The 144,179-nt window shown below is 41.9% G+C and overlaps 1 protein-coding gene across 1 annotated transcript; it reads left to right on the forward strand.

Annotated features, from left to right (window-relative positions):
• The first annotated feature begins 466 nt into the window (after positions 1-466).
• On the forward strand, positions 467-92,135 carry STK33 (serine/threonine kinase 33). Its single transcript, XM_066360070.1, has 12 exons — positions 467-685; positions 1,805-1,915; positions 6,065-6,178; positions 9,113-9,217; positions 24,889-25,027; positions 28,839-28,927; positions 30,770-30,851; positions 38,920-38,995; positions 43,516-43,628; positions 44,081-44,166; positions 58,285-58,482; positions 91,908-92,135. Exons 1-12 carry the CDS (start codon positions 467-469, stop codon positions 92,133-92,135), a joined length of 1,560 nt encoding a protein of 519 aa, XP_066216167.1.
• The last annotated feature ends 52,044 nt before the right edge of the window (positions 92,136-144,179 follow it).

The following is a 144,179-nucleotide window of genomic DNA, read 5'->3' on the forward strand; positions in this document are numbered from 1 at the left end:
ATATATTTTAAAAATTGACTTCCTTAGATGGTGCTTTTCAGCAGTCTCATGGTTCTCAACGAAAGAAGGTGATTCCTTTGATTGTTAAGTAAAATTTCTGGAGTTCAAGAATTCTGTTTGGAAGGATATGAATCCATTGGGTTGTTTTGTTTTGTTTTAGAAATATGTCCTAATTGTGTTGTAAATACCACTTTTTCATGTATAGGCACGATGCTTTTGGTGTTAGTTGCTAGTTTTTCTCTCATGAGGGTGATAGGATAAGAAAGAATTTTCTAAATGGTAATTCTTTTCTCTTTGCAGCTTTCATGTGTGAATATAAATCTAATGCATCATTAACATAAGGACCTCACCAGTTGGAAGTTACAGATTTTGCCATCAGCTTACCTTATCCTTTTTGGTCTGGTTCTTTTCCTCAAACAGTACAAACATCTTTCTTTCAAGTTGCTTTTCTGGCAGAGTTAAGAAAATGGCTGATAGTGGCTTTGGAAAAACCCCCACAGAATCTCCCAACTCTTCACCTACTCAGAAAAATGTACTTTGTGTATATTCCTGTAAAACAAGGCCTTCTCCAATATCCGTGGTAGAAATGTCACAGACATCAAGCCATGTTCCTTCGGACGATTCAATTTCACTGGAGAGAAAAAAAGAACACATTACTAAAGATAATACCTCTGCAAAAGATATGGTAAATATCAACCTACTTCTCAACACAAGTTGAAATCCCATTCTCTAATCCCATCCCTAGTTTGTTCATGTACATGGGCCTTCGTGAGCTAATTCATTGTCTTCTTAACTATTAAAGGAACATTTTTTTCTTACATAAGAGGTGAGCAAAGTTGATCAGTATTTTCTTTTATGATATTTTCAACACTGCCCAAATTAATTATTTCCTAGGATTGTGACTAATTCAGAATGTTGTTCCAGCTTCTTTTTTAAATTTATACAGAAATACATTGGTTTAATTAAATTAAAATTAAGTTGAAGTAAGTCTGAATTTGGGGGCACTTTTTTTTTTCAATGCAGAATGAGATTTATGGTTGTGGTTATATATAGGGTGGTTATTACTGTAGACAATTCCTCATTATTTAGATGGACTATCAGATATACTCTAGAAAAACAGTTATTACAATCCATGACTGCCCAGTTGAACTAGTTCAGGAGTATTCACCTTTTTAGAGAAGAGGCAGAATGGAAGATTTTACCTGATACAAACACAGCTTTGGAGACAGAGCAGTAAGTTTAAGAAAAGTTAGGTTCTCAGCCTCCAAAGTTGTATCTTTTTCAAATTTTTACCCTAAACTGTTTTTTTTTCCTGATTTGTATTACAGTATAGTTATTGCTATACAAGCACCTCTGAATTACTGAGTAAGTTCTTACTGTGTTTTCATTCAAAGCATATTTTGTGAATGTCTGGCCAGTAATTTTTTATGCATAACCTATTTGAGATGATTGCTATGTTTTGAAACAAAAATGTTGAGAAAGCTGTGAAGTTGCCTTCTCATGATTTTAAAAAACCATCGAGTAAGTTCTGATTTATCTGTTATGCAGGTTATAATGTAGATTTGCCTGGATTTAGGAGATTAGATTGAGTGACTTCTTAAAGTCTCTTTCAGTCTAATGAGCCACTAAATCATATAGGGCTTAGGATTTGAAAAAGGCAGTGAGTTAGTTATCTTATACGCAATATATATCATGGCACACATTAAAGAAAGATTTGTCATATTATCTAAATTAGGGTTCTTTCTTTGTCAATAAATGTGTTATATCTTAATATTACTTTTTTTTAAATTCCTTTTTGGTCAAGCTCTTAAAGCCCTCAAATGTAGAGAGAAAGGCATCTCAACAACAATGGGGTCGCATCTTTACAGAAGGAAAAGTTCCTCACATAAGGATGGACGATGGAGCTGATATTCAGGTATTTAGAAAGCGAAGTGGAGCTACCAGGAACTTCCGGGTTCCTTCTGTGTTAATGATTAATGGCAAAAATGATTTAAAAATAAGTCTCTAAGGAAAGGAAGGAAAGAGAAGGAGAAATTTCCCATTTTTCAGTATGTCAAAATCTTTATTACAGAAAATTTTTTTTCTGTTCATGGAAGACCAAATGGACTTTAATCAAAATGGAGGGCATTTTTATGAAATAAAATAAGAACATTCTGTTGTTCAGGTCTTGCCTCTTGCTGAGTGGAGTTTTTGCTTGTGTAGACCTCTCTAAAATTCAGAGAGAGACCAGACAAGTTGAGATGGTTTAGCTGTTCACTTCTTTGAGGCCATTTTTGTACCCTCTGATTGGATGAATAGAAATGTTAGTCTTCCTAGGATTCTAATAATAACCTACAAATGTGAATGCAATATTAGTACCATTTTAGAAATGAAATGTTCTTTTAACATTAGTTTAAAGGAAGTTCAACAAGGACAACTACAAGAAGAAAGTTGTATTAATGTTAACTTTAAAAATTTGTTTAAAGTGATATTTGGCAATATACTTGAAGTGACCAGAAAAACTTACTGAGAAATTCTGAGTTAAAAAGTTTAAATCTGGCCCTGGCTGGTTGGCTCAGCAGTAGAGTGGTGGCTCAGCATGTGGAAATCCTGGGTTTGATTCCTGGTCAGAGCACACAGGAGAAGCAATCATCTGCTTCTCCCCTCCCCACTCTCTCTCTCTCTCTCTTCCTCTTCCCCTCCTGCAGCCATGGCTTGAATGGTTCAAGCAAGGTTGGCCCCGGGTTCTGAAGATGGCTCCATGGTGTCTACCTCAGATGCTAAAATAGCTCAGTTGCCAAGGAACAGAGCTGTGGCCCAGCAGGGCAAAGCATCACTTGGTAGTGGCTTACCTGGTAGATCCCAGGGTCCAGGCGCTTACAGGAGTCTGTCTCTGCCTCCCCGCCTCTTTCTTAATAAAAATAGAAAAAGAAAGAAAAGTTTACATCTTCCCTTCTAAATAAAAGGCCTATATATTTTTTTTAAATCTACAAATTTACTGAGTTTTGTACTTAGTCTTAAGAGCTTTTATAAAATCAAACTGCATTCATTGTGAAAAATTTAAGAAAATATAGATATAAAAGTGAAGAAAATAAAAACTATGAGGCAGATATAAACAGTTTTAACATTTATCACCTTTACTTCATTTAAAAATATATATAGAAGTCATCCCATTTTTCCTTTTCAGCTTTTTCCTGTTTTAAATTATGAAATATTCCAAGTATGTACATATTTTTAAGAAATAACCCTAACTGATATAATTGAAAAATTTCTTCCTTCATTTAATGCACCAATTCATTTTAAAGATATTAAACATTTCAGAAGAGTATAAAAAAGTAAGTTACAATAATCTAACACTGTACTACCCAGTGATAGCTACTCAATGTCTAAAATCCAGACATTAATGTAAGCACCCCCAACAAACACACATTTTCAACATTTTCATAATGGGATCATATAATGCGTGCTTTCACACTCCACACTATATCATGGACTTATTCTGTGTCAATAAGAGTAGATCTATATTACTATTTTATTAGCATCCTCTTAAAATTAGTACAAAAAGTCATTTTCTTCTTATTTTTACCACTATGTAATGATATCAAAGTAGATAGTTAAAGAAATTAGTTTATAAAAATGTAGGTGGGAAATTCCTCTCTTAAAAAGTCCTGTTTAAACAATATTAAAATTCTGTGTCCAAGTTCTATATGTTTAGAAAGAAAATGAGAGTTTAGTTTTTAAAGACCAAGAAAAATTGGGAAAATGGTTATGAAGTTGAGATTATTTTGTTCTGTGTGTGTGGGGGGAGGGTAAATGACCATTCAAATCCAGATTGAACTCATTTTACATAATATATAGTCAAGAATGGCATATACATATAATAAAAGTAAGATATTTTGCCTTATTTTAATCATCTTAGTTTTCTGACTTTGATTCTTGCTATTAAGTGGTAGGGGTGGAGGAAGAGGAGCCAAAGTAATTAAACTTCATCTGAAAGCAGCATTGGGGGTGGGATGTGCCCGGTGTGAGTCCAGGAGTCTCCACTTAGAATGGTCGAGACATAGATCTGGACTCCTTCTCTCAGGCACAGCTCCACACACCCAGTCTACTGTTCCTCTCAAATGTGTATATATGGAAGGATTCTGACTGGCTGGCTTGCTGACTGCTTTTATTGATTGATTCATTCATTTAGCAATTCACTATTTGAGTCCACATTTTCACTGCTCTCCATTTGGAATGCTTCCTTGCCTTGCTTGTATTATTGGGAAAAAAAAAAATCTCAATTATTTTTTTTGACTTGGTTCCCTCACATGCCAGTCTCCAAAGCCACTTCTCTCATAATGTTTTCCTTTATTCTCCCAATGTTTTAGCCTTCTTCTCTGGCCCCAGTGTAGTTTTGTATTTTTATTTTAACTTAAGACTTTATGGATTAAGAATAATTTTGTCTCTTGAGTAGATTACAAATTCTGAGAAAAGCGGAATTACGTTTTATTTAATTTGGTAGCCCCCAGAGTGTACATCACAAGGAAATATCTAAAGAAAGTCTAATATGTCAAAACTAAGTATATCCTTCTTTCTTTTCTTTCTTCTCCACCCACCCTTCCCTCTTCTCTCTGCCTTTCTCTCTTTCCCCTTCTCTCCCTCCCTATCTTTCTCTTTCCCTTTCCCTTTCCCTTTCCCTTTCTTTTTCTCTCTTTCCTTTCTCTCCTCTCCTGTCCTCCCCCACCCCACCCCTCTATCCTCTCTCTATCCTTTCTTCCCTCCCTCCCTTTTTTCCTTCTTCCCTTCCCTCCTTCCTTCTTTATCCCTTCCCGCCATGCACTAAACACGAATATTTTGCCTACAAGGTTTCAGGGTACGCTTTTTAAAGGATACAAAAGAAACAGCTTCTTAAGGAGCTTCTAGACCATCTTGAGGTGGAGAGTGAAAATGTAAGCAAGAGAGTAATAATAGTGTTTGAGGACAGATGCATACAGGCCAAGAAAAGTCCAAAGAAAGGAACAATCACCATAGCACCCAGTTAGGCAGTGAAGCCCTTCATGAAAGAGGGAGATAATTAGTGGGGCATTGAATCTTTTTTTACTAAAGGAAAAAAAGAAAGTAAGCTGTGGAAAATACGAAGACTAGCAACTAATTTACCTGTCACCTGGTGAAGGTAAAAGTAATCACAGAGTTGGGAGCAGCAATTCTAGGGAAGACTGGCTGGCTGACCCAACAGAGGTGTCTCCTAGTGGCATTACCTTAGCTGTTCTTGCACATTCAGAAACTCTCTCAAGATCCAGAAGTTCTTGTTTTTGCCCTCAAGTTGGTTTGGACTAACTCCTCCCAACCAAATTCACAGGAAATGAAAGTGTGAACGAGTGACCTGTTTGTGATTTTACAGTGTGAACCAGAGTGCGGGGCGTTGGCAAGACCAGTGCATTCTGTGTGTCAGCAGAAGTTAAATGGTAGGCGAGGCGGGGCGGGGGGGGGGGGGGGATTCTTGGTCTGGATAGTGTTACTACCGATGTTTTTTTCTCCGTGCTGATTTATGTTAAAATTTCTATCACATACTGCTTTTTCTAAAACAAAAGGAATGAAACAACAGAAGTGATTTTTAATAGAAATAATGAAGATGAAGTGTTACTTGGTAAACAAGAAAGCAGTTGTTCTATATGGTTAATATGTGTTAATTTTATAGTATAGCTGTCAGAGTTTTGGGATTTTGGGGGAGGTGTGTGAATGTATTTTATACACATATATACATATGTATATATGTATTAATGTTCCATTCCTTATTTTTTTATGAAGGTCTTTTATAAATATTATAGTTTGTAACAGATTCATTTTTATTCTCTTGAGGTTTTCCACATTTCCCTATTAGAATTTTTATGGTTTTCCTCCAAAGGACATTTACTGAAATTCATCAAAGCTAACCTTTGTTTACTTAAGATGCGTTTATTAATATTGAAGCAAATATGTGGTGTCTTTCTCCCTGGAGCAGAATCTCTAATCCCTTGAGTGCATACCTGTCAGTATTACATGTTCATTTTTAATACCCAAAGAATAGCAGAGAGAGATAAAGGAATTCTTATTTTTTATCCAGGAAATCTATGTATTTGGAAGAACACTGGGAAAAGGAAGCTTTGGAATGGTCTTTGAAGCTACACACAAGGAAACAGAAACTAAGTGGGCCATTAAAAAAGTGAACAAAGAAAAGGTAAGACTTATAGCAGCAGCATCATACTGAGGACAGTGCAGTACAGGGTGGGGTGGAAAGTACTGGTTTTAACATTTACACACCTGCCTCTGACCTCGGTGGCCGTGGTCTGGGCTGTTCCCTGGGGTCTGTGGGCATTTCTCTAGCTTTCTGAGAAGGGACCAGTTCTTAAACTCAGGTAGGTCATCAAGTGTATCTGGAAGAACTAAAGGAAAGAATAGCTAACATAACCAATATAACCAAACACAGAGAGTTTACCAGAGTGAGTTGAGGGTAAGGTCTGATTATCAGTATGTATAAATGCAGGGTTGTTGGCTAGAGATGTCTCAGCCGGCAAGGAGTCCTGGGACCCTCCCGATGTGGTCTGCTCTGCTTTTCTCCTGCTCTCTTCTTTCCTTTGACTCCTGTTTCTTCATTGTTAGTTTATTCTGTTTATTCATCCTACCTACTCTTTTAGTTTGAACCACTTTTTCCCAGCTGCCTACTGTACTATTTACTTGTGTCCACTGTATTCCTCACTGGGTTTCTCTGGAGCCAGAGAATAACTGGGCTTCTCTTTAAAGAATCTAAGTCCTCAGGTTTTACACATGAGCAGTTCATCAATTTTTAAAGAATTTCTGTGACTGTGGAAAATATTACCTTTTTCCTTAACTTGTGATGATAAATATTACAATTACAATATGAGATAGTAGTTTTTTAATATATTCTTTAAAACAAATGATAGTAAATTATTTAATGTTTCTCTTTAAAGATTAATAAAGTAACATTAAATCTCAGTAAAGGGAGATCCAGAGCTTTTCCAGAAATTTTCAGGATTTTAGAACCCAACGCTACATGGGGTATTATTTCCCTTGCCCCTTGAGCGTCAGGTAGGGTTGAGGTTTAAGTTTAGGGTTATAGAGCCAGGATACCTGTTTGCACTTGCAATTTTAAAAATTCATAATCTTTTCTTTTTCTTTCTTTTATTTTTTTGCACATGCACACAGAGAGGAAGGGAGAGAGATGAGAAGCATCAACTCATAGTTATATCACTTTCACTGTTCATTGATTGCTTTTCATACCTTGACTGGGGGGCTCCAGCCAAGCCAGGGACCCCTTGCTCAAGCCATCAACCCTGTGCTCAAGCTGTTGAGCCCATGCTCAAACCTGTGACCTCGGGGTTTTGAACCTGGGTCCTCTGCATCCCAGGTCGATACTCTATCCACTATGCCACAACTGGTCAGGCAGGAATTCATTATCTTATACACACATATTGATGCTGAGAGTTACAAGACACTAAAATAGTAACAAAAAACATAACATATGAAGTGGACAATATATTACTGCATTATATATTCAGGTCAAGCTGTTTGAGGAGGGAGGTAGGAACAGAATTGATGTAGATTTTAGGAGAAATTGTGGTAACTTTCCATATCTTGTCTAGACAGAAATCCACTCCTCACAGTCACCAACCTTCTTAACCCTCTTAGGATAACCTAACATGTGACTTTTGTCCTACATGGACGAGACATAGTGGGCAGGCAGTTTCCTACTCACTCCTGACATGGTAATGGTTAAAGGGTAAAAGTAATTGGAAGCAGGGATAACCTTAGGTAAAAATTTAACTTAGATAAAGATGGCCTTATGAGATCAATTGCTTTTAGTCCCTTAAGAACTACTATGTACTGTCCTAAGCATGGAAGTGTAGGAGGATGTGAGGAAGGAAGAAGGTATAAAACCTTTGTTGATCCCTTTCAGAGATGTTTTATGTTCATGAGGACAGTGCTTATTTGCAAATAAAGATGGTAATTTAGATTCAATAGGGGTGATGATTGGGCAGTGGTAGTGAGGGAGGAAAAAGTTCTTCTAAAATTTCTTAGGTGATATTGTAGAAAATCAATGACTTATACACCCTGATTGGAGGCCCTGTGCTCCCTGGGGTGTTGCTGCCCTTACCTTTTGCTGTCAGGTCTGGTTAAGGGTTACATGTAAGGATATTAAGTTGGAGTTAGGTTGGTCAGAAGGCAAGATTTTGATTTTTCTTTCACAGTTAATTTTTGAGGCCTGGGCACCAGAAAGTGATATAAGACAGGACTAAGTGGAGACTCTCACTTCCTATTGTTTCTTTTGATGTATATAAATATAATCAAAGCAAAAGCACAACAAAATAGAAAAACATCTTGTTTTTATCTTCTCCAATTGATGTCCTTAGGAAGCAGATTTTGTTTTTATTATGCAAACATCAAAGGATCAACATGATTCTGAAGAAAATACCCAAAAGCATATTAAAAATTGGAATAATTTTTGTAAGGAGACAGAACCCATATCATAGCTAATTTATAAAAACAGCCCAAGAAACAGGTATGGTTTGAAGACAAATTATATATAAAATTGGAGAAAGGAAAGAAGGGACATAATTTAATTTTATTATGGAAATGAGTTGCATGTTATCTTTTGAAAAAGAAACTTCTCAAGAAAATGTGGCCCTGGCTGGTTGCTCTGTAGTAGAGTGTCGGCCTGGTGTGTGGATGTCCCAGGTTCGATTCCTGGCACACAGGAGAAGCAATCATCTGCTTCTCCATCCTTTTCCCTTCTCCTTCTCTTTCTCTCTCTCTCCCCCCTCCTGCAGCCATGGCTCTATTGGTTCCAGTGCATCACCCTGGGTGCTGAGGATGGCTCCATGGAGCCTCCACCTCAGGTGCTAATAGCTTGCTTGGGAGCATGGCCCCAGATAGGTAGAGCACTGGCCCAAGAAGGGGGTTGCTGGATGGATCCTGGTCAGTGTGCATATGGGAATCTGTCTCTCTATCTCCCCTCCTTTCACTTGGAAAAGGAAAAAAGAAGAAAAGAAAAAAAAAAGAAAATGTAAGAAAAATATAAAAATAACTAACTTTTATTTTGAGGTATGTAGTAGTGACATTCATATGTGAAATACATGTTTCCTCATTATTTAAGGCTGGAAGCTCGGCTGTGAAGTTACTTGAACGGGAGGTGAACATCCTGAAAATTGTGAAACATGAACACATCATACATCTGGAGCAAGTGTTTGAGACGCCCACGGTAATGCTGTAGCAGGTGCTGCATTTCAAAAGTTGTTGTTATTACAAAATGAACATCATTCCCTTCTGAAATAATCCTTGTGGGGCCACAGTTGCTCATGTCCTTGGCATGAGTTTGTCACTGAAGATTGATGAAGGCATTCTGGAGGACTTTTATTATTGGCTGTATGATTAAGTGTCTGATGATTAGATTGATGGCTTTAGTGATATTTTGGGGTGGTATGTTGAAAACAAATGTTGAAAATGCAAACAACTTTACACACAACCAAACAGTGATTAGACTTTCCTTAGAGATGGCTTTACTTTCACCTTGGCCCTTGGTTTCTCCATTATACTCTCTTGGAAGAGTGTCATAATTTTGCAAGGTAAGCTTATAATAAAGTTAGCCTGGTACATTTGGCACTATGTAGAGATGATAGGTTGCTGTCTGTGTTTTACCAACATGTTTAGTCTTCCTTCTTCCCTAGGTGTTATCATTCTTCTCTTTGAATGCATGTAATTTTCTTTCTTTTCTTTTTCTTTTTAGGTGAGAGGAGGGGAGATAGAGAGACAGATGCACCCGGCAACCCCCATCTAGGGCTGGTGCTTGAGTACGGAACTATTTTTAGCACCTGAGGCTGATGTGCTCCAGTGGAGCTATCCTTAGCACCTGGGGCCATGCTCAAACCAATTGAGCCACTGGCTGTGGGAGAGGAAGGGAGAAAGAAGGGGTAGGGGGGAGAAGCAGATGGTTACTTCTTCCGTGTGCTCTGACCAAGAATCAAACCCGTGACATCCATATGTGGGGCCAACTCTATCCACTGAGTCACCAGCCAGGGCCAAAGCTGGTATTTTCATTTTGAGTTGTTTTAAAGCCTGGGGATTTACCATTGCTTCCAGATGGTTTAGTGCCTGTGCGATTGGGTGTTTCTCTGCTTGGAGGCAAAATAATTTAGTGATTAGGCATGTAGACTTTGGGGTCCTATTGCCTGTGTATGAGGCCATGACAAGCTACTCAAACTCTCTATACTTCAGTCTCCTCATCTGTAAAATGGATTTTATAATACTATCAACCTCATTCAGTTTGTTGAATAATTAAATGGAAAAATGCATATACAGTATCTCATTAAATGTTAGCTATTTTCTTTGTTTCCCTTGTCAGCCTCTGAAGCAGTAGTCGTCATATTGGGTTATGCAGTATGCTTGCTTTATTAGAAGGGCTTAATAACTATTAAAGACCGCAGTTATCCTTTGTGGGAGCAGTATAAGGCAGTGATGCTGAAAGTCTTCTCTACTCTCAGCCTTTTTCTTTTTCAGTTGAATTTATTGGGGTGACACTGGTTAACATAATTATATAGGTTTCAGGTGCCCAACTCCACAACATGTCTCTGCATACTGTATTGTGTGTTCCTCCCCAAGTCTCCATCTCTATTTATCCCCCCTATAACCTCATCTAGCACGCCAACACTCCCATCCCCAGCAATCAAGACATTGTTGTCTGTCTCTATGAGGATTTTTTCCTTTTTCTTTTGTCCTTTTTTTGCTCAATACCTCCACCCCCCTCACCCAACCCCTCTCACTAATAGCTGTCAGCCTGCTCTCTGTGTATGAGTCTGTCTCTATTTTGCTTGTTAGTTCATTTTGTTCATCAGATTCCATATATAAATGAAATCATATGGTACTTGTCTTTCTCTGACTGGCTTATTTCACTTAGCATAATGATCTTCAGGTTCGTCAATGCTATTGCAAAAGCTAAGATTTCCTTCTTTTTTATGGTCGTGTAGTATTCCATAGTGTAAATGTACCACAACTTTTTTTTATTTTATAAATTTTTATTAATTTTAATGGGGTGACATTAGTAAATCAGGGTACATATGTTCAAAGAAAAGATCTCCAGGTTATCTTGTCATTCAATTATGTTGCATACCCATCACCCAAAGTCAAATTGTCCTCTGTCACCTTCTATCTGGTTTTCTTTGTGCCCCTCTCCTCCCCCCTCTTCCTCCCTCTCCTCCCCCCCCCCATAACCACCACACTCTTGTCCATATCTCTTAGTCTCGTTTTTATGTCCCACCAATGTATGGAATCATGCAGTTCTTAGTTTTTTCTGATTTACTTACTTCACTCCGTATAATGTTATCAAGATCCATCCATTTTGTTGTAAATGATCTGATGTCATCATTTCTTATGGCTGAGTAGTATTCCATAGTATATATATACCACATCTTCTTTATCCATTCATCTATTGAAGGGCTTCGTACCACAACTTTTTTATTCACTCATCTACTGATGGGCTCTGGGTTGTATCCAGATCTTGGCTATTGTAAATAACACTGCAATGAACATAGGGGTGCATATATTCTTTTGGATTACTGTTTTGGGATTCTTAAAACATATTCCCAGAAGTGGGATTGCTGGGTCAAAGCACAGTTCCATTTTTAATTTTTTGAGGTAACTCTGTACTGCTTTCCACAGTGGCTGCACCAATCTACATTCCCATGAACTGTGTACAAAGGTTCCATTTTCCCCACACCCTCGCCAGTACTTGCCATTTGTTGACTTATTGATGATAGCCATTCTGACAGGTGTGAGGTAATATTTATCTCATTGTGGTTTAATTTGCGTTTCTATGATGTTGAGCATCTTTTCTTTACTTTTTTTTTTTTTGTATTTTTCTGAAGCTGGAAACGGAGAGGCAGACAGACTTCTGCATGCGCCCGACCGGGATCCACCCGGCATGCCCACCAGGGGGCGATGCTCTGCCCACCCAGGGCGTAGCTCTGTCATGACCAGAGCCACTCTAGCGCCTGGGGCAGAGGCCAAGGAGCCATCCCAGTGCCCAGGCTATCTTTTGCTCCAATGGAGCCTCGGCTGTGGGAGGGGAAGAGAGAGACAGAGAGGAAGGAGAGGGGGAGGGGTGGAGAAGCAGATGGGCGCCTCTCCTGTGTGCCCTGGCCAGGAATCGAACCTGGACTTCTGCAGGCCAGGCTGATGCTCTACCACTGAGCCAACCAGCCAGGGCCGAGCATCTTTTCATATGTCTATTGGCCATCTGTATGTCCTCTTTAGAAAAATGTCTATTCAGGGCCTATGTCCATTTTTTAACTGGATTGTTTGTATTTCTTTTTATTAAATTTAATGCAGTGACATTGATAAATCAGGGTACATATGTTGAGAGAAAACATCTCCAGATTATTTTGACATTTGATTGTGCTGTATACCCCTCCCCCAAAGTCAAATTGTCTTCTGTCACCTTCTATCTGGTTTTCTTTGTGCCCCTCCCCTCCCCCACCCCCTCTCTCCTTCCTCGCCCCATCCCCCCTCCCCATCCCCACCCCCGTTGCCATCATATTCTTGTTCATGTCTCTGTGTCTCATTTTTATGTCCCATCTATGTATGGATTCATATAGTTCTTAGTTTTTTCTGATTTACTTATTTCGCTCAGTATAATGTTATCAAGGTCCATCCATGTTATTGTAAATGATCCGTTGTCATCATTTCTTATGGCTGAGTAGTATTCCATAGTATATATGTACCAAAGCTTTTTAATCCACTCGTCCTCTGATGGACACTTGGGCTGTTTCCAGATCTTCGCTATTGTGAACAATGCTGCCACAAACATGGGGGTGCATTTCTCCTTTTGGAGCTGTTCTATGGTGTTCTTGGGGTATATTCCCAAGAACCCAGTGGGATAGCTGGGTCAAAAGGCAGTTCGATTTTCAGTTTTTTGAGAAATCTCCATACTGTTTTCCACAGTGGCTGCACCAGTCTGCATTCCCACCAGCAGTGCAAGAGGGTTCCCTTTTCTCCACATCCTCGCCAGCACTTATTCTGTGTTGTTTTATTGATGAGCGCCATTCTGGCTGGTGTGAGGTGATATTTCATTGTGGTTTTAATTTGCATTTCTCTAATGATTAGTGATGTTGAGCATTTTTTCATATGCCTATTGGCCATCTGTATGTCCTCTTTGAAGAAGTGTCTATTCATTTCTTTTTCCCATTTTTGATTGGATTGTTTGTCTTCCTGGTATTGAGTTTTACAAGCTCTTTATAAATTTTGGTTATTAACCCCTTATCAGATGTATTGTCAAATATGTTCTCCCATTGTGTGGTTTGTCTTTTTATTCTATTCTTGTTGTCTTTAGCTGTGCAAAAGCTTTTTAGTTTGATATAGTCCCATTTGTTTATCGTGTCTTTTATTTCACTTCCCCGTGGAGATAAATCAGCAAATATATTGCTCCGAGAGATGTCGGAGAGCTTACTGCCTATGTTTTCTTCTAAGATGCTTAGGGTTTTATGGCCTACATTTAAGTCTTTTATCCATTTTGAGTTTATTTTTGTGAGTGGTATAAGCTGGTGATCTAGTTTCATTTTTTTTGCAGGTAGCTGTCCAATTTTCCCAACATCATTTGTTAAAGAGGCTGTCTTTACTCCAATGTATGCTCTTACCTCCCTTGTCAAATATCAGTTGTCCATAAACATGTGGGTTTATTTCTGGGTTCTCAGTTCTGTTCCATTGATCTATATGCCTGTTCTTATGCCAGTACCAGGCTGCTTTGAGTACAATGGCCTTGTAGTATAACTTGATATCAGGAAGTGTGATACCTTTCACTTCATTCTTCTTTTTTAAGATTGCTGAGGCTATTCGTGTTCTCTTTTGGTTCCATATAAATTTTTGGAATATGTGATCTATATTTTTAAAGTATGTCATTGGTATTTTAATTGGTATTGCATTGAACTTATAGATTGCTTTGGGTAATATAGACATTTTAATGATGTTTATTCTTCCTAACCATGAGCATGGTATATGCTTCCACTTGTTTGTATCTTCCTTGATTTCTTTTATCAATTCTCTATAATTTTCCAAGTACAAGTCTTTAGTCTCCTTGGTTAAGTTTACTCCTAAGTACTTTATTTTTTTGGTTGCAATAGTGAAGGGGATTGTTTCCTTAATTTCTCTTTCTGATTGTTCATTGTTGGCGTATAAAAATGCCTCTGATTTCTGAGTATTGATTTTTATTCCTGCCACTTTGCTGAATTCATTTTTCAGGTCCAGTAGTTTTTTGTCTGAGACTTTAGGGTTTTTTATATACAATATCATATCATCTGCAAATAATGATAGTTTTACTTCTTCTTTTCCAACTTGAATGCCTTTTATTTCTTCTTCTTGTCTGAGTGCTGTGGCTAGAACTTATTCCTGATCTTAAGGGTATTGCTTTTAATTTTTGCCCATTGAGTATGATGTTGGCTGTGGGTTTCTCATAGATGGCTTTTATCATGTTGAGGTATGTTCCCTGTATTCCCAGTTTGCTGAGAGTTTTGATCATGAATGGGTGCTGGATTTTATCAAATGCTTTTTCTGCATTTATTGAAATTATCATATGGTTTTTCTCCTTCTTTTTGTTTATGTGATGAATCACATTGATTGATTTACGAATATTGTACCAGCCTTGCCTCCCCAGAATAAATCCCACTTGATCATGGTGTATGATTTTTTCCATATATTGTTGGATCCAGTTTGCTAATATTTTGTTGAGGATTTTAGCATCTATATTCATCAGAGATATTGGCCTATAATTTTCTTTCTTTGTGTTGTCTTTGCCTGGTTTTGGAATCAGAATTATACTCTCCTCATAAAAGGAGCTTGAAAATCTTCCTTCCTCTTGAATTTTTTGAAATAGTTTGAAAAGAATAGGAGTTAGTTCTTCTTTGAATATTTGGTAGAATTAAGTTGTGAAGCCATCAGGCCCTGGACTTTTCTTTGTTGGGAGTTTTTTGATAACTGTTTCTATCTCATTTGTTGTAATCGGTCTGTTTAGGTTTTCTGATTCTTCCAGATTGGTTTTTGGAAGATTGTATGTTTCAAGGAATTTGCCCATTACATCTAGGTTGTCTAGTTTTTTGGCATACAGTTCTTCATAGTATTTTCTTACAATCCTTTGTATTTCTGTTGTGTCAGTTATTTCTCCCCTCTCATTTCTAATTTTATTTATTTGAGTCCTCTCTCTCTTTTTCTTGGTGAGTCTAGTTAAAGGTTCATCAATCTTGTTTACCTTTTCAAAGAACCAGCTCCTAGTTTCATTGATCCTCTGTATTGTTTCTTTAGCCTCTATGTCATTTATTTCTGCTCTGATCTTTATTATTTCCTTCCTTCTACTACATTTGGGCTTTACTTGCTCTTCTTTTTCTAGTTCTTTTACATGCAGGGTTAAGTTCTTTATTTGAGCTTTTTCTAGCTTCTTAAAGTGTGCCTGTAGTGCTATGAACTTCCCTCTCAGTACTGCTTTTGCTGTGTCCCATAAATTTTGAGTTGTTGTATGCTCATTGTCATTCATTTCTAGGAATTTTTTTATTTCTTATTTGATTTCATTTTTAATCCATTCGTTATTTAACAACCTGCTATTTAGTTTCCATGTGTTTGAGAATTTTTGAGCTCTTCTGTTGTGGTTTATTTCTAGTTTCATGCCATTGTGATCAGAGAAAGTGCTTGATATGATTTCAATCTTCTTAAATTTGTTGAGAGCACTTTTGTGCCCTAACATGTGGTCTATCCTAGAGAATGTACCATGAGCACTTGAAAAGAATGTATATTCTGCTGCTTTAGGGTGAAAGGTTCTGAAGATATCTATTAAATCGAGTTGATCTAGTGTGTCCAATAAGTTTGCTGTTTCTTTGTTAATTTTCTTTCTTGAGGATCTATCTAGTGATGTTAGTGGGGTATTGAAATCCCCTACTATTATAATATTGCTGTTGATCTCGCCCTTTAAATTCATCAAAGTCTGCTTTATATATTTAGGTGCTCCTATATTAGGTGTATAGATATTTATAATAGTTATATCTTCCTGTTGGATTACTCCCTTTATCATTATGTAATGGCCTTCTTTATCTCTTACTATATCCTTTGTTTTAAAGTCCAATTTGTCTGATATAAGTGTTGCTACCCCAGCTTTTTTTTCATTTCCATTTGCATGAAATGTTTTTTTCCATCCTTTTACCTTCAATCTATGTGTATCTTTTGTTCTAAGGTGTGTCTCTTGTAGACAGCATATGTACAGGTCCTGTTTTCTTATCCATGCAGCTACCCTATGTCTTTTGATTGGATCATTTAATCCATTTACATTTATGGTTATTATTAACTAGAAAGCCCGGTGGTCATATGAAATGACCGCTGTTCTAGATATTATAAATTGTAATTAAAATGATTTGTGCAAAGGTGTCTGCTAATTCAAACTGAATTACCCAGGGCAGGCAGTGAGGATGCCCCTTTGCTTACTGCCCCACGAGGTTTCCCCCTTCTACTTGCTTAATTGCTTAAAGTAGAGTGCAATGAAGGAAACCACTGGCGGTACATTTCTTAAGAGCCACCGCTAGCTTAATAAATAAAGGTGATTTAAATAATAAAATGTTAATTCACATGTCAAAGATCTCTTTGTACACAACATTTCTTGTGTAGATCTTTCCATCATTTTTAAGCTCGCCTTGCAGAGGACCATCAATTATTTTTAATTTTACGTCCATTCTTTCATGAACTCTTGAACATAAAGTTAACCATGTCCAATGCAGGCTCAGGTAAAAAAATGCCAACACGCTTAAGCGTTTGGCCCTGAGACTTATTGATGGTCATAGCAAAGGTAAGTTTTACAGGAAATTGTCTATGTCTCAATTGAAACGGCAACCCTGTTTGAGATGGAGCCAAATCAATTCTTGGAATGACATGTATTTCACTTTTAGAGGAGCCAGTCAAAGACTTAGCTATTATGACATTATTTTTCAATTGGAGAACCTCTAGTCTCGTACCATTGCAAAGACCCCTTCTGGTGTTAAGATTTCTTAACAGCATAATTATTGCTCCAATCTTTAACCTCAATTTGTGAGGTGGCATGCCAGAAGGCGACAGACTATTTAAAATATCCATTGGAAAGTTGTTGGCACTCGCTTTATTATCAGCTACAATGGAATCCACACTTAAATATGTTGTGTTGTTCCCTTCTATGAAATTTAAGACATCATCATTTAGTTTGTCTACATCAGAAATTTTAGGACACAATATTGCCCTTTCACTAATTTCACTGATGTTTCCAGGCTGGATTTTATTACCAAAAACCCAATCCACTAAACTATCTTTGCATATCATTGACAAAGGAATCTCGACAACGTCTTCACTTAATCCATTATCATCAGAAAGAGTTCCATTTCCAAGTTTTAAAAGCCATTCACTATATTCGGGGTCATTTGACCTCATGTTCATTGTCAGTGGGAGTTTCTTAGATAAATCCCATGATTTTGCAAACTTTATGCTATTTTGTATTATTGCGGCTTGTGGAGCATGAGGCAATACTGATAGAAATTGTCTACAGTCATCTCCAAGAAGTAAAACTTTTCCTCCAAATGGATAATCATTTTTCATGATTTCTTTTAACAACCTGTCAGTTGTATCCAAAGCATGGTTTGAAGCCATGGTACATGCGTCAATTATTATGAGCTTTGCTTCTCTTAAAAGCTTTGCTTTGTCAGTATTTAATTTAATATTAGATACTGAAGTTTCATTTAATGGAATTGGCAATCCAAAAAGACTGTGTATTGTCTTTCCAAGCCTTGTCTTTCTCTGCTCAGTGGTTTCTTTTTGTCGAGAAAGCCGTTTTTGTGCAGCTTTAGCTCCTTTTCTCTCCTCTTCAGTGCTGTATTTTCTAGGAGGCATTCTTAAAAGAAATTACATTAAGAGGTAGTTTTTATGTAAAACAGCTGATTGCCAATGCAAACAAATGTTCACCTTCCCCCTGACACGCTCAATTTGCGTTCAGCCTTAAATTGTTTCAAAAGCAGATGATTGCCAATGCAAACAAATGTTCACCTTCCCCCTGACCCGCTCAATTTGCGTTCAGCCATGGCAACTTCACCCCATTGGCTAGTACAGTTAAGCAAGCAACCAATAAGCTATCGGCAACAAACAGACACTTAAGCTGCATATAATAAAGATATGTAGTTGTTTATTGCCATTTTCTTCTTTAAAGCTGTATTCCTTTTTTGCTATATTCTTTTCCCACTTTTGTCTGTTTACAACTGGCCCCTTAACATTTCCTGCAGCATTGGTTTAGTTGTAATGAATTCCTTGAGTTGCTTTTTGTCTGGGAAGCTTTTTATTTCTCCTTCAATTTTAAACAATAGCCTTGCTGGATAAAGTAGTCTTGGTTGTAGGTTCTTGTTCTGCATTACTTTGAATATTTCTTGCCATTCCCTTCTGGCCTCAAGTGTTTCTGTTGAGAAGTCGATGTCATCCTTATGGGGGCTCCTTTGTAGGTGATAACTTTTTTTTCTCTAGCAGCTTTTAATATTTTCTCTTTATCGCTTAGCTTTGATATTTTAATTATGATGTGTCTTGGTGTAGGTTTCTTTGGGTTTCTCTTTAATGGAGTCCTCTGTGCTTCTTGAACTGGTGAGAGTTTCCCCTGCATTAATTTAGGGAAGTTTTCAGCTATGATATGATTGAACAGTCTCTATCCCTTGTTCTTTTTCTTCTTCTTCAGGAACCCCTATGATGTGGATGTTATTTCTCTTCATGTTGTCACAAAGCTCTCTAAGAGTTTCCTCAGTCTTTTTGAGTCTCTTTTCTTTTTTCTTCTCTGCTTTCATGCCTTCATTCCAGTTCTCCATCTCGCTGATTCGATCCTCAGCTCTATCTATCCTGTTTTTAATTCCTTCCATTGTGGTCTTTATTTCTGATATTGTATTTGTCATCTCCAACTGATTCTTTTTTATACTTGCTATTTCTTTATTTAGGTGTTCATAATGACCATTCATTGTTGTTCTAAGATCCTGAAGCATCCTTACAATCATTATTTTAAACTCCGCATCTGGAAGTTTGATTATTTCCATGTCACTCAGTTCATCTCCTGAAGGTTTCTCTTGTGGTTTCATTTGGATTGCACTTTTTTGTCTTCTCATTGTCTGTATTTGGGTGTTTGTTTGTAGAGTTGGTTGAGTCTAGGCTTGGTGTTGTCTGCCTTCAGTTTTCAATTGTGTTATTTCTAGGTCTTCTTGGGTTGGTATCAGCTATTGTTTGTAATCCACTTTCAGATTTGGGCAGCTTTGAAGTCTTGATTTGTTTGTTTTCTTAACAGGTGATAGTCTTGTTTACTGATCTCAGCAGGGGGCTTCCTTGAAACTGTATCCAGGAATGTGATGGGTGTAACCTGAGACTCTGAAGGCCTCTTCCACCAACTAATCTCACTTGGGGCAGGGTGTTTTCTCAGCTTCAGTAGGGGGAGGTATATCTCAGATCTCCATGGAGACCTGAGCTACTGCCCCTCCTCCCCACTTCTTGTTTTCAGCTGTGTCTTGTTGCGCTGATTGGAGCTGGAGAGATGTCTGGAGATCTCTGATCCGGAAGCAATTTAGTACTGTTTTGTGGAAGGGTCAGTCCCTCCCCCAGCTATGGCTGCCTCCATCATGGATGAGTCAGCTTTTTTTTAGGTTGTCTCCTGCATTCCTTAGCCCCTCTCAGTCTGTCCTTCTCTCCTTTCCACTTGGGATAAGCTGGTCTTTTCAACACACCTTGCTCTCTGGTTGCCAGGCAAGTGACTATGAGCAGTATTTTCTGGTCTTTTCCCTGGAGTGAAATCCCCTCTGGGCTCTCAGCCTCACCACCCCCCCCCTCCATTCCTGTAAGCAGGGGAGATTCAGGCGCTCCCTACCAGGTTTGTTGTAGCTTCTTCTTTGCTCCTTGGTTTTTGAGAGCTGTTCTTATAGTCCAGAGTTGGTTTTTCACGCTGATTTTTCCTAAATTGATCTGTATTCCAGTTTGGTGGTGAGAGCTGGGCGTCTGTGCATCTGCCTACTCTGCTGCCATCTTCAGGTTCCCCGGATTGTTTGTATTTTTGATGTTGAGTTTTATAAGTACTTCATAAATTTTAGATATAAATCTCTTATCAGATGCATCGGCAAATATGTTCTTCTATTTGTTGGGTTGTCTTTACATTTTCTTTTTTTTTTTTTTTTTTGGTATTTTTCCAAAGCTGGAAACTGGGAGAGACAGTCAGACAGACTCCCGCATGTGCCCGACCAGGATCCACCCAGCACGCCCACCAGGGGGTGATGCTCTGCCCACCAGGGGGCAATGCTCTGCCCCTCCGGGGCGTTGCTCTGCTGCGACCAGAGCCACTCTAGCGCCTGGGGCAGAGGCCAAGGAGCCATCCCTAGTGCCTGGGCCATCTTTGATCCAATGGAGCCTCGCTGCGGGAGGGGAAGAGAGAGACAGAGAGGAAGGAGAGGGGGAGGGGTGGAGAAGCAGATGGGTGCTTCTCCTGTGTGCCCTGGCCAGGAATCGAACCCAGGACTCCTACACGCCAGGCCAACACTCTACCACTGAGCCAACCGGCCAGGGCCTCTTTTCATTTTCTTGATGGTTTCCTTTGCTGTGAAAAATATTTGTAATTTGATGCAGTCTCATTTGTTTACCTTTTCTCTTGTTCCCTTGCCCAAGGAGATATATCAGAAAAAATATTGCTATGAGAAATGTCTGGGATTTTACCGCCTATGTTTTCTTCTAGGATTCTTATAGTTTTATGGTAATAGTAAGTCTTTAATCTATTTTGAATTTATTCTTGTGATAGTGTAAGATGGTCTAGTTTCATTATTTTGCACATACCTGTCCAATTCCCCCAAAACCATTTATTGAATAGACTGTCTTTACCCAATTGTATGTGCTTGCCTCCTTTGTCAAATATTAATTGACCGTGTAGGCAGGAGTTTATTTCTGGGCTCTCTATTCTGTTCCAATGATCTATATGTCTATTTTATTGCCAGTACTAGGCTGTTTTGGTTACTATGGCCTTATAGTATAATTTGATATGAGGTAGTGTGATTCTTCCAATTTTGTCCTTTCTCAAGATTGTTATGGTTTTTCAGGGTCTTTTGTGGTTCCATAATTTTTTGGAATATTTGTTCTAGTTCTGTGAATATACTACTGGCATCTTGATAAGAATTGTATTGAATCTATGGATTGCCTTGGGTAATATGATAGCTCTTGGGAAAGGGTGTTAAGCAATGGAGGTGGAGGTATTTAGCAGAAAGGGACCAAAAAACCTCATGGACATGGTCAACAGTGTGGTGATTGCCAGGAAGGGGGAGGTAGAGGAGGGCATGGGGGGATAAATGGTGATGGACAAAGACTTCACTGGGGGAGCTGAACACACAATACATTGTACAAAGATGAGTTGTAGAATTGGGCACCTGAAACTTATATAATTATGTTAACTAGAATCACCCTAATAAATTGAACACAAATAAAAACTAAAGAAAATAAAAACTTTTATTGCATAACCTTTATCAGTGTACATATTTAAAATTGACACCAAGTTATAATATATGTACAGCTAATATAACTGTTTCTTCTAAATGAACACTTACCATTTCTTGTACCAGTGATCTCTGCAGTGCTGTCAGTAGGCAAAAATATAGCTTTGTTCAAAAGCTTATTTGTGTTAGACTCTGCAGAATAGTTAGTTTTGAGGTTTAGTAAATTAGAATTTTTTTTTTTTTATTAAGTGAGAGGCAAGGAGGCAGAGACAGATTTCTGCATGTTCCCTGACCAAGATCCACCTGGAAAGATCCTACCAGGTGGTGCTCAGCCTGTCTGAGCTTCTGCTCTGTTGCTTGGCAACTGAGCTATTTTAGTGCCTGAGGCGAGGCCATGGAGCTATGCTCAGTGCTTGGGGCCAACTCTGCTGGAACCATTTGTGTCATGGCTGCAGGAAGAGAACAGAGGGGAGAAGCAGATGGGTGCTTCTCCTTTGTGTTCTGACCAGGAATCAAACCCAGGACATCCACATGCCAGGCTCATGCTTTACCACTAAGCCAATGGACTGGGGCGTGAATTAGAATTTTGACTACAAAAGAAAGGGTGTTAACTTTCTCTTCCTGTTTTCAGGCTTGCTGATTGAACAAGAAATTGCATTCCTACACATAGACATACACAATAGTGTTGTGATAGCCAAGGAAAAGGAGTAGGTGGAGGTGGGTAAAGGAGGAAAGATCATGGATGGAATGAGACTTTGCTTGGGGCAATAGGCACACAATGAAGTGTGCAGATGGTGTTTTATTGAGTTGTACACATGAAACCTTATGGCATTGTTTCTTGAAGTGTGTGCCAGGGCTCACTGGTCTGCCCTAGAAGATTTCCAGGTGCGCCTTATGGTATTCCAGAGAAATATGTGCCTCTTGGGGACCAAAAAACCACAGGGTTTTTGAAGTTTAGATTTTTGGGGGACAGAGGTGTGGGGAATTGGCTGTAAGCTGACAGTTTGCCCAACCCCCCACCTCACTTGCCTGATTAGGTTGCAAAAGGCTGTTAAGCTGTGGTGCTAGATTGTTTACACTACCCCCCATGTTCCTCGGAAAGACTGGAGGCAAGTTTCTTCTATCCTTTGTTTGGTGTAAAGTAAAGATGATATGTATGGTGCGGGTTTTCTGAACTCAACACAATTAAAAGTAAAAAGAGGAATTCTTCAATGTGTTTACGAGGAAATGAGAGTTTGCCTTCCAAATATATACCAAACATTGAAGAAATCACTAGGACACATCAGGCTCATGTTTCTCATAAACACAAGAATGAAAAAACTTAACACGTTCACGCTGGGACCTGCCGAATTTACTAAATCTTACTAAGAATGTATCTATATATATAAAAAGATAACCTTTTTTGTCATTTTTTTATTTTTAAGCCCTCTTTTTTATGAATTCTAAAAAGCATAACAAAAAATATAGCATAAAAATGTTTTTTAATGTTAGAATAAATTTAATTTTGTCATATTTATTTCACTTAATTACCAGAAAATCATGCTTGGACTTTATATTTTTTCTTTAATATTTGATTTAGTTATTATAGCATATTTCTCAGAAATTTGTATATAGTGTGCCTACAATTATTGGTAGGGTTTTAAATGTGCCCCAACTTCAAAAAGTTTAAGAACCATTGCCTTATGGCAATAAATTAAATTTTTAAAAAATCACCTGACCAGATGGTGGTGCAGTGAATAGAGCATTGACGGTTATCGCCAAGGACCCAGGTTCAAAGCCCCGAGGTCGCTGGCTTGAGCACAGGCTCATCTGCCTAGAACCTGGGCTCACCAGCTTGAGTGCGGGGTCGCCGGCTTGAGCATGGAATCATAGACATGACCCCATGGTCACTGGCTTGAGCTCAAAGGTAGCTGACTTGAAGACTAAGGTTGCTGGCTTGAGCAAGGGGTCACTGGCTTGGCTAGAACCCCACAGTCAAGACAATCAATACGAGAATCAATCAATGAAAAACTAACATGACGCTACTATGAGTTAATGCTTCTCATCTCTCTCCCTTCCTGTCTATCTCTGTCTCTAAAAAAATCTAGCAGCATAGAATAGAATGAATATGGAAAATGGAAAGAGTATTCTGTGACTGAATAGTAATAGGTATGAAAAAGACTTGCATTTTAGTTGACTGTGAGTCTTTCTGAATCAATAGATGACTTGACTGTTGGAATATCTAAAGTAATCTTAATACGCATCAACAGAAACACAAATACAGAAGAGGCATTACATCTATGACTTTTACCACTCGTAGCCAATTCGTCAGTAAGGCTGCTGTTTCTTTCTCCTATGTCTCATTCATATCTTTTTCTTCTTTCACTTCTTGTCTCCATTGTGTACCTCACATGTACCCTCTGTAGACAGGTCCGCATACCACAGTGTGCAGGCCAAATCTGCTGTACTGCCTATTATTTTTATTGCCCTTAAACTAAGTTAAAAAAAATTTTCTTTTACATTTTTAAATGGTTGAAATAAATTTAAAAGAGACATGCATAAATTATATGAAAATACATTTTCAAAGTCCACAAATAAAGTTTTGTTGTATTGTTTATGATTGCTTTTATGCTCTAACAGCAGAGTTGTGTAGTTACAAAAGAGATGCGTGGCCCACAACGCTGAAAGTATTTGTTGTCTGATTCTGGCCTTTACAGAAAAAACTTGCTGAGCCTTGTTCCACATTACTGTTAGTGTTCATTTAGAAATGCAAAAGTGGTAATAGCACTGATCTTTCCCCCAACTCCAGCCACCAGCTTAGTCTTCAGGGCTCCTTATTGCACATGGGGAAATGTTCTGAACTCCTTGGTGTGATATCCAAGACTCTTGGCAACCTGGCATCAACCTGTTCTTTTTGGCCTCAGCCCTCACCACCACTCCATACTCCTCTGCTCAACCAAATTCACAATGCTGTTAACACTGAGGTATTTGTTATTTTTATAGCAGCCAATGTCATTTCAAGTTCTGTAGTTTGCTAATACTACAGGTTCTGCCTGTTCTCTACCCCTCTATTGCTTCTCAGTCATCTAGACCTGCCTGAGTGAGTGATCTTTAGGCAGATGCCCCCTCCTCTGTAATCTTAAAGAATTCTGGGCATGCCTCTTCTATGAACACTTACATTGTAATTATTGTATTACTACACTGAGAGCTCCTTGGGGGGAGAGACTATGTCTTATGCTTCCATGGCCCCAGTATTCTGCACAGTATCATGTATATGATAGATAATAAATATTTTTCAATTAATAGATTGGTGATTAAGATTGTGATATTTTTACTCTGTATGTAATATACATATAACATGTTCCAGATCCCCACCTATATAATTTTCTCTCTCTCTCTCTTTTTATATATGTATTGTCAGAAAATGTACCTGGTGATGGAGCTCTGTGAGGATGGAGAACTCAAAGAAATTCTAATTAGGAAAGGGCATTTCTCAGAGAATGAGACAAGGTGGATCATTCAGAGCGTCGCATCAGCTATAGCGTATCTTCACAACAACGGTAAGGAGTCGATTGTGTAGGTCATTGATGCCACGGGTTCAGAAAGCTCTTTTGTTGAAGTGTAATGGTATTCAGGATACATAGATGCAGAAATAATGCCTACTAGTGTGCAAGATTTTATTTTAAAATTAAAAATTTTTTCTTTTTAACTTTATATATAGATACTATAATTAGAAACAAGGCAGGTATACATTTACATAGTACTTGGACAAGGATGAAGTTATGAACATTTATATTCAACAGTTTGAAAAGCAGCTACTGTTATCAAATAGAAAGTAGACAAATCAATAATAAAAGTGAAATTTCTAAAAACATTTATATATTAATGATTTAAAAATTATATATTCTCAGCATTTTTTTTGTTTCTGTTTCTGATTTTTAGAGTTGTTTTACATTCACAGCCAAATTGAGCAGAAATTACAGAGGTTTTCCACACAGGTTTCCCCATTATCTGAAAGCAGAGTGTACCTATGAAACCTTTTATAAGCTAAAATGGTATAAAACAAAGAATCACCATTAATGTATATGGAAAAGTTGATGAGTGTTCCCAGACCCCCAAAATAAACTACCAAATCACACTAACACAGTAAAAGCAGGGACAAAATTATAAATACACACCATATTTTGCATAGACATCAATCCAGCAGTAGACTTTCCGTTACTGGATACTGACTGAAAGGACTCCCTTTCTACAAGTGGAACCAATAGTAACTTTGGCAGATGCCCTTAGACACAGTTCAAAGTTATGGGGGCTGAATGCTGCGATACTGAGTGTAGTTTCCAGGAAAACAGCCAGGTGGTACTACTACTACTGCTCAGTGTGGGCACTGCCTCTGTAAAAGCTCTTTCAAAACAAATGTTGACTTCTATTTTTGTTTTTCATATTTTTTTCTTCTTTTTCCAAGTAAGAGTAGGGGAGATAGAGAGATAGACTTTCGCATGCCCCCTGACTGGGATCCACCTGACAACCCCTGTCTGGGTCAGATGTTCTGCCCATATGGGACCATGCTCACAACCTAGTTATTGTTTTTAGCACCTGAGGTAGAGGCTCCATGGAGCCATCCTCAGCGTCTAGGGCTGATGTGCTCCAACCAATCGAGCCATGGCTGTGGGAGGAGATTCGAGAGAGAGAGAAGAGGCAGAGGTATGGGTGGAGAAGCAGATGGCCACTTCTCCCTGTATACCCTGACTAGAATCAAACCTGGGACATCCACACACCAGTCAATGCTCTACCACTGAGCCAACCAGCCAGGGCCTGTTTTTCATATTTTTTTGTAAAAGCAAAAATCCTCTGGATTTCTATTGGTTAGTGAAAACAAGTACTAATCTAGGACTTTTATGATAGTGAAGTGGTGTAACATGAACTTCTGAAAAATGGGGGATACCGGTATACCCCCTGCCCATACATGCACCCCACAACACAATGACACATTAATTGATAAACCTACACTGACATATCATCACCCAAAGTCCACACTTCACATTGGGACCGCTCTTGGTGGTGTACATTCTATGGGTTTTGACCAATGTGTAATGATATGTATCCACTAATATAGTATCACACAGAGTAGTTTTACTCCTTTAAAATCCACATTTAAAAAGTAGTCTAATTATTCTAATTGCTTTACTGTTCTTTGGTGTTACTGCTGCTGCTTCTCCTCATGGCCTTCCTCTTTTTCCCTCTCAAGGCTAGTTGGCTTACATGCGATTTTGGAAACTTTTCATTTTATTTTATTTTATTTTTTATTCAGTGAGAGGAGGGAAGGCAGAGACAGACTCCTGCATATGCCCAACTGGGATCCACCTGGCAAGCCCACTAGGGGTGATGCTCTGCCATCTGGAGCATTGCTCTGTTGCTTAGCAACTGAGCTCTTCTTAGCACCTGAGGCAGAGACCAGGAAGCCATCCTCAGCACCTGGAGCCAACTTGCTGCAAACGAGCCATGGCTGCAGGAGAAGAAGAGAGATAGGTGGAGGGGGGTGAAGAAACAGATGGTTGCTTCTCCTGTGTGCACTGACCGGGAATCAAACCTGAGACATCCACATGCTGGGCTGACACTCTACCACTGAGCCAACTGGCCAAGTTTGGAAACTTTTCATTTTATAGATGAGAGAAAACTTTATTCTTGAGAGGTGAAGTGATATGGTGAGGTGTGGCCCTGCTGGTACTGGAACCCAGGGGTTCATTCAGCAGCTATTTCCTGAGCACCTACTGCACTGTGGTCAGTCCTAGAATGACAAAGATTAAAAGACATGCCCCCCCCCCAAAACCTGACCAGGCGGCACAGTGGAGAGAGGTCGCAGTCTTGAGTGTGGGCTCACCAGCCTGAGCGTGGGGTTGCTGGCTTGAGCATGGGATCATAGACATGACCCCCTGATCGCTGGCTTGAAACCCAAGGTCGTTGGCTTGAGCCCAAAGTCGCTGGCTTGAGCAAGGGGTCACTTGCTCTGCTATTGCCCTCGGTCAAGGCACATACGAGAAAGCAATCACTGACCTGTGGTGGCGCAGTGGATAAAGCGTCAACCTGGAAACACTGAGGTTGCCGGTTCGAAACCCTGGGCTTGCCTGGTCAAGGCACATATGGGAGTTGATGCTTCCTGCTCCTCCCCCCTTCTCTCTCTCTCTCTATAATGAATAAATAAAATCTAAAAGAAAATTAAAAAAATTTTAAAAAAAGGCACTTTGAGAAAGCAATCAACAAACAACTAAGATGCTGCAACAAAGAATTAATGCTTCTCATCTCTCTCCTTTCCTGTCTGTCTGTCCCTATCTGTCTCTCTCTTTCTGTCCCTCTCTCTGTCTTTGACACACACACACACACACACACACACACACACACACACACACACACACTCACTCACTCACTCACACAAAGACAAGGCCCTTATTCCTTAAGAAATTCAGGCTGGTGGAAAATCAAGTATAGAACACATTGTAATTCAATGTGGTAATTTCTCTAATTGACATATCAAGTACAAGGAGCATAGGAGCTTCATTTGATTTGAAAGACAGGGAAACAAAGTTGCACTGAGGAATACTAACTCAGATGGAAAAAGGGAGGGCTTTCTAGGCAGAGGGAAACAATTTTTGCAAGGGCAGGTAACCAAAGACCTAATGTTATGCTAAGGTCAATTTCCCCATACGAATCAAACAGTTATTTGCAAAGAAAGTGCTTGGTACATAATTCTCTGCATGTACATAAAAACTCTACCTGAAGTTCAACGTGTTCACCTGGAGATTTTGTGTCTCAAGGGTTTTTGTTTGGTTTCTGTTTAACATATATAAAGAGTAGTAAAGTGAGTGCTGATGTTAGAGAAAAATACCTATATACTGAAATAAGCACTGTTTGTACATATGTAGCCAGGTTGCAGTATGTTAACTGTTTATATTGGCAATAACATACGCATAGAAGAAAAGAAGTAATCTAAGGACATGGGAAACCTTCCTGGGCTTGTAGCTAAGATTATCTCACCTTCCTGGGAACAACTAACCCTGGACATGATCCTCTTCCACACTGGTCAGGCCACGGGTCATGAAGAGCAGCAGCCAGCTGGGGCAGCAAGGGAATGGGGAGAGGTAAGGGAATCAAAGAAAATGACTTCGTAAGGTTAGAAATGTTAAAAAAATGAAAACAAAAACAAAGAAAGGGATCTGAATAGAAGGAAATGGAACAGAGCAGAATTATGCTTGACCCACCCCAAATATTTTATCAGTGGACATTAATTTGCCAAATATATTTGTTTTATTTGTGTCCCTTGAATTATTTCTCCATTATTCATTTCATTTGATATGTTGTTTATTTTCTTGGTAGATATAGTACATAGAGATCTAAAACTGGAAAACATAATGGTTAAAAGCAGCTTTATTGATGATAACAATGAAATGAACTTAAACATAAAGGTAAGATACTAGAAATGGTGATAAATATTTGCCTATGAACAATTTGATAGAAAAGTAGCAAAGTGCATTCTTTTTTTAGATACATTTTGGAAGCTTTGAGCAGCCAGAAAATAAGTGGCTGGCAATAAACCAATAAAAAATTCATAAAAGAGGTTATAACTGACAAGAATAATTTTACAAATTAAGTGGTACTGTTGAATTGTTTTAAAGAACATATTCATTCGGATAGTTCTAAACCATTAGTTAATAGCAAGCAAACAGATGCTTTGAATTCTGATTAATTTCAAAATCATGCCTAGCAATTTGATGTAAATGTGTCCCAGATTTAGGAAAAAAAACACACCTTGGCTGTGCCTTTCATACTAAATTGATGCTAAAGTCTTTGTTTCTCACTGAAAATTTTCCTCAGTATTAATATTTAAATCCTAAGCACAATTAATGTGCCAAGTGTTTATTCTTAAAGATTTATTCAAATTAAGTATTCCTTAATGTCAAATAAATGATAGGATACATTATTTACTAGTTAGCACTTGAATAGTGGCTGCTTGCAAAATATGTGTATGTGTTAATTTAGGAATAAAATGTCTGTGGATAACTCACTCTGTTGCAGATGCTAGATCCCTATAACATAAATAGGTTTAACAGCATTGTTGTTTTACCTGGGTAAATGTACTTGAATATTTCCATTGTAAACTCCGTGAAAGCAGGAATTATGTATTATTCACTGTTGGTACTTGGAGTAGTGCTCAATAGTGAAACATAGTATGTGCTCAATTAATATTTGGTGACTGAAGGAATAAAAGGTCTTCAAAGAACTGAATTAAAACATGAAACCTTTTGTTTATTTGATATCTGTATAGATTTTTTGTGGAGAAAGATATGTATCAGAGTACTCCAAATGGTATAATTGCGATAACTCCTGGAGAAACTGATTTATCTATTTAGAAGAATAGTGGTACCACATGTCGACAGGAACATTTTCTTCTAAGGCACTGGAAACTTCGCGTGCATTGTCTATGGACCGACAACCTATCTTTGGTTGTATGATCAATAAATGTGCCTGTTTTCTGCTTTCAGCCCAAGGCTGTTCCAACTTGGGAGACAATACCAAGGGCGCATACTGAATATTTAATAACCAAATGTTTAATGACCAAGATTTAGAATTGAGCGGAAAGACTGCAGCTGCAGCAGTAGTCCTCCCGTGTATTTGTAGTTACAGTGGATTTTTTTCCTTGTAATTTGCTTCTTGTAGTTTTTAATAGTGTAGTCATTGTTTTCATTAGTATGCTCTAGAAACACAAAGGAAATAATAAAGAAAAGATAGTATTTAACAGAGATAATGTTTTTCAAATAATTATAAAAAGGGGGAGTTTCTGTGAACACTGAAAAGGATAGTGATTTGCAATTATAACAGTGCTTTAAACTGGAACATAACTTAAGTATCAGAAAAAGAAACATAATATGGCCAGAATCTATTTTAAAGTAAAAGAACTTCTTAAAAATAACTTTTATTTGAAAAAAAGTTAAATGCAAAATAAAAAAGGAAGGAAAATGTTAGATGCCTTCTCTCAAGATGCAACTTTTCATGTTGAACTGGTAAGTTTAATTAGAGGGAATGAACCATCAACACCCTAGTTATTTTCTTAAGACTTGAGAACCCAAGGTTCTCTTTACCAGGTTTCTTCTTCACAGAGAGGGGTAGGCGGGGAGGGGAAGCAAGGTCCTTATTGGTAATACAAGTAAAGAAGCTCTATCCTTGAGGACCTCTGAATTAAATGCATCCTACCTCAATAATGAGTGCCCTCAGGGACAGGAGACAGGTAACGGAGTTCATTCTTCCAGGTGACCGATTTTGGCTTGGCGGTGAAGCATGGCCGGAGTGAAGTCATGCTGCAGACCACGTGTGGGACTCCTATCTATATGGGTGAGTTAGTAGACCTAAAACTTAGAACAAGTAATGTGGATTAAAACTCGAGCAATTTGTTTTTGATTTTGCCATTATGACTTAAAGGCCCTGATCCAGCTACCTTTTCTTCTTTTTTAGGTTAAATAATTTCAATTGTTTTAGGTTTTTTTTCATAGTTTTTCTCTTCAAAGATTGCAGTGTTTATGATTTCTCTGGGCTCTTCTTATAGTTGTTTATTTCTCTTAAGTAATCATACCCCAAACTAATTTACTGTTTTTGTTAATTCATGCTAAAATCATGTGTGTGTGTGTTTTGCTTTTCATATTTATTCAATTCTATTGTCATCAAATAGTTGTTCCTAAAGAATACTGATTAAATATATTTGTAAAATAACAATTTCTCATTTTTCTAAATGTGATTTTAACAGCTTTACTTATTTATTTATTAAAGATTTTATTTATTGACCGTTTAGAGACAGGAGAGAGAGAAAGGCAAGGTGGGGGGAGGAGCAGAAAGCATGAACTTGTAGTTGCTTCTCATATGTGCCTTGATGGGGTCTCGTATGACTGTGTCTCAGATGGTCAAGAGCAGGGTCTCGAACGGATGACCTCAGCATTCCAGGTCAACACTCTATGCACTGTGCCGCCAAGGTCAGGCAACAGCTTGACTGTTTTTAAAGTATAATTTCAGTTCCATAGTCAATGATTTTTCATACATTCACAGACTTGTGCAACCATCACCATAATTTAGATTTAGAACAGTTCTACCCCACAAAATTGCCTCATGCCTTTTTGCATTCAATTTCAAGCCCATCCCAGCCCCAGATAACCAGTAATCTTGTCTCTCTAGATTTGCCTTTTTGAACATTCCTTGTAAATAGAACTGTACAATACATAGTCCTTTATGTCTGGCTTCTTTCCCTCAGCCTCATGTTTCGAGGTGTATCTTGCAGAATGTATCTGTAGACTGTTCCATTACGTTGTTGAACAGTTGCCATTGTATGGATATGCCACAAGCTGTCTACCCATTTGTTAGCTGGTGAGCGCGGTGATGTTTCCAGTTTGGGACTGTTATGAATAATGCTGTTACGAACATTCATGTACAAGTGTATATATGGCCATATGGTTTTATTTTCTTTGTGTAGCTAGCTAGGAGTGAAATTGCTGGGTCATATATTATTTATGTTTAAATTTTCAAGAAACTGCTGAATGATTTTCCAAAGTGGCTGTAACATTTTACCTTTCTACTTGCAATGTATGAGTGTTTCAATTTATTCACATCCTTGCTGACACTTGATATTACCTGTCTTTTTAAATTATAGCCATTCTAGTGGGTGTGAAGTAGTATCTCATTGTGGTTTCAATTTGCATTACCCTGATGATCAGTGATGTTGAGCATCTTCTCATGTACTTATTACTTATTTATATAGCTTCTCTGAGGACATGTCTAGTCAAATCTGTACCTATCGAGATGATCATGTATTTTTTCTCCTTAAGTTTATTAATGAAGTAACATTAATGACTTTTAAAACTGTTGAACAATCCTTGCACTTAAACCAAGTGGATTAAACTGCACTTGGTTTAACATACTGCTGTATTCTGTGTTTCTCCACTTTATTTAGGAGCTATGAATGTAGCTTGCTTTCTTTTGTGCTGCCCTTGTCTGTTTGATGTTAGGGTTATGCTAGCCTCATTTAAAAAGTAAAACATTTTCACTTTTTATATGTTCATGTGCCATTTAAGTAGGAGAAATGATCTATTCATTAGTTTGATGAAATTTCCCCTTAAAATATTTAGTCTTGGTACACTTTAGGGGATGAACTTTCTACTTATATTTTCAATTTATTCTAGGTAATTCAAGTTTCTACATCTTTTTGAATGACTTTCATAATTTATGTTTTTTACAAAATTATTTATTACATTGAGATTTTATATTTTATTGGCATAAAAATGCAAATATATTTACTTGTCATTTTCAGAATCTCCTGTGTATTTGTGGTGATAGCCCCCTATTGGTTCCCAATGTTTTTTAAGAAGGCAGGATGATATAACATTGGTAATACGGCCTCTGATGTCACCTGGCTAACTCATGATTTCAGTTTTGTTTCTTACTATCTGATTAACCCTGGGCAAACAACTGCTTTTGGCACAATTTCTGTAACACATAATAGCAATTATGTCACTCACTGATCAAAAAATTTTGAAGTTTTTTTCTTGTGACAGACATTAGTCTAGATACTTGAAATACAACAGTGAATAATTATTAAAATGTCATGCTGGCAAAAACATTAAATAAGATAAATAAGTAAAATAGCTGATATATTAGAGAAATGTGCTAAGGGAGAAAAATAAAACGGGAAGGGGAGAGGATGTATTTAGGAGGGTAATAATACTTATCCGGTTGATACAATTAAAAGAGAAAATACAGGTAAAGAGATCAGTACAGTACCTGGCACTTGGTGCTCAATTTTAGCTCTTAAAATAATACTAACCATTTTCTTTTCTTGTTCATATTTGTTAGTGGTTAGGCCAATTTATTGGGGTTTTAAAGAATCAGCTCAAGTCTAATGTTATTTAGTTTTTTTTATTAATCTCTGCTTTTACCTTTCTGAAGGCCTTTTTTTCTACTTTCTTTTGGTTTATTTTTTGACTTCCTAAGCTAAATGCTTATATATTTTCAGTCTTCTTATTTTCTAACAAATGCATTTAAGATTATATATTTTCCTCTGAGTACTTCTTTGATAATTTCTTTTGTAATATACAGTGTCTGAATTATATAGGCTATTTTAAAAATGTTTTATTTAGAAAATTAAATTTAACAGGGTTACTTTGATTAATAAGAGTACATAGGTTTCAGGTTAACATTTCTATAGCATTTGAACTGTTGATTAGGTTGTATACCCATCACCCAAAGTCAAATCATTTTTCACACCTTATATTTGTTCCTCTTTATACCCTTCCACTCATGCCCTTCCCCCACCCCCTCCCCTATGTCTCTCTCCCACTGGTAACCACTTTACTTTTATCTATGTTCATGAGTCTCAATTTTATATCCCACCTATGTGTGAAATCATACAGTTCTTAGCTTTTTCTGATTTACTTATTTCACTCAGTATAACGTTCTCAAGGTCCATCCATGTTGTCGTAAATGTCACTATGTCATAATTTCTTATGGTTAAGTAGTATTCCATTGTATATATGGACCACATCTTCTTTATCCAATCCTCTGTCAAGGGGTACTTTGGTTGTTTCCATGTCTTGGCCACTGTGAATAATGCTGCAATTAACATGGGAGTGCATGTGTCTTTATGTACCAATGTTTTTGAGCTTTTGTGGTAGTTACTCAGTAGAGGGATTGCTGGGTCATTTGATAATTCTATTCTTAATTTTTTGAGGAACCACCATACTTTCTTCCATAATAGTTGTACTAATTTACATTCCCATCAGCAGTGAATGAGGGTTTCTTTTTCTCCACAGCCTCTCCAATACTTATTATTACCTGTCTTGTTGATAACAGTGAATCTAACAAGTATGACGTGGTATCTCATCGTAGTTTTAATTTGCATTTCTCCAATAGCTAGTGAAGATGAGCATCTTTTCATATATCTGTTGACTATTTGTATGTCCTCTTGGGAGAAGTGTCTATTCAGGTCCTCTCCCCATTTTTTAATGAAATTGTTTGCTTGTTTGTTGCTGAGCTTTGTGAGTTTTTTACATATCTTGGATATTAAACCCTTATCAGAGCTGTTGTTTGCAAATGTCATCTCCCAATTAGTTGACTGCCTGTTTGTTTTGTTGTCAATTTCTTTTTCTGTGCAGAAGTTATTTAGTTTAGAGCCATGATTATCAAAACAGCATGGCATTGGCAGAAAAACAGATATACAGACCAATGGAACAGAATCGAGAGCCCAGAAATAAAACCACATATATATGGTCAAATAATCTTCAACAAAGGAACCAAAAACACATAGTGGAGAAAAGAAAGCCTCTTCAATAAATGGTGCTGGGAAAATTGGAAAGTCACATGCGAAAGAATGAAACTTGACTACAGTTTGTGATCAAAGACCTAAATATAAGATCTGAAACAATAAAATGCATGGAAGAAAACATAGGGACTAAACTCATGGACCTTGGCCGTAGAAGACAATTTATGAATTTGACCCCAAAGGCAAGAAAAGTAAAGGCAAAAATAAATAAAGGCTATTTCTCAATAGTCTATAATAATATTAGTTTTAGTCTTCTTCTTTAGTTCAAGAATTATTTAGAAGTGCTTTTAGACTTTTCTAGATAGTTATGATGTGTTTGCTGCTCATGTGAATGTAATGTTTGTTTTCTAGACCCCAACAACCACATATGATTTCTGTCACCATAGGGTTAGGGTTAGGGTTATCTAAAAGTTTATATAAATTAAATCATATAGTATATATTCTTTTGTCTGTTCCATGTAATGACTTTTAGACATATTCATAGTTTTGGGGTTTTTTATTTTTTGCTGAGGAGTATACTTCATTTTTTCCCCTATTTGATGCGTGACGTTTCAAAATCATTTCATCTTATTTTGGAAAAGCTACTTTAGATTCTGTTTAAATCCTCCTGTTGGAAAAAGACATCTGGTCTATAGTATATGGAGAAATATATCCAAGCACCCTGAGTTTTATGCCTGCTTATTAGTTGTCTACACTGATAACAAGTGAGAGAACAAGAGAGAAGACAGATGGTTTGTAGAGCTTTGCTGACTTTCTAAATGGCTCCTTGGCACAGTTATTCTGGCCTCTGACTCCCTGTGAGAGCTGTGATGACAGTGCAGTGAAAATGCCCCTGATAATTAAGATGACTCTGAAAGAGTGAGGACCAGGAATTGGGCCCCTGCTGTGTGTGTGATGCATCTATATGGAGATTCTTCATGGAATCTATGTCCAGAATTTGCCCTTGTCATAGACATGGGGCCATAAAGCAACTTGAATTTTAATGATGCCATATTCAGAGTTTAAGTAGAGTTACAGAATACAAGTAGATGCTTAAAAGAAAATAGTATTAGTTAATTTTCAATGATTCGAAGACTAATTATTCAATTAGTTAATTATCTATAGTAGAATATTTTCTCATTATTTCTTCTGTTTACCTTTGAACATTTTTGGTTATTTTTTAGCTCATTTAACAATTGGAAGAGGAAATGAAATTCCACTTGCTTTTAGTAGTTATAAAAGGTGCATGTATATGAATGTATATAGGTGAGGGAGATTAAAACTGTTCTCTAAAATGAATACACCTTTGTAATTTTAGGCAAGTCACTAATATATCTGAACCTTGGTCTCCTCACTGATACCCATCTTTTTATATATTTTGAATATTAACCCTTTATCAGAACTGTTTGTTTCTTTTGCTGTGCAGAAGCTTTTTCATTTGATACAGTCCCATTCTTTTATTTTTGCCTTTACTTCCCTTGCCTTTGGGGTCAAATTCATAAATTGTTCTCTATGGCCAAGATCCATTAGTTTAATTCCTATGTTTTATGTAATTTATTGTTTCAGATCTTATATTTAGGTCTTTGATTCATTTTGAATTAATTTTTGTGCAGGTGACAAAGTGTAGTTGAGTTTTATTTTTTGCATGTGGCTCTCCAATTTTCCCAGCACCATTTATTGAAGAAGTTTTCTTTTTTCCATGGAGTATTTTGGCTCCTTTGTTGAATATTATTTGTCCTTATATATGTAGTTGTATTTCTAGGATCTCGATTCTGTTCCATTGGTCTGTATGTCTGTTTTTCTGCCAATACCATGCTGTTTTGGTTATTGTGGCTCTATAGTACAATTTGAAGTCAAGTAGTGTGATACCTCTGGCTTCATAAAGAACTCACAAAGCTCAGCAACAAATAAGCTAACAATCCAATTAAAAATGGGAGAGAACCTGAACCCAAGAAGACATACAAATGGCCAACAGATACATGAAAAGATGCTCATCTTTAATAGCTATTTCATAAATGCAAATACAAACTACAATATGGGCTCTGGTTGGTTGGCTCAGTGGTAAAGCATTGGCCCAGTGTGTGGAAGTCCCGGGTTCAATTCCTGGTCAGGGCACACAGGAAAAGTGCCCATCTGCTTCTCCACCCCTCCCCCTTCTTACTTCTCTCTCTCTCTCTCTCTCTCTCTCTCTCTCTCTCCCTTCCCTTCCTGCATCTATGGCTCGATTGGAGCAAGTTGGCTTCAGGTACTGAGAATGGCTCCATGGCCTCCACATCAGGCGCTGGGAAGAGCTCCATTACTGAGCAATGAAGCAACGCCCCAGATGGGCAGAGCATCACCCCTAGTGGACATGCTGGGCGGATCCTGGTCAGAGAGCATGTGGGAGTCTGTCTTTCTACCTCTCCTCCTCTCATTGAATAAACCCCCCCCAAAAAACAAAAAACCTACAATAAGATACCACTTCACACCTGTTAGATTGGCTATTATCAACAAGATAGGTAATAACAAGTGTTGGAGAGGCTGTGGAGATAAAGGAACCCTCATTCACTGCTGGTGAGAATGCAAATTAGTACAACCATTATTGAAGAAAGTATGGTGCTTCCTCAAAAAATTAAGAGTAGAACTATCATATGACCCAGCAATCCCTCTACTGGATTTCTACCCCCCAAAACTTGAAAGCATTGGTATATAAAGACACATGCACCCCCATGTTCTTCGCAGTATTGTTCACAGTGGCCAAGACATGGAAACAACCAAAATGTCCCTCAATAGAGGATTGGATAAAGAAGCTGTGGTCCATATATACAATGAAAGACTACTCAGCCATAAGAAATAATGACATATTGCCATTTATGACAACATGGTTGGACCTTGAGAACATTATACTGAGTGAAATAAGTAAATCAGAAAAAGCTAAGAACTATATGATTTCACACATAGGTGGGATATAAATCTGAGACTCATGGACATAGATAAAAGTGAAGTGGTTATCTAGGGGAGGAGGATCCAGGGGAGGGGTGGGGGAAGGGTGTAAAGAGGGACAAATACAAGGTGATGGAAAACGATTTGACGTTGGGTGATGGGTATACAACCTAATCAATAGTTCAAATGCTATGGAAACGTTTACCTGAAACCTATCTACTCTTACTGATCAAAGTCACCTTGTTAAATTTAATTTTCTAAAAAAAATTTAAAAAATACATACCCATCTCACAAGATTCTTAGCATAATTTAAACAAAAGTACTTTGTAAATGTTAAAGTTCTATTGAAATATATACGTATATTTTATTTTTATATTGATAACTCTTCTAATCTTCCTTTTTCCTTAAAGAAAGATGTTTTATTGCTTGCTGTAGAGGTACAATAGACATATTTCTGAAATATCATATGTAACATCCTTAAAAGCCAGCCATTATAAGAAAATCTATTTATTAAAAATATGTTACCTTAAAGTTTAAAAAAAAAGTTCTACTTTGAAAAGATTGTTTAAAGGAACCCCATTGTGAACACGTTGTAAAGTGAGAAGCAGAGTTGGGAGTCAGGAGGACTGTGACTAATTGGCTTTTTGATCCAGTCACGTTGCAGGAGCTCTCTCTTTGTCTCAGCTTTCTCATTTAGACAACACGGAAAATAATTCATGTTCTGTCATAGGAGTGCTGTGATGTTATTATTATTTTACTAAAGTGATTTATAACCATTTATCTTAGTTTTTCTGTGAATCCAGAGTTCCACATATAGGGTTTGCTTTAAATCATATCCACTTAAGGCATGTATTGAATTCTATTTTTGGAAAAGAACTGAGATATTGTTGTCTTCTACTGTAACTACATAATCTTGGCAAATCACTTCTTAACAATTCCAAAGGAATGAAGAATAGTCATGCATTTAGTTACACAGCTTGTGCCATCGTTCCATTAGAAGCTAAATGACAGGAGTGAGGATACAGTGACATCAATTGTTAAGGCCTGTGCATTATTCATTTAACATCTGCTGTTGGTTCCTTTTTTCCCTGTGGGGGAATAAATTACAGCACATCAGCATATTCTTCATGCTTTGTGTTTAAGCATCTAAAAGTCATTTATTGTATTATTAATATTATTTTATTTCTGCTTGTTTGGCAGCCCCTGAAGTTATCAATGCCCACTATTATAGTCAGCAGTGTGACATTTGGAGCATAGGTGTCATGATGTACATGTTGTAAGTAGCCTGCTAAATGTACAGTTTAAAATGAATATTTCTAACAGTAGAATCATGTAGATTTTAAATTAAAATGAAATAACAGTTTTTTTGAGATTTTATTTATTTATTTTAGAGAGTGGGGAGAGAGGGAGAGAGAAGGGGGGGCAGGAAGCATCAACTTCCATATGATCCTTGACCAGGCAAGCAGCATCCCAGGTGACGTTCTATCTACTGCACCACCACAGGTCAGGCAAAATACAGTTTCTTTAAATTGACTAAAAGAATGATTGGGAAGTCACTCTAAAAGCTCTCTTAGTTGTCAGATACATTTTTAGACTTTTTTAATACTATAAATTTGTGACTTTCAGCTATACTTTTCATTGATCTGTAAATGCCACAATGTACTGCATGATCTGAGCCAAGTGGAAACCTTGCCTTAAAAATTCCCTGATCCTTTGCTACAAACCAAGTTTCTTTGTGTTTTCTCAAGAGATTCACTGAGAGCCCATCAGGTAGAGGGAGGTCCTGGGAACCTGCATGACAGCTCTTCTGTGACCAGGGCAGGTGTGATGAGTGGGCACTAACCGGGCAGAAGGTCAGGCCAGGAACCCTGTGGCGCATGCCTCTGGGTCTTTGCTCACACAGGGCCTTCTGCCTGGAATGTTTTCTTTCTTCTCTGCTGACCTCCTTCTTGGATGTGCCCAGGTCAGACATGAACCCCTTGTATTTTCCTAACTTCTACTCTATCTCAGCAGTTACTCTGCTTATTATGTATACCTTTCCAGAGGGTTTAAGGCAACATACAAAAAATACATGCAAAACAATATCACTGAAAGAAAAAAAAATAAAATAAGAATGTTTAACCAGGAAGGTTTGTACATGTGTAAATTTGATAGAATTAATTGTTCACCCCTCTGTGTTTTCATAGCCTTTTTAAAAACTAGATTATAAAATTGTAACATATTTATTGTATTATGTGTATTGTATCTATTTTTCTTGCTCTAAATTCCATGAAGGACAGACATCTTTATGCAGCTTTGCATCCCTGGTATTTGGTACAGTAGTAAGCATGTAGTGAGTCCACAATATATATATATATATATATTTGTTGAATTATATATATATATTTGTTGAATTAAAGTGAATTTCCCAGAGATATTCTGAAAAATTAGTGACCATTGTTCTGTCTCATGGTGAATATGAACATTTTTATGTTGATGCAACATTAATTTTATGGTTATATTAAAGATTTCACTGTGTACTGCCTCTTCCAGATCATTTCTAAATATTGACACAATAGTTACATTTTCATAGTTTTGTGAAATGGAATGCATAGGCAGTGAAAATTGGATGATGTGATTATAGCTGTAATTCAGATGGTCAACATACATTAACTGCTTTGAATGCATAAAGTATAAATGTGTTCACAAAGTTTTGATCATTGTTTTGTGTTAGTTGAAATCATGCTGTAAAAATTCTGAGCTTTAGTCTTTAATTAAAAATATAAACATTCTAACCTTGTGTTTTATACCCTCAAGACTTGACAATGCAAGTCAAACATATGTATAATCCAGTTACACAATTCATGTGTTTGCTGCCTTCTTAGTTTGAATTTGATGTTAAGGAAAGTGATATTATATTAATATGTTAAAATTTTTCTCTTTCTTAAAGGTATAGTTTTAATTTTCCTGCTTCAGAGCATGGCTGCATAGCATCACAAATGACATCCTTTTTTTCTTTACAGTAGACTCCTACTTAGCTAATCAGTGCCTATTCATTAATCTCCCTGAGCCCAGTGGTCTTATAGATAATTTCCTTCACCAAGGGCACAAACACATTACCTTCTCCAGGGGGGTTATTTTCTTGTTGATCAGTTACTCCTGATTTATTTCTACTTAATTGGACAATGATAACATACTTTCTCAAGGTGAAATTAACATAAATACACTTTGTGGGTATATCTTCTGCTGTTTTGATTCCTATGAATGCAACAGAAAGTAATAGGAACGCTTTAAGAGGCATTTTTCATGTCTTGGATTTCCTTTTCTACATGTGCAGGAAATTGCTATCATAAAATTTCACATGCTGCTGATTGACCAACCATTAGATACATTCTTGTGTAAGTAAAATTGCAAAGGACAGAAAAAAAAGTGGAATTTTAAAAACGTAGCCCTTAAGCTATAGTTGCATGCTATTCAGGCAGTGCAGAAGCAGCTAAGAAATTTGTAAATGTGCATGTCACTGGTTATTAACAAACTCAATGAGCTGGGCTTTTGCTGGCCTATACTTGTTATAATAGGTAGTAATTATCCATAAGACCATTTTTCTGACTTTTTAAAAATTTCATATTAAAAGTAAATAATAGTGAGGTAAGTAAGATCAGAGAGAAGGGTCAGAATGAGCTGGAGAAGTAAGAAGTATTAAAATAGGAGTTGGCAGAACAATTTGGTAAATTTCTATCTCTTAACTAAGAGCCTGTTGGTAAATGAAAAGCTACATTGTCCAGCCTAGTTTAATAAACTACTAGGAGGCGAACAACTTTTTTTCCCTAGGAAAATCATCATTATCATTTCATGTGAAATATTTATCAAATTTAGACTTGTTCAGAAAAATGTTCATGGATAAGTTTTTTTTTTTAAGAACTTAAAGAAAAGCATAGCTAAAAGATCAGCAGAAATTTAACTGTTAAGACACTTAGAGATCATTACACTTCAGTACATAATAGACCAGCATTTGGGAGGTATAATGGAATTATACCATTTTAGTCTTTCAGCAATAAAGTGGAAAAAAAATGCAATCTTGAGAACTGAAGAATAGATATATAGAGTTGCCTCTCTGATGGGTCCAGGCCCAACTTCTGTGTGGTTGGCACTGGGAAAATCTGGTTGTTGTATACAGGGTTGCTCTCAGAAGTCTGGGTTGACAATAATGACAGCTAACTTTTGTTGAGATATATTATGAAGAACTGAACTCAACTTTTAAGCATGTTTTTGTAGTTTTGGACTGGATTATTTACTGAAGAGCTTACCACGCTCTTAATGAAGTATAGTACAGTTTTTCCTTTTAAGAGATTCTAACAACTCATACTTCCTATAATCAAGAATGGGCAAATATGCTCACGTTTATTCTGTACATACTGCTTGTGGCTTGACTAGTGTTGATCATTATGTATACTCAGCTTTCCTCCTTTCAGACTGACGGGTCAAATTATCATCATCTAATTTTTCTCATCCAGACCATCTTCATTTTATATACTATTTTTGAAGAGTTGCGGTCATTTTAATGCATTTTTTTCTTTGATCAGAGACTATAGACATTTCCAGGGTTATTCTTGGTTTAGTCTTACTAACATTTTTATTGTATTTTTACCAGGGATAAAACTCTTACATGGTCATTTAGACTCTTCTAAGTCTTATTAGACTCTTAACTCACTATATATTTTTTATAAGTTTAATTTGGGGTCTGTGCTGTAGGCGTTATATTAAAGCATATCACCTCTATTATCTGCAACTATTACTGTGTACACATCTTCCTGTATTTTAACCCCTTTTAAGCATAGTGTTTTCCCCACCTGGAAAAGCTTTGGGTCATTTGCAGATCCGGAGGTTTCAATGTATACAAGAGCCTAGCGTTGATCTTGCAAAACCCCTTTCTTCCATTTCCACATCCAGAGAGGTGCCCACCCACCTTTCCTATGTGTGTGTTTTATGCTGTTGAGTTGGCTCTGACCCATGGAGATCCTATGAATGAGTGATGTCCATGGTTTTCTGTCCTTGGCAGCCCTGCTCTGCTCCTGTAGACTTAGCATATGCTTATGGCTTCTTTTGCAGTCAATCCATTTCATATTTGGTTTTCTTCTTTTCCTGCTGCCTTCAGTTTTCCCAAGCATTGCTGTCTTTTCCAGAGCCCCTACCTTCTAAAGATGTGCCTGAAGTAGGACAGCTCCAGTTTTGTCATTTTTGCCTTCAGCAGTGTATCAGGCTAAATTTGTTCTAGGACCCACTTGTTAATCTTTCTGGTAGTTCAGGGTATCGGTAGAGGTCTTGTCCAACCTCATATTTCAAATGAATTAATTTCTTTTCCTACCAGCCTTCTTCACTGTCCAGCTTTCACATCCATGCACAGTGATTGGGAATGTAAGAGTGTGGGTAAGCTTAGCCTTGGTCTCTAGTGACACATCGTTGCACCTGATGATCTTTCCTGATTCTTACAATTCTGCCTTTTCAAGTCTCAGTCTTTTCTTGATTTCTTAGCTGCAGTCTCCATTAAAAAATTTTTTTTTAATTTTAATTGAATTTATTGGGGTGACATTGGTTAATAAAATTATGTAGGTTTTAAGTATAGTCTCCATTTGAATTGATGACTGAACCAAGGTAAGCAAAACCTTTAACAGTTTCAATGTCTTTATTTCTGTCCTTCCTGTCCTTTTCTTAAATATGAAGCACCACGACTTTCAATTCTTGTGGAAATTTAATTTTTAATAGCCTTATTTTGATTAAAAAAAAAGCAACTAAAGAAAACAATTGCCTTTGTTGTAGATTATGTGGAGAACCGCCCTTTATGGCAGGCTCAGAAGAGAAGCTTTTTGAGTTAATAAGAAAGGGCGAACTACATTTTGATGATCCAGTTTGGGATTCCATAAGTGATTGTGGTAATATAGATTTGTTATTATTTCCTAAAGCAAATATACATAATATAAGAAAGTTTCCTAGTAATTTAAATACTTTAAAGCTCTGTTTAGTCATTTAAATTTACTTGCATAAAGAGCTCTATTTACTTATGGGAATAGTGATAGCTTCACTGTGATTGTTAAAGTCAAAACTTCCAACCAAAACAGAAAATACATAGTAAAAATTAAAGAGGAGATTTGCTGATTATCTAGTTAATTTTTACTATAGAATAAAAATCAGGCAATCCAGGCACTAAGGCCTCACTATTGGCCTTAAACTTTGTTTCTTAGCCATTTACACCGATGCTATTTGTTTTATAATTGGCATCTTTCCTTCATGTAATACAGACCCTAATTCTAAATAAATTGGAAATTGTATGTTATTAATTGTAGTTAAGACAAATAAGACATTTGGGGTTTTCCTTTATTTGCAGCTAAAAGTGCTCTGAAACAACTTATGAAAGTAGATCCTGCTCACAGAATGACAGCTAAGGAACTATTAGATAACCAGTGGCTAACAGTAAGTTACAGTATGACTTTTATTTTCTTGTTGATGTTCTACCATTGTTTGTTTCTTTTCATTTGGCTTAATGGTTTATATATAGTATTTTTTTAAATAGTCAATTTGTCTCATCTTCTGACAAGTTAAAAAAATTATTGAGTCATGACACACTTCTGAGGTGGGTGTTTTCAAACTGTTAAAATTATTACCACAGTTGTTTATACACATTTATAGAGATGTAGATGAACTTTGCTTTGCTTCATGTCATGAAGGTATGAAGTCCAGTAGAATGGAGCTGAGAAATATTCGTTATTAAAACTGTGGAATATTGAAGAGTCTGTACAGTTTAGTAAGCACTGGAACCTTCCACTTCTTTTTAACTCTTTGGATGCAGAGACTCTGTGGGGACTCAGAAAAGTCAGTGTCCTCTAGCAGTGGCTGTTGCCTAGCTTGAAATCTTGATTAATTATTCATTTACATATTGCTTTTCCCCCATTAGACTAGATTCCTTGAGCCTAGACCCTATGTCTTACTGATCTTTGTATCCCTGTACCCAGAACAATAGGAACTTTGGAAGAGACTGCGACTTAGCTCTCAATATTTATTGTCCTCTGTGGTAATGAAGATCCTAACTTTTAGGTGGAAACGTTGCTGTCTAGTGTTCTTTGCTAGTTATCCCATCTTTGCTAGTTATTTTGATGGTCAATGAGATCTGAGTGTAAGTAGGCACAATTTCTGGCAAGTGTCCTTAAATGGAAGGATATGGCATTCCTCATGCCTGTCTTCCAGTGGTGATTGGATGCCGATGTGATGGCTGGAGTTTGCACAGCTATTTTAGAACATGGAATGAAATCTGTAGACTGAAGAAGGCGGAGCAGCAAATTGTAAGAAACCAGGATTCTCAAGCTCACAGAGCTGCCATTCCCGCCCTTGACTGCCAACCTCCAGACTTCTTTCTATGAGAAGGAAACAAACTTCTGTCACCTTTAAGAGTCTGTAAAATATGCAGTTGAACTTAATACTGATTAATGCAATACTCAAATAATTGCTGAATGATTCAGCAAATGAATGAGGGTGGAGGTATCTTTGAAAATGTCTGGAAGCTGACATGAGATGTATCAAGACACACAGGAATATTGCTTAGCAGTAATCCTCTATGAATTTACCTCTCTTACTTGTTAGATACACTGTTAGGTGCTGAAGATAGGTGATATGCCGGCATTGTAGTAGTATTGTTGAGAGATGATGGTGGCTTGGACAGGATGGTAGCAATAGAATTGAAGAGAAATAAATGTGATATATTCTTTTAGGTTGACAGGATTTGGTGATGGGTTAGATGAGGGATAAGGATAAGGGAGGAATAAAGGATGGCTCCTAGATTTTACTTTACTGCCTGGGAGGTGGTGCTGTTTACTGAGATGTGAAAAATTGTAAGAAGAGGAGATTTTTTTTTTTGTTCTGGGAAAAGGGTGGTGACTCAAGTGTTCCATGTTAGACATGCTATGTTTGAGATGCCTATGCGGCATCCACATAGAGGTATCAAATACGGAATTGAATATATGAATCTGGAGCTGGAAAAGTCTGGGCTAGAACTATAAATTCGGGAATCGGGAGTGTATAGTCTATAGATGTCAATAAAGCTATCAGGCTGGAGAGATCAATCAGGATGAAAATACACATAGACAGGAAAAGAGACTCCAGCACCCTGCCTGTAGATAATACAACATTTAGTGAGGAGAAGCTAGCAGCGGAGGTGGAGGAAGGAATAGCTAGCTGATGAGGGACGAGGAAAATGACAAGTGGTGCCATGGAAGTTCAGTGAGAAAGATGTTTGAGAAAGTGAGAGCTGTCAGCTCCCAGGTAAATGCTGCTCAGAGGTCAAGATGAGAATGAGATGTTTCCATTAGACTGGCCAGTAGAGAGGTTGATGGCGGCCCTAAAGGCCCCAGTAAGTTTAGATACCATACATTTATAGTGATATCACTCTTCTTTTAAATTTTCTAATTTTCCTTTGGCAATTTCTAATCATTTCTTTGAATAATATTTTTTCTCCAAGGGCTAAAATATAGTCTTCACTCCTAAACAGGCTCTATCTGCCCTCCTTCATGAATGTGTTGATCTTTCAAATCATTCTGTGCAATAAGTATTTCTGGCCTGAAATAATTGTGCAAATGAGCTAGCAGCTAGATAGATCATTACGAAACTGGACTGAGTAGATTTGTAGTATAACAAAATCAAAAACTGTAAAACAGATGGTGTGCCTGAGAAATCTCTTTTCAGCATCACACAACATTCGGGTTTGGCCATGTAATTATTTGTGTTCTAATTAGTACAGCTTTATTTCTGGCTTTGGTCATTTTTCCAGAAGTCTCCATTTTTGAGCTTCTGCAACATTTGTTTCTATGTAGTCTTTGCCAAATGGATAGAGAAGTGACAGATAGCATGTACTATATTGGACTATCCTAAGGAGTTCAGTGTATGAAGTTTAGAATAGCGGCATTTAATAAACTTCTAAAAGGCAAAGCTCTTTTCTTCTTAACCACTTGAAGTCTTACTTTCTATAATTCATATCATCTGTTTGAAATAATCTAAAAAGAACATGTTAGTTCTCTCAGTGCCTTGCTGCTTTATAACCAGAGCTTATCTTTTGCAATATCTAACACATAGTAACATTTTGTTCCCCAAAGAGCTTTATCAGATGAAAAGTTTCTGGGGTTTAACCTATGTATTGCCCATTTTGAAATATGGTAGATATCTGAATAGTATTCTGAGAAACAGTGTCTCTCTATGTACATATAAATGGATGGAACTTAAACACATATTGTCATTCTGTTATCAAAAGTCAATGGATTAGATATAAGGAAAAATAGCCAAGAAATGACTTTCCACAAAAAAGAGTTTGATGATGACGTGCATTGCTAGGACTGTGCCTGCTGTCTTCCTGTATCTGTTTCTTCCTTTTTGTCTTCTTTACTCTCAACAGTGGTTCTGGGACTTATTTCCTCTTATTAGATGATTACAGTTGCCTCTTGGTATTCTTTCAAGTCCCCTGGTGACAACTAACACCAAAAATTTTCATTTTAAATAAGTTTCTCCAGGTATTTTTATTGCCTCCTTATATTTAAGAACCCTGCTATAAACTGATGAAACATTTTCTTCTATGACTTGTCAAAAAGTAGTTTTCAGATTTGAGCTCTATTATTCAGACATTCAGCAATTTCTTCAACAGATTTTTTTTTTTTTTTGGTGCTTACCCTTTGCCAGACCCTGTGCTAGGTGATAAAAATGTAGGGACATGGTCTCTGACAACAGGAACTTAAAATCTAGTAAGGGAAACAAGCTGTACATAATACAATGCAAGGGAGAAAATGATAAATGACGTAAGAAATTGCCAAATGACCAGAGGTGCAGAGGCAAGCAGGTGTGAAGTCGGGAAGTTCAATTTGACTGGCAGATAGGATACTTGAAGGAAAGAAGTGGGAAATGAAACTTTTAGAAAGAGAAAGGGACTTGAATCTCAGGCTGAAATTTTAACTTCCTGTGATAGATAGTGGAGACCAATCATAGGCTCTTGGAAATGAAGGAAATTATTGTTATAGAGTATAATCCTTACAAGGTGGCTTAGTGTAAATGGTACAGGAGTCATTTATATATGTATATTGATTTTAACAAGTATCTTTTTATTTTAATCCTTTGGGCACTATTGGGCACAAAGATGAATGAAAGAGTTTCTCCGCTAATTTACACAAATTACAGTACACTTTGTAGTTACACTTTGCAAAGACACATATAAATATATTCAAGATATGAAGGATTAATATCTAGAACAGTTTTTCTTTTTTTTATAAGATTTTATTTATTGATTTTTAGAAGAGAGAGAGAGACAGACAGACAGACAGAAGAGGAGGTTGGAGCGGGAAGCATCAATTTGTAGTAGTTGCTTCTCATATATGCCTTGACTGGGCAGGCCCAGGGCTTCGAACTGGCGATCTCAATGTTCCAAGTTGACACTCCATCCACTGTGCCACTACTGGTCAGGCTAGAACAGTTTTTCTTAATGTGTGAACAAGGCCCTTGTTCATTGATTTAAAAATTGTAATTCATGGCTCAGTCACTAGCTTTTGACCATTAGCCTTAACATGTATACTCTATATAAGGAAATGGAAGTTTTCTGAAATCTAACTAATTGATGAGTATTTTTTTCCTAGTGTTTATTTTTATCTTAAATATGTTAATACTCAACCTTTATTTTAATATATTTTGTTACTCTTAAATTCTGAATTATGTTATGTATATGAATATGCTGTTGAGGCTCTGTTTAAAAAAGTTTTTATTGAAATTATGTTCAGAAGCAGCTCATGAATCAGGAACCTTGGGGATTTATTCAATATTCAATAATTGATACATACTCAATAATTCAACAGATAGTTATTGCACAGCTGTTATGTACTGTGTGGGGAGGACATAAGTATGAACCTGGAACAGTCTTTGCCTATAGGTTCTTCATAGCCCAGTAGAAGGTTTAAAACACAAAAACAGGCAGAGAATGAGTATGTAAGGTGTGTATAAATATATAAATATATACTCTCTCTATTGCATATAGTATATAATAAAATTATTCCATAAAATATATAAAGGTATACTCAACATAAAAATATATTTTATATAGAGTAATGTACTAGTAGTGGCACTTTTAGGTTTTCAAGAAGAGAGCTATTATTCCCTCTAAGGGGATTGAAAAAACTACTTAAAGTTAAAGTAATATGTGATCTGGCTCTAAACGAATGGGAAAAAGTAGAAATTAATGCTGGAATCATGGTAAGTAGGAGGGGGATTCTGGATAGAAAGAACTTTACAAAGATTTAAAGACATAAAAAAAAAGAAATATATTCAGAGAATATGAAGTGTATGAGTAGTTCTGTTTCTCAGTCTAGAGCCCTAGAAGACACGCAGGGAAGTAGTGGGAAATTAAGCTGTAAAGACAGGTGGAGCTATTTTGCTGTAGACCTGGGCTTACATAGAAAGGAGTTTATATTTGGCTTCTTTAGAAAATGGGTTGCTGCTGAAAGGTACTGAAATACCATGATCACAGCTGAATTTATGTGAGTTTTCTCATCTCTCCACCCCAACTCAGAAGTTCCTTTGTTCTCTTTTCCAAAGTGTTTGTATCACTAGCCAAGAATGAGCCAGAATTGTAGTTTTGCTCTGCATGTTATTGTCAATACTTTAAATTTAGATACTCAGGTATATATATAATGGTATCTCACTGTGGTTTTAATCTGCATTTCATGAATTATAAATGAAATTGGTCATCTTTTTTATATCTTCTTTTGCAAAATACCTGTTCAAGTCCTTTCCCCATTTTTCTATTTTTTTTTTTTGATTGATTTTAGAGAGACAGAGAGGATAGGGTGGAGAGAGAGAAAGCATTCATTTGTTGTTCCACTTAGTTGTGCATTCATTGGTTACTTCCTATACGTACTCTGACTGGGAATCAAACCCACAACCTTGTCATTTCGGGATGATACTCCAACCAACTGAGCTAACCAGCCATGGCCCTTACTATGTTTTGTATCTTTTATTTATTGATTTTTAGATCTTTGTTACATATTCTAGATATGGGCCTTTTGACATACACTAATGCATGAATAAATATATGTACATTAATAAGAATGGGAAGATACTGACTTAAGAGAAAGAACATGGAAAAGATTACTGCAAATTCTTACCTAAGCAGATGACTTTAGAAAAAGAATAGATTATTAGAAATTCAGGGTCTTGAAATTGATTCCTGCAAACTGTCCTTCCTACACTTCCCTTGGAAAGTCTTCATGTACAGCCAGATGTATGTGTACACCAATTTGAAGAATGTTGGTTTGTAATATATTGAGTTTGCTTTTATTTTTCCAGCTTTATTGAGATACATTTTAAATTTAAGCTATACAACATAATTACTTGATGTATGTATTTATTAGGAAATATTACCACAACAAGTTCAGTTAGTACATCTATTGTATCATAGATACAATTGTTTTATGTGAGAAGAACTTTTAAGATATACTCTTTTAGCAACTTCCAAATATATAATACAGTATTGAAGGCTCAGCAACACCTCTAGCTAGAAATTCTTGGCAGGCAATTGTAACTGTGCTTCTGGTGAATGGTAAGTTACTAAATATCTCAGGCTGTTTCCTCTTGAAGAAGAAGAATATCAACACCAACCTGTCTACTCACATAGTTGCTATCCTTGTAGGGAAAGAAATCACTGAACTTGTTAGAAAATTTTAAAGTGGTATACAACAGCTCACTTTAGTGATTGTTATTACCTTGATGTGCTGTTGCCTTGGACTCATTGAGACCCATTAGGACATGTTTAGTGACTTTATTGGGTGCTATCAGTTCTTTGTGGGTATCTGCAACTTACATTATTTCTTTTCCTACTGTAATTTACATTAATTATTAGTCATATAAAGGTACTTGTTGAGCCTGACCTGTGGTGGCACAGTGGATAAAGCGTAGACCTGGAATGTTGAGGTCACTGGTTCAAAACCCTGGGCTTGCCTGGTCAAGGCACATATGGGAGTTGATGCTTCCTGATCCTCACCCCCACTTCTCTCTCTCCCCTCTCTAAAATGAATAAGTAAAATCTAAAAAAATAATAATAATAGTTGAGATTAAGCATGTTAAATGATTTAAATGCTAAACAAAATAGAAAAATGACTTTCTCCTTCCAGTAACCTTATTCCCTCTTACTAAAGATAACAATGTTAAGTCTCTTATGTGATCTTTCAAAAACATTCTATATATTTTTTGTGTATATAGTTTACATAAATGGGTTCATATTATGCAAACTGCTCTTTTTTATCTAATATATCTTGGAAAGATTTTCTTATTTTAAAAAGACCAGTATTGTATTCCCAACTATGGATACATTATTATTTTGTAAATCATCCCCAATGAATATGGATCATTTAAATTGCTTCTTTCCTATTACAAACAGTGGTGCAATAAATGTTCTTGTAAATATATGTTTGCATACTGTGTCACCATATCTAGAGGATAAATTCTTTTTTTCAGTGAGAGGAGGGGAGATAGTGAGACAGATTCTTGCATGCACCCCAACTGGGTTCTACCTGGCAACTCCATCAGGGGCCAATGTCAAGCACTGAGCTATTTTTAGTGCCTGAAGTTGATGTGCTTAAACCAACCAAGCTATCTTCAGTGCCTGGGGCTATGCTCAAACCAATTGAGCCACTAGCTGTGGAAAGAAAAGAGTGAGAGAAGGGGGAGAGGGAATAAGGGAGAAATAGATGGTCACTTCTCCTGTGTGCCCTGACTGGGAAATGAACCCAGGAAATTCACATGCCAAGCCAATGCTCTAACTGCTGAGCCACTGGCCAGGATAAATTCTTAACAATGGAATTACTGGCCAGAGAGAATATAGGGTATTGCTAATTTACCCTTCAGTAAAAAGCAAGTAAATGAGAAAGCCCATTTCACCATACCCTTACCAACATAAAGTATTATTGAACTTTATAAACTTTATATCCATCTGTTAGGTGAAAGTTGGCATCTCATTATTTTTATTTAAATTTTGTATGCTTTTAAAAATAAATTGACTTTCATTTTTCTGTTGGGAAAAAATTATTCCTGTGAACATTACAAAATGAAGAGCTATAGCTATTTACAAAAGGTAGAAAATGATGACTATAAGCTAAAGAACCAGAATGTTTCCTTTTAGTTTTGCCAGTTTTATGTTTTATGCCATCCCCCTTAGCTCATAGATATTATTAATTAAAAAAAATATCTGTTTACAAAATACTAATAAACACTGTCCTTGAAAAGGCAAGGCTTTTAGATGAGGACATATGTTTGGGTCTCCATTTGTGGAAATTACTAAGGCATTAAATCCAAATCTCAGTATTTGATCGATGCTTTTCCTTTATGATTATCCATTTTCCCAGTTTTTCAAAATAAAGTAGTCTCAATTATCTGTTAAACAAGTGGAAATTTATTAACCAAAAGGTTAGTTTTATGCTTGTGATAGCCTCTGATCATCCACCTATTATTGCTGCCTGTTTGCCATTTGCTCCTTCATAACTGGTGAGCTCAGTGTGCCAAAGCCCTGAATACAGCCAGTAAAGGGAGTTCAGGGGTTAGTGTTCTGACCGTGAGGTGACATACAGTCTATAGTGTCTGACCTAACAGTTCCACCTAGTCTTGTTTGGGCCATTGGTTCATTTGTAATTTCTGTTGAACCTAAAAGGCTGATGTCCACTTATTCATTGGTCAGTTCAAGAATTTGATGCAATTCCTCTTCCAACTACTGGCAGCAAGAAGAGGATTGTCTAGTAAGTTATTGTCTGGAGTTCAGATAACAGGGAAAGTTAGAATTAATACTACCATATATACCCTGTTGGATATTATAAATATAGGAAGCAAAGAGTTACAAAAATTCCAAATAGTAGAGTGTTTTTGAGGTGATAATGCTCTGATTCAGAATCCTTTTCTCTTTTCTACAATCTCTTTGGAATGAGGGCCAGGGTCATTTCACTGAGTACAAAGGCACTGTACTCAAAGCATGTAGGGTGTCAGTCACCATGCTCTTGGGTATATTTGTATGTAAACTGAGCATTTGAAAGATTGCTAGAGAGGCAGACTCAATACAGGCAATCCTTGCTTTGCACAGTAGTAAAAGTAATGTAGGTTGAAACTGTGCAAAGTGATTTTAATAATCAATAGGAAAAATGATGATTGTTCCATGATTTTTCCAATTTTTGTTAAATAATAAAAACATGCTAACTGTTGGTTATAAACACGCAGGGAGTTAAAAATAGAACTGGCCAGAGTGCACTGTAATTTAAAACGTTAGAAATCTTGAGAATTAAAGACTCTTATTTTTAGGTAAAAAACTTAATCAACATTAAACAGTGCTTGCCTTCTTGTCATATAACTTACAATACAGAGGAAAGCATCTTTTTTATGCCTTGGCAAACTGTCATACTGTTTTTCTAAGTTTGGATAAACTTCCAACACTTTATTTTATTTTTAGTGAGAGAAGAGGAGGCAGAGACAGACTCCTGCATGCACCCTGACCAGGATCCACCAGGCAAGCCCAATTGGGGTCGAGCTCTGCCCATCTGGGGCCCTTGCCCTTTTGCAACCAGGGCCTTTTTTTTTTTTTTAGGGGCAGTGGCCATGAAGCTGTCCTCAGTGCCTGGGGCTGACTCACTCCAATTGAGCCATGGCTGCAGGAGGAGAGGAGAGGAGAGGAGAGGAGAGGAGAGGAGAGAGAGAGAGAGAGAGAGAGAGAGAGAGAGAGAGAGAGAGAAGAGAAGAGAAGAGAAAAGAGAGGGGAAGGGGTGGAGTAGCAGACAGTTGCTTCTACTGTGTAAACCCTGAACATCCACATGCCGGGCTGATGCTCTACCACTGAGCCAACTGGCCAGAGCAACTTCCAACATTTTATCCTTTGTGCTTTCAGTGTCGTGAAACATCTCTGAAAATTCTTTAAATGTTAGATATTCCTCAGGTGTCACCTTCTCTGGGGCAAATTCATCCTTTCTGTCACAATCACTCACCTCATTTATGTTGGTAAGTTTTGCCTCCACTACAGTGGTGGGATTAAAATAATTTAACAACCGGTTCTCTGTCCTAATGACCATTTTAAATATAAAAAAAAAGATATACCACAAGGTAGTTGTTTATTTAATGCATTTAGTATTTAAATAAGAACAATAAAAGAGGTACACAAAACTAGATTATGTTATAAGAGTTTTAAAATATCAATTAAAAATATTAAATAATACCTGACAGAAAACATAAAACTGTTATCTAAGATATTTCCATATTGCTTCTTTTTTTTGTTTTTTGTTTTTTTCTTTTCTTTTCTTTCTGAAGCTGGAAATGGGGAGAGACAGTCAGACAGACTCCCGCATGCACCCGACCGGGATCCACCTGGCACGCCCACCAGGGGCGACCGCTCTGCCCACCAGGGGGTGATGCTCTGCCCCTCCGGGGCGTCGCTCTGCCGCGACCAGAGCCACTCTAGCGCCTGGGGCAGAGGCCAAGGAGCCATCCCCAGCGGCCGAGCCATCTTTGCTCCAATGGAGCCTTGGCTGCGGGAGGGGAAGAGAGAGACAGAGAGGAAGGAGGAGGTGGAGGTGGAGAAGCAAATGGGCGCTTCTCCTATGTGCCCTGGCTGGGAATCAAACCCCGGTCCCCCGCACGCCAGGCCGACGCTCTACCGCTGAGCCAACCGGCCAGGGCTCCATATTGCTTCTTGATGGGCATCCTCACTTGCAATTTTCTTCGCTTTTATCCGAGCATCATCGGCTGTGTGATTTATCCTTAACCATCTTTTTACTGTAGGAGTAGGATCCCATTCCTTTAGAGGTAGGCCGATTAGACTAATAGATCCTATGTCTGATATATTAGAAACAGGTGACTTCTCTTCTCTGAACTTATGATGCTCATCTTTGAAAAAACCCTTTTCACTTCTGCTGAACTCACATCAATTGTCCTGACAATATTTTTAGCTCTTTAAACATTTTCAGGAATTGCAAGTGCCATTTTAACAACTGGTTCGCCGAACTCAACCAAAAATTAGGTGTCTGTTCTGCCGAACCGGTGCAAAATGGCAGAATCCCACCACTGCTCCACTATGTTCCTTTGGTTGGGTATCTAAATTCTCTCAAATGGTGGTAGTGTCATTGTTCCCACGGTCAGCAGTTTCTTCTATTATTTCATTTGCATTTGATTCGAATTTCCCTTCCAGCATTATCACTTTTAATTTTATTACTGCACTTTCATCTTTGTTGACAAGTTCCGTGGTTAGACAGGAAGACAACACAACTGCACACTTTGCTGTCTGTGTGTGGACTGAATAGCAGATGCACAGTGTCTGCACATGTGTCATTTGCATAGTGATTATGGATTAATGAGCTACCAGTGAAATTGAACTTTATGTAATTGTAGTTAATATACCATGGTGACTGAAATTCTAAGTGTTGATATTATTTAAGTAAGGACGACTGAAATTCATGCATATCGGGACTGTGCAAAGCAAACATTGACTAAATAAGTGGGCTACCAAATACATGGTACTTATTGCATGTGATTCTCTAGTAATGACAATTTTGTTGGGAGTACTGTAGGTTCACTCTTTTTTTTTTTTTTGTATTTTTCCAAAGTTGGAAACAGGGAGGCAGTCAGACAGACTCCTGCATGCGCCCGACCAGGATCCACTGGCATGCCCACCAGGCGGTGATGCTCTGCCCATCTGGGGCATTGCTCTGTTGCAACCAGAGCCATTCTAGCGCCTGAGGCAGAGGCCATAGAGCCATCCTCAGTGCCTGGGCCAACATTGCTCCAATGGAGCCATGGCTGTGGGAGGGGAAGAGAGAGACAGAGAGGAAGGAGAGGGGGAAGGGTGGAGAAGCAGATGGATGCCTCTTCTGTGTGCCCTGGCTGGGAATCAAACCCAGGACTCCTGCACGCCAGGCCGACACTCTACCACTGAGCAAACCAGCCAGGGCAGGTTCACTCTTTTAAAGACATCTTAGAGGTAACTTCCAAAATGTAAATGTTTATTTGCGTTCTCAGGATAGGCTAGATTATGTGGCAGTAACAAGTGACCCTCAAAACTCAGTGCTCTTAATGTCTACAGGAACATTGGCTGGGAGGAGAGAAGGAAGAGAGAGAGGAGACTCTCTCTTACTGTGTCCTCACTCTGGGACCCAGGCTGAAGGAGGTCTCATTTCTGTGCTTTTATAGTTACTAATTAGGAACATGATAAATTGCATGCTATCTCTTAAAGTTGCCGCCCAGAAGTGATACATACCATTTCCAACCACATTTCACTGGCCAAAAAAAGTTACACGGTCATGTCTCAAAAGAAGTAGAAAAGTGCAATTCTACCATGTGCTTAGAAGAAAGGAGTGTTAGGTGAGCAGCATTAGTGACTACTATAATATCCCAAGAGTTAATTTATGGGGAGTTAATCAGGGAAGGGTAATTGAGGATGGGGATTACAGACATACATATTAGATTGTTCCTGTCTGCTAGTGAAAGAATCAAGTTGAGGCAAAGTTTTGTGTACTAGCATTCCAGGACTCTGAACACTGTGATTACATGAAAAGTAGGGTTGAAGGTCAAGATGAACCCAGGGAGTTGTCATAGAGGCTGGATGGATCATAGGGGTCAAGCAGTGCTGTTGCCAGAGTTCAGGAGACCAGAACTCATTCAGATGAGAGCTCTGAGACTATCTACCATTCTACATGATTTCAACTCTTTTATGGTCTTTGAGCCTCTGACAGTGCTTTATTTGAATTTAAGTTGACAACATCTTTAGGAGCTCTGGGATACTTAACAGAGGTGGCTCTTAAATTGAGCCTTAAAGGAAATATAGGCTATGGGTTAGCAGAAGGCATGGTTATGGCATTATGAAAGTAAATGGTAGAGGGTGCATAAGTGCACTCAAAAGTAGGATGCTATGAAATTGATAGGAATAGAGATCTTCTTAAAACAGAATGAAATAAAAGAACCACAGGGAGTTAACTGCATAATGATCCTCACTTAGTTATTACTACTTAATGTTTGCATTTAACCATGAATATATTAAGCTCTACAAATCCTCAACAGTGTACTCAGATGGCTGACTTTAAAGAACCCTGTCTCATAGTATTCTGTGTCACCTGTGCTTAGGGCTTCAATCCACCCACATACCAAATTAATTTAGAATCAATCCATAGCTCTACTCACATTTGAGCTACCCATTTTAATCTAAATGTAATCCAAACTTCTTGTCCAAACTTTCTCTACTAGTCTGAGTTAGGAAAAAAAGTACCTAATGCCTGACCTATAGTGGTGCAGTGGATAAAGCATCGACCTGGAACGCTGAGGTTGCCAGTTCAAAATCATGGGCTTGCCTGGTCAAGGCACATATGGGAGTTGATGCTTCCTGCTCCTCTCCCTTCTATCTCTCTCTCTCCTCTCTAAAATGAATAAAAAGAAAATCTTAAATAAATACTCTAAAAAAAATAAAAAACCTGACCAGGTGGTGGCGCAGTGGATAGAGCGTTGGACTGGGATGCAGAGGACCCAGGTTCAAGACCCTGAGGTTGCCAGCTTGAGCACGGGCTCATCTGGTTTGAGCAAAAGCCCACCAGCTTGAACCCAACGTCGCTGGCTCCAGCAAGGGGTTACTCAGTCTGCTGAAGGCCTGCGGTCAAGGCACATATGAGAAAGCAATCAATGAACAAGTAAGGTGTTGCAATGCGCAACGAAAAACTAATGATTGGTGCTTCTCATCTCTCTCTGTTCCTGTCTGTCTGTCTCTGTCTATCCCTCTCTCTGACTCACTCTCTGTCTCTGTAAAAAAAAAAAAATTAAAAAAAAAAGAAAGAAAAAAGTATCAAGTATATCTAAGGTATACCTAGTCTAGCAAAAGCCATTTGAGACTTTATTCATGTATTTCTTGGCACTAACTGAAATATTATATTTCAGAAAAGTCTAGTTAATATAAAGTGATCAATTTTGATATTGTATAGTCATGTCTTCCCATCCAAGTACTAACCAGGCCCGACCCTGCTTAGCTTCCGAGATCAGACGAGATCGGGCGTGTTCAGGGTGGTATGGCCGTAGACGCTTAACTATATAGTCATGTCTTGGATAAAAAGAGTGTACTGAATCAGTTATAATCAAAGGACCACTTTATATCTAAATCTTCCATTCAACTAAGGGCTTTCTAATCCAACATCTATATTCTTGGACATAGCACTTGAGTAATCAACTGAATTTATATTTTTTTTACCTAGACATTTTGATATTATTTAGGCTTGCCTTTAGTGTTGGATCCACTAGACTTTGGGGAACTTCTTTCATTCTTTCAGCTTCCCTGTTTCTTTTGTAAGAACAGTGCAAAAGGGGGTCTTTGGATCCAGGGAATGCCCTGTCTCGTGTCCTTCTCAGTACAGGCAGTGTGCCCAATAAGCTGCAGCAGTTTTACCATTTATTTGGCATTATAATTTTTCCATGTGACTTACTGAATTTGGGAGAATGCATTACTAAAAAATGTAATAATCCTTTAAATTTTTCAAACTGTTTATAACACCAAAACTTCATTGTTAACACTAGGGCAATACACTTTCTTCGGCGAGACCAACCAATGTGTTAGAAATGATGAAAGAATGGAAAAATGACCCAGAAAGTGATGAGGAAAGCACAACAGTTCAAAAGAACAAGTGGTCCTTTCAAGAAAAGTTGACAGGTTACCAACCCAACAGACCCAGTGGAACTGTCCCTACCACTTCAGATGAAGAGGATGAAAACCAGGTAGGAAGAACCACCAAAACCAGTGGGAGGAACAGTTGTTTCTCCAAATGGTAAATTCCCTCACAACACTTGGAACATTTCTTCTTGCAACTCTGTTATTGGTTTGTAATGAAGGCCCTATCAGGGGTAGTCAACCTTTTTATACCTACCACCCACTTTTGTTTCTCTGTTAGTAGTAAAATTTTGTAGCCACCCACCGGTTCCACAGTAATGGTGATTTATAAAGTAGGGAAGTAACTTTACTTTATAAAATTTATAAAGCAGAGTTATAGTAAGTTAAAGCATATAATAATAATTACTTACCAAGTACTTTATGTCGGACTTTCGCTAAGTTTGGCAGAATAAATCTTTATAAAACAACTTACTAGAGTTAAAAATCTATCTTTTTATTTATAGTTTGGTTGCTCCTCTACCGCCCACCATGAAAGCTGGAACGCCCACTAGTGGGTGGTAGGGACCAGGTTGACCAGCACTGCCCTACATGATAAAGAAGTCAAGTTCTTTCTTCCCTTGAGACCATCATGATCTAGCAATGTGGCCTACATGTTTGTTTTAAGATTTCTGATTATATAGGGCAGAGGATCTGCAAAGGAAGAGATGATAAATATTCTAGGCCATGGGGGCCATAACAGTCTCTGTCACAACGTCTTAACTCTGACATTATAGCATGAAAGCAGGCACAAGCAATTTCAGGACGTAGACAGAAACAGGTGGTATGTCAGATTTGGCCCATGGGTCAAAATGAATAATTCTTTACTTTAACAGGCTGTGCAATTTGGAATGGGTTTATGTATTACCTAGAAAAAGCTATTACATTGTCCAGTTATTTGTCTCTAATTTTATGATACCTAAAACTGTTTATGTAGGTTTATCATTTTACTTTATGAGATCTAAATAGAGTCGTTTGTGTTTTTTTTATTGTTGCTATTGAGTAAAATTTTGTAACATTTTGATTAATTCTAGATTGTTCTACTAACTGGATAGCCTGACAGTTTACCCAAATACTTTTCTATGTGTGTGGAAAATTTTTCTCTGTTTGTTTTCTTTCGTGTCTTGAAATTTGATGAGCACATTTTAGCTCTTCTTTAATAATTGAGCATCCTGCCAGTGGGGGCTGTGTTCACCTTAGGGCAGCCCAGACTTCCTGTGAGGAGTCGCTCCTTTCGGTTCTCTGAAGCCTAGAGGTAGGCAGAGAGGAGAGGGACAGACAGCTAAGTCCTGAGCTCACCTGGGAAGGTGCTGCGCTGCTGGCCCACACCTCCTTGCTAATAATGCTTTCAGAAACTGGCAGAAAGAGACTTCATAGGCTTTGATTGATTTTGATGTTGGGAACTTCTTCATCTACTTGATAGCAAATGTTTAGATAATAAGTTTAACATTTAATGATTCAGATATTTTGAAATAATCGTATTTTCCCCATAACATAAATATAAGTTAACTGAATTCCTTTCATCCTCTCTAGTCAGTTAACTCCTACAAAACTTAGCAGCTGTGTGTATTTTATATTCTTGTCAAAAACAATATGTAAAAAAAAACCATGTTTGCATTTCCTTATTGAACATAATTTAAAGATTTTTCTTTTTTTTAATTTTAAAATTTTATTTAGAAAATTAACTTTAACAGGGTGACATTGATCAAAAAGAATACATAGGTTTCAGGCAAACATTTTTATACCATTTGAACTGTTAATTATGTTGTATACCATCACTCAAAGTCAGATCATTTTCTGTCACCTTATATTTGTCCCTCTTTATACCCTTCCCCCAATCCCTCTCCCACCCCCTTCACCCAGTCTACCTTCCCCCTGGTAACCACTTCACTTTTATCTATGTTCATGAGTCTCAATTTTATATCCCACCTATGTGTGAAATCATACAGTTCTTACCTTTTTTTGATTTACTTATTTCACTCAGTATAACATTCTCAAGGTCCATCATGTTGTCATAAATGTCACTATGTCATCATTTCTTATAACTGAGTAGTACTCCATTGTATATACTTCTTTATCCAATCCTATATCAAGGGACACTTTGGTTGTTTCCATGACTTGACCACTGTGAACAGTGCTGCGATGAACATGGGGCTGCATATGTCCTTACGTACCAATGTTTATAAGTTTTGGGGATAGATATCCAGTAGAGGGATTGCTGGGTCATGTGGTAGTTCTATGCTTAATTTTTTGAGGAACCACCATACTTTCTTCCATAATGGTTGTACTAATTTACATTCCCATCAGCAGTTAATGAGGGTTTCTTTATCTCCACAGCCTCTCCAACACTTGTTATTACCTGTCTTGTTGATAATAGCTAATCTAACAGGTATGAAGTGGTATCTCATTGTAGTTTTGATTTGCATTTCTTGAATACCTAGTGAAGATGAACATCTTTTCATATATCTGTTGATCATTTGTACGTCCTTTTGGGAGAAGTGTGTGTTCAGGTCCTCTCTCTATTTCTTAATTGGAATGTTTGCTTGTTTGTTGCTGAGCTTTGTGAGTTCTTGATATATTTTGGATATGAACCCTTATTGGAGCTGTTTGCATACATCATCTCCCATTTAGTTGGCTGCCTGTTTGTTTTGTTGTCAGTTCCTTTTGTTGTTCAGAAGCTTTTTAGTTTGATATAGTCCCATTCATTTATTTTTGCCTTTACGTTCCTTGCCTTTGGGGTCAAATTCATAAATTGTTCTCTATGACCAAGGTCCATGAGCTTAGTACCTATATTTTCTTCTATGTAATTTATTGTTTCAGATCTTACATTTAGGTCTTTGATCCATTTTGAATTACTTTTTGTGCAAGGGGACAAACTGTAGTCAAGTTTCATTCTTTTGCATGTGGCATTCTAATTTTGCAGCACCATTTATTGAAGAGGCTTTCTTTTCTCTCATCTTCTCTATATCTGTGAATGTTTTTATTTCCCCTTCATATTTGAAAGAAAGCTTTAATGGATATAGTATTCTTGGCTGGAAGTTCTTCTCTTTCAGTACTTTAAATATTGGAGTCCACTCTCTTCTGGCTTTGCAGAGTTTCTGCTGAGAAATCTGATGATAACCTAATGGGCCTTCCCTTATATGTTGTAGTATTCTTTTCCCTGGCTGCCTTGAGGATATTTTTCTTTGTCATTGATTTGTGATAATTTCATTACGATGTACCTTGGAGTAGGTCTGTTTGGGTTAAGGTAACTCAGTGTTCGGTTTGTTTCTTGTGTTCAAGTCTCTAATTCTTTCAACAGGCTTGGGAAATTCTCATCAATTATTTGTTTGAATATATTCTCCATTTCTTTTCTCCTTTTCTTTCTCTTCTCCTTTTCATTTTATTTATTTATTTATTTATTTATTTATTTATTTATTTATTTACAGTGACAGAGAGAGTGATAGATAGGGACAGACAGACAGGAACAGAGAGAGATGAGAAGCATCAATCATTAGTTTTTCATTGTGAAACCTTAGTTGTTCATTGATCACTTTCTCATATGTGTCTTGACCGTGGGGCTGCAGCAGACCAAGTAACCCCTTGCTCAAGCCAGCAACTTTGGGTCCAAGCTGGTGAGCTTTGCTCAAACCAGATGAGCCCACACTCAAGCTGGCGACCTTGGGGTCTCAAACCTGGGTCCTCCGCATCCCAGTCTGATGCTCTATCCACTGTGCCACCGGCCAGTCAGGCTCTCTTCTCCTTCTGATATACCCATTATTCTTATATTGTTTTTTCTGATGGAGTCAGACAATTCTTGTAGGGCTTTCTCATTTTTTAAAATTTGTGATTCTCTCTTCTCTCTCCTCTTCTGTCTGTAGTATCTCTAGTTGCCTGTCTTTTAGGTCACTAATTCTCTCTTCTATCTGGCCTGTTCTATTAGCTAAGCTTATCACCTCATTTTTTAGTTCATGTATTGAGTTTTTCATCTCTGTTTGGTTCCTTTTTGCAGTTTTAATTTTCTTGATGAAGTATTCTTTTTGTTCATTAAATTGTTTTTTGAGCTCATTAAATTGCCTTTTAGAACTTTCTTGTATTTCACTGAGTATTTTTAGAATTTCAATTTTGAATTTCTTGTCATTTAATTCCAAAATTTCCAAGTAATTAAAATATTTTTCTAGAGATTTTTTATCATCTATCTGAGCTGCATCTCTGTCTTTTGTATCCATGATATTTAATTTCTTTTTCCTTAATGGCATTTGAGAGTGGTATTTTTAATAACACTAATAAGAGATAATTGAGAAAATAAAATGGAAGTTTAAAAAATACAGTGAAAAAATGAAAATTCTATAATGACAAGTGAAACAAAAACTACAGAGAACAAGGAGCAGGAACTGAGTAGAGATGGCAAAAGAGAGAAAAAAATGAAATCAAAAACAAACAAAATGCCAAAAAGAAATATATGAGTCCAAAATATAATAATTTGATGATAAATGATGATCGGATGAGAGAAAAAAAGAAGATGATGATGATGAAGAAAAAATATAGGAGAAGAAATGAGAAGGGAGAATAAAGAGAAAGAAAGGACAAAAACCAAAATACAAAAATAGGGAAAGAAAAAAGAACAAGTAATGTTTTCTGAAATGAAACCCTCACACAAAAAAAGAATGAAAAATGTAACAACTATGGATCATGTAGTTCAAAAGGAAAATAATAAAAAAAGGAAAAAGAAAAAAGAAAAAGGAAAGAAGTAAAAATGATAGAAAGCATTAAAAAAATGTAATTTTTTCTGGTTTTGAGAGGTAGATTCTTCCCTTTTTTTAGCAGGTGGCACTGTACTACTAGTTTTCCTCTGTGGGGCTCTTGGGCAGAGGTCTGCTGGTGTGTTGCTGTGGCAGTGACATTGGCTGGGCCTCAGTCCCATTGGCAGGTGGGACTTGTTAGGGCTTTGCAATTATATGGCTCTGGCAATGGCAGTCTCAGTTCCAGGTGCCTCTCCACACACCCCTCCCACTGGAGCTAGCAGTCTGGAGACTTACCTGTGGGGTCCGCCTCAGCTACTGTCCTCACAGCAAGGGAATCTATGCACAGCAAGGTCCCCCCTCCAGCGCCACTCAAAGCACAGTTCTGGGCAAGGCAGTGGCAACCAGAGCCACCAGTGAGAACAGGCAGGGCAAGGCACACACCAGGCACCAAGTGCCGTTCTGTTACACACAGGCAAAATTCTATTCACTGGCAGGCATATCTAGCATGCCTCAGTGCCCAGCAACTTTAATCTCCATGGTCTTTTCCCACTTGCTCTGCTTGGTAGCCCACAACAGGCATAGGTTATTCATACCACCGCATCAAATTGTCCATATAATACAATTTTAAAAAACAAAATTTTCCCATGGGAAGTATTTCAATATTCATAGGATAAATTTCAATAAAATTAAAATTTCACTCTTAAGAATACTAATTACTGTATGAATCCTGTACGGACTCAAGAATAAATGGCCAACCCTGTTTTCAGTTATCACTTTAAAATTCTTACAACTCCAGCAGTACACACTGACAGTTACAGCCACCATTCAGGCACCCAATGTGGACAGTCTCAGGCCAAGGGTCTTGGCCTATGCATGCACACGGTGCTGGAGATCACAGAGCTGGGAATGCCCACAGACACTGGTGCCCACACAGTTGCCTAGCACTGATAATCTTGGGCTAAGCACCCCTGTCCCTGCAGGCGCCCCGTGCAGGGGATCATGGAGCCGGAGTGCCCAAAGATGCTGGTGCCCATGCAGGTGCCTAACGTTGATAGTCTTGGGCTATGTACTCGGCCCGCACACACGCCTGCTCGCTCCTGGTGCTGGTGATGCTAGGTGGAGCCGCTAGCGCAGTACTGGTGATCATGGAGCTGGGAATGCACAAAAATGCTGGTGACGGCCCACGTGGGCACCCTGTGCTGGCAATTTTAGGTGGATCCCTCTGCTCGTGCATGTGCCCAGTGTCCTTGATCTCAGGCAGAGCCAGTGTGTTCTTTCTTTTGTTTGGGCGCCTACCCTAACTCAGCTCCATCACCACTAGTTCAGTCTCTCCTCTTCGCCCAGCTCCAACCAAGAGTGCCGCTACCTCAGATCTGTGAGGAATGCGAAATGCCCCATCCTTCATCTTATATATTCAGCCACTTTTTCACCCAATCATGCCTTTATCTGATGTGTGTAAATTTTGGGTGCTCCTAAGGTTTTTTTCCTCTGTGTTTAGTTGTTGAATTTGTTGAAATTTTAAGGGGAGAGATCAGGAGTATCCCTCACACTGCTATTTCTCTGATGTCACTCCTTCTTTCAAATCTTAATTAACATTATATAATGGTATTTAAAGTTTTAAAGTGATAACTGAAAATAGGGTTGGCCATTTACTCTTGAGTCCATACAGGATTCATACAGTAATTAGTATTCTTAAGAGTGAAATTTTAATTTTATTGAAATTTATCCTATGAATATCAAAATACTTCCCATGAGAAAATTTTGTTTTTTAAAATTGTATTATATGGACAATTTGATGTGGTGGTATGAATAACCTATACTTATTAAATTAAGACAATGTATATGATTCTCTTTCCATTAAAGTATTTGAAATTTGGCTTAAATTTAAGTGGAAATCTGCCAGCAGTTTCTGTTTTCCATTGTCATTATTCTGTATTCTGGAGAATTTTGTAAATCCATTTAGAGTTCCTGATTTTGTATTTCCTTCAAGCCAGGAGAATCACATTTTTTAGATAAGTGGCAGAGCTCTTGGAAACTGGCAGGAAAAGTGAAGATTTTTTATAAACATAAATGAAAACCCTTGAACTAAGCACTTTCCTCTTTCCCTGAGTAACTGTTTAGTTCCAAATGCCCTGGACATTGTTGAAGAACACAGTCTGGGTCTGGGTCTCCTCATCATTCATGTTTAGTCTAAGGTATCACACCTCACTTTTTCAAACTGGTTTTCCAAGTAGCTGACATTCGGCAGTGTCCTTTCTTTTTTTCTTTCATTTCTAACTTTTAGCTTATGGCAGATAGTGGCATTCTTTTTTTTTTTTTTTTTTTCCGAAGTGAGAAGCAGGAGGTGGCAGACAGACAGACTCCCACATGCGCCTGACTGGGATCCACTCAGCATGACCACCAGGAGGTGATGCTCTGTCCATCTGGGCTGTTGCTCTGCTGCAACCGGAGCCATTCTAATGCCTGAGGCGGAGGCCATGAAGCCATTCTCAGCGCCTGGGCCAACTTTTCTCCAATAGAGCCTTGGCTGCAGGAAGGGAAGAGAGAAATAGAGAGAAAGGAGAGGGGGAAGGGTGGAGAAGCAGATGGGTGCTTCTCCTTTGTGCCCTGGCTGGGAATCAAACTCAGGACTTCCACACGCCAGGCCAATGCTCTACTGCTGAGCCAACTGGCCAGGGCCGGTAGTGGTATTCTTTGAGGACAGAGATGTTCTCTCATGTAGAACTTGCGTTTTCTTTTTTTTTTTAATTTTTTAATTTATTCATTTTAGAGAGGAGAGAGAGAGACAAAGAAAGAGAGAGAGAGAGAGAGAGAGGAGAGACAGAGAGAGAAGTGGGGGAGGAGCTGGAAGCATCAACTCCCATATGTGCCTTGACCAGGCAAGCCCAGGGTTTCGAACCAGCGACCTCAGCATTTCTAGGTCGACGCTTTATCCACTGTGCCACCACAGATCAGGCGACCTTGCGTTTTCTAATCTGAGTACATCTAGATAACATTTTCTGTTGTTAGTAAACCCTCTGGATTCCCTACAATGGGTCTGCAATCGACTCTCTCAGGTAGGCTCAGGACTTTATCTCCTACAGTAGTATTTGTTCATCTTCAAATGAGACACTTTGCAGACCATTGCTTCTTGCAGGAACATGCCTTTTAACATTAGGTCCTTAGTGATTCCTGATAAATAGTACAATACTTTCATTATTTATTAAGCTTAGAAAACAACTTAACAGAAATTAATGTCTCTAATTAAAATGCACCTCCTCATAATCATAGAGGGAGGGACTAGAAACTCTGGGTGTGATGGAAGTACTGTACTATATTTGCATTACAGAATTCTTGCTTCTTAAAGGACACACTTCATAGTTGTTAAATTGTTTATTGAATGCAGTTGAGTATGTTTGGTTAATGAAAATGAAAAAAAAATTCTGATTATTTTGTGATTATTTTTCTTGTCTGAAGACATGACACTGTAAAGTGTCAAAGAAGAGAGTAACATATAACAGATACTTGACCTAGTCTAGAAAGTAGAAAGGCAAACTGGCTTTGAAACTTTAGAAATTATTTTGATCAATGAAATGTATTTATATAATAGTTCTTCAAAGACAAAGTTTGAATTTAAATAAATTTGATATTAAACAGTTGAGTTACAGTATATTGATATGTTTCTGTGGGAAAAAGTCAGGTTTTCTTGGTATGTTAGTTGAATAGGATAAAAATGTTCTTTTCTTTACAAATTAAGTCTCAACTCTGAGCCCATGTGAATCATGTGCAGATTTGATGGTGCTTTCACAATTTAACATGCTTTGGTACTCCAATATCGAAGCATTGCAACATGGTATATGTGCCCAAGCACTGTACTTGAAATGTCATAGTAGTAAAGAGGGACAGATATATGGTGATGGAAAATGATTTGACTTTGGGTGATGGGCACACAACATAATCAACAGTTAAAATGCTATAGAAATGTTTGCCTGAAACCTATGTACTCTTATTGATCAATGTTACCCTGTTAAAGTTAATTTTCTATATTAAATTTAAAAATATGTATATAGCCTGACCAGGCAGTGGCGCAGCGGATAGAGCGTTGGACTGGGATGCGGAGGACCCAGGTTCGAGACCCCGAGGTTGCCAGCTTGAGCGTGGGCTCATCTGGTTTGAGCAAAAAGCTCACCAGCTTGGACCCAAGGTCGCTGGCTTGAGCAAGGGGTTACTCAGTCTGCTGTAACCTCATGGTCAAGGCACATATGAGAAAGCAGTCAATGAACAACTAAGGTGTCGCAACAAAAAAGTAATGATTGATGCTTCTCATCTCTCCCCATTCCTGTCTGTCTGTTCCTATCTATCCCTCTCTATGACTCTCTCTCTGTCTCTGTAAAAAAAAAAAGTATATATGTATATATATATAAAATAAATGTCATAGTGGTTAAAAGGAAAGTTCCAGATCTAGGATGCCTGGATTCAAATCCTGACTTCACCACTTATAAACTTTACAACCTTGGTCAAATCTCTAGGCCTCTGTTTTCTCATCTGTAAAATGGTATTTATGACATCAACCAAGGACTAAATATAACACTCTTGACATATGGTAAGCACAGAGTAATGTTAACTTATTTTTATTATTGCTAAAGAACTTGCATAGAATATTACTAAAGTTGCATGATTTTTCCTGCCTACTTCAAGGTTCATTTGGATATAGGTATTGAAATAAACTAATAAACAAACTAAGAATAAAAATACCCTTTTCAAAGGTGATTAGATGATGCTTCCAGCTTCACCTACCCTGACTTTGGTAGGGTCCCTAGGTACTATGGTAGATTGCATTATTTTTCCCAATTATTATACATTCACACCTTTGCTATGTGACTTTGCTGTTCTCCCTATTATAGTAGATAAAAGAAAGTTTCTCACTCCACTAATGTTGCCTAATGGAATGTGAAGAATTGAATATAAGCAGAGCCCTTGGAAGCATTTGCATGATTTTGCTTACCCTCTTGTATTTTTGCCAACTGCCATGAGAAGAACATGCCTGCAGGAAGCCACGGTTCTCAGAATCATGAATGTTTATGGAGCAGACCTGAACCCAGTTCAAAGCTAAAGCCTAGCCTAGCACAGCCACGGCCTACATCTAACTGAGAAAAATTAATGTTTACTGTGATAAGATACTGAGACTTTTGTAGTTGTTTCTTATTGTCAGAGCACACCTGCTCCACAAGGGATGGCTTAGGCAGTGAGATCCCCAAGGTGAAGCAAAGCACGAGGAGCTGGAGGAAGGTGGTACATTTTTGAATGCTTTATTGCTGCTTCATCTCTGCTACTTCTGCTCCTATTACTACTGCTATTTCTGCTTCTGATGCTCCCACCAACCCCCAGTCTCCTAAGTCTCAAGTCTCAAGTCTCCTGAATTCTCAGCCCTGAAGTCTCCTCAGTCTTCTGAATCCCGATGTCTCCTGCTGATGTTCCTCTTCTAGCAGTGCCAGCACGGGTAGATGAGGGCTTAGGGACATAGCGGCATGGGGTCAATATCACAGTAACCATCATCAGTGTGATGATGTCAACTTGCTGGGCCAGCTAGCCTATACCCAAAAAGGTAGTCTTTCGGGCTGCTGATCTAGAAATGCCTGGGAACCAAGGCTAAGTTAGCTAGCCCAAATATGAGTGGGAGCTGGTACTAGGGCACGCAGCTTAGAAAGTTGGGGGAACTGGAAGCAGTTTCTTATGAAAACCAGAGCTCACATCCTGGCTTTCACTATTAGAGTCCTCATACTTATGTAGTGGTACAGAAAAAAGTTAATATAGCAAACATACGGTGCTATCTTTGAAAAGGTTAGCTTGCATGGCTGGCCCTTGGTGGGCTTCTGGGAACTTAGAGTTTGGGACAGTTGCTACCATGAACTGATAGGAATGATCCATTGTGCCTGAACTGTTTGTAGAAACCATGGGCTTCTGCTAAACGCTTGCTTTCCTTTTGGGAGTCTGGAATTTTGACAGGTGCTAGGCAGAGGCTGCTTACGTGGTCGGCCCCCCATAAGAATCCTGGGTGCTAAGTCTTTAAGAGCTTCCCTAATTGGCAACCTCACATGTTTTGTCACAGCCTGTTTCTGGGGTAATCAAATGCATCCTGTGCAACTCCTGAAAGAACCTTGCAAGCTTGAGCCTGGTTTCCACTGAACTTCACCTCAAGTGCCTTTTACCTTTGCTAATTGTACTTTACATTCTTTCACTATAGTAAATCATAGCAATGAGTACAATGGTTGCTGAGTCCTATGGGTTCTCCTAGTGAACCATGGAACCTGAGGGTAATCTTGGGGACCTCCCTAATTTAGTAGCAATAGCTGATTAGATTAATACGAGTACAAATAACTGATTGTGCTAACATGAATCTTGATCTGTTGTCCTTTGATCTAATGCTGTTTGTGATGGCAGTGGCTAGTTTGGATTCATAGGCTTCCATAAACAATACTGTTGTCCCTACTTTTACTCCCACTAGAACCTCCTTTGTAAAGGCTTAGGTTTCACCAGACTTAGCCAGGCTTCCATAGGGATGTGTTAGTGAATCCTTTCAAATCATTTCCCTGCTCTCTCAAGCCTGGCTTTTGCTTAATCCTCCTTAGGGACTGTGGCTGTTAGGATATGCTATGAATATCTTTTTTTCCTATGGAGAACCAATCATTAGATTGGGTTATACTCTATTTCCCCATGTATATAAGATGCTCCCATGTATATAAGATGGACCTTAATTATGGGGCCTGAAATTTTTTTAAAAATGTATTACATGGCCCTGGCCGGTTGGCTCAGCGGTAGAGCGCCGGCCTGGCGTGCGGGGGACCCGGGTTCGATTCCCAGCCAGGGCACATAGGAGAAGCGCCCATTTGCTTCTCCACCACCCCCTCCTTCCTCTCTGTCTCTCTCTTCCCCTCCCGCAGCCAAGGCTCCATTGGAGCAAAGATGGCCCGGGCGCTGGGGATGGCTCTGTGGCCTCTGCCCCAGGTGCTAGAGTGGCTCTGGTCGCGGCAGAGCGACGCCCCGGAGGGGCAGAGCATCACCCCCTGGTGGGCAGAGCGTCACCCCTGGTGGGCGTGCCAGGTGGATCCTGGTCAGGCGCATGTGGGAGTCTGTCTGACTGTCTCTCCCCGTTTCCAGCTTCAGAAAAAAATAAAAATAAAAAATAAAAATGTATTACATAAAGTTATTGAACTCAAGTTTTGTTCATCATAAAATTTATACAACTCCTCATCACTGACAAAACTTCCATCCATCAGCTTGTCCTCATCTGTGTGTGATGACAAATCACTGTCTTCATATATTGCCTCATCCTCAGTTCCATCAAATGCCTCAGTTGTGGCATTTGAAATGCTACAACCACTGTATAAAATGCACCCAGTTTTTAGACCCCGAATTTTTCAAAAAAGGGTGCGTCTTATACATGGGGAAATATGGTAGCTAATATCCCTTCAATTCAGATGTGTTAGTTTGGGGCCATTCATCTCCTTTCTTGCCTTTATGGCCTGATTATCACACATTACATCTGCAAAATTATAAACCTCACAAAACAATGTTTTAATTTTATTTTTTTAGGGGGGAGAAGGGGAGATAGTGAGGCAGACTGCTGTATGTACCCTGACTGAGATCCATCCAGCAACCCCTGTCTGGGGCCAATGCTTGAGTACTAAGTACCGAGCTATTATCAGCGCCTGAGGATGATGTGCTCCATCAGAGCTATCCTCAGCACCCAGGGCCATGCTCAAACCAATTGAGCCACTGGCTGCAGGAGAGGAAGAGGGAGAGAAGAGAGAGAGATTGGGGAAGAGGCAGATAGATGGTTGCTTCTCATGTGTGCCCTGACTGGGAATCGAACCTGGGACGCCCATACGCCAGGCCAATGCTCTATCTGCTGAGCCACTGGCCAGGGTCTAATTTTTTATCTAAACAGTCATATGCATTCCAAGAAGTTAAGAAAAAAACTGTCATATATTTACCCAGATATTTACTATTTCTGATACTCTTCTTTCCTTCCTGAATATTCAAGTTTTCATCTGGTGTGATTTCCCTTCAGCCTGATGAACTTCCTTTGCATTCCTTGTATCTCATTTCTCCTAGTGATGAATTATCCTACTTTTCTTTTCTTTAAAATGTCTTTATTTTACCTTAATTTTTAAAGAATATTTTCTGTTTATAGAATTCTGTCTTGACATGTTTTGGGGTCCACACTTTAAAGATGTTATTTACTGCCTTCTGGCTTCCAATTTCTTTCTTTCTTTCTTTCCTTCTTTCTTTCTTTCTTTCTTTCTTTCTTTCTTTCTTTCTTTCTTTCTTTCTTTCTTTCTTTCTTTCTTTCTCTCTCTCTCTCTCTCTCTCTCTTTCTTTCTTTCTTTCTTTCTTTCTTTCTTTTTGATATAGAGAGAGAGTCAGAGAGAGGGATAGATAAGAACAGACAGACAGGAACAGAGAGAGATGAGAAGCATCAATCATCAGTTTTTCGTTGCGACACCTTAGTTGTTCATTGATTGCTTTCTCATATGTGCCTTGACCACGGGCCTTCAGCAGACCAAGTAACCCCTTGCTTGAGCCAGCGACCTTGAGTCAAACTGGTGAGCATTTTGCTCAAACCAGATGAACCTGCACTCAAGCTGATGACCTCGGGTTTGCGAACCTGTGTCTTCCGCATCCCAGTCCAACGCTTTATCCACTGAGCCACCACCTGGCTTCCAATTTCACTGATAAGAAGTCATTGGCAATTTGAAATGTCCCTTCCTTATATGTAATGTGTTATTATTCTCTGAATGTTTTCAAGATTTTCTCTTTATCTTTGGTTTTCAGCAGTATGACAATGACATTTTTTTTTCTTTTTTTTTTTTTTTTTGTATTTTTCTGAAGCTGGAAACGGGGAGGCAGTCAGACAGACTCCCGCATGCGCCCAACCGGGATCCACCCGGCACGCCCACCAGGGGGCGATGCTCTGCCCATCTGGGGCATTGCTCTCTTGCAACCAGAGCCATTCTAGCACCTGAGACAGAGGCCACAGAGCCATCCTCAGCGCCTGGTCCAACTTTGCTCCAGTGGAGCCTTGGCTGCAGGAGGGGAAGAGAGAGACAGAGAGGAAGGAGAGGGGGAGGGGTGGAAAAGCAGATGGGTGCTTCTCCTGTGTGCCCTGGCCGGGAATCGAACCTGGGACTCCTGCATGCCAGGCCGACGCTCTACCACTGAGCCAACCGGCCAGGGCTGACAATGACATTTTTAGGTATGTTCTTCACATTTATTCTGCTTAGTGTTTGCTGAACTTCTTGAATCTGTAAATTTGTGTCTTGTGACAATTTTGTCATTATTATTATTATTATTATTATTATTTTGACAGAGACAGAGAGAGTCAGAGAGAGGGACAGATAGGGACAGACAGACAGGAAGGGAGAAAGATGAGAAGCATCAATTCTTTGTTGTGACACCTTAGTTGTTCATTGATTGCTTTCTCATATGTGACTTGACTGGGGGCTACAGCAGAGTGAGTGACCCCTTGTTCAAGCCACTGACCTTGGGCTCAAGCCAGTGACCTTGGGCTTCAAGCCAGCGACCTTTGGGCTCACGCTAGCAGCCATAAAATTATATCTATGATCCCATGCTCAGGCCACTGACTCCATGCTCAAGCTGGTGACCCTGTGCTCAAGCTGGATGAACCCGTGCTCAAGCCGGCAAGCTCAGGATTTCAAACCTGCGTCCTCTGTGCCCCAGTCTGATGTTCTATCCATTGACCCACTGCCTGGTCAGGCTGTCATTATTTTTTCTTATTTTTTCTGAGACTGTTAATTACTCATATGTTAGACCATTTGATATTGTTCTCTAAGTCATTACGGCACTTTTTTCAATCTTTATTTTTTGTGATATAATTCTTTTTTTATTTATTTTAATTTATTGTGTTAACATGGATTCAAGTGTCCCACTCAATATAACACCCTCACTCCCCAACCACATGCCCCCCCATTACACCCCATTTGCTCCCCTCCCCCTAACTCCTTCCACCCCTTCCCTCTGGGGCTTGCTGTCCTGTTAGCTGTATCTATGTGTTATGTATATATAATTTCACTAATCCCTTCACCTTCTCTGATCCTGTACCCTCACTCCCTTCCCTTTGAAAGCTGTTCTTCTGCTCCCTGTGACCCTGCCTCTGCCTCTATTCCGTTCCTCAGTTCACTTTGTTCATTAGATTCCACATATAAGTGAGATCATATGATATTTTTCTTTCTCTGCCTGGCTTATTCACTTAGCATAATAATCTCCAGGTCCATCCATGCCATCGCAAAAGGTAAGATTTCCTTCTTTTTCACAGCCATGTATTATTCCATTGTGTATATGTACCACAGCTATTTAATCCACTCATCCACTGATGGATACAGGGCTGTTTCCAGTTCTTGGCTATTGTAAACAATGCTGCAATAAACATGGGGGTGCATATCTTCTTTTGAATCAGTGATTTGGTACTCTTAAAATATATTTCTAAAAGTGGGATAGCTGGGTCAAAAAGCAGTTTCATTTTTAATTTTTGAGGAAATGCCTAACTGGTTTCCATAGTGGCTGCACAAGTCTACATTCCTACCAGCAGTGCAGGAAGGTTCCCTTGTCTCCACACTCTCACCAGTACTTATTGTATGCTGATTTGTTAATGAGTACCATTCTGACAGGTGTGAGGTGGTATCTCATTGTGGTTTTAATTTGCATTTCTCTGATGATTAGTGATGTTGAACATTTTTTCATATGTCTATTCAGTTCCTTTGCCCATTTTTAATTGGATTGTTTGCCTTCCTGGTGTTGAGTTTTAGAAGTTCTTTATAAATTTTAGTTATTAGTTTTATATAACCCCATTTGTTTATTTTGTCCTTTATTTCCCTTGCCTGTGGAGATATATCAGAAAAATATTGCTACGAGAGATATTGAAGAGTTTACTGCCTATGTTTTCTTCCAAGATGTTTGTGGTTTTATGACTTAAACATTTAAGTCTTTTATCCATTTTGAGCTTATTTTTGTGAATGGTGAAAGTTGGTGGTCTTGTTTCATTTTTTTTGCATGTACCTGTCCAATTTTCCCAACACCATTTATTAAAGAGATTGTCCTTATTCCATTGTAAGCTCTTACCTTCTTTGTCAAATATCAATTGACCATAAAGGCGTAGGTTTATTTCTGTGTTCTCTGTTTTGTTTCATTGATCTGTATGCCTGTTCTATGCCAGTACCAAGTGATTTCTATTACAATGGCCTTGTATTATAACTTGATATCAGAAAGTGTGATACTTCCCACTTTATTCTTCATTTTCAAGATTTCTGAGGCTATTTGTGGGGTTTTTTTTTTTTTTGGTTCCATATAAATTTTTGGAATATTTGTTCTGTATCTTTGAAGAATGCCATTGATATTTTAATAGAATTGCATTGAATGTATAGATTGCTTTGGGTAGGATAGACATTTTAATGATGTTAATTCTTCCTATCCATGAAAATGGTATATGTTTCTACTTATTTATATCTTCCTTGATTTCTTTTTTTTAATGTCTCATAATTTTCTGAGTACAAGTGTTTTACCTCCTTGGTTAAATTTATTCTGAGGTACTTTATTTTTTGTTGTTGCAATAGTGAAGGGGATTGTTTCCTTAATTTCTCTTTCTGACAGTTTATTGTTAATGTATAAAAATACCACTGATTTCTGAATATTAATTTTATATCCTGCTGTAAAGCCAGTAGCCACAACCACCATCACAGCAGCCTGGCCCATGCAGGTTTGCATTGAATTCGAATAGTCGGTAATGAAACAACGGAGCCAAAAACTGGTGGGCCGTTACGTTTAATCCTAGCTTGCACCCAGCAGGCAAGTAAAAACACACATTGGGCTCCAAAACCCACTCATTCAGTGCTCACAAAGCTACTGACTTATTCGAGTTTCCTAGAATCAAAGGTTTCTAGCTCACTAGCCTTATTCACCTCTGTTCCCCATCTTCTTCTCTCTGCACAAACTGGCTTCTTCAGCATTCCTCCATCTTGGCTGCCTCTCCTCTCCTCCACGTAGCCTTACTCTGCTCTCCTACAGCATGGGCTACTCCTAGAATGTAATCCCTCTTCTCCCCGAACAATGTGATCTCTCTTCCTTTTAAAAACTTTTGGTGCGAAAGCCCTCCCCCAACACACATTAATATCATACAATCACGCCCATCCCAAGCAATCACCTGGGTGATGGGCTTCCACATGGGCAGCGCCATCTTTAACAAAGTGAGCATAATATATTTTATCTGCCCAACACCTGCCACCTTGCTGAATTCATTTATTAGGTCTAGTAGTTCTGCATCTATTGATATAATCATGTGATTTTTATCCTTCCTTTTGTTTATGTGATGAATCACATTGATTGATTTGCAAATATTATATCAGCCTTGCCTCCCTGGAATAAATCCCACTTGATCATGATGTGTGATCTTTTTTATGTATTGCTGGATTCAGATTGCTAATATTTTGTTGAGAATTTTAGCATCTGTGTTCATCAGGAATATTGGCCTATAGTTTTCTTTCTTTGGAGTGTCTACTTGGTTTTGGAATGAGGACAATGCTTACCTCATTGCCTCATGAAAGGAGCTTGGAGGTTTTCCCTCTTGAAATTTTTGAAATAGCTTGAGAAGAAGAGGTGTTAGTTCTTCTTTGAATGTTTGGTAAAATTCACCTGTGAAGCTATCTGGTCCAACTGCTTCAATTTCATTTGTTGAAATTGGTTTGTTTAGGTTTTCTGATTCTTCCAGATTGAATTTTGGAAGATTGTATGTTTCTAGTCATTTATCCATTTCCCGTAGGTTGTTCAATTTTTTGGCATATAGATATTCATAGTATTTTCTTATAATCCTTTGTATTTCTGCGATGTCAGTTATTACTTCTCCACTTTCATTTGTAGTTTTATTTATTTGAGTCCTCTCTCTTTTTTTCTTGATGAGTCTGGATAAAAGTTCATCAATTTTGTAAACCTTATCAAAGAACTAGCTCTTGGTTTTATTGATCTTTTATATTGTTTTTTTAGTCTCTGTGTCATTTATTTCTGCCCTGATCTTTATTTCCTTCCTCCTACTTCCTCTGGGCTTTATTTGTTGTTCTTTTTCTAGTTCTTTTCAGTTTAGGGTTAAGTTGTTTATTTGAGCTTTTTCTTGCTTCTTAAAGTATGCCTGTAATGCTATGAACCTCCCTCTCAGACTGCTTTTTGCTGTGTCTCATAGACTTTGAGTTGTTATATGTTTATTTTCATTTGTTTCAGGGAAATTTTTGATTTATTCCTTGATCTCATTGTAAACCCATTATTTATTTTTTTTTATTTTTATTTTTTTTTTGTTTTTGCATAGAAGGAGTTGGATTTGTATTAAATCTGTGCCTTTCACATTTTTTTATTTTTATTTTTTTAATAATTTTACTAGGGTGACATCAATAAATCAGGGTACATATGTTCAAAGAAAACATGTCTAGGTTATCTTGTCAATCAATTATGTTGCAAATCCATCACCCAAAGTCAGATTGTCCTCTGTCACCTTCTATCTAGTATTCTTTGTGTCCCTCCCCCTCCCCCTTTTCCTCTCCCTTCCCCCACCCTGTAACCACCACACTCTTATCAATTTCTCTAGTCTCATTTTTATGTCCCCCTACCCTACGTATGGAATATTGCAAGTTCTTGGTTTTTTTTCTGATTTACTTATTTCACTTCGATATAATGTATCAAGATCCCACCATTTTGTGTAAATGATCCGATGTCATATTTCTTATGGCTGAATAGTATTCCACAGTGTATATGTGCCACATCTTCTTTATCCAGTCTTCTATTGAAGGGGCTTTTGGTTGTTTCCATGTCTTGACCACTGTGAAAAGGCCTGCAACAAAACATGGGGCTGCATGTGTCATTACGTATCAATGTTTCTGAGTTTATGGGGGTATATACTCAGTAGAGGAATTGCCTGGGTACATAAGGTCAGTTCTATTTTCAGATTTTTGAGGAACCACCATACTTTCTTCCATAATGGTTGTACTACATTACATACCCACCAAACAGTGAGATGAGGATTCACTTTTTCTCCCACAAGCTTCTCCAACATTTGCTATTATACCATGTCTTGGTTAAATGATAGCTAGATCTCATTTGCATTTTCTTCCTGGAGAAGTGTCTGTTCATGTTCTCTTCCCATTTATTTTATTGATTTTCTGTTTGTTTAGTTGTTGAGTTTTATGAGTTCTTTTGTATATTTTGGAAATTGAGGCCCCTATCTGAGCAGTTGTTATGAAATATCATTTCCCATTTAGTTGGCTGTCTGTTATATTTGTTGTCAGTTTCTCTTGCTGAGCAAAAACTTTCTTAGTCTGATGTAGTCCCATTCATTTATATTGCCTCACTTCCCTTGCCTTTGGAGTCAAATTCATAAAATGCTCTTTAAACCCAGGTACATGAGTTTAGAACCTATGTCTTCTTCTATGTACTTTATTGTTTCAGGTCTTATGTTAGGTCTTTGATCCATTTTGAATTAATTTTAGTACAAGGGGGACAAACTGTAGTCGAGTTTCATTCTTTTGCATGTGGCTTTCCAGTTTTCCCAGCACCATTTGTTGAAGAGGCTTTCTTTCTCCATTGTGTGTTGTTGGCCCTTTATCAAAAATTATTTGACCAATATATGTGGTTTTATTTCTGGGCTTTCTATTCTGTTCCATTGGTCTGAGTGTCTATTTTTTTGCCAATGCCATGCTGTTTGATTGTCGTGGCCCTATAATATAAATTGAAGTCAGGTATTGTAATGCCCCAGCTTCTTTCTTTTTCCTTAGGATTACTTTGGCTATTCAGGGTGTTTTATAGTTCCATATAAACCTGATAATTTTTTGTTCCATTTCTTTAAAAAATGTTCATTGGAATTTTGATGGGAATTGCATTAAAATTTGTATATTGCTTTGGGTAATATGGCCATCTTGATTATATTATTCTTCTATCCAAGAACAAGGAATATTCTTCCATCTCATTGATACCTTTTTCGATTTCCCTTAACAAAGTTTGTAGTTTTCATTATATAAGGTCCTTTACATTCTTTGTTATGTTTATCCTAGGTATTTTATTTTTTGTTTGCAATCGTTGAAGGGGGATTATTCCTTTTGAGTTTATTCTCAAATGTTTCAATTGTGGGCATATAGAAAGGGCTATGGACTCTGTATGTAATTTTGGTATCCTGCGACTGCTTTACTGTATTGGCATATTGATTTCTAGTAGTCATTTTTGTAGTTCTTTGGGGTTTTCAATGTATAGGAATATTATCTGCAAAAAGTGATACTTTACCTTCTTCTTTTCTGACATGGATGCCTTTTATTTCTTTGTCTTGTCTGATTGCTCTGGTTAGAACCTCTAGCACTCACTTTAAATAAGAGTGGAGAGAGTGGACAACCTGTCTTGGTCCTGATTTAAGGGGGAAAGCTTCAGTTTTATGCCATTTAATATGATGTTAGCTGATGGTTTATCATATATGGCCTTTATCATGTTGAGATATTTTCGCTTCTATACCCATTTTGTTGAGAATCTTAACATAAAATTGTGTGTATTTATCAAAAGCCTTATTTCTGCATCTATTGATAAGATCCTGCGGTTTTTGTTCTTTGTTTTGTTGATATGGTGTATTACGTTAACCGATTTACATATGTTGAACCATCCTTGATATTGTGGGATGAATCCAACTTGATTATGATGTATTATTTTTTTAATATGTTGTTGTATTCGGTTGCTACTATTTTGGTTTTAGTATTTTAGCATCTGTATTCATTAGGGATATTGGTCTGTAGTTTTCTTTTGTTGTGCCAATCCTTGCCAGGTTTTCGGTATGAGGGTTATAGTTGGCTCATAAAATGTGTTTGGAAGTATTGCTTCTTCTTCAATTTTTTGGAAGACTTTCAGTAGAATAGGAACCAAGATTTCTTTGAATGTTTGGAGAAAATTTGCCTAGTATAAGGCCGTCTGGGCCTGGAACTTTTATTTTTGGGGAGGTTTTTAATAGTTTTTTCTATTTCTTCTCTACTAATAGGTCTGTTTAGCTTTCTTGCTTCTTCTTGACTCAGTCTAGGAAGGTTGTATTGTTCTAGGAATTTATCCATTTCTTCTAGTTTTGTTGAATTTAGTGGCATAAAGTTTTCATAGTATTCTACAATAATTCTTTGTATATCTACTGATGTCCGTGGTAATTTCTCCTCTTTCATTTTGGATTTTGTTTATATGAGTTCTTTCTCTTTTTTCCTTGGTAAGTCTTGCCAAGGGTTTGTCAATTTTGTTGAACTTTTCAAAGAACCAGCTCTTGTTCTATTAATTTTTTCTGATAGTTTTTCTGTTCTCTATTTCATTTATTTCTGCTCTGATTTTATTATCTCCTTTCTTTGGCTGGTTTTGGGTTGTCTTTGTTCTTCATTTTCTAGTTCCTTAAGGTGTGAAGTTAAGTGGTTCACTTGGGCTCTCTCTTGTTTGTTCATATATGCCTGAAGTGATATGAACTTCCCTCTTATCACTGCTTTTTGCTGCATCCATAGATTCTGATATGTCGTATTGTCATTTTCATTTGTCTGTATATATCTTTTGATCTCTGCGCTTATTTCTTCTTTGACCATTCATTTTTTAAAAGTATGTTGTTTAGTTTCCACATTTTTGTGGGGTTTTTTCCCTCTTTTTTGCAGTTGAATTCTAGTTTCAAGGCTTTATGATCAGAAAAATATGCTTGGTACAACTTTGATTTTTTTGAGTTGCTGATGTTGTTTTTGGTGGTCCCAACATATGGTCAATTCTTGAGAATGATCCATGTACACTAGAGAAAAATGTATACTCAGTCACTTTTGGGATGAAATGTCCTGTAGATGTCTATCATATCCAGGTGCTCTAGTGTTTTGTTTAAGGCCACTATATCTTTAGTTGATTCTCTGTTTGGAGTGACCGATCTAGAGCTCATCAGCGGTGTATTGAGGTTCTCCAAGTATGATTGTATTTTGTCAGTTTTTGTTTTAAGGTCAATAAGTAGCTGTCTTATATATTTTGGTGCTCCTTTGTTTGGTGCATATATATTAAGAATTGTTATGTCTTCTTGATTCAGTGTCCCCTTAGTCATTATGAAATGACCACTTTTGTCTTTGAGTACTTTTGCTGACTTGTAGTCAGCATTATCAGATATGACTATTGCTATGCCTGCTTTTTTTTGGATGTTATTTGCTTGGAGTATTGTTTTCCCAGCCTTTCACTTGAATTTGTTTTTATCCTTGTTGCTTAGATGTGTTTCTTGTAGGCAGCATACAGTTGGATTTATTTTTTAATCCATTCTGCTAACTCTGTGCCTTTTTATTGGTGAGTTTAATCCATTTACATTTAGTGTAATTATTGACACTTGTGAGTTCCCTATTGCCATTTTATACATTGCTTTCTGTTAGTTTTGTGTCTTGTTTGATTCTTCTCTTTCATTTTTCTATCTTTTTTTTTTGTTTGGTTGTATTCCATACATCTTTCCTCTGTTGCTATCTTTTTTAAATCATGTGCTTCTGTGGTGGTTTTTCAATGGTGGTTACCATTAAGTAATGAAAAGGGTTCCTACCCTGTTCATTGTAGTGCACTATCTTGTGAGTACTTTTGCACTCCATCGTCCTTTGCTACTGTTAATCTTCGTCCTCTCCCCCCTTTTTTTTGTTGTTGTCACAGTTTAAATTTGGTTTTATTGTGTTCTTGGTGGAGCTTTTACTTGTGGTTTTGTTTTGTTTTGTTCGTTTTATCTGGTTGGAAAACCCCCTTTAGTAATTCCTGGAGTGGGGGTTTTCTGATGATAAATTCCCTCATCTTTTCTGTATCTGTGAATGTTTTTATTTCTCCTTCATATTTGAAGGATAACTTTGATGGGTAAGTAATTGTGGCTGAACGTTCCTATCTTTCAGACTTTAAATATTGGGGTCCACTCTCTTCTAGCGTTCTCTGTGGAGAAATCTGATGTTAATCTAGTGGCCCTTCCTTCATATGTTGTATTCTTCTTTTCCCTGGCTGCCTTGAGAATTTTTTCTTTGCCGTTGGTTTTGTGCCAATTTCATTATGATGTGCCTTGGAGTAGGTTTGTTGGGGTTAAGAAAACTCGGAGTTCTGTTTGCTTCTTGCATTTGAGGCTTTAGTTCTTTCCACAGGCTGGGAAGTTCTCATCTATTATTGTTTGAGTAGGTTCTCTCATTCCATTTATCTCTCTCTTCTCCCTCTGATATACCTATTATTCTTATGTTATTCTTTTTGATGGAGTCAGACAATTCCTGTAGGGCTTTCTCATTTTTTTAAACTTTTGAGTCTCTTTCTTCTTCTCTCTGTTGTGCCTCAAGTTTCTTGTCTTCTATTTCACTAATCCTACCTTCTATCTGGCTTGTTCCATTAGCTAAGCTTGTTACCTCGTTTTTCAGCTCGTAAATTGAGTTTTTCATCTCTGTTTGATTTGTTTTTATAGTTTAAATTTCCTTGGTAATATATTCTTTGTGTTCATTGAGTTGTTTTCTGAGCTCCCTAAATTGCCTTTCTGTGTTTTCTTGTATATCTCTGAGTATTTTTAGGATTTCTATTTTAAATTCTCTGTCATTTAGCTCCAAGGTTTTCAATATATCAAAATTTTTCTCCATAGATTTTTTCCTCATCTATCTGTGCTATCTCTCTGTCTTTTGTATCCATGATATTCAATTTCCTTTTCCTTAATGGTATCTGAGGGTGATTTTGTTGATAGTATTAATGAGAATTAATAAAGAATAAAAAGTTAAAAATTAAAAAGGATTAAAAAATTATTATTCCCCTCCCCCTTTTTTTCCCTCTCCTCTCCTCTCCCCTCCTTCTTGAGAAAATCTTGTGGTGAATTGTGAATTATATTGTGCTAAATAGAACAAAAACTACCTATAATGGAGGGCCTGAGTTGGGGAGAAGTGATAAAGGGGCAAAAAAGGGGGTATGGACCCACAAAATGCAAAAAAGGAAAAAATTTGGGTCAAGAATAAAATGATTTGCTTTTAGGTGATGGTTGACTAAGAGATATGATGAGAGGAATAAGAGGGAAACAGGAAAAAGGGGAAAAAATAAAAAATTACTATTGTATTTAGTGGAGCAAGAACTAGATAAAATGGAGAGCCAGGGTTGGGAGCACTGCTAGTGAGTTAAAAACACAAAGTAAAAAACCCCCAAAGTGCCACAAAGAAAAATTTGAGTTCCAGATAAAATAATTTGTTCATGATTGAGGATTGAATGAGAAGAAAAGTAGAGAAAAGAAGAAACTAATATAGAGGGAGAGGAAAAAAGAAAGAGGAAAACACAAAAAGAAGAAAAAAGAATAAAAGGACAGAGAGAGAGAGAGAGAGAGAGTTAAGGGTTTTGTAGTGCAACCCTCATAGAAAGAAAGGAAGAAGAAAGAAATGATAATGGAGATGTAACACTTTATGTGTAGTGTATTTCAAGGAGAGGATGAGAGTAAGGACCTGACAGAGAATTTAAACGATCCCCAATTGGATGAGGAAGAAATAATAAGCAAGAAGATAAGAGGAAACAAACAAACATAATAAAATGGGATAGGTTATAAAGTCTGTGGATTATTCTTGATTTTGAGAGTTATTTCTTGCTTTTTCTTTTCCTCTCCCTCTTCTTGGTTGGTGGACCTGTACCCCAGGTTCTGCCCCTGTTGCAATAGCTTAGTAGAGGTTTGCAGTTGAATAGTCTCTATGGCCATGTCATATATTGGCTAGTCTCACTGGCAAGTCGAGGCTAGTAGCATTTTCAGGCTCTCGCCATGTTGCCCGGGAGCCTCTCTCCTAGTGTTTCCCTTCTCTTGATTTAGTAGCCTGATGATCCAGCTATGGGGTTGCTGCTGCCTCTGCCTGGAGAGTAAGAGGCACAAAGAGCTGGCAAATCCCCACTCTATTCCCACTCAGCACAGGGCTCTGGGTAAGGCTCAATCAGTCAGAGCCCCTAGCATAATCAGGTGGGGCTTCAGCCAACACAAAGACCTCTGACTCTGCCTCTCTGTCCAGGAACACAAGCACCCACTCCCGGGGGAATCTCTCGCCCAGTATCTGCACTCGCCGACCAGGATATCCAGCCAGCCACCTCTCACTCCCAGTGAGGTGCCCTGCCCACATGGAAAAGTTCGAGCATAGGGAATTTTGCTCCCACTCCCTCCCCGCGCACTGCTTTTTGGGGCGCAGGGGCGACCTCAAGACTCCAGTTTTGGCCCACAGAAAGGCCTCTGACTCTGCCTCTCTGTCCGGGAACACGGGTGCCCACTCCCAGGGGAATCTCTCACCCTCTCTCCGCACGCGCCAACCAGGATATCAGGCCGGCTTCCTCTCACTCTGAGTGAGGCGCCCTGCCCAAACGGAAAAGTTCGAGCGTAGGGAATTTTGCTCCCGCTCCCTCCCCACGTGCTGCTTTTTGGGGCACAGGGGCAACCCCGAGATTCCAGTTTCAGCCCACACAAAGGCCTCTGACTCTGCCCCTCTGTCCAGTAACACGGGTGTCCACTCCCGGGGCTCTAGGGGGAATCTCTCGCCCACTATCTGCGCACACTGACCAGGAGACGGGGCGGATGGCTGTCCCAAGTGCCTTTCTTTGTCTGGATTTGGCGCGAACGTTAGCTTGTGTTGACTGGGTTGCCACAAGCAGTTTTTCCTCGGCTTGGATGTCTGTGTCATAGCCTGGTTTGGACATTTGTGTCGCAGTCTGGTTCTATTCACACCCTATGCCCGCCTTAGTTCCTATACTCTCAGTTCCCAGTGAAAGCAGCCCTTATTTAGGTTAGTGAGGAAGGCAGAGTGTTTCTTCCTCCTTATTTCCTTCGAGGTTGATTATATATTTAATCAATTTTTCGCTCGATCATACCTTCACATTTAGTGTGGAACTTCTGGAGGCTCCAAGGATAGATTTTTCTGTCTCTGGTTGAAGATCTTGTTGAATTTTGGGGGAGATTTATTGGTATCACTCCTTACAGTGCCATTTCTCTGACATCACCCCATTAGTTATTTATTAACATGCTACTCAGCCTCCAAGAGCTTTTTCAGTTTTTCTATTGTAGTTGATTTCTAGTTTCATGTCATTATGATCAGAGAAGATGCTTGCTTGATATGATTTTAGTCTTCTTAAATTTATTGAGACTTGTTTTGTGTCCTAACATGTAGTCTATCCTAGAGAATGTACCATGAGCACTTGAAAAGAATGTATATTCTGCTGCTTTGGGGTGAAGGGTTCTGAAGATATCAAGTAAGTGCAGTTGATCTAGTATGTCATTTAAAGTTGCTGTTTCTCTGTTAATTTTCTGTCTGAGGATCTATCCACTAATGTTAGTGCAGTATTAAATTCTCCTACTATTACAGTATTGCTGTCAATCTCACCCTTTATGTCCATCAAAATCTGCTTTATATATTTAGGTGCTTCTATATTAAGCAAATAAATATTTAGAATGGTTATATCCTCCTGTTTGATTGTTCTCGTTATCATTATGTAGTGACTTTCTTTATCCCTTACCATAGCCTTTCTTTTAAAGGCTATTTTGTCAGATATAGGTATTGCTACCCCAGTTTGTTTTTCATTTCCATTTGCATGAAATACTTTTCTCTACCCCTTCTCTTTCGGTATATGTGTATCTTTTGACCTGAGGTGGGTCTCTTGTAGACAGCATATGTACGAGTCCTGTTTTCTTATCCATGCAGCTACCCTATGTCTTTTGATCAAGCATTTAATCCATTTACATTTAAGGTAGTTATTGATATTTACTTATTTATTGACATTTTATTTTTTAAATCTACAATCCTCTTTCTCTCAATTTCTTCTTTCCTTTACTGTTTTTACAGCAGGCCCCTTAACATTTCTTGCAGTACTGGTTTGGTTGTAATAAATTCCTTGAGTCTTTTTTTGCCTGGGAAGCTTTTATTTCTCCTTCAATTTTAAATGATAGAGCCTTGCTGGATAAAGTAGTCTTGGTTGTAGGTTTTTGTTTTGCATCACTTTTAATATTTCTTGCCAATCCCTTCTGGCCTCAAGTGTTTCAGTTGAGAAGTCAGATGTCATCCTTATGGGGATCCTCTGGTGGTAATTACTGCTTTTCTCTTGAAGTTTTTAGTATTTTTTCTTTGTCTCTTAACTTTGGCATTTTAATTATGATGTGTCTTGGTGTAGGCCTCCTTGGGTTCCTCTTTAAAGGGACTCTCTGTGCTTCTTGAACTTGTGTGACTTTTTCTTTCATCAATTTCAGGATATTTTCAGGTATGATTTCTTCAAACAGGTTCTCTATCCCTTGTTCATTCTCTTCTCCTTCAGGAACCCCTATGATGCGGATGTTGTTTCTCTTCATGTTGCCACAGAGATCTCTTAGAGTTTCCTCAGTCGTTTTTATCCTCTTTTCATTTTGCTGCTCTGCTTCTGTGCTTTCATTTATCTTGTCCTTCAAATTGATGATTTCATCTTTGCTTTTTCCAACCTGCTGTTGGTTTCTTCTAATGCAGTCTTCATTTCTGATATTGTATTTGTCATTTCTGACTGATTTTTTTTTATGATTTTAGTGTCCTTTTTGATGCTTGTTATCTTGTTATTTAGGTACTCATTATGACCATCCATTGTTGCTCTAAGATCCTTGAGCATCCTAAAAATTATTAATTTAAACCCTGCAATTATCTAGTTGTTTGGTTACTTCCACTTTATTTAGTTCTTTTTCAGGGGATTTCTTTTGTTGATTCATTTGGGTCATATTGCTTTCTTTGTCTGCCCATTTTGTCTGTGTATTAGGTAGTGCTGTCTGACTTTGAAATTTGTTGTAGTGTCTTTATGAGGAAGGTGGGCTTAGTGGTACTGATCTGCAGGCTGATTTCCTTGCTCTAGGAATGCTTCTTGAGGGTAATATTTTCCCTCCTGTTTTATGTGAGTATTGAATGCAGTTGGGCCTTTCCTGAGTGCAGTTGTTCCTTCAGGCTGGCTGGCTCTAACAGTCAACCTTGATCATGTGTATTAGACACTGTGCAATGTCTGTCCTGTTGGTTGTATTTAGTCTCCACAGTGTCTAGTACCTGCTAGGCTCCTCCTTTGTGTGTGCTGCTTGTGGAGTTACCTGAGTCTAGGGTTGGTGCTATCTGTCACCCACTACTGGTGTGTTGCTTCTAGGTCTTCTTGGGTTGGCATCACCCATTGTTTGTAACCTGCCATGGGCTACCTGTCTGGAGCTACTACTCTGTTCGCTGTTTGTATCTGCATTTCCTGTGCCATGGTAGTGTGGAAAGGGCCAACCTATGTATAAGGATCAGCTTCCTCCTGCTCAGAGATGACAGCAACTCAGTAAAAGCCCCAAGCTCCATAAGATTTGCCTTCACTTTTCAGCTGCTCCACCTCTTTTTGAAGGTGCCTGGTCTCCCCACAGAATCTTCTGTAGAAAGAAGATGTGGGCTCAGACTGGCCTGACTTCAAATTATACTACAGAGCCATGATAATTGAAACAGCATGGTATTGGCAGAGAAACAGACATACAGACCAATGGAACAGAATTGAGAGCCCAGAAATAAAGCCACATATATATGGACAAATCATCTTAGACAAAGAAGCCAAAAACACAAAATGGAGAAAAGAAAGCCTCTTCAATAAATGGTGCTGCAAAATTGGAAAGCCACATGCAAAAGAATGAAACTTAACTACTTTGTCCCCCTGCACAGAAAGTAATTTAAAATGGATCAAGGATATAAATATAAGATGTGAAACAATAAATTACATAGAATAAAACATAGGCACTAAGCTCATGGACCTTGGCAGTAGAGAACAATTTTTGAATTTGACCCCAAAGGCAAGGGAAGTAAAGGCAAAAATAAATGAATGAGACTATATCAAACTAAAAACCTTCTGCACAGTAAAAGAAACTGACAACAAAACAAACAGGTAACCAACTAAATGGGAGCTGATATATGCAAACAACAGTTCCAATAAGGGGTTAATATCCAAAATATATCAAGAATTCACAAAGCTCAGCAACAAACAAGCAAACATTCCAATTAAAAAATAGGGAGAGGACCTGAACACACACTTCTCCCAAGAGGAAATACAAATGATCAACAGATACATGAAAAGATGTTCATCTTCACTAGCTATTCAAGAAATTCAAATCAAAACTACAATGAGCTACCACCTCATACCTGTTAGATTGGCTATTATCAATAAGATAGGTGATAACAAGTGTTTGAGAGGCTGTGGAGAAAAAGGAACCCTTGTTTACTGTTGATGAGAATGCAAATAGTACAGCCATAATGGAAGAAAGTATGGGTATTCCTCAAGAATTAAGAATATAACTACCCTATGACCCAGCAATCCCTCTACTGGGTATCTTCTCCAAAAGCTCAAAAACATTGGTACATAAAGTCACATGCACCTTCAAGTTCATCACAGCATTATTCACAGTGGCCAAGTCATGGAAACAATCAAAGTGTCCCTTGATTGGATAAAGAAGATGTGTTTCATATGTACAGTGAAATACTACTCAGCATAAGAAATGATGACATAGTATCATTTACAACAACATGGATGGACCTTGAGAATATTATACTAAGTGAAATAAGTAAATCAGGAAAGGCTAAGAATTGTATGATTTCACACATGAGTGGGATATAAAACTGAGAGTCATGGACATAGATAAAAGTGAAGTGGTTATCAGGCAGAGGGGTATGTGAGGAAAGGGTGGGGAGAGTGGTGGGTAGAGGGTGTAAAGAGTGATAAATATAAGGTGACGAAAAATGATTTCACTTTGTGTGCTGGGTGTACAACATAATCAACAGTTCAAATGGTATAAAAATATTTACTTGAAACCTATGTCCTCTTATTGATCAGTCACCGTGTTAAAGTTAATTTTACAAATTGAAAAAAATAACTGTACACTTGAATTGTATACATTTCACTGAATATAAATGTCTTTAATTATAAAAAAAAAGAGATGTTTGTATCTCTCTCTAATTTGCAAGTTAGATTTTATTTTCATTAACTCCATATAGGACCCAACTCTTTATATGAGAAGCCTTATAAAAGAAATCTATATATTTGGGGATCAATTTCTTTTCTTCTCTTTGCTTTTCTTTCCCTTCCTTCTTCCTTCTGACAACCACAGGAATGTGAGAGGAAGTGAGTGACCATTGCAAGCAAAAGTATAACTGAAAACTTGTATCAGAATGTTTTGTCACTTGGACCTTGTTCAGGCCTATAATTTGAGTGTGTGACTCTAGAAATGGTTGCTATGGTGATAAACCACTTTACTTAAATAGCATATATTTTACTCAAAATTCAGAGAAATGGTAACAGTTTCTAGTAATCATGCACTGGTATTAGTTTATGTGCCTAGAGCTTACAGGTTTTGCATCCATTATCACCAGAAGAGTTCAGCAGGTTCAAGTTATGCCACTGAATAATGAAATATGTCTATTTAGCCCAGCTTTCTTGTTACATATCTCTTCTTGCACACATTATGCCCCTTTTCAAGATTAGTAATATGAGCTGGAGAAATTAGGCCAAGGATGCTGAATTACTAAAAGATGGAACTGAAGGGAACCTTGTAAGGTCATCTTTCCTATCATTTTGTCTCCAGTAGGATAAACTGTTCTTTCAACAGTCCCAAATGGTAAGACCATGAAATGCAGAGCAATTGAAATGCTGCGTAGGGAAGCCCCTGGTGCCACCATCTTGGCTGCCACGCACAGAGAGACTGTCCTGCCCCAGTGCTGAAAGCTTGCCGTTCTTCATTTTATAGGCTGTGATAATCTAGATCCAATTCTTTATATTTTTAGACTGAAGAACTCTCATAAAGAAACCTCCATCCATTAATCATATTAGTAGCCTGTCTGTAAACCTTTCTAGTTTCTTTATGCTGTTCAAACTGGTTACCATGTTTCAGGTATGAATTCTTCATGGTTTTCTAGAAAGAGAGAATTTTTTTTTTTTTTAATTTTGAAGATGATCACTGATGAGAGCCTGGTTCTCTTGGTCACTATGCAATAGTATACTGGTATCTCCAGAGAACAGTCTACAGTGATGTTTAGATCTTCTTTCTTGGTTGGTAATAATGGCCAACAGTCTTTTAATAATCTTTTCAACTCTTTCCCCCTAAAACTGAATAGTGAAGTTCGTCTCTCATCTTTCTTCCCCTTTGTACAGTCATCACTTTTTGCCTTTCATGACCTGGAAGATCTTAGTAACTCCTATAGCCTTGGCAGTTTCACTTTTCACTTCTCTATTACTCGTAAAACTTTCAAATTGTATCAGAGACAGTGTAGGTTTCTGGGGAGTTTCATCAACTTTCAGAAAAGAAAAAGATAAACCGAAAATTTAGATGATCTATAACCTAAACTCTGTTTTTGCTGAAAAATTAAATTTGTTCATGTTTCTAAAGCAAAGCCTGGAAGCTAGAATTTCCCTTGGCTGTTTATGTTCCAAGGACATGAGAGAGGTGGCCCTTGGTGAAGAAAGTTATAGCTCTGCCTGAAGGGCCGCATGAGGGCCAGCCTGTGGCCATGTTTTGTTTGCATCAGAGAACAGTGTCAAGGAGGAAAAATTTAAGAGGGAGACTCAGTCTTTAGGAAAGCTCTTATGATTCTGCTTCCTAAACTTAATATAGTTGAAAATTAGCAAAGAGAAATGGAAAAGTATACACACATATCATATTTAACAAGATGCACACATGTACACAGAAGCTTGTCAGCATTTAAAATAAACATTTGCATAAAGGTAAGTTGATTTACCCATTGATGTAACCAGGGAGCAAAGGAACAAATATGGTGATTTGTCTCAGTGCAGCGAGTTTTAGGCCGATTCTGGAGCTCAATTAAAATATGGTTGACTATATTAGTTTTACATGTATTAAATACTAGACTGAGAACAATAAGAAGATGGGCACTCATCTGTTGCTGGTAAGAGCATTAGTTTAATGACTCAAGTACATTAATTAACAAATGGAAGTGTGAAGAAGAATGGAAACACTAAGCCAGATAGGGATATGAATGCATTAAAAAGAAAAAGACTGAGTCTCTATCCCTATTTTCTAAAATATTAGTTGTGAACATGTTGAAAAAACACTTCCTCAATGACTTGGATGACACCTCTTAAGGTGGAAATGTCAAAAGAGAGAAGGTTACCCTTAGATTCACCTTTTAATAGGACTTGTATATCAAGTGAATTAAATTTTTATGAATTGCAGTTTCCATGATTGGCTTCATGTCTTCAGAACCAGGATGCTACTAGACAAAGAAGAGTACCCTCACCAGATTCTAGAACATCTTGGTGTTGTGCTCCCACCCTACTGCCGAGCAGGGGAGTGTTCAGTAAGAGGGAACAACCTATGTTACTGAATGCGAATGCACTTGAAGCATTTCCTGTTTCTTGAAAGACTACACAGAGAAGCAACCCAGAAATTTTCTTGGGGAAAAAAATATATGAAGAAAAGGACCTGTTTACATTTCCAAATTTATACAAATTAACTTTTCAATGAACAAAATTACCAGCTCAAGAATGAGCATACACTGTTGTAAAGTCCTCTGTGAGTGGTGTTCTGCAGAGGCACGTATTTCAGGGCCCTCGGCAATGAGGAACCATCAGGTAAATTTTCTCTTAAAATACAGGTACCAAAAAATCATTAAATGGCCTACAGTTTTGCTGCAGCCCTGGGAGATCATTTACTCACTGGACAAATATGTATTAAAAGCTACCACTGTGTATAAAACCTGATCACTTCAATCACGAGAGCCGGAGTGATCAGAGAAACACTAGGTTTGTTTTGTATTAGCTGTAATCTTTTCTTTGAAAATGGTGAACCTTATGATTAACTCATGGGTGCTCACTTTCAGTTAACCAGAGCCCTAACTGTATGATGCCGTTCCCAGATCACTCTGTGCACACAGGCACTCACTGTGTCACACCCCTGTCTCGTCCCCCATCCTGTTTGTGTAGGTCTCCTGAGGCAGTCTCTGCTCGGTTAGAACACTATGCTCTACTTCATTTAATTAGGAGTGATTGCTTTTTAAATGGGTCTAAGGTCAAAACAGACTCTGCTTCTCTCATGACAGGATTAAAGACCTCCTTTTCCTCTACTGTGGCGTGGGGTGACCTGCGAAAGTACAATTGCCTGTTCAAATCCATTCTACTTGTTTTGTGCTTTGAAGCTACAAAGTACTTTCATGGCCCCCACCTTACTCATTCTCATAGTAAACCCATGTAGTAAATGTGCAAATACCATTTTCCCCATATAACAGCGAGGCAGCCAGACTCCAAAAGGGCTACAGACCTGCCCATGTGGTGTGACTGGGATTAGAAGCCAGTGCCTGGAATCGCGCAGAGTGATGAGACTGTAAGGAGTGGGTCCTATGCAGCAACTTTGTGCCCAGATTACACAGAACAGTCACTGTGGGCTTGTCGGGGTATCCATGCAAATGTCACAGCTTGTCTAGAACCCTGTGAAGATGAATTGAGTACAGCCACGTCTCAGTGGCCTTCCCTGTGCCAGTGTTACCAGACATGTACTTCCTTTTGTGTGCCAGAGGATCTGAAATTGTATCTTGTGTTTGTTCTATGCCAAACACTAAACAATTCCGTTTTCTTGAAGGCATTAATGGAGCTTCCTTTGGCATTAATAGTTTTACAGTGTGATTAGTTTCTATCTCACTCCTGGAGAGTTCAGCTTGTAGAAGGAGGGCAGTTTTGTGGTTCCTTGCTCTTTGAGTTGATGTATATTGCTTTGTGTCTGAAAATTAATCCAGGTCTTTTATTTCTAGCCCACTGCTCATAAAAAGAAATTTCCTGTAACCAGTAAGAAGGAAACTATGGACAGCTTGGACATGGCCAGTTTACATTCCACATCCAGCAGACTCCTTCCAGCTGAAATCAAGGGAGAACTGGAGAAATCTAGGACTTCAAGCCAAGGAACAGCATCCAAAAGCACTTCTAAACACATTGCCCTGCCTAAAACCAGAAAGAAACCCGAAGGTTCCAGCCAACGCTGAATAGTACAAAACAGAGCTGCTCTTTCTAGTGCTAAAACGAGGGGGTAGGAGGTGAAAAGGACAGCACTGTGTGAGCTTTCAGCCTTTTAGCTCCACCGAGCCCCGTGGTGTGTTTGCACCAGTTTAAAATTGAAGCTAGTTATCTCCAAGCAGCGTGGTGTTAAAGAACCACCACCAACAGGCCTGATGGCGGGGCTGGGTTGAAATCAACGCTCAAGACTTTTTCCAGGGTTGATTAGAGGAGCAGATGCCCTCAGAGCAAGGCTGCAGGTGTATTTGCTCAGTTTTACTTCACATTTTTAGATTTCAGCACAATTATTTTTAGGGGCAATGAGAGCCAGACATGGTAACAGAGGTTCCTAATAATTATGTGCACTTTGCACTAGAAGATTTAGGAAATTGCTAACAAATTTACCACAGGCATAATAGAAGAAGTGCTTCAGCCATTCATTCACATGTGTTCTTGTGATTGTAGGTTGCTCTGGATTGTTTAAAACAACTTAATTTATATATATAAAAATAGATTTTGTAACTGCTTGCCATTAACTTGCTGCTAAATTCCCAATGCATTGATTGAGTCAATAAAAGACAGATGTTACCCATGCACATTAATTTTTTTGTTAACAAGAAGTGGGTATTGGCCCTGAGTGTCAGCCCAGCAAGTGGAATCCCTAGTTTGAGTCCCAGGTCAGGGCACACAAGAGAAGTGACTGTCTGCTTCTCTACCCCTACCTTCCCCCTTCTCTCTCTCTCTCTCTCTCTCTCTCTCTTTCTTTTCTCCTCCCACAGCCATGGCTTGATTGATTGGAGCCCATCAGCCCTGGACACTAAGGATGACTCCCTGGAGCCTCTGCCTCAGGGACTAAAAATAGCTTGGTTGTGAGCATGGCCCCAGATGGGGGTTGCCAGGTGGATCCCAGTCAGGGCACATGCAGGAGTTTGTCTCTATCTCCCCTCCTCTCACTTGGAAAAGAAGAAGAAGAAGAAAAAAGGAAGTGGGTATCATAAAGTCCTCTAAACCCCTCTGCAAATTATGAGCCAAGCCTGCTATTGCAAAGGGAGGTGCTCATCTTCAGGGAAAGTCATGAGGCTGGATACAGGGGAAATACATAATTACTCATAGTATTATGGGTTTCTTCTTTCATCTGGGAAAATAATTTTCCCATTCCAGGTCAAATTGAGTGAGTGGATGCTTCACTTGGCCTTCCAAACAAATTTTAAAGAAACAATTTGGATTGACTTTTACCCACCCCCACCCCGATCCGAATAGGATTGCCACTTAGGCCTCCAAAATGACCCATGCCTGGCCAGCTGAGCATATACTAGTTGCATGTAAATCCACTCAGTGGCTAAAGGTAGCAAATGTGCTTCTTGCAATGAATTTTAAAGGATGCTGTTGTGCTTCTGAATGGGTCAGAATAACACTGCCTGTATTTTCTTAGTGCCTTCGATGTGCTTCCCCTGGGGAAATCTGAAAGCCTAATATCTAGTTCCGGTTTTCTAGACTTCATTCTAAAACTGGTGTTGACATAGCTTCTTCAAGGTCTTTCCTTTTTACCAATTATGACTTCAAGTCCTATCAGGTGCCTGTGAACCATCTTCTGAGCTGTAGGGCTTCTCTCCAGGTTCAGTGAGCCCACCTTTGAGGAGCGTGTTTCGTTTACCTGCTTAGAAGCCTGGCCTCATTAGCTCGGTGATTCCCCTTTCCTACTATGTCCCTGTTGGCCGAAGGGATTACTGGTCTCCTTGCAGAAAAACCAACTGAGACAATGCCTTTGATCCTGTCCCCCGACTGGGCCTGAAAATGGAAGTCTTGGTTTTCAAAATGCTCTTAACTTTTACAGCATGATACAGTCTTTTGTATCACAGAGAATTCTGTTGCTAAATGGAGTACTATCCATATTTCTATCCATGTTTCTTTTTGGTCTTAATGAGTGTGATTCTGTCCAGTAAGTGAGCAAAGGTCCAGAACTATGCACTAAGTGAAAGATGTGGTCATTTGATAACCTTTCAGGGTGTCCCTGCCCTTTCCCACCTTGGCTCCAGCCCGGGTCAGCTATCCTTCTGCCATAAAGATGTGTTCGATCAGCTGTCCTCTGTCTAGACCTTCATTTTGTTTGTGTAGAATCCTTTTGATAGAGACTTAGCTCACTCTTCCTAAAGGGAATTTTATATCATTTTCATATATTTGTTTGGAACACACCACGTCTGAGCTTTGTTTCTCAATTGTTGTACCTCTTTTAACATCCTGGGCTCTATGACCTTGCTTTCTCCATTTGCTTTCATGTCTGTGAAAAAAAGTAGCTCTTCTGTTTCAGATTGGTTCTTGGTGACCGACTCACCAACCTGAAGGCCTTGACAACAGTCTCTCTGACACCTCCTGTGCATGCCAGCATGGAGGGCGGGCGGGGCTTGGCTACAGCCCATTGGGACACACTCTCTCTAGGAGAGCCCAGCACAGATGTTCTTTCTAAGGAATGCACATGCTGATCAACATCCTGACTTAAAAATAACACACAAGTCAAGGCAAGAAGTTAGGTGGTAGAAGAGATAAGCACAGGCTTGGGGCTGGGGAGAAGAGAAGAAGGTATCAGAGAAGGGCTGAAATCAGAGAAGGAAGGAAAATGAGGCAGGGGATGGGGGAAAAAGAAAACAAGGTAGGTATGATGAACAAAGAACACTGAATGGATGACAACACAGGGTCCTGCCCAACCTAGAAGCAGGGGTCAGAGGAGGGACATGCTAGAGTGGCCATTGCTATAGACCAGTCTGAGGCAGAACCGGCTCGCCCACGGCTTGTAGGCAGCACCCCCAGAGGAAGACACGGGGCTGATGAAACAAAGACCCAGGGATGCAAGCTGGGAAAGGCTGTGATTTTAAGAGTTGTCTATGGAATGGCCCTTACTTTTTTAGAAGGAAGGTTATATGGTGTTGGGAGGAGGAAAGGAGAGAAAAAAACCCCCACATTTTGTGCTTATCACTGAAATGCTTTGTTTAAATAATTCTATTTGACTCCAAAATGTAAGTTCCAGGTTAGGCAAATCAAAAGCAGCAAGTCTTGAAAATGAAGCTTTTTAAATTCCAGCCCCGCTGCTGGAATAGAGAAGAAAGGCTTTGTTCAAACACGCATCCCCAGCAGTAAGCAGAGCTCTGAAATTGGACAGGGAAGTTGTGTTCTACAAAGGCTGCACTTGGCTGGAGACCAAGAAGCGGTGGCCTCTGGGTAATGACCCTGGGCTGAGTATTTTCCATCTGCCTCTCCAGAGCCACTCTGCCCTGCTCGGTCCTCTCCACAGAGAGGCCGATCTCTAGGGACTGGCCTCTGGGTTGGTTGGGGTTCTGTCAGTGGGAGACCAGAGGGTGGATGGGTCAGGTCCTGTCGTGGTTTCCCCCGGACCTTTGTGCTGGCTGCTGTGAATTCACTGTGCTTTCCTTCTATAGGACTCTGCTTCTGCCAGTTGTGTCCCCTGCCCCTTTAGGCCAAGACCAGGGCTACTGCCCTGGTGTGTTGTGTCTCCTTTTGTGGGTTTCCCTAAACTCTTATACCTTCGCAAATAGCCTTTTTTGTTAAATTTTCAGCTACCCCATTCTAGTGTACTGTCTGTCTCCTCCTGGAACCCAGAGTGATCCAGACCCTTACCAGTTTTGCATTGTTCTTGCCCTGGGCCAGTTTTTTCTGTGGTTGCCAATTTCCCCCCAAATACCAGCAAAGAGTCTAAATGAGTTCTTCCTGAAACAAACTGATGCACCTGAGTGGTCACTAGAGGCTGAGGGTGGAGGCGGCTGGGGGTGTTCCTGGGGCTGATACCTAGACGCAGCACCCTAAGTCTGACACTGCCCAGCTGAGTCTGAAATTGTCTAGAACCAGGAGGCTTGCATTTAGGTCTCAAATTCCAACCAGGGCCTTTGGGAGCCTAAAGAAAGCAACATTTTTAACAGCCAAGAGGACCTGTGGCCTGGGATGGGAGCCACCTTGCCATCTCCTGGCTCTGTACATCAGGGTGCAGTGAGGGCTTCCAGGGGAACCTGTAACACCAGGAAACACGGGCAATCCAAAGCTGTCTCCTGGGCTGTGTGTTGCTTACAAAGCATTTTAAAGTAAATTTGTCACTATTCAAAGGTCTCAGTGTAGTCCAGTTTTTCTCTTCAGGATCCTATATCCTGAGTGAGCTGGCTTAGAATTGGTTTTGATTTCTGTTCCATACATTGTTGTCACTTAATTCTTATCCATGAGCCCATTTTCTCTGTCTTTGTTCTTGAAAGGAAGGCCATATTCAGCGTCTGTCTTGGTTTTTTGCGGCTGCCTTCCTCAGTTGCTAGAATAATTAACTCAACTCTGTTTCCTCTCTGTCAGTTCTCCCCATTTCCCTAGATTATCTGGAGCAGTTCTCAGCAGGAGTGGTGGGGATTCCCACTGCTGCCCCAGTGGCCTCACTTCACGCAGTAACACACGTGTGACAGGGAGACCTGGGGAAGATTAATAGGGCCACTGCAGTGTCACGACTGGCTATCACAGAGCTTTTGCTTTTGGTTGCCTGGTGCCATCCCAGACATTGTAGATGCACCCAGTGAACACAGGGTGGAGAGCTCAGAGGACCTTCTCCCCCAAACATGCAGTGGTTCTGGGCCTGGCCCAGAGGACAGGGCCACCAGATGCCGTGCGGACCACTCCCTCCAGTACAGACTTCTCCCAACTGGATTCTGCAGCATCTTTAGTTCATACTTCTTTTTGGCATCGATACAAGGATAACATAAATCTTTCTGCCCTTGGGGGACAAGACAAAATCTGTGACCCCCTCACCTAGTTGGGCTCTGCAGACAAGAGCCTGACACCGAGCTGTTGTTTAGGAAAGATTTTTTTTTTCTCATTAGCACAGAAAGTTGTCTCCATGCCAGGAGGGGATGGCAAGGTCCCTGGAGCCAGCATTTCCACTGTGGCCCCGGGACAAGGCAGGTGGAAGGTGGCCTTGTGTGGAGGTGGCAACCAATATTTTCTGGTCCAGGCATTGGTTTATGTAGAGTATAGTAGAAATCAAAGTCCCTAGTAAGTTGAACTTTAAGCTATTTAGGTGAAAGCGATCTCTGTCTCTTCACAGAATCCCCTCCTCAAGGTCATGATGTAGGTCATGATGTAATCATCACAGCAGCATTTCCAGAGCCCTTACTGTATGCCACACACCATCCTCAGCTATTCTTTTAATTCTTACAACAATCTATGAAGTTGGTACTACTATGTCTACAGAGGACTGAATTAAGGCCCAGAGAGGTTAAGTAACTTGTTCCAGGTCACACAGCTAAGAAGCAGCAGAACCAAGATCTGAACCCAGCCAGCCAGCTCAAGTGTGTCACTGTTGCACTAAATGTCCCTCAAGGCCTTTGTAGTTTAGACCCGAGACTGTTACAGAGTTTGATCTCAGAGTTCCAAAAGGCCACATGGCTCATGAGTCCCTCTGTCTCCCAGCAAAGCCCTGGAGTGGTCATTTTTTCAAGTTTGGAGCTTGAGGTTTCGGAACAGAGTAGGATCATTTGACGTATTGACAAATTTAAGTAAGATACAACCACACCATACCAGGGAGAGCTGCATTCTGAAGGAATAATAAAACTAAATTTTCAATGCCTTAACCGAAAGGTGGTCATTGTCAGGAGCTGCCTTTGTAAGCCTCTGAATATATTTTTGACCAGAGAGAAAAGAGGCGCCATTGCCTCCTCAGGTTTGGACAGCACTGTGTGTGCAGACACGACAGATTGATGCTTACCAGGAGCAAAGTGCTGTAATTCCCATCACGGGGCAGTTGGGGGTTAAGAATCACTATAATGTTTTGATTTCCCATAACTCTTCATCAGGCAGCCTTTGTAGCCGTGCAGCTGGAATACACAGTTCAGAAGTCAGCCGCGGGAGCATTTCTCCACCTCACCTTTCTCACATACCTCTAGCTTTTACCATCGCTTACTGCTTTCATGCTGGGAGGAGGGATTGTTTTTCTTGTACTGACAGCACCTTGGTTCGGAGAACAAAGATGGTTTCTGAAGGCGCGGGCCTGTTCTGTGAGGCAGGACCAGGGAAACTTCTGCTCTGGAATGAAGCCCAGCGGCCAAGGACGGCTCCAGCGCTGCTGCCCCCACTGCCCAGCACTCCGTCTGCTGTCTGTGGTTGTAGGAGAGAAGAGGGAGTTCTCTGCAAGACCCTCGTTGCCGTTTTGAACTTTGGAAGAAAGGTCTTCTCGTGGGAAAGCTCCCAAAGCCCACTGAAATGGAGAATTGTTTACAGGCATCGTTTTCCCTCCAGAAGCAGTTACCCTTCCTCTCGTTAGTATGGAACTTAGCCACGAGACCTTAGTCATCCAGCCAGTTCAGCTTCTTACCAACGTTCTGCTCACTTGTGTTTTTATAGTCGTTTCTGACCACATATTAAATCTTAGCAGGTGTCCTGCCTGCAGTACATACTGCTTGCCTAGAGGGGAGCCATAGTCTGGCCACTGCCAAAGTCTTCTTGTTCCCCCAGGATGACCAGCACCACACTCTGCAGCACCAGCGTGAAGGACCAGGAGCTGCACAAAGAATGTTCACTAAGTAGAATTGGATTGAGAGACTAGTCATTTATTCAAGAAATATTTATGGGCCATCTACTATGTGTTAAGCATGAGATAAGCAGTGGACATAAAATGATGTAAAACACAGTCAAGGTCATTGCCCTTAAGAAGCTTGCAGTCTTGGGGGTGGGGGGTAGCAGGTGGGGTCAGACCATCAAGATCTATACAGATATGTAAAATATTTATGTTTGTAATTATAACTAGGAAGGAAAGAAATAGAGGATAGTAGCATAGAAACTTTCTTGGAAAGCCCTTCTGAGGAAGCTCAAAGGCTAAAGGGAAGAATGCCTTAGGCAGAGGGAGCAGGGAGGGAGCTTGGGCGATTCCAGGACTCGGTCTAAAGACCATGATGACAGGGGAGGGGAAGAGGCAGAGCCAGGCCCTGCAGGGCCTTGGGGGCCCCAGGAAGGAACTTATTTATTCTCAACAACAAGAAAGTATTGACAGGATCATTCTTGTCTTCTTTGTAGCAAACAACTCCACCAAGAGCAAAAGGAGAAGCAGGGAGATGGAGCCACTGAGTAAGATGGTGGCAGAGAAGATGGAAAAAGTGGGTGGCTCTGAAATGTGTTTTGGAGATAAAATTGATGGGGTGCAATGATGGACCAGATGTGAGTGGTGAAGGAAAGGGGCAGGGGACCAAGGAGTGACTTTTGGCTTCAGTAACCAGACTGAGGGTGGTGTCACTCACCGAGGAAGGCCATGTCGGGGGTTGGCAGTAGAATGAACAGTGAGCTGGTCATGTGAGCTGAGATGCTACTGGACCTCAAAGTGGATACGGCTGCTTGGGATGGATTTAAAAGCTGGAGTGGATCAGGTGGATGGAAAAAAAGGAAAAGCAGCTGGGGGTGGGGGAAGGATGTTAAGAGAGACCCAGAATTAATAGTGAGCTGCACATGGGCTTCTGGACACTGGGCAGGGCTCACAGAATCCAGGCCCCAGGAAGCCCTGGCACCGAGGCACCATCTGGTCATGCAGCAGCCTGTCCCCCTCACTGAAGGACTGAGCAGTGACTGTACTTTGGCAAGGACAAGGAGTAGGATGACATGAAATTCCATTTGGAGATGCACCTGTAGGAGATGTGGCCAAAGCTCCTTGCAGCTTGATTAATCGCATCTGAATAGGGACAGCTAACAGCCCTCAATAGCTAAATCATAATTCCCTAACTCCTTTATCAGAAGTAAATCAGAAAATGGTGGACCTGATACTGTCCCAAACCCAAATCTGCAGAAACATGAAGTGTCTGGACTGTTCCTTTAGCCCGAATCTCCCCCAGGGCAGGGACCCCACCCACAGCCTCTGATGACATCCTTCCTGGAATGGGGCTGCCTACTTCCCAGGGCGGATGAATTCTACTCTGAGAACACACTAGTGCTTTCTAGAAAAGTCTTTTTTTTCTTCTTCTTTTCTAAGTGAGAGGCGGGGAGATAGAGAGACAGACTCCCGCATCTACCCTGACTGGGATCCACCCGGCAAATCCCATCTAGGGCCGATGCTCTGCCCATCTGGGGCCATGCTCATAAAGAGCTATTTTTAGCACCTGAGGTGGAGGCTCCACAGAACCATCCTCAGCGCCCACATCAAATGCGCTCAAACCAATTGAACCATGGCTGCAGGAGAGGAAGAGAGAGAGAGAAAGAAAGGGGGAGGGCTGGAGAAGGAGATGGTTGCTTCTCCTGTGTGCCCTGACTGGGAATTGAACCCAGGACATCACATTCCGGGTCAACACTCTACCACTGAGCCTACTGGCCAGGACCAGAAAAGTCTTCATATTAACTGTCACTTGCTCCTCACTGGTTCCTCTGGAACCATTGAAATTTGACTCCTTCTGCCACATAACAGCCCCTCAGAACTGAAGTGACCCCCACAGCCCTGTGCGCCTTCTCCAATCTAAACATCCCACTTCTCTTGGACTCCTCCTCAGAGTATGTTTTGTGGCCCTTCATTCTAGTTTATTTGAGTCTTTTTCCAAAATGAGGCCAGGCCTCCAAGTGTGGCCTGCCACCCCCTGTCCTCTGGACACCAGTCCCCCCAGTTAGTGGGGGCCATTGTGTTCCTGTTAGCAAGGATTTGTAGGCAGCCTGGCTTGAGTTTGCTAAGACGGGATTTAATGATGATGCGTCTCTGAAGCACGTTTACTTTCCTGCTGATGTCCTTGTGGCGGACTCTCCGTGACCATAACGGAGCCCTCTCCCATTGTGATGCCAGCGGGAGTAACGGAGAGCGTGTTGACGTGCCTGGGTTAGGTCTGAGGCACAGAGCCCTGAGATCACCCGGGAAGATAGATCAATTTTCCTTAAGTGTCTGTCTTGCTAGTTATCCACTAAGATACACAGAGAGGGGAGGGGCGCAACTGAATCACAGGCCTGCTTGCCAGAGGACACATTAGCGGCTTAGTGGCTGCTGGAGTGGCAGCAGGGAGCAGAGAGGCTTGGCAGCTTCGGACCGGACGTGTCCTGGGTCCTCCAAACAGGACAGACAGGAGATGTCGTCTGTATCTGTGTAATCAAATGTTCCCAAGCCTCCTGGGCCAGAGCGGAACACTCATCTCTATGCTTAAAACAAATGCCTCTGGGCCCTCCCACCCTGTGGCTAGCAGCAGTCGGAGTCTTCTTTCAGTGGCTTCCTCCCCAAACATCTCAGAATTCCTAGGGTGCTCACACACCTACCTCTCTCTGTCCACGTGCTGCTCTTTCCCCAGAAGCAGAGGCTCAGAGGTGACCCTTGGAATCAAAGCATAACTTCTGATGTTCTTGCCCCTCACTTTTATCTTCAGGCTTCTGCTTCTGCTGCTCTGTGCAGCTCCTGGGGACGCCAGCAAGATTCCATGTGCCCAAAGTGATGAGAACCAGGCCCCAATCCGGAATGTTCCACCCAGACATGGTGTGACAGGGCAGCCTAGACCCTGGGTCCTAGCATGTCCCTTGCTGCAGACATCCCCTCACAAAGCCCTGATGTGGATTTGGCCATGTGAAGTGAGTGGACATGGATGGGAAGAGATTTCTGAGGGGCCTGTGATGTAGGATGTGGGGTGGGGTGTGGGCGGGGTCTGTGGGGAGGAGTGTCTTGTGCACAGAGCAAGTGCACAGGGATGACAGGTGGGAAGGCCCTTGGAGATTTCTCTTTCAGACCTTTCCTGGCCCCACTCCAGGTCTCAGAGCTCCCCAGGTAACCCTGACACTCAACTGGTCTGCTTCCTGGCTGGGCCCCAAAGCAAGTAATTTGCAGGCTATTTTCAAATGTCGAGGAAGTAATGCAAAGAGCAGATCTGCTAGGATGTAGATGGCTTTGGCCACACACATACCTAAAAGTTTTGGGGTAACAAAATCGTTCAAAACACGGAGCCTATAAAAGAAATAATAAAAGGCATCTTTGAAGGTGCAAAGTGTAAAATGTTGTCCAGCCCATCACTGTACAGCAAGCCTCAGTGAGGGCTGTTCTGGTGCCCACTGGACCAGAAGCCAGGCAGAGTGTCCAGCTGAGAGTGAGGGATGCTGGGAGGTGCGTGGTCTCTCCAGACTCTGCATTTAGGATGTCCCCTGTGGAATGAACCTTCTAAATCCTACCTGGGGCCAGGGAAGGCACAGGCTCTACCACCTACACACACCTCCAGCAGCTTCTCAGGCAACAGCGATCCCACTCCCATTCTCTAGGGGGCAGCAGCAGGAGCCTGTGCCACTGTGAGGGGGAGGGGCCAGACAGGAAATTCAGCTTACTTGGATTTCTGGATACCTTTTATCAGTCAGGTAAGGGCCCCCACCACTGTTTTTTGGGGGAGAAGGGTTAAACTGTGTTTCAATTGGACAATTTTTAGGGGGGATCTGTTTGGGATTCAAGTGAAGATTGAGGGGTCTGCAGTGCCCCCTCCTAGAAAACAGGACAACAGCATCAACTCAGGGGTAAGGAGTATTTGTTGGTCATTCTTGGTTAACAGGGACACCATTGCTAGCTTCAAGTTATTGCTTTGGCTGTGAAATGGCTGACCCCACTCAATTCCCTGGGGCCTCTCTAGAACATCCCATGGGCAGCTGGCTTGGGAAAGAAGGAGGGAAGGAAACAAGGGGATACACCTGTCTTGTTGGAAGTCTGGAAATGTCAGTGGTCCGCGTGCCCAGGCTGCATTCTCTGAGCTGCATTTCCCTTCCAAGGCTCACTGATCTGTTTCTGCTTTCCAGGGAAGAAGAATTTGCAATTGAGTAAGTTGCAGACAACTTGCTCCTGGCAGCATGTCTGAACTGCATATTTACTATTAAAGAATATAAGCTTAAATACATTATAAAACTGTTCTCTGTGAACTTGAAAATCATCCAGTGGTTCCATTATTCTCACCTTGATAGTTCATTGCTAGTTATTGAAGTAACACAAATTCCAGGAGTTCATCACCAATGATGAGCATCGGTCTGTCAGCAATGGGGGGAGGGAGTGGTGAGTAATATGTACCTGGTATCACTCCGAGGTAGCCATGGAATAGAAGTGTTTCACATTTGAACCAATGTGAATGCCTACTTACAGTGGTAGGGTATATACTGGCTACCCTGTTGTTGAAATATGTGTCACTATACATAGTAACTGGGCAGGCAACTAAAATGATAATGATGAAGCTAAATTAATAGGGGTCTGTGATCAAAAGGCCAAAACAGCAGCTAATTGAAACCGCAAGCACTCAGGATAGTGTTCTTTAAGTCTGGTAAGTGTGCATTCGGGAGGGAGCCCAGCCCCCTCAGGAGTGCTTCACGTCAGGACCCCTGGTAGACTCTGGGAACCCATTAATGGACGTAACTTATGATACATAATGGGGAAAATATTGGTTAAAATTCCTGCTTGGAAGGAAAACATTCCTGCTTGCAAAATTTCCTTGAAGGGCCCTTGGGCTAGAAAAGCCTGAATCCCTGAGAGATGGTTGAGGGAGAAGTGTCCATCACTCTGGGATGAGATGGTCAAAACCCTCCATTTGCAATGTGACCTCTCTATGTCATCATCCCCATTTGAACTGAATTGTGTCCCCCCAAATTCATATGTTGAGTCCCCAAACCCATTATGACTGCATTTGGAGATAGGCTCTTGAGGAAAATAATTAGATTAAATGAGGTCATAAGGGTGGGGCCCCTGATTTGATGGGATTGGTGCCCTTATAAGAAGAAACACCAGATTTTTCTCTCTCTCACTTTTCCCCCTCCCTCCCACCCATGTCAGGATGCTAAGAGAAGGTTGCTGTCTACAAGCTAGGAAAAATATTCTTACTAGAAACCAACCTTGTTGGACCTTGATCTTGGACTTCCCAGCCTTCAGAGCTGTGAGGAAATAAATTTCTGTTGTTTAAGTCACATGGGCTGTGGTATTTCATTATGCCAGACAGCTGCCTCTGACTAATTCAATCTCCTAACTGTACCTATTCCCCCTCCTTTCAACTCACAAAGTCCCCGAGTGCAAGGGGCAGGGGAGGATCTCAGGGAGGGGGTGGGCTCTGGGCTCTGATTGACGTTTGGGTGGGCTCTGGTGGACTCAAGGACTTTGTGAGAGGTGGTGGGAGCCCAGAGGCAGACAGGAATGCCAGAAGTCAGGCCGAGGAACTTGGAATCATCTTGTGAGGGCTCTGGACTCCCACAGGCTATGTAATTGGATTTTGAGGCAGCAGCCCCTTCCCATCCCTTACTCCACCTTCTGTCTCCAAATAATCTCGCTTTCCACACAAATTAAGAAGCCTTTAGGGCAGGAGATCCCACCAGCCCCCTCCTGCTGCCCCTGGGCTCTCTGAGCCTGCATCCCTGCAGCTCTTCTGGTCAGTGCCCTCCATCAAATTGGCACAGCTTGGTGGGATTTCCTGATTATTTATATACAGGGGTGGGCAAAAGTAAGTTTATAGGTGTGCATACATGAAACACTGAGTTTATTCTTGTATTAGTATGTACTAATTATTGTATTATTTTCCATATGAACAACTGTAAACCTACCTTTGCCCCACCTTGTATACATAGTACAATAAAAACTCAAACAGCACAGAGAAGTGCAGAGAAAAGGAAGCTAAAGGAGATTGTGCCACTGAGAGATAATAATCATTAACATTTTGGTAGCTTCAAAACATCTGTCTTTGAGCCTTCTTTCTTTCCCTCACTCTCTCTCAATGAATATGATTTTATGCAAATGTCATATTATAAATGCACTTTAGTAACCCACAGTTTTGCCAAAGCAGTGTATAAAGGACACTTTTCTGTGTCAATAGATTTTGTCATTGTTATGTGGTGCCTGTCGAGTTGTACTGTTTGCCCCATAACAAGCCGTCGCATACTGATAGACACAGACTGTGACTTTTTGCTGTGACAAATAGCTAAGCGACAGAGCTTCTGCACATTGCACGTTTGTGTGATTAGCTCCTTTTCATAAATTCCCAATGTGGAATGGAGGGTGGAAGGGCATGTATGCTTCATGTCCTGATCTGACTCTCTGACATCTCTGGGCGGTGGGGGACCCCCTGGGGCTGTGGTACGTCTGACCCTAAGATGAATGGGAAGCAACTGTTAAGTGGGAAATCAAGACCAGGTCAATGGGGCTTTTTGAGGGCAGGGGCCCTGCTCCCACTCAAGGGGAGGCAGAGCTTTGGAACTGAAGGGGTTAATTAAACAGGAATTGAGAAATCTATAAACACTCAGAAATGACTGACAGGTGCTAATTTCTTCTTTAGTATTCACAATGGCTTTCTGTTAATTAAGAAGAGAGGGAGCCCTGGGGAGGGGAGTGAGCCTGGCATCCTGGCACAGGCCTGCTGGGCAGCCTGCCCACCCAGGGCCTTTGGTGGGGGTGGGGGGCGGCTGAGGAGGCAGCCAGGGCCCAGCCTGACCTTGAGGGTGCAGACCAGAAGAGACAGCCCCAGGGACGGTCCTTGTGTGAGAGGCAGCATTGTGCATGGGGCAGGCAGCGGCTTTTCAGGTTTCCTCTTTGGAACCTAGGTGACTGCTGGCCTTTGAGGGGGTTGGGGACACATGAGGACTGAGTGCAGGCCATTTCTCAGAGGGCCCCTTCCACAGGCTTGATCATGCACAGGGTAGGCAGCATTCTTCCCCATGATGATGGAGAAAATGAGGCTGTGCCCAGGTCTGCAAACAGGCCAGCTTGTGGTGCATGGGGAGGATCTCACCTTCTGTTCTTGGGCTGCAGGGGTAGGGCCAAGCTGGAGAACACCCCCTGGGACCTCCCTCTGGCTCCCCTTCATCACATACTTCCCACTCTCCTCCCCCTGGACTTCCACCCTGACGGAGCCAGGGCTGAGCTAGAGCTCTGGCTGGGGTCACTCTGGACTGCTGGGGACACCTGGAGACATCTTGGGTATGGGCATGTGCGTGCGTGCGTGTGCGTGTGTGTGTGTGTGCGCGCGCGCGTGCGCCAGACATGTCCGTGTGATGGTGAGTGTGTGACTGTTACCTTATGTACATGCGCATTGTGTATATGATTGTGCATGTGCAAATGTGAGTCTGTTCATTTCCTGATTATACCACTTTGAAGTTATATGTCTCTGGATAAGCTACAAAACATCTCTTTATTTCATTTTTCTCATCTGTAAAATGGGAATAGTCATAGTGCTCACTGCGTAGGGTTGCTGTGAAGATTATATGAATGTGTGTAACACAACACACTGAGAACATTTAGCCTGGAACCCCTTCCCCTCTCTACTACTCTGTTTGGTGAACTCTTGCTCATCCTTCAAAACCCAGATGAAGGTCAGGCAGCATCAGATCCATGTAACAGGACAAGAAGATCTACCCTTGGAGCACTGGGCTCAAGGGCAGAACCTCTGTATCCAAAGAAGGAGAGAGAAATCTCTGCTCCCTCCCCTTACCTGTACAGCAGCGGAAAGGCTCCTCACAGCACACAAATGTACAGGTAAGCACATACCCGCTTGGGCATATTGTGTAGGTAGACTGAATGTACACCCACACACAATCCATGTGGATAAAGAAGGATACTTCATGTCCTTAGTATTCACAGATATATGACTCACACATATAATGTTTGTACCACAAAATGCACACAGATCTAAGCCCTATATTGTGTATAAACATAAAATAGAAGCACAATTTATGTCTACACTTTGTCCACAGATAGGACACACCTATAGTATTTGGCATATATATATATATATATATGTATATATATATAAGATTTATAAGATTTATAAGATTTATAAATCTTATATATATATAAGATTTATACTCTGTACACATAAATGTCTGTATACACACAATGCACACATACACAGAGTGCACATGTGAACACTGGTAACATACAACAGTGAAAGATAAACATACTCTTTATACACAAGGCAACACAAGGAGAATGAGTACATGTGTTTGGACACACCAAATCACACGAACAGGTCTGTACTGTTATCTTGGGGAAAAACTGCCCTGAGCCAGTGAGCGCCTCTCCCTTTAACCTTCAGTGCTGAAGGCTGCATGGGACCCACAGATGGGGAATTAATTGGTGTCATTAACATGAGGAGAGGATAATGACTTCCCATCGATCCCAGTGGCAGATGCATGGCCACCCTGAGAAGGTGAAGTGGGAGCTCAGGACTGGGGCCAGGCCTCCCTTGGAGAGCCCTGACCTTTGATGGCTATGCCAGGAATCCCTGTTACTCCACCCAGGCCACAGTTCCCACAGAGCACAGTGGGAGGGTATGGGTGGGGGACAAAATCCGGAGGACATTAGTAATTTGCCCAAGGTCACCTGGCCGGCTGGAGGCTGGGACTTCCTAGGACATAGGACTCTAGCCCCTCCCATCTACTTTTCTCTCCCTCCTGAACCCCCCCTCCCCAATTTCCTGTTCTCTACCCCTTGATCCCTTCTGCAGGAGAAGTCTCTCTCCCCCTCCAGGCTCTAGATGCCTCCTGTGGTCTGGCTCTGTATCCAAGTTCTGTTCTTTGCACCTGGAGTCTTTGGGGGCCCAAGAGCACAAGATGAAGGGGCTCAGCTGTGGGGAGCGGGGAGCCTGGGGGGCAGCAAGAGGGAGAGGCACACAGCTGGTGGTCGGAAGAACAGACAAACCAGGAAACTCCTGTTTCTCTTTCAAGATGCTGCCTTCTCCAGGAAGCCTCCCCTGACTGATCTCATCCCTGGGGTCCTGGGTGATTCCTCTGTCTTTCCTCTTCTGGTGATTCCTGTCTTTCCTCCATTCCAGCCCTTATCTCACAGGATTTGGTTTATTTATGTACCTCCTTCCCCACTGGTGTCATGGACTGTAGCTCACCTAACTGTGTAGCTACTTCAGACTTGGTCCAGAATAGGCAAATCATAGGTGCCTAATGAATATTGAATAAATGGAGATAGATTCAGAAAGGCTGACCCCAGAGCTGGGAAGCATGTTATCCAGGACAGTGGTGGGTGGACAGGTGGCCCCGGGCCTAGCAGGCTGGCCTGGTATCCAGTGTTCAGCAGAGTCTGGACTCTCTGGGATCCCTTCCAGGCTTTGGGGTCCCCCTTCCTGTCCTGGAGCCAGGCTATCTTCTATCTTGTCCTCGCAGGAGAGTAGCTGAGGGGCTGCAGCTGGAAGGTGGCAGTGGGCAGGAGGTGGGGAGGGAACTTTGTAATGGGATCCAAAGAAAGGATTCGGATGTGGGCACAGAGGCTGAGCTCATTGCCAGTAGCTCCCCAGAAGCCTAGCCTGGGTCAGGCCCCTGGGGACACCCCCAGACTGCCTGGTTGCACTGAATTTGTTACTGTCACCGCATTTCCAGGGCTTCTAATGAGCTGCTAATGAGCTGTCAGCTAATTATGAGAATTAAATGAGGCAGCCAGGCCAGGCTGAACTTTCACTGAAAGCTTCTGGAGTATCCGGAGGAGCAAGGATCCTGCCACTAGCCTCCTGGCCCCACGCACCTGATTTGATCTCAGCCCTCATGTGGGTGGGGTGCAGTGACAATGGAGAGAGAGAGGCAGAACCCCGGCAGACCTAGAATTGGGCAAGTCTCAGCCCCAAGGCTGGGAGGGGCTGCCTTCTTGAAGGCAACGGAGGGGCCCCAGAGACCTGACTCTCTGTGACCTTGGGCACGTCCCTCGGGGTCTATCTTTCTGGCCCTGAAATGAGCCTGGAAGAAGGCGAGGGCTGACTGAGGTGATCCCTGCAGCCCTCCCCCCCACCTCAGCCCACTTACGACCCTGTGAAGCCTCTCTCTTTACAGATGTGACTCAAATGCCTCCAGCCTGTGGAGTTGGAGACTTGCCTGTGGTCACATGAAATAAACAGCGAGCCAAAGTAGAGAAATCTTGAACTAGCTCAAATGCATATGTTGACAGAGTGTTCATAGCAGCCCTATTTGTAACAGAGGCAAACTGGAAACATCCCCAAAGTCCATCAACAGAAGAAGGGATAAATAAATGTGACGTATCTATGCGACAGGGTAGTACACAGCAATGAAAAAGATCAAACTAATCGTACAGGCAGCCTTCATTTCACACAGTTCCAATAGGCACAAATTTTAGTGGCCACAGTTTAGTTAAATAATACTAGTTTCCCAACAACATGGTTCCAACTTTAGTTACCATGACATGTTAACTGTAATTGCATAAAATACAAACTTCCCTGCTTGTTTTTAAGTTTGTAAGTCTCTATGTAAGTAGCAGATTCATGTCACAATCTGTGACCAATCACGTCACTTCTTTCAAAGTCTGTCAGTGATTGGCTACTGGGCATCTGCTGTTCGTTTCACACACAGGCCACAAAGTGTGCAGTTGTGTTGCCTCCTTGTCTTTGAGTTATAAAGCCAAGGGACATTTTACAAAATCAATAATCCAAGAGGGAATTAGCCAACGTAGAAGAAAGTGCAACAAAGAAATGAAAATCAGTAATGATGGTATTGAAGTTTGAATCAAATGTAAATGAACTGCTGATGAAATAACTGACTGTGAGAACGCTGACATGGCCACCATGTGCCTAGATATGTGGCTATGGGAGCCTAGTGAAGGCAATCTTACAGACAAATGAGGAAAAAGATGAGTTTTGAGGAAAAGAATGGAGGTGTCCTAGAGAAAGTGACACTCTAAAAATCTTCACACCAAAGGAGCTTTCAGGGATAGTTTGCAATGTTGAAAACACAAAGGGTAAAATGTTGGAAGCTGGTCCAAACTTAGAAAATAGTAGGACAATTCACCAAGATGCAGACACGACACTTGTTCTGTATTGTCAGTTGCAGGACAAGAAGAAGCTGCTCTTGATAAATTTGTTTCAAAGAAACAAAACACTTGAATTCTTGTTCTTAGTTTTTTAAATTGCAGTATACTACATAAGTATTCTGGTGAGACCACACATGAGAAGCAGCTGTTTGCTTCTCTCCCCCTCCCGTTCCCCCTTCTCTCCCTCTTTCTCTCTCGCAGCCAGTGGCTAGATTGGTTCCAGCATGGCCCCAAGTACTGAGGATGGCTCAGTGGGTTCAAGTACATCAGCCTCAGGTGCTAAAAATAGTTTGGTACTTGAGCATTGGCCCCAAACAGGGTTGCCAGGTGAATGCTGGTCCGGGTGCATGTGGGAGTCTCACTGTCTCACTGTCTCCCCTTCTCTCACTTAAAAAGAGAAATAAGTATTACTGTTACTTATTTTTTTAATGTTCCTGTATATATAACCAACAGTAAAAGATTTTTAAATGTGTTTTTTTTTTTAATTTATTGATTGTTCTTTCTTTTAGAGACAGAGAGAGGAAGGAAGAGTGAGAGAGCAATGGAGAAAGAGAAACATTTATTTGTTGTTCCACTTAGTGTGCCTTAGTAGTGCATTCATTGGTTAATTCTTGTATGTGCCTTGACTGGGGATCCAACTTGGGTAACCTTGTTGTTTCAGGATGACACTCTGAGCTACCTGGCCAAGACCACATTTTTTAATGTTTTGACTTAAATTTTTAAAAAAATTTACTTCGGGGGAAGGGTGAACACACAGTATGGTATACAGATGTATTGTAGAATTGGGCACCTGAAACCTGTATATTTATGTCAACCAATATACCTCAATAAAATCAATTAAAAATTAAATTAAATTAATTATTATTATTTTTTTTTTTTTTTACAGAGACAGAGAGAGAGAGTCAGAGAGAGGGATAGACCGGGACAGACAGACAGGAATGGAGAGATGAGAAGTATCAATCATTAGTTTCTCGTTGAGCATTGCGACACCTTAGTTGTTCATTGATTGCTTTCTCATATGTGCATTGACCGCAGGCCTTCAGCAGACCGAGTAATCCCTTGCTGGAGCCAGCGACCTTGGGCTCAAGCTGGTGAGCTTTTGCTCAAACCAGATTAGCCCGCACTCAAGCTGATGACCTCGGGGTCTCAAACCTGGGTCTTCAGCATTCCAGTCCGATGCTCTATCCACTGCACCACCGCCTGGTCAGGCCAAATTAAATTAAATTTTTAAAAAAGTCACAGAGCATTCATCTTCCCCATTGATTATCAAGATTGCTTTTTATGATTTCAACCAGCACAGTCAGACTCAGTTCTGCACTGCCAGGTGAAGCAACGACCTCTGGTACATACAATACATGGAAGGAAGGAAGGAAGGAAGGAAGGAAGGAAGGAAGGAAGGAAGGAAGGAAGGAAGGAAGGAAGGGGAAGGGAAGGGAAGGGAAGGGAAGGGAAGGGAAGGGAAGGGAAGGGAAGGGAAAGGAAAGGAAAGGAAAGGAAAGGAAAGGAAGGAAGGAAGGAAGGAAGGAAGGAAGGAAGGCTCTCACAGACATGGTGTTCAGGGGAAGCAGCTAGATGCAGAAAGATACATGCTTTATGATTCCATTTATACTAAGCCCAAAAGGAGGCAAAACTAATCTATGAGGATAGAAGCTAGTCTGCAGTTGTCTGGGGGGAGGTTGGGCTATAAACTTGGAGGGGGTCATGAAGAAGGCCGCTGGGATGCTGGAAATATGCTATATTTTTATTTGGATGATTATAATAATATGACATATATATAAAATAGTACAATAATCTATATTTTTATTTGGTTCCAGGCATGTACAAATTTGTAAAAAATTCATCAAGCTGTACACTTAATAATTGTGCATACAAAATCATTTACTGCATATAAAATCGCCCTAAATAAGTAAATTTTTTGCAGGAACCATCCTATGAGTGCCTCAGAGATTTATGTGGCTCCACCTTATAGAATTGGACAGTATTTGACATGACTGCTCTTTTTCTCCTTCTTCAAACTCTCTTCTCATCTGACCTCTGTGAGGCAGCCCTCCTGGTGTCCCTCCGTTCCCTCCGGCTGCTCCTCAGTCTGGACACCTGGCCTCTAAGTGCTGCTCTCCCACTTTCCTCCCAGCTTGCCCATCGCCTGCAGTGCCTGTCCTACCCTCAGGGCATCACCCTCCACCACGGAGCCCAAGCATGCTCAAAGCCCTCCCTGCCCTTCCTTGGTCCGGATGTGATCAGTGATTTGACCCTGTCACCACGGTTGCCTCACACTGTCCCTGGAGGGAGGGAAGGAGGGAAGGAGGGAGGAAAGGATAGAAGGAAGGAAGGAAGAAAAGGAGGAAGGAAGGAAGGAAAGGAGGAAGGAAGGAAGGAAGGAAGGAAGGAAGGAAGGAAGGAAGGAAGGAAGGAAGGAAGGGAGGGAGGGAGGGAGGGAGGGAAGGAAGAAGGGAGGGAGGAAGGAAGGGAGGAAGGGAGAAAGAAGGGAAGGAAGGGAGAAAGGAGGGAAGGAAGGAAGGGAGGGAGGGAGGGAGGGAGGGAAGAAAGGAGGGAGGAAGGAAGAAGGGAAGGTCAGGCTGCTGGGGAAGAGGCAGTGTGGGGAGAGGTTTCACTGGCTGGAGCTGCTCAGGGAGGATTTGGGCCTGATCATGGCTCTAAAGAAGTGACGCCCCATTTGTGCCTTCCCAGCCACCCCACGTGTCTCCCTGAGTGAGCCCAGAACTCCACACTATTAGCCACAAATGGCATTTTGAAATGGCTTTTTTTTGGGGTGAACCCCAAAGACATTGCTAAGATTTACATTTTCAAATATATGCTGACCTTTTTTTCCTCTTTCTTTGAGTTCATTTGTCATCAGTGTATAATTGAATCAATATATTTCCCGATCAGCCCCAAGATTGAATAAGGTCATGGGGAGCCGTGTGTGGGCATTAGACATCATTATTTCACTCCGAATGAGCGGCCATGGCACGGGCATTCCGGGCGCCAAATGAAATTCTATTAGATTCTATTACACTTTTACAATTATAGAGACGTTCCAATATTACAAGGGGAAATGAAGTCATAATAAAAAAGCCCAGAGGTGTATTACAGAGAAATGGGCACACTATTTTTCTAGTTAAAAACTTGATGGAAGGAGCTCTGCTGGATTTCGGTTGCCGAGATGTGACCTTGTTCTCAGAGCCCCGCAGCCGCTCTACAGGGCCCTCCTTCCCTGGCCTCTGCCGGCCAGAGAATGGTCAGCCCCGGAGCCTGGGGGGAGCTTGCTGACCCTCTCTATTCAGACTGAGTCCAGCTCCTGGGTCCCAGGAGGCACAGTTGTGTTCCAAAAGGATGTCACACCTGGGGAAACCGAGGCAGCCCGGGTACTGAGCGCTTTGAGCAGAGCCCCCAAATTTGTGAGAGAGAGTACAGTGCCCTGAGCTGGCATGCAACAGGGTGGCGTGGGACCATGTGGGACCGTGTGGGCTTGAGGGCAGCTCCCCCTGCCGGACCCCCTTCATGTAGGGCAGAGTATCCTACAGTACATGTGGCTGTTGGTATTTTGGAGTAGTCATTCTCTGCTATGGGACATTCCCCCCATAAATCTGTGCTACAGTGAGCCAGGGGTCCCCCAACTCTGTCCTAACCCTTCTAGATGGAGTTCCACCCAGCCTTGAGGTAGGGTTAAGACAGAACCTAAGAGGTAGTCTGGTGGGACTTCCTGAAGGAGGAAGCAGATAAACTAGGCCTTGAAGGATTGGGAGGAGGCGGATAAAGGGATCAGAGAGGAAGAGCTGTGAGCAGTGTGTGGAAAGGCCTGGAGCTTGTCGGGAGCCTGGGGCATGGGAGTCGGGGATCAGGGGGCCAGGATGAAGGGGCTGGACCTCAGCCTCTGTCCCAGAATGGGGGGATTGTCTTGGGAGACCTGAGGGTGTGGAAGGGCCTGGTCAGGACTGGGCTTGGGGGCTGCCCTGCTGGGCTAGTTGTGGGGTAAAGTGAAGGCTGGGCAACTCCCACAGTGAGACAGCACAGGGAGTCAAAGGAAGGGTTTGGGAGGGCCCATGTGGCCTGGGTGGGGCTCAGACACCAGGTCCAGGCCCAGGGCCATCCTGGGAACAGGACAGTGATGGAACATCTTGGGAACAGGCCCGGGCCCTCCCCTTCTCTGGGGCCCTGCCCAGGGACTGCTCATTGTCTGGTGGATAGATGAGTGGATTTCAAGGTTTTCCAGAAGCACTGTGATAGGATGATGGTCCAGTGAGTTTTCACTTCTGTCTCTGGTGAGGTGCATATTTTCCCCTCCATAGGTGTACCCAGAATTCTAAAGGTGCAGCCACCCCCACCCCCAAGTTCCCAACCCCTAGTTATTCAATGAAACACTAATCTAGGTACTGCTATGAAGGGATTTTGTAGATGTAATTAAAGTCCCAAGTCAGCTGATTATCCAGGTGGGCCTGACCCAGTCAGACGAGCTCTTTAAAGTCAGAGCCATTTCTCTGGTTAGCAGCAGAAAGGGAAACCAGCGAGACTCAGAGCACATGAAAGATTTGTTGCACTGTTGCTAGCTAAAGGGTGGAGGCGGCCGCACAACCAGGTATGTGGGTGGCCTATAGAAGTCGATACCACCCTGGCTGACAGCCAGCAAGGGAGTGGGGACTGACTGACAGGCACAAAGAGCGATCCTAAAATGGCTATAGCAGGAATGAGCTGGGAAAAGGACTGAGTTCTAGATGAGACGGCAGGCAGCTGGCACCTGGGTTTCAGGCTGAGCAGAGAACTTCCACTGAGCTGGACTGACAGACTGTGAGCCAAGAAACGGGTGTTGTTTTAAGTTGCCAGGTTCATAGTAACTTGTTATGCAGCAGCAGTAGAAGGCTAGTACAGCCTGGGGTTTGTCTGGACAATAGTAGTGACAGTGTGCGGGTTGTGGGACAAGGTATTGTGCGTCTGCTCAGGCTCTTGTCTCCTTTGATGGTGTGAGAAGCACATGGCTAGGGACCTATTGCCCCTTCTGCTGAGCCTGGGGAACAACAAAAACCTGCAGCCAACCCAGCCATCCTGTATCCTAGGTGATCACCCACACCTGAGGATCTGGGAGGGAGAAAAGCAATGCTGCTGTAAGCCACGGCATTGGGGTGATTTGTTGTGTCGTAATGCCGCAGTAGTGGCCGGCTGCTACAGACACCTTCCTCTGAGTGGCGGCTGGGAACAGGCTGGAACAAGCGGCAGGGTCTGTGTTGAGGTCGTGGGGCAGCCCCCACCCCACTCGCACTTCGCTCTGCCTGGGCCGAGGGCATTCAGAGGTCAGCTCAGTGTCCTTACGACCACTCTGGGCTTCTGTGTGACCTCCCTGTTGGGGCACCTCCTGATATCACTATAACCTGCTCAGCTGTCTCCTTGGGGAGGTGTAATGCTGGTAGTTGAGGCCAGGCAGGTTCACACTGAATTCGGGCAGATGGTAGAGGAACTGCAGAGCCGGAAAGCGTTGGGCCATACCTGTTTATTGGAGGCTCGCAAAGACAGGCGAGCAAATAAACAAAGGAAAACCTGCTTTTCGCAGTGGAGGGCAAGGGATCAGGAAAACCGTCCTTCACGGTGGTGGCTGAGGGAATCAGGAAACCGCACCTTGTGTTAGCAGGAGAGTAATCTGGGAGAATTGCCCCTGACAGAAAGCACCCATAGCTTTTCATAGATACACACATGTGGCTTTCTGCCACATGCCTACGCACTAATTGAGCAAAGTGCTTGTACCTGGTAAACCAGCGAGCAAGCCTACCTAACACAGCTGTTTTCCCCACACGAGGGTTCTTCCATTGCTTAGGGATATCCTCACATTTTTTGGGAATTTGCCCACCCAAATTCTGTCATCACAAACTACTCCAGACTGGTGGTTCTCATCTCTCTGCAGCACGGACAGTTCCAGCTGGCCTCGGCCTTCAAACTTTCCAGGAAGGTGTCAGCAGGCACCTGCCCCCAAACAGAGCACACAGGTCATGTTCCACCGAGAACCCCACTGCTGTGGAAGGGAGAGGCGATTAGCATCAGTACAAGATCTCTCCAGTGAAGGCCTGGCTCCCAAATCTTTCATCAATGTCTGGCTTCTCTCTCCTATCAGCTGGAGGCAGTAACTGGGGGAGGGGTAAGTACAGCAGACTTAACTGTCCTCTTCCCTGACTGTTTGAAAATAAGTTGCCCCATCGCGCATGTGTTAGTGTGTTAGTATTTATTTCCTAAAAGGAAGGCCATCTCCTCCATAATTGCCATACAGCCAGCAAAATCAGCAACCTGACATTGACGTAAAACTACCACATAGTCTTCAGATCCCACTAGGTCCACCGATTGTCCAAATAGTGCTCTTCATAGCAGAAGGGTTCAGGTGTTTGGATCATGAGTCTCATTAAGTCATCACTTGTTTGGTCTCCTTCACTATAGACCAGTTCCTCCGCCTCTCCTCATCTTGTCACTCTTGAGACTAACCACCGACTGGCTATTTGGTAGAATGTCCCTTCGTTTGGGTTTGTTCAGTGTTTCTCATGGTTTGATTCAGGCTGTGCGTTTTTGGCAGAAATGGGACAGAAGTGATGGAGGGTTCTTCTCATTGCATCCAGTTGGGGTGCGCAGTTCTGATGCGCTCCATTACCGATGTTCACTTCAATCACTTGATTAAGGTGGTGTCTGCCTCGTTCCTCCACTGTAAAATTACTCTTTTTTCCTTTGTAATTAATAACTGTGCGGGAAGGTATTTTGAGATTATGTAAATATCCCTTTCCTCATTAAATTTTCAATTTATTCATTTATGTCAGTATGGATTCATGGCTTCCTATTTTATTCAGTGGGTTATAAACTGCTGCTATTATTATTTATTTTGATGTGCAAATTGTCCCAGATTTGACCAGTGGGAGCCCCTTTGAGCTGGCTTCTGTTTCTTTTTGATATATATTCCCATCATTATTTGAGCTCACACTTGCTGTTTGGCACAACAAGATGCCCAAGGACTTGGACCTTCCCTACCCCAGCCCTGGAATCAGCCATTTCTCCAAGAATCCCTCATTCATTTTAGTGGATGATTATGCTTAGAATTCAAGATCTGGGTGCAAGGTGTACTCTTTGCTATTGGTCAGTTGCTGTTCCCAGGCCCTCTCAGTGAACTGAGCTAAAGAATATATGATATAGATTGATTGATCAATAGATACATATACACCTGTATTTTTGCCATCTATCATCTATCGGTGTATCTATCATCTCGCTCTCATTTTCTCTCTCATCCATCAATCGTCTATCTCTACCTCATCTATGTCTCTATTGAAAGCTATGAGTTTATACTGATACCTCCAATTCTAACCCAGGGTTCATGTTAGTTTTCTCTTTTTTCTTATTTGTAACTCCCTTCCCCATAGCATGAAACAAGGATCACATTAGCCTCAATATATTTATGTTTGATCAGTGCTCTTATATGTAATGTGGCTCCTGCTGCTCCACTTTCCCACAAGGGGCCTTCCACACCCTGCCTATGATCTAACCCACCGTGGTGGACCACCCTCCATGTGGGCACACTGCTCCTCCCACTCAGGCACCAACACCACACCCTGCTCTGAGCCACTGTGGCTTCCCTTGGTCTTTATTGCAGACACTTACCTCACTTAGCCTCTCCTAATAACTTTTAGACACAATTGTTCTTAAAAAGAAGGGAAGGGAAGAGAAGGAATAGAAAAACTCATTTAAAATCCCTCTCACTTGTGAAAGGAGGCCACCCCCTTTCCTGTAGGTCCCATGTGGTACTGTTATTTTGCAGACCTTAGGATATCAGACTGGTGAGTGGTCATGTTTGTGCTTAGCTTTCTTCTCTATTCTCTCTACTTAACCTCTCTGTCTCAGCCTTCTCATCTGTAAAATGGACAGAATAGCATCTGCCTCACACATTGTTGAGAGGAGGCAATGCTCTAGGTCCAGATCACTCTAGGCTTTCTAGGGGGGCTGCCCCAGGGCCTTGTCACAGCTCTTGCCTCCCTCTCACTGGCCATTTCTCAGACAGAAGTGTACCTGGACAAGCTTGTAGTTTCCCCTTTCACCCTCCAGGCATCCTTTAACCGCATCTCTGAGATACTCTCAGGCTGGCGTGCTGAGTGCCCATTTCACAACCTCAATGGGGCTGTTTAGGTCCTGACAGTTTTGGGCCTAGCCCAGTGGCAGATCTTAGCCCCTGCTGCTGGCTGGAACAGGTATGCAACCAAGCCAGTGGCATCCTGGTACCCCTACCTACCAATGTCTCGAAGGGGGTCTACACTGCTGTCCTGGCTGATGTGGGCTCATTTTCTAGGCTCAGATCTGCCCTCCCCCAAGACTATGACTCCTTCCAGTCCTCAAACCATGAAGTCTTCTTCCCTGTTGTCTCTGAGATGAAGGTGCAGAGCAGGAGAGGACAATGCTCAGGGGTGCCGTGCAGGCAGTCCAGCTGTGTCATAGTGGAGGACATCAGGCAGAGTTGGAGAAAACAAGAGAGCCAGAAAGAGAAGTTGAGTCACACCAGGAGACTGGGTGGGGTGGGGACTGGAGTCCCTCTGGCCACATAGGCTGGGCCCTGGGAAGCCCGGGGTCATCAGAGTAGTCAGCAGCCACACTGGGACGAGTCCTGACAGTTTTCTGGCTGCCATGGCCATGCACCTCCAGACATTTCCAGTGTGGAGCTCCAATTATTGTACATACAGGTGTGAGCCCTCTGAGCTGCCGTCCTCGCAGAGGACCAGTGTGCGTGGTTCAGGTGTGACTCTGGGGTCCACCTGAGGGATGCAGCTCCTGGAATTCCTGAGTGATTCCTGTTGGAAATTGCAGGCCTCGCATCTCTCCCAGCCTTCTCTTCGTGGGGTGGGGTTTCAGGGCAGAAACAGCCTGGGGTATGCAGGGCCTTCCCTGGGGGGACCAGCCCCTACCCCTCCCGCAGTTCAGAGTCCAGTTTCTGCCTGTGAAGAGGCCTGGAGCTCAAGGCTAATTGTGAATTAGGAGCCCAATTATGCCGGGCAGAATTGGCTCTGTGCTGCCTCCTCTTCTCGACAGACATGTATATTAATAGTTGGCACTTATTGAACGAAATATGAATATTCATCTTCATTTATATTTCAAGGCCTTTCCTCCTGGAGGCCCGCGGGGCTGCGACCAGCTCCGGCCCAGCCCCATCACGGAGCTGACAGCTCGCACTCCTGGGCCCTGACTCCTGGCTTGCAGGGGCCTGGCGGCCGCCTGGCTCCCAGCTGTCCACAAACACTCATTAGGGGCCGGACCCAGCGAGCTGCGGAGAATGTGTAATCGCGCCCGCCGTGCGCTGCTAATTAGGGAGCTGATGGGGCATTGAGGGCGAGAGGACGAATTCTTTAAACAGAGGACGGAAACTTGAAGAGCTGTAATTACTTGGAGCAGAGTTCATTTCAGAACTTGGGAGCCAATGAGTCTGATGACAGCGCTGCTCAGAGGAGGGTGGGCGCTGGGGGGCAGGGGAGGGAGGAGTGAGCAGAGGCCCAGACACCCCAACTCCAGGCCTCCACAATTCCTCGCCTTTATTTTATTCTATGCTACTCAGCCCCCTCTGCCTTCAGGGACAGCTTCCTCTACCTAGGCGTCACCTTGGGGTCAGGCTCCTGGCTCTCCAGGGTGCTCCTCTGTCATGGTGAGTTGCTGGGTGCTCCTGGCTCCACCAAGGGCTGTGGACCACCATCGACAGCCACCACTGTTCAGAACGGTGGGTCACAGTCCAGACATCTGTCTGACAGCTGATGCCCCCTTTTCCTGGTGTCAGCAGAAATGGGGGCTCCGGGCTGCCCAGACACCCGGTCTGGGAATGATAGGAATTATGTCACATAGGGAGAAAGTTTTGTGTTCTTGCCAAGAGGACTTCCTCCAGGCTCTGCCAGTCATGTCACCTCAGGCCATAGGCCCTTCCAAGAGGAATTGACTTACAGGTGCTTTCTACTCCTCCTCTGCCTCCCCCAGCTACAAGGCCCACACCCCACCACGGGGCTCCGGCAAACCTCTGTCTAGAGCCCCGTCCACTCTCTCAGGAAAACTATGATCAGGAAAGGATGCCCTGCCCTGCGTCTGTCCTTCTGCCCCAGTGCAGGCTCCTACATCAGTCGCTCATATCAGAGCAGCTGGGGTGAGGGAGGTAATGGCCCACTCCTACACCCTCCCTTTCTCCCTCCCCCTTAAAGTCCAAATGCCACCAAGGTCTCCCAGGGCAGCTGTGGGCAGGAAGAGCTCCAGGCCCATGGTCCACAGTGCACAGGGGGCTTCTGGGTAGATTGCTCTGTCTCTGTGCCCACTGGGCTGAGCTTCATGCCTGACTGTTCCTGCAACTGACAGATTCCATCCAAACTCTGAAAGGACACACTTCCTCAATTAGCAAGCAGTCGCCCCCCCTCTCCCCATTAGTGGGCAGGGCAGCAGCAGCGTGGGCGCTCCTCCCTGCCAGCCTTTACTCTGCTACTCAAGGAGGAGCTTTTCACTCAAACTGCACTTTTAAGGTCCGTAGTCTCCCTCCAGAGGAGTCGTCAGTACTTCTGTATCGAGCTGTTGCGTCTCCCATGCTAACTAGTGGTGATGATAGCAGCACAAGCTACTGCTTACGGCGTGCTTCCTAGGAGCCAGGTGGCCTCCATGCTGACGATGGATGATCCCATTCAGTCTTCACAGTAACCCTGAATGGATAGTAGTATTTATTATCCCCCATTTTATAGAGGAGGGAGTGGGAGGTTTAGAAAGGCTGGGTTGCTTGTTGGTGAGGAGCAGAATGGGGATGGGTTGAACTCCCGTCTGTCTGGCTCCCAAGGCTGTGCTCCGCCCCTCGCTCCTTGACTGCTCTGGAAGGCCAGCCAGCAGGGCCTGTGGCGCTGGGGCAGGGGCCCAGACTGGACAAGGAGAGGAGGGAAAGCCCTACTAGAGAGGATGGGGTTTAGCACGGGCCCCCCAGGGACCCAGGAGTACTGTGGGCAGCATATTCCTCGCTTCTGTGCTGTCCAGTACCGTGATCACTAACCCCATATGGCTATTTAAATGAACTAAAATTAAATAAAATTACAAATTGGGTTCCTTAGTCATGCTGGCCCCATTTCCATGTCACATGTGGAATATTAACCTCTGCTATCATCGATCACCCCACACGGAATGCCAGGGCCTTCCCAGCTCGGGGTAACACTTGGAGTCCAAAACATTCAAGAATCTTCTCCCCAGCGCTGTTCAGGGCCTCAGAGCATTGCATGTCAGGGGCAGGTGGGAAGGGGCCCTGTGGGCAAATGTTAAGAGCCCCCCTCTCAGAGCTGCCTCTGTAGCCCCCACTCAAGCTTCAGAAGCTGCAGTTAGCAGGTGGCAGCCACCGCTTAGCGCGGCCGTTCCTCTCTTCCAGAGGCTGCCCAGTGCACAGCGACTTTGCTCTTTTTCCTGCAAGAAGAGATCAGAAACAGAAGCGTTCAGGCTGTGCCTGGCTGTCTACTCTCTCGGCATGAAGTCTGTGCCCAGCTCTTCCAGGCTCAGCTTCCAATTAGTGAAGCGAGGCTGCAGCCATGGAGGGGCCGGCGCTCAGCCAGCAGCCCACCTGGCCCCCTCCCTGACAATCAGGGCCTAATTGTCACAGGGGCTTGCTCAGCAGCGCTCCCCTTGCCTACACAGGCCCAGCTGCTGCCCCTCAAAGGGCTGAGCCCTTTGTCCCAGCGAGTTTGAAACCATCTGGACAGAAGGTGGCAGCCTTATGTTCACAGCATTCTGGACTTTCACCCCGCCCTGGGCAGGTGCTAGGGGAGAAGGCTGCCCCCACCGGGACTGAGCTGGAGGCTGCCTCCGTCTGAGGGCACGTGGGCACCCTAGGCCTGTGCCTTTGGATAGTCTTTCTGGGGCTGCAATGACGACAGCAGCTTAGGAAGGGGCATAAGGCCTGAGGTGGCAGTGGAGATGGCAGCAAGGGTGCAAGGCTTCTGGGAGGTGGCTCAGGCTGGCCTGGCAGGGGCTCATCCTCACCGAGGCCACCTTGTCCTTGGAGCTGATCCATACGGAGGAAGGGCAGGAAGGGAGGAGGGGACACAGTGACGTTCTCATCTTGGCATCTCACTCCGTAGTTTACAAAGTGTTTCTGCTTCTGCTCAGTTTATTCCCACAGCTTTGGAAGCAAGCAGGTCAGGACTGTAATTCCCATTCCGCAGAAGGGGAAACTGAGGCCCGCAGAGGAAAATGGATTTGCTCCAGGTCACGCCATGCCAGCAGGGCAGTAGAAACCTGACCCTGGTCCTCTTGCTCCCCACCCCTGGGCTCCAAGAGGCTGTGGTCCATGGCTGCCAACAGAAACATCAGACCTTCATTTCTCCTGGGGAATGTTGATTGCAAAAGTAGCCACATTTGGTTCCAAATGGCCTGGTTTGGGGACTGTGGCTGATGTTTTATCTGGAGTTTTAGGGGAAATGGCACAACTGAGAGCGTTTCAGAGAGCTGCACACAAGCTTGAAATCTATGTCAGAGGAATTTGGTCCAGGTGGCAAGGATAAAGAGGTACTCAAAATGCCCCCGAGGAAGTCCCCCTTTCTCTGAGACAGCCAATAAACAACAGGGAAGGGAGAATTTTGGATATAGAAAGGAATTTCCTTTGGGACATGAATTTCTCAGTAAGAACTTAATGATGGGAGAATGATGTGAGGTTCAGACTTAGGGACATTTTTCTGTTGCTGCTTCGGCCTGTGCGGCCCATGCTGTCTGCGGTGTTCCCTGTGCACCCTACAGTTGAACTAGCTGGGCAGTGGGGCTGGTTGTAACTGAAGGTGGGGAATAGCAGGGAGGGGCATACTTTGGCCTAAGTATCTAGGCCAGCCTTGGGTTAGTCAGTCAACATCCCGTTCTAACCTATTCAGAGGCTTCTGGGGGCCGCAGCTCTCTAATGGGTGCTGATGGAGGGGACTTAGCTAGCTAGTAACAGACTATACTAATGGGCCACCGATTGTCCCTCCTTTGCTCTGGTAGGCAGGCAGCCATGCTCCCACTGGGTAGGCAAAAAGATGAGAAAACAAAAACTGGGTGACCATAGGGAAGGAGGTTCTTTACCCCCCTCTACCCTTCCTATCGCCAGAGCTTCTTCTGACAGTTGTCCTTCCAGCTCCTACAAAAGAATAGGTTTTGCCAACCTGCTTGGGTTAGCAGAATCTAAGACACCAGCTGGGCTATGGTCCCAGCCTTCGTGGACCACAGTTCAGGCTCACGGCATTTTGCTGACCCAGGTTGGGCACGAGCACTGAGTCCTCTGTTCATCCCTTCCGGTTCCTGGGAGGAGCTCTGGACTCAGAACCTCCGCTGGGGCTTCCTTCTCAGCCCTCTGGAGGTGCTGACGCCACATTTAGGTTTGGAAAAGTGATGGGCCTCACTGATACCCTTGAGTGTGTGGTCCAGGTTCCACATGCCCCAGTCTGGCTGCTCAGAACACTGCGCTGGGGTGTTAGGCATCACACAGCTACTTGACAAGCAGGGCTCTGGTTTCCGGTCTGCCATTGCTCCCTCAGGAGGGAAGGCAAGGGAGGCTCTGCAGGGCGGGGCGCAGGACTCCTGGGTCCCTGGCAGAAATCATCTCTAATACAATAGCACCGCTACCTCACCCTCGACCTAGAATGGTTATTAACATATTAATTAATATTTAAAAACTCATTATGCCTTGATGATGGCTTCCTTAAGCTGCTTTTATATTAATTGCAGCCATCCAGGAGCAATAACCGTACTTATGTGGCAAAACGGAATCATTCTACTTAATTACCGAGGAGGTTTTATAGGCAGGCACCGAAGCCCGCAATCAGAGAGTTGATGGGTGTCTTCTTTTTAGATTTTCTGTTAAATGGGATGCTGTGACGGTTAGAATGTTGTTATTATGTTGCGATGAAACCTTCCCATCAACACCCTACTCTCTTCTCCTTACGCCAGGCTGGAGCACCTGGTCTCCCTGGACACACGGCCCTGGGAGGGCCTGTCCTGAGGCTGTGGGCTGGTGGAGGGTGGGGGCAGTTTCTGGAGGCTGTAACACTCACTCCACAGGCAGAGGTCCAAGGTCTGGAAACCTTTCTCCTTCTCCTCGTGGTAGTGTTCTGCCTCTGAGCCCTGGGCTGAGACCCTAGTGCCCTGTCCGTGGTTCACATCAGTCTTCTGGGTAGGCTGTCCCTTCAGCCATTTCAGTTTTCCCAGAGTGATCCTGCCAGGCTCTGGCCATTGCATCCTCCCTCCCTGTTACCCTCAGGTTCTTTCTCAACCACTTGCCCCCAGTGCCCATCGCTGCAATAGGTCATGCAGCCACTACCCACCAGCTTTTCCCACTGCTTGTGGGGTCCTGTAACAGCAGTGGAGGCAGCTCACATTCAGTGTGTGAGGACAGCTGCACGTGGTGAAGGTGACGGGAGAGTGGCCAGGACAAGCCCTGCTTATCTGTCTGCAGTCTGTGCAGGCCTGTCCTTCAGCACCTCGGAGAATATTAGGACGTCTGTCATCTTCCAAGGGGCTGAAGGCACAGCTCGACAGGGGGACTGCTGGCATTTGTCTTACCTGCCTCCTTCAGGCTCCAAGGTGATTGGAAGTGCTCATGGTGGCATCAAGACCTCAGACTAGCCAGGAGTGCTGGGGCCCAGGCAGAGTGGAGCCGGCGTGGGGTCTGCTAGGAGTCAGCAGGATGTGTGGTTGCTGAAGCAGGGTGCCTGTCAGCATCTGGAAAATAATCACAGACCCAGGCCATCCCTTCTGAGTCCTGGCCTCTGAGGAAGCCCTCCAGGACAGGGACAGAGTCAAGTAGTGTTGAGAGGTGGAATCAGCTTACTGTGCTCTAAAATTATGGTGATTAACTGGCAGGAAAATTGGTGAGTCCCCACTGCGGTGTTGATAATAGCAGAGCTCATCGATCAGCAACGCAGGGATGACCAGAACCATTGAGAGCCCTGACCACTCTCAGGGGTCCACTCAGTCAAGGACAGGCCGAGGCCGGCAGCCACCAGGTGGCCAGCATGGTCCTTCTGAATTAATGAATCCATGGTTGGCCCTGGCTGGTTGGCTCAGTGGTAGAGTGTTGGCCTGGCATATGGATGTCCTGGGTTTGATTCCTGGTCAGGGCACAATAGAGAAGAGACCATTTGCTTCTCCACCCCTCCCTGTCCCCACTCTCTTCTTCTCCCACAATCATGGCTCCATTGGTTTGAGTACATTGGCTCTAGGAGCTGAGGATGGTTCTTTGGAGCCTCCACCTCAGGTACTAAAAATAGCTTGGTTGGGAGCATGACCCCAGATGGGGGTTGCCAGGCGGATCCCAGTCAGGGCACATGCAGGAGTCTGTCTCTCTATCTCCCCTCCTTACTTGGAAAAGAAGAAAAAAAAATAGCCTGACCTGTGGTGGTGCACTGGGTAGGGCACTGACCTGGAATGCTGAGGTTGCTGGTTCAAAACCCCAGGCTTGCCTGGTCAAGGCACATAGGGGAGTTGATGCGTCCTGCTCCTCCCTCTGTTCTATCTCTTTCCTCTCTCTCTCTCTCTCTCTCTCTCTCTCTCTAATAAAAATGAATAAATAAAAAAAATAAAATCATAAATATTTTAAAAAAAGAAGAAAAAATAAAAATAAAAATAAAGAAGCCACAGCTCTGGACATGTGTAGGGCAAGGTGAGCATGGAGCTGAGCCAGGACTGAGGTCACAGGGTCACAGAAGATGTTAAAGGTGAATGTGAGATTTACGGTTTGGGCTGGGGTCAGTTCAGGTAGTTTGGGGAAGGCTGGATTCAAGTTGGGGTCAGCAAGGCTTCCATATGAGTTTAGGATCAGGGAATAGAATTGGAATTTAGTGTTTGGGGAAAGGTATCTTGTCCTGGATGAGAATACACTCAATTTTCTCATTTGTAAAATGGAAGTAATAGTAATAATGTATCCTCTATGGCAGGTCAGTTATGATCATTGAAACGAGGCATGTGAACTGCCTCGCACACACTGGGTGCTCTGTGTGTAGCTGATACTCCATCCTGGGCATGCGCACAGCGCTGTGAAGCCTGTCCCGCACACACTGAGTGCTCAGTGCATAGCTGATACTCCATCCTGGGCATGCGCACAGCGCTGTGAAGCCTGTCCCGCACACACTGAGTGCTCAGTGCATAGCTGATACTCCATCCTGGGCATGCGCACAGCGCTGTGAAGCCTGTCCCAGACACACTGAGTGCTCAGTGCATAGCTGATACTCCATCCTGGGCATGCGCACAGCGCTGTGAAGCCTGTCCCGCACACACTGAGTGCTCGGTGCATAGCTGATACTCCATCCTGGGCATGCGCACAGCGCTGTGAAGCCTGTCCCGCACACACTGGGTGCTCGGTGCATAGCTGATACTCCATCCTGGGCATGCGCACAGCGCTGTGAAGCCTGTCCCGGCAGGGGCTGGTAGTGGTGGGGGGCTTGGCAGCAGCCCCTGAGACGAGGATGTGTGTAACTGGTTTACTAAGGAGGTGCTCCTGGGACAAGCCCATAAGGAGTGGGAGTGGGCCGAGGGCTGGGAAGGGAAAGGCTGAGCTGGTGTATCAGAGGACAGGGTGGAGAGTTTCGGACAATTTCAGGTCCCCGGAAGGTAGCGGTAGTCCAGTCCTTCCTGGGGAACTGTGGAGTGAAATAGTGCATCCTGGTTGACCTGACCTGGGGCAAGAAGCCTGGCTTTCACACTCCAGCCCCGTTGGCCTTTGGCCAAGGCAATGTAATGGTTAATTTTAGTTGTCAACTGGACTGGGCCATGGGATGCCCTGATTGCTGGTAAAACATGATTTCTGAGTGTGTCTGTGACAGTGTTTCCAGAAGAGATTAGCATTTGAATTGGTAGTCTGAGTGAAGACAATTGCATCACCCAACAAAAAGGCGGAGGAAGGGTGACCATGCTCTCTTGCTGGAGCTGGGACATCCGCCTTCTCCTGTGCTCCTGGTTCTTGGGCCTTCAGACGCAGAGTAGGACTTACTATTGGTCCCCCCGCACTCCCATTCCCAGGCCTTTGGGCTCATCCTGGGACTTAGACTATCAACTGCTGTGGTTCTTCTCAGGCCTTTGGACTTGGACTGAATTATACCACTGGCTTTCCTGGGTGTCCAGTTTGCAGAATGCAGATCATGGGACTTCTTGGCCTCATGACTCTGTAAGCCAATTTTTAAAATAAATCTCCTCTTTATCTATATATCATCTATCTATCTATCTATCTATCTATCTATCTATCTATCTATCTATCATCTATCTATCTATCTTATTGGTCTCTTACTCTGGAGAACCCTAACTAGTACAGCCCACCCCAGGGATGTTAGCTCCAGATGCTCAGCTCAGCAGTTCTGGTAAAGTTATCAGACAGTTGCAAATTGAGTGGTCAGAGGCACATGCTCACCAAGACCAGGGAGAAGTTAGCAGAGAGAGTAAAGGGCATATGAGGGGACCTGGGCAGAGCACCCGCATTGCTTCTACAATGATCTTGCAGGATGCAGCCAGCTTGGATGGAGCAGCAACTAGCTAACTCCACACTGACAGACCCAGATCCTGGGGATGAAAGGCTCTAAGGCACGAAGGGTTCTCCAAGATGGGTAAGTGGAGAAATAACAATAATAACAGTAGGAAACACATAGTACTTATCCTACACCAGGCACTGTTTTAGGGCATTATATAATTTTATTCACTAATCCTAGGAGACAGGAGCTACCACTGTCACCAGTTTACAGGTGAGGAAAATGAGGCTTGGCAGAGTCAGCCAACGTGCCCAAAGTCACATGACTAGAAGTGGAGATGACCAGCAGGGTAGCCAGAGGACAGAGGGAGTCAGCAAGGGGCCTCCGGAGAGCTCCTGTGCAGAGCGGGTGCTCCCAGGCTGGGGGGGGGGGGGCACTGGCCGGGACTGGGCCCTGTCACGGACATCCTAGGATGCTGCATTAGGTGACTTGCTCAAAGTTACACCCACCTAGTAGAATTCAAATCCAAGTTAAAAGGATGACTTTTATTCCCTTTTATCAGTTTTACTGAGATATAATTGACAAGCCGCACCGTATAAGTTTAAGGTACACAGCAGAATGATTTGACTTCCATATATCGTGAAATGATTACCACAATAACTTCAGTTAACATTACTCATCTCATATAGATACAAATGCACACACACTCACACAATTTTTTTCCTTGTGAAGACAACTCTTAGAATTTACTTTTTTTATTGATTTTAATTTATTGTGTTTACATGGATTCTAGTGTCGCCCCGAATGCATCACCCTGTCCCCCATATTCCTCTCAACATCTCCCTTGCCCCCGCTCCGACAGTGCCCTCCCCCCTTCCCTTCAGGATTATTCCATCCTATCATCCCCTTTCCCTCTGTCCTCTTTTCCTCTGGTCCCTTTGATCCACCTCTGTCTCAGTTCTGTTCCTCAGTTCACATTGTTCATTGGATTCCTCAAATGAGTGAGGTCATATGGTATTTTTCTTTCTCTGACTGGCTTATTTCACTTAACATAATAGTTTCCAGGTCCATCCATGTTGTTGCAAAAGATAAGATTTCCTTCTTTTTCATGGCCCCATAGTATTCCATTGTATTTATGTACCACAGCTTTTTAATCCACTCATCTACTGACACTTGGGCTGTTTCCAGATCTTCGCTATTGTGAACAATGCTGCCATAAACATGGGGGTGCATTTCTCCTTTTGAATTAATGATATGGTGTTCTTGGGATATATTTCTAAAAGTGGGATGGCTGGGTCAAAAGGCAGTTCCATTTTTAATTTTTTGAGGAATCTCTATACTCTTTTCCACAGTGGCTGCACCAGTCTGCATTCCCACCAGCAGTGCAGGAGGGTTCCCTTTTCTCCACATACTCACCAGCACTTATTCTGTGCTGTTTTGTTAATGAGCACCATTCTGACTGGTGTGAGGTGACACCTCATTTAATTTGCATTTCTCTAATGATTAGTGATGTTGACTATTTTTTCATATGCCTATTGGCCATCTGTATGTCCTCCTTGGAGAAGTGTCTATTCATTTCTTTTGCCCATTTTTTGATTGGATTGTTTATCTTCCTGGTGTTGAGTTTTACAAGTTCTTTATACATTTTGGTTATTAACCCTTATCAGATGTATTGTCAAATATGTTCTCCCATTGTGTAGTTTGTCTTTTTATTCTGTTCTTGTTGTCTTTAGCTGTGCAAAAGCTTTTTAGTTTGATATAGTCCCATTTGTTTATCCTATCTTTTATTTCACTTGCCCGTGGAGATAAATCAGCAAATATATTGCTGCAGGAGATGTTGGAGAGCTTACTGCCTATGTTTTCTTCTAAGATGCTTATAGTTTCACGGCTTACATTTAAGTCTTTTATTCATTCTGAGTTTATTTTTGTGAATGGTATAAGTTGGTGATCTAGTTTCATTTTTTTTGCAGGTAGCTGTCCAATTTTCCCAACACTGTTTGTTAAAGAGGCTGTCTTTGCTCCATTGTATGCTCTTACCTCCTTTGTCAAATATCAGTTGTCCATAAACATGTGGGTTTATTTCTAGGTTCTCTGTTCTGTTCCATTGATCTATATGCCTGTTCTTATGCCAGTACCAAGCTGTTTTGAGTACAATGGCCTTGTAGTATAACTTGATATCCGGAAGTGTGATACCTCCCACTTTATTCTTCTTTTTCAAGATTGCTGAGGCTATTCATGTTCTCTTTTGGTTCCATATAAATTTTTGGAATATGTGTTCTATATCTTTGAAGGATGTCATTGGTATTTTAATTGGTATTGCATTGAATTTATAAATTGCTTTGGGTAATATAGACATTTTAATGATGTTTATTCTTCCTATCCATAAACATAGTATATGCTTCCACTTGTTTGTATCTTCCTTGATTTCTTTTATCAATATTTTATAATTTTCCAAGTACAAGTCTTTAATCTCCTTGGTTAAATTTACTCCTAGGTACTTTATTTTTTTGGTTGCAATAGTGAAGGGGATTGTTTCCTTAATTTCTCTTTCTGACAGTTCATTGTTGCTGTATAAAAATGCCTCTGATTTCTGAGTATTGATTTTATATCCTGCCACCTTGCTGAATTCATTTATCAGGTCCAGTAGTTTTTTTACTGAGACTTTAGGGTTTTCTATGTAGAGCAGTGGTTCTCAACCTTTCTAATGCTGTGACCTGCAATACAGTTCCTCATGTTGTGGTGACCCCAAACCAAAAAATAATTTTGGTGGCTACTTCATAACTTTAATTTTGCTACAGTTATGATTCGGAATGTAAATACCTGATATGCATTATGTGTTTTCTGATGGCTTTAGGCGACCCCGCCGGGGTCGCAACCCACAGGTTGAGAACCGCTGATGTAGAGTATCATGTCATCAGCCAATACTGATAGTTTTACTTCTTCTTTTCCAATTTGGATGCCTTTTATTTCTTCTTCTTGTCTGATTGCTGTGACTAGAACTTCCAGAACTATGTTGAATAAGAGTGGTGAAAGGGGGCACTCCTGCCTTGTTCCTGATCTTAAGGGGATTGCTTTTAATTTTTGCCCATTGAGTATGATGTTGGCTGTGGGTTTCTCATAGATGGCCTGTATCATGTTGAGGTATGTTTCCTGTATTCCCACTTTGTTGAGAGTTTTGATCATGAAAGGGAGCTGGATTTTATCAAATGCTTTTTCTGCATCTGTTGATATTATCATGTGGTTTTTCTCCTTCCTTTTGTTTATGTGATGAATCACATTGATTGATTTGCAAATATTGCACCAGCCTTGCCTCCCCAGAGTAAATCCCACTTGATCATGATGTATGATTTTTTTCATGTATTGCTGGATCCAGTTTGCTAATATTTTGTTGAGAATTTTAGCATCTAAATTCATCAGGGATATTGGCCTATAATTTTCTTTCTTTGTCTTTTCTTTGCCTGGTTTTGGAATCAAAATTATGCTTGCTTCACGAAAGGAGCTTGGAAGTCTTCCCTCTTTTTTGAAATAGCTTGAGAAGGATAGGAGTTAGTTCTTTTTTGAATATTTGGTAGAATTTGCCTGTAAAGACATCAGGCCCAGGATTTTTGTTTGTTGGGAGTTTTTTGATAACTGTTTCGATCTCATTTGATGTAATCAATCTGTTTAGGTTTTCTGATTCTTCCAGATTGATTTTTGAAAGATTATATGTTTTAAGGAATTTGTCTGTTTCACCTAGGTTGTCTAATTTTTTGACATACAGTTCTTCATAGTATTTTCCTACAATACTTTGTATTTCTGTTGTGTCAGTTGTTATTTCTTCACTCTCATTTCTAATTTTATTTATTTGAGTCCTCTCTCTCTCTCTCTCTCTCTTTTGATGAGTCTGGTTAAAGGTTCATTGATCTTGTTTATCTTTTCAAAGAACCAGCTCTTGGTTTCATTAATCCTCTGTATTGTTTTTTTAGCCTCTGTGTCATTTATTTCTGCTCTGATCTTTATTATTTCCTTCCTTCTACTAGCTCTGGGCTTTACTTGCTGTTCTTTTTCTAGTTCTTTTAGATGCAGGGTCAAGTTGTTTATTTGAGCTTTTTCTAGATTCTTGAGATATGCCTGTAATGCTATGAACTTCCCTCTTAGGACTGCTTTTGTTGTGTCCCATAAATTTTGAGTTGATGTATACTCATTATCGTTCATTTTTAGGAATTTTTTATTTCTTCTTTGATCTCATTGTTAACCCATTTGTTATTTAATAACATGCTATTTAGTTTCCAAGTGTTTCAGTATTTTTCAGTTTTTCTGTTGTAGTTGACTTCTATTTTCTTGCTGTTGTGATCAGAGAAGATGCTTGATATGATTTCAATCTTCTTAAATTTGTTGAGACCTGTTTTGTGCCCTAATATGTGGTCTATCCTAGAGGATGTACCATGAGCACTTGAAAAGAATGTATATTCTGCTGCTTTAGGGTGAAAGGTTCTGAAGATATCTATTAAATCCACTTGATCTAGTGTATTCTTTAAGTCTGCTGTTTCTTTGTTATTTTTCTCTCTTGAGGATCTATCTAGTGATGTTACTGTGGTATTGAAATCCCCTACTATTATAGTATTGCTGTTGATCTCGCCCTTTATGTCCATCCAAATCTGCTTTATATATTTAGGTTCTCCTATATTAGGTGCGTAGATATTTATAATGGTTATATCTTCCTGTTGGATTGCTCCCTTTATCATTATGTAGTGACCTTTTTTTATCCCTGACTATGGCCTTTGTTTTAAAGTCTATTATGTCAGATATAAGTATTGCTACCCCAGCTTTTTTTTCATTTCCATTTGCATGAAATATTTTTTTCCAACCTTTTACTTTCAGTCTTTGTGTATCTTTTGTTTTGAGGTGTGTCTCTTGTAGACAGCATATGGGTCCTGTTTTCTTATCCACGCAGCTACCCTATGTCTTTTGATTGGAGTATTTAAACCATTTATGTTTAAGGTTATTATTGATATGTAGTTGTTTATTGCCATTTTATTCTTTAAATCTACATTCCTCTTTTACTATATTTTTCCCCTTTAGTTCTGTTTATAACAGGCCCCTTAACATTTCTTGCAACATTGGTTTGGTTGTAATGAATTCCTTGAGGTATTTTTTGTCTGGGAAGCTTTTATTTCTCCTTCAATTTTAAATGATAGCCTTGCTGGATAGAGAAGTCTTGGTTGTAGACTCTTGTTCTACATTACTTTGAATATTTCTTGCCATTCCCTTCTGGCCTCAAGTGTTTCTTTTGAGAAGTTGGATGTCATTCTTATGGGGGCTCCTTTGTAGGTGATTGAATTTGTTTTTCTTGCAACTTTTAGTATTTTTTCTTTATCTCTTAGTTTTGGCATTTTAATTATGATGTGTCTTGGTATAGCTTTCTTTGGGTTTCTCTTTAATGGAATTCTCTGTGATTCTTGAACTTGTGTGACTTTTTCCTGTATCAATTTAGGGAAGTTTTCAGCTATGATTTCTTCAAACAGGCTCTCTATCTCTTGTTCTTTCTCTTCTTCTTTAGGAACCCCTATGATGTGGATGTTGTTCTCTTTATGTTGTCACAGAGCTCTCTTAGAGTTTCCGCAGACTTTTTTGAGCCTCTTTTCATTTTGCTGCTCCACTTCCATGCTTTTGTTTATCTTGTCTTCTAAATTGTTGATTTGATCCTCTGCTTCATCCAGCCTGCTTTTAATTCCTTCTAGTGTAGTCTTCATTTCTGATATTGTATTTGTCATTTCTGACTGGTTCTTCTTTATTATTTCAATGTCCTTTTTGATGCTTGTTATCTCTATTTAGGTGCTCATTGTATCCATCCATTGTTGCTCTAAGATCGTTGAGCATTCTAATAATCATTATTTTAAACTCTGCATCTGGTAGTTTGGTTATTTCCATTTCACTCAGTTCTTTTTCTAGAGATTTCTCTTGTTGAAATTTGGATTGCATTTCTCTGTCTTCCTATTTTATCTGTGTATACACTCCTTGTTTGGGTGTGTTGTTTGTGAAGCTAGCTAAGTCTAGGGTTGGTATTGTCTGCTCCAATTTTAAGTTGTGTTATTTCTAGGTCTTTTGGGGTTGACATCAGCTGTTGTTTGTAATCTGCTGTGGGCTATTTATCTGCTATCACTGTTCTTTTTGCTGTTTGTGTCATCGTTTTCTATGTCTTAGCTGGTTCAGGTGTGAGAAGCCCTTCATTAAGCTTCCACTCTAACAAGGGTTGTTAGGTTCTGAACTGGTGCCTTCCATATCTGGCAGTTAAATGTGCCTGCTCTGGACCTCCCTGTCCCAAGCCTGGTGCAGATCAGCGGGGGTCACTGCTTATGACTGCTCTTACCAACCTTTTTGGAGCTACAGGCAATCTAGGTCTTGTGGCTACCTCTGCTGGGCCCAGGTGCCATTGTAAATATCAGCTGTACTCCTAGGCTTGCTTTTATCTACTCTTGGCCTGGGGGAAGTTCCTTTAAAAGTTCAAGTTCCCCTGAGATCTTCTTTCTGTTGCCTCTTATTGCTATCTACTTGTTGGGCTCAGTACTATAATTCAGTGATTAGGTACGGTATTGGATGTGGTCTGCCCCTTAGCCTCAGGTGTCATTCTATCCAGACTTTTTATCTTTTTTTTTGTTTTGTTTTGTTCTTTTTCAGCACTGAGTAGGGTGTAGTCACAGGGGTCCAGTGGGTGTGGCCCCTGTGCTCCTGTTGTGTGGTCTGTCCACCAGCCCACCACTACTTTTGCTGCCTGGGGCATTTGGGCTCAGGTGATGCTGGCACCAGCCCGCCTCTGTGGCCACCACAGCCTCCGCTGCTGCTGAGGACAGGCCTGCATCATGGGCAAGTTTGCGCATGGGCTTTGGCCTCTGCAGCGTCTGCTGCAGCTCCAGCCTCTGTGGGTAGGCCCACACAAGACTGCTCAGACTGCTTCCGGGACTGCCTAGGCTTCTGCTGCTTCCAAGGGAAGGTCTGTGTTGCCGGGGATTTGCACTTTGGCTCAGACCTCCTCAGCAGCCAGACTGAAGGCCCCCATTGGGACCACCCCCAAGCTCACCCGGCTTCCACTGCTGCTGAGAGCATGCCCATGCCACGGGCGAGTTTGCACACTGGCCCAGACCTCTGCATCGGCTGCCTCTGCTTCCACCCTCACTGGCGAGCTCCTGCGCACCCGGACAGACCCCTCTGCTGATGCTTGGGCCTCTGCCCCCACCAAGGACTGACTGGCCCACACTGCAGGCAGGACTGTGTGCGAGCCTGGCCCTCTGCAGCGGCCGCCGCAGTTTCCACCGCTGTTGGCTGGCCCACGCATGCTCGCTTGGATTTCCCTGGCCTTCTTAGCCATGCCCTGCTGCCTGTGGCCCGCCTGCCCCTGGTGAGCACTCAGCAGCAGTGTGGGGGGTGGTGTAGCTTAGACCTCTACACTCCCTGTTATGTCCCTAATGTGCTGCCTGCCTCTAAGCACCTCTTTGTTCTAACTGGGGGAGAGCCTCCGGTAGATGGGGTAATTTCTTCCCTTTGCTGATGATACTGTTCCCAGGAAAAATGTTCACTTTAGATTTTGGGAGTGACTCAGCCCAGGGTTTAGGGTGTTTATCCCTCAAAGTGTCTCCCCCTGTACCTCTGAGACCACTCTCTCCCCTGACAACTCTAGTCCTCCCAGCGCTCCCCGCTCCTGGAGCTCCGGAAAGTGGCTGTGAGCGAGGTTCTTCGTGCAGTCCCTTCAATACAGAGCCTGGGTCCGAGAGTTCTGCCTCCTCTCAAACAGTATCTAGGCTCTTTTCTCAGCCAAATATAGTCCGTAAGTCCCTTCCAGACTCCAGAGCTCCAGGCTGGGATTCTGGTTTTGGAGCTGAGGATCCACAACTCATTGGGAACCCTCCCCTCTGTGAGAGTCCTCCTGGCCACTGCTTGCTCCTGGGAGCAGGGCAGCCCTTTCCGCATCTCCGCCTTTCCTACCAGTCTTAGTGTGGCTTCTTTGGTGGTCCTCGGCTATAGATTCCTCTTAGTTTAGTTCAAAGTTGGTCTTTCAAGATGAGTGTTCTCAGAATTAAGTTGTAATCCACCTTGGTTCTAGGAAGTGGGGGTTGGAGCGTCCACCTAATCTGTGGCCTTCTTGTCTCTACGTCCGAATTTACTTTCTTAACTTTCATATAAATCATTCAGTAGTGTTACTATAATCGTTATGTCACATATAAGGGATGGTATTTTTGAAACATGGAGTTACACAGTTCTTCATTTCTTCAGTGTCTTAAGTGCCCCTCCAACACCACTACCCTTTATTCAGGAAGACTCACCCACTGTCTTGGGGAGGCTCAGGGTTATTAAAGCAGGAATGCAAAGTGAGAGTCAGACTTGTGGATCTCCAAAACAGGACTCCATCCATGGAGAAACAGACACGTCAGAAGGCAGATGTGGTTGAAAGAGAAGAGGTTTCCTAAGTTCCTAAAGCTTCACTGACAACTGAGTCAAGCCTGGTGGACTTGGATCTTTGAGTTTTACTCTTAAGGCACAGCATAAGGAAGATGGAGAATGTTACACAAAGGAAGTTCCCCTCAATAGGCAGAGGCAGTAGAGGGGTCAAAACCACAAAATGGTGAGCAGGAAGAGAGGCAAGGGGTCAGCCATTGTAGCTTGGTTGCTTCCTGGTAGGAAGACACAAGGGAAGTGAAGTCAGTCACTCACAGGAGTTTGGGGGCCTCCCACGGTGGGGGACCTAGACTGGGAACAAAGCCACCACCTGAGTGAGGCTGTAAGGTCTACAGGGGCCAGGACAGGATGGCACCATGGCAGCCATGGTTTAGAAATGGCAGAGGAAGGGGTCTAAGTGGCTGAGCCAAAGGACAGCCTCACAGCGCCTCCTATACCCTGTCACAGTGGGGAGAAACACGTTTGTGTTCCCCAGCCTGCAGAGGCGGTGTGGGGCACAGGGGTGGCAGATTCAAACAGGTTTGCGGTCATTTGGGCATCAGAGGTTACAGATCCAGGGTCTTGATCTGGTGGCTATCAGTGCTACTTGTCAGGTGTTTTGGTTTTTCTTCCCTTCCTGGCATGGGGTGGGACTGAGTTTCCAGCTCCATGGTGGGGCCGTATGATTAGCTCTGGCCCAAGCATCATGAGTAGAAGTGACATGTGCCACTTCTAGGACAGAGCATTTCACTGATGAAGTGAAACCTTCCATAACACTTTCTTCCTTCTGCTGTAGCCATGTTCCCAGGGTAGCTGCTCCGTCAGCCTGGGTCCTAGTGGGAGGATGGATGGTAATGTATAGAGGAGAGTCCATAGCTGATGGGTGATGGACATGTAACATGAGTGAGATTTGGGGACTATTTCTTGTCACAACATAACCTAGTTTATACCAGCTGACGCAGACTTCATAAACAGAGGTCAGTGTAAGGCTCAAGGACTCAGCACCTCAGTGGACACCAGGAGCCAGTCCAATCACACTGTCTGAGACCAGTGAGACCTCAACAGGCAGAACGTGGGCCCAATGCCTTTCTCCTTGCCACTTTAACAGGTGTGACCTGCCCTGTAGCTGGCTGCTGTCTGAAGAAGAAGGAAATAGAAGTAAGATACATTAAAAGAGGAAAGAAATAGTCCTGACAGCTTGAATTTTGAAAGACTTGATTGAGTATTTATGCGCAAGATGTTAAGTTAACCTGAAAGAGACTGTTTTAAACTGGAAAAGGCTGAGCTACCTTTAATCTGTAAGTTAAAGGATCTCCCCACTTTCCCAGTCATCTGTGGGAATTCAAGCTCAAGAGCAAGATGAAATGAATTATAGAAAATAAAGGTCTGTGACTTTTGTACATCTAAATGTATAAAACTTTGCAACTTTGTGCCCAACTCAATTCTGTCTGATACTAGAGCTTGGGCTTGACTCTTCCTCATTGTCCCCATACAGCTCTCGTTCCCTAACATCTACCCCCATGGCAGCAGGGGCTGCAAAGTGCCATGTGTCCAGCTCAGAGTTAAGGCAGAAAGAAAGACAAGAGCAGGGTGGAGGGACAGGAGGAGTCCATTTCATATAGCTGGTAAGTCCTTTGTTGTAAAAATAGAGACCAGGGATGAAATGAGGCATGTCCCCAGGGTCATGGAGCCCGTGGGAGCTGTGTGGGGGCCTCAGGGTGGAGGCAGGCTTCCCTCAGGGCCTCCTGCCTTCCTTCCTCTTTGCCTCTGTCTCAGTGCATCACACCACCACCTGCCACCAATACCCATGCCACAAGCCTGGGTCACCTTGGACTCCTTTTCCTCTGTGATCAGTCACCAAGTTCTGGCCTGGACCATAAGCTAGACCCTCCAGACCCACTCTTCCCAACCCTGCCCTGTGCCTAGGGGGCTTCTTCCAGCTCCCTCCCCACAGGGCTACCATGGGCTCACTGTGTCCCTCAATGGAAGCATGATGGTACCTCATAAATGGCACCCCATAGCTCTCCTCTCTCTAGGTTCCAGTAATTGCTTCCTCCCCATCTCCTTTCCAGGATGGGGTGGTAATAGTTCCCACCATTCCAAGCTCTAGGGTACAACACTATTTTTTATACCTCTTTTCTGAACCCTGCTTAAACCTGTGAAAACAGTTCATTGATTAAACTCCGCCCATGGTCCTCAGGTTGAGGAGGCCATCTACTTTCTGCCAGTATGTGGCTGACAGACCCTCCCTGGAATGATTTCCGTAAGGACAGAGATAATGAATATAAAGCACAAAGATCCAACACCTAGGACGCAGTGTCACTCAGTGACTGGAAGCTGTAATTAACGGTAACCCCTAAGTGCTGCTGAAGCATCATTTATCTCCAGCGCCACTGCCATTTTCCTAGGAGAGGTTGCCCTTAGCTTTCTTCGGACCATTTAAGTTGTCCTCCTGTGTCTCCCTGCCTCCAGTCACTACTTTCTTTCCTCTTCTGCCTGAGTGATCCTGCTGAAGCTCACATCTCACCATGATGCTCCCATGGGTGAGACCTGTCAGCGTGTTGGCACCAAGCTGTTCAGCCTGGCCCACAGGCCCTTCCTGACCTCCCTGCCTATCACACACACAAGACCCCTCAGGGTGGGGGGCTGTGTCCCCAAGTCCCTGGGCTGTCTTCTGCCTGTGCTCTCAAACCTCATGTTATGGGTGGGTTTTCTTGGCTGTCTCTTTTGCTAGACTGTTATGTCCATAAAGGTCAGTATCTGTTGGCATTTCCCCCAATATCCAGCAGAGAGGCCTTGACCACCAGCAAGTCCTCAATACCTACCTGTGGAAAGAAGGAAGGGAGTGTAAGTTTAATGGCATCTCCTCTGTGCCAGGTCTTGGACACAGTATTTTCTGTTTGCTTAAGAATGGCCAGCCTTTAACAGTGCTAATATAGACACAGTAGTTTTATGACTGATGTTAGCCAGAACTTTCCCAGTGATGTTGAGATCAGAAGGTTGGGATTGTCCGCAGCTGGAATGTGGGCAGTAGCAGGACAGCAGATTTCAACCTGGACTCTGCAAGGCCCCTTAGGGAAGCTCTGGAGACGCCTGGAGTCCTGAGGCTCCAACCTGACCCTTCGCTGGGGCCAGACATGGTGGAGGGTAGGGGTTGGGGAGTGGAGGGGTTTGGAAGGGGAAGTCTCTGGACTGGCCCTTCTCCTGAGAACCCTGAGCAGATTTGGGGACTGTCAGGCCAATGTGGAGGTCTTCACCAGGCAGCTTGAGACACATACAGAATGTAAAAAGCCAGGCGCTGGGACAGGGATGGAGGCTGACAATGGTGCCTGCCGGAGGACCTGTGCCTTACAGAATGATGATGCTCGGCCTGGGGAGAGGGCAGGGAGCAGAGGCTGTCTATCCCTGGGGCCTCCAACCCAGCTGTGGCATTTGACCTCATTCTCGGGAAAGGGGTATATGATAAAGTAGACACAGGCCTCAACACTCCTTCCAATAGGAAATAAAGCCTGTAACCAAAACCTGTGAGGATAAAATAATGGCTAAGGCTCTGGAGTCAGACTGTTTGGGTTAGAATATCGCTCTATTCCTTAATAGCTGTGTGACCCTGGGCACATTACTAACCTCAGTCTTCTCATCTGTGAACTGGGGCTACTGTGGTGTTTACCACAGGCAATTGTCAGGGTGAAAGGAGTGAATGATATAAAGCTCTCAGAACAGAGAGGGCACATAGTAATTGCTATAGAAGGGTTTGCTGGTATTTCATATGTATTGCCTGGGAGCTTAAGGGAAAGAGTTGGAATAGGCTGCAGAATAGGAGCAATGGATTGAGGTTTTGAAGGATGACTACAATATCCTGTGGAGGAGAAGAGAGTGGCAGAACATTCAAAGCTGAAGGCACAGCCTGGGTTCTATTTAGACTGCCCTTGGAGGGATGGTAAGGGTGTGAGGTGATGGGGCCTAAGAAGGGGGAGAGGACGTGGTGGGAGATGAAACCAGGCTTAGGGGTTGGGTCTGTCCCTGGGATGCTAAGAAGTCACCAGAAGACTGTTACCAAGTGCCAAGGTGTATTCTAGAATTACTGTGTGGCAGTGAAGAGGATGGGGCCACCAGGTGGGGGACCTGTAATGGGGGGGAGCAGGGAGACCAGCCGTGAGGCTCACCCCCGGGAGAGCCCATGTGAGGCCATCTTGGATCTGGGCCATTCAGGCTTACTCTACGTAGAGGGATGGGGCCTTGTTCTTCAAGAAAACCAAACTGGAATCCCTTTGTAAACCAATTCCTTCCTTCTCTCCTGAAGAAAAGGCCACAGTTTTTATAAACTGTGTTTGCTTAAAGTGCAGCGATCAGAGACCAGCCTGTTTCCAGGCTGTTGGAGGTGCTCGTTTGCATATGGATATGCTATTTATAAGCACATTTCTATTCATGAAAGCAGGTTCCCCAAGGCCCTCAGTTGCTCACCAAGGTATGGCTCTGCATGTGCGTGACTTCTGTGTGAAAGGTGTGCCCTTCCTATGCTTCCCGCTCCGCTCAACCTCACGAGGGGCACTAAATATGAGGTCTGGGTCAGGGGCCAGCAGGACCGGAGAGCGGAACGAGGACTGTCCTGGCAGAGGGCTGGGCTGGGCAGGCTTGCAGGGTCTGGAGGAAACAGGAGGACAGTTTTGGGCTCAGCACTGTGCCAAGCTCCCAGTGGTGCCCCAGGGTGGCTGGGGAAGTGTTAGCCTTCTGTCTCCAGCCACAGTGACCATGGCTAAGTAACATCCTCAGGTCCACCCCTTGCAGCTGCTTCTGTGGAAAAAGTCTAGGCTGGTCCTGGGGGTCATGCTCTGATCAGCCCGGGAGGCTCCCACCAGTCACAGCAGGTTGACAGCGCAGGGCCATCAGCCCCTCTTCCGTCCTCTAAGCACCCGTCTTTCTAATGGGATTAGGCATCACACGGGTCAGGAAACAATTTATTATTCTGCTGGCTAGAGCCAAGTTTCCCCTTGAAAAATGGTTACTCCTGGAGTCGGCAATTACTTCAAAATAAATTTACCAAAGACAAATTGTGCCTCTTGGGTCAGTAAACGACTTGCCTGTTTGGGGATGAGGAGACAAGGTGTTTATTAAGGACCGCCTTCGTTTCCTGTGCAGGTTTTTCAGTTTGAATAATTGTCCAATTAAATATAATTTGGAAGTCAGTGCTAACCCAGTGCCTGGATTGCAGGAGGGACATCACTCGGAGACGTACACGAATAAATCCCCGGGAGCTCCATGGCTTCCCCAGCCCCTCCTTTGGTTTAATTTTGAGAATTTTTTTTTTTTTTATCTTCCTACAGCCTGTATGACCCTCATTTGGACATGAGCTTCTCTCCCCCAGAGGATTCCTAGGCTGCTCTTGCTTCATCTGTCTGTCTGCTTCTCTCCCTGTAGTTTCTCTGGGGGACCTATGTGCTGGTGCCGGGGCTAACAACCCATTCCTTTCTGGGACTGTCTACTCACAGGTTCTTCTTTCATTCATTAGCGTTTATTCAACAAACACCTGCTGAGAACTTACTCTAGGCCAACTCCTAGGCCGGAATAGAAGAAAGACAAGACATTGTTCTGGCCCTCAAAGCTGAGTCAGCCCCCTGAGGGACAGGGACACATGCATGGGCCAGAATAGATCATGTGGTTAGTCCTGTGTGAGGGACAGCCTCACACAGGGCCCTGGAGCAGAGGGTACCCCCTCAGCCTCAGCAGTGTGCCGAAACCAGAAGTGGGAGAGCGCTGAGGGGAATGACGTGGGGGAAGTGAGTTGCCGGGGGGCGTGCATGTGGGGTTCAGTAGGACACAAGGCAGGGAATGGCCGGGCTGGAGTGTGCTGGTGCCTTGAGCCAAGTGAAGGGATCTGGAGTTTATCTGGAACTAAGGCTGATACAGGGCTGGGACTATGGGGAGTCTAGCAGGGCTCCTAGAGTTTTTAACAGATTTCAGGAGGCACTATTTTTTAAGGCTGAGCCTGCACTTGTGCAACCCTGAGAGCAATTGTCTTCTTCAATTTTGTGCCCTAGTCTGGGCCCTGGAGCAATGGAAGGTTTCCAAGAGAGATACCAGATATTTATGTATTTATTTATTTAAAGAAAGATCATCTGTATGCTGGAACCTATCCTCCTAGCCCAATGCCGCTCAAGGTTTAGAGTTAGGATCAGGGAGGCCAGTTAGAAAGTGATTGCAAAGATCCTTGGGAGAGGAGAACATGTCAATCAAGGTGAGGGCGTGGAGAAGGGGGGAGGGCTATATTCAGGAGGCACAGCATAGGCAGACCAGACCGGCAAGAATTACTGATTGGCTTCAATTGGGGAGCTCATAGACTCCGGGAGAGCAGAGGCCTCCTGGAGGCTGGAGATCTGGTGGAGATGCATAGAGGGAGGCAGCCACACTCCCTGCAGCTCAGCTCCAGGAGGAGGCCGGCAGCCTGGAGGATTGCGTAGCCACTGAGGTAGGAAGTCTGGGCTGGGCCTGGTGCCAGGGTCAGGGTCAATGAAAGGGCCAGGAGCAGGGCTGAGCTGGTTATCGGGATTCTGTTCAATACGTTAGAACTGGGAGAAGGAAAGATCACAGGGTTGTGAATTCTGAGTCTGCAACCCCAGGCCACAACCCCTTATCCCCACCCCTACCATGATGAACTGATCAGTGTAAAGTCCCCTTGGGGCTGAGGTCGGGTTTGGTGGCCTTTAGATCCTCACAGTCTGGCCACCTAGCATTGTAGCTCACTTGGGGGCCCAAGAACAAGGAGGAAAGAAGTGAGGATTTAGGGTGTCTTCACCCCTATTGCCCTTGGACCTGGGCAGGGCACTCCTGGGCCTGGTTCCAAGGTTCTAACCCACCCACCTGGTCCAGTGCAGCCCCAAACGAGAACAGACGTGAGAAGGTTAGTCTAGCGGTGGGCTGCCCCCACCTGCAACCCTAGCACCTCTAGCTGGTGGTTCTGATTTCCCCCAGAATGAGTCAGAGGGGCTCTGGCTGTCAGGCCAACACAGGGGTCCTCAGGTTCTCTGCTCATTCCTTCCATGTCACAGATGGGGAAACTGAGGTCAAGAGATAGAAAGAGTCCCTCAGGGACCCAGAGAAACTGGGAAAGTAAAACATAGAGCGTGTCAGTTGTGATAAGTGCTCTGAGGAAAAATAGGGCAGGAGAGGGGCTAGGGAGTACAGGGATGGGTGTGATTTTAAATAGGGTGGCCCGAGAAAGTTTCACTGAGCAATTGATACTTGAGTGGAGACTTCGAGGGGACACAGCCTTAGAGATGCTTGGAAAGAGCTTTCTGATGTGGGAACAGCAGTGCTCAGGCCCGTCTGACGTCTGACGTAGGAATGACATGCTCTGCGGGGAGGCCAGGGATGGAAGGGAGTGTTCCGCAAAGGGGTCAGGGCTTGGGGGTGGGGAGTCCCAGAGGACGAGTGGTAGGAGACACACAAAACAAGAGAACAGGCTGATGGCAGAGATGGGTGAGTTCAGGGGTCTGTGGAGTTGTCCTCCCGCCTTAGGAAGTGCTGGCCAAGCTCTGTGTGCCAGCTTCACAGTCCCAAAGCCTCCCTGTGGGTCCATAGTGCCGCCCCCAGCTCCCCGAGGAAAGTGCCGGCTCTCAGGCAGCGAGGGAAGGTGCACAGGGGGTGCTGAGCAGGATGCGGCCGCCCCCATTATGCTGGGCCCCTCCAGCTGCTGCCCCCGTTCTTCTTCAACCCCACTGGGAAGGAAGGAGCAGGATTTGTCTGCCCATATTCACAGCGATGGAGGTGATCCAGGTTGAAAGAAAATCAATAAGATGTGTCCATTTATGTGGCACAAAGGAAGAAAGGTCTGCAGACAGAAATAGGCCGGGATTCACACGCAGGCGACTTAATAAGACTTTTCCCCAGTTTGAAGAGGACGGTAATTTAGATTTGCCTTTGAACGTCTCCTTTTTTGTGCCTCAATAACTCTCAGGATCAGCCTGCTTAGGAAGCCAGGGAAAGGAGATTGGCCGCCTTCTTAGAAGACAAGCCCATTTGGGAAGGCCGCTTGCTCGAAGTTCAAACAGCGGCCTTGAGAAAAGATGAAAGTGCCGCGTCAGCACATCCTCGGCCCATTGATCGTGATTGAGGCCTGGGCCTGGTGCATTTGGGCTGGAGCAGGACAATGAGAACAAGGCCGGGCTGCCAGGAGGCCTCCTCTGAGCCTCGCTGGTGCAGGAGATGCTCATTACCGGCAGCAGGGCTTAGTGGCCAGGTGGGGGCGAGAGGCAGCTCGGCCCTGCCTGCAGAGCGCAGGCCTCCCGGCCCTCTGCCCCACGAGCCCCGCAGGCTCCAGGTCCCACAGGCTACCCAACCTTGGTGCCAGAGGCAGGCCGGCGCCTATCTTAGGTTGTGGTTTCCCTGGCTTTTGGCAGGTAGGTCTCAGGCCACCTCTCTTGCCCAAGCTTGGCCATTGGGTAAGCTCACTTCATCCCAAAGAAGTT

The sequence above is a fragment of the Saccopteryx leptura genome, chromosome 1 (genome assembly GCF_036850995.1).
Source record: "Saccopteryx leptura isolate mSacLep1 chromosome 1, mSacLep1_pri_phased_curated, whole genome shotgun sequence".
Lineage (NCBI taxonomy): Eukaryota > Metazoa > Chordata > Mammalia > Chiroptera > Emballonuridae > Saccopteryx > Saccopteryx leptura.

Bases quoted from the DNA above. Each gene is read 5' to 3' on its own strand.
- STK33 (XM_066360070.1), top strand. From the start codon at position 467: ATGGCTGATAGTGGCTTTGGAAAAACCCCCACAGAATCTCCCAACTCT. The intron at 25,028-28,838 runs GTAAGGAGTCGA...TTTTCTTGGTAG, and splicing joins AGCGTATCTTCACAACAACG to ATATAGTACATAGAGATCTA. The intron at 38,996-43,515 runs GTAAGTAGCCTG...CCTTTGTTGTAG, and splicing joins GGTGTCATGATGTACATGTT to ATTATGTGGAGAACCGCCCT.